Source organism: Humulus lupulus, chromosome X (assembly GCF_963169125.1).
Source record: "Humulus lupulus chromosome X, drHumLupu1.1, whole genome shotgun sequence".
In the NCBI taxonomy this organism is placed as follows: Eukaryota; Viridiplantae; Streptophyta; class Magnoliopsida; order Rosales; family Cannabaceae; genus Humulus; species Humulus lupulus.
In genome coordinates, this window is record NC_084802.1 from 165,237,958 (window position 1) to 165,382,136 (window position 144,179).

The following is a 144,179-nucleotide window of genomic DNA, read 5'->3' on the forward strand; positions in this document are numbered from 1 at the left end:
TAACCAAGAAAAATGAATGCTTCACGTTTTGAGGACCTCATAGAACCAAGCAAAGTTGAATGCTCAACATTCCGAGGACCTCTAACAACAAAGTGAAATGAATACTCAAGGTTACGAGGACCTCAAGGAAGCAAGAAAAATAAATGCTCCAAGTTCTAAAGATCTCCAGGAACCAAGCGAAATGAATGCACAAAGTTTCCGAGTACCTCAAGGAACCAAGAAAAATGAATGCCCAAGGTTTCGAGAACCTCTAGGAACCAAGCAAAATGAATGCTCCAGATTCTGATGACCTCAAGGAACCAAGCAAATCTAAATGCTCAAGGTTTCGATGACCTCAAGGAACCAGCAAGATGAATGCTCCATGTTTTGAGGACCTTAAGGAAACATGCAAAGTTGAATCCTCAAGGTGCCGATGGCCTCTAATAACCAAGGAAATTGAATGCTCCAGGTTTCAAGGACCTCAAGGAACAAAGCAAGAGGAATGCTCAAAGTTTCAAGGAACTCTATGAACTAAGCAAGATGAATGCTTCAAGTTCCTAGGACCTCTAGGAAATAAGAATGATGAATGCTCCACGTTCTGAAGAACTCAAAGAACCAAGCAATGAGAATGCTCAAAGGTTGCGAGTGACCTCTAGGAAACTTGCAAAATGAATGCTCTAGGTTTTTAGGACATCAAGGAACTAAGCAAAGCTAAATGATCAAGGATTCGAGGACCTAAAAGAACAAAGAATAAATGCTCCAAGTTCTGAGGCCCTCTAACAACCAAGCAATATGAATGTTAAAGGCACCAAATAACTCAAAAAACCAAGCAAATTAAATGCTTCAGCTTCCGAGGACCTCAAGGAACCAAGCAAAGTTCATGCTCATGGTTCAGAGGTACTCTAGGAATAAAAAAAAATGAACGTTCTAGGTTTTGAGGACCTCAAGGAACCAATCAAGTGTAATGCTCAAAGGTTTTACGAACCTCTGGGAACTAAGAGAACTAAATGCTGCGGAGTCTGAGGACCTTTTCCAACCAAGCAAGTTGAATTCTACAGGCTCTAAAGAACTCAAGGAACCAAGCAAGATTAATGCTTAAAGGTTCTGAGGACCTATAGGATCCAAGAAAATTGAATGCTTTAACTTTCAAGGACTTTGAGAAACCAAGAAAAATGAATTCTCCATGCTCTCAGGACCTCAAGGAACCAAGAAAAGTTGAATGTTCAACATTCTGAGGACCACTAGGAATTCAGCAAAATGAATGCACCACATTCTAAGGATCTCAAGGAACTGAGCAAAATGAATGCTCCAGATTCTGAGGACCTCAAGGAACCAATCAACACAAATGCGCACGGTTCCAAGAACCTTGAGGAACAAAGAAAAATGAATGCTCAAGGTTTAAAGAACCTTGAGGAGCCAATAAAAATGAATACTCCAGGTTCCGAGGCCTCAAGGAACCAAAAAAAAAAAATGTTCAAGTTTCTGAGGAAATCAAGGCACCAAGGAAGATGAATGCTCCAGGATCTGAGGACCTTAAAGGATGGAGCTAAATGAAATCTCCATACTCCAAGGACCTCATGGATCCAAGAAAAATGAATGTTGCAAGAACTGAGGACCTCCAGGAACCAAGAAAATATGAATGCTCAAGGTTTCGAGGACCTCTAATTTCCCAACACAATGAATACTCCGAGTTCGAGGACATCATGGAAGCAAGAAAAATAAATGTTGTAGGTTTTGATGACCTCAAGGAACCAAAAAAAGTTGAATGCTCAAGGTTCGAGGACCTCTAGGAACTCAACAAAATGAATGCTCCACGTTCTGAGGACCTCAAGGAACTGAGAAAAATGAATTCTCTAGGTTTTGAGGACCTCAAGCAACCAAGCAAGATGAATGCTCATGGTTCCGATGACCTCGAGCAACAAAGTAAATTTATTTCTCAAAGTTTAAAGAACCGCGAGGAACCAAGAAAAATGAATACTCTGAGTCTCGAGGACTAGAAAGAACCAAACAACATTGAATGCTCAAGGTTTCGAGGAACTCAAGGAACCAAGGAAGATGAATTCTCCAGGATGTGAGGACCATAAGGAACGAAGCAAAATGAATGCTCCACGCTCCGAGGACCACATGGAACAAAACAAAAAATATGTTACTGGATTTGAGGAACTCAAGGAACCAAGCATAGCTGAATGCTCAACGTTTTGAGGACCTCTAGGAACCAAGAAAAATGAATACTCTAGGTTCTGAGGACCTCAAGGAAGCAAGAAAAATAAATGCTCTATGTTCTGAGGACCTCAAGGAATAAAGCTAAGATGAATGCTCTAAGATTTAGAGGGACATAAGGAACCAAGCAAAATGAATGCTTCAGCTTCCGAGGACCTTTAGGAACCAAGAAAAATGAATGCTCCAAGTTCTGTGGATCTCAAGGAACCAAGCAAAGCTGATGCTCATGGTTTCTAGGTCCTCTAGGAACAAAACAAAATGAATGGTCTAGGTTTCGAGGACCTCAAGGAACCAATCAAGGGTAATGCTCAAAGGTTTTGCGGACCTCTAGGAACCAAGAGAAATAAATGTTGCACGGTCCGAGAACCTCTTGCAACCAAGCAAGTGGAATTCTCTAGGCTCTATGGAACTCAAGGAACCAAGCAAGATTAATGCTTAAAGGTTCTAAGGACCTATAGGATCCAAGAAAATTGAATGCACAACTTCCAAGGACTTCAAGGAACCATGCTAAATGAATGCTCCGTGTTCTGAGGACTTCAAGTAACCAAGAAAAGTTGAATGCTCATGGTTCTGAGGACCTCTAGGAATTCAGCAAAATGAATGCTCTGCGTTCTGAGAACCTCAAGGAACGGAGCAAAATGAATGCTCTACGTTCTGAGGAACTCAAGGAACAAATCAACACAAATGCGAAAGGTTCCAAGAACATCGAGGAACAAAGTAAAATGAATTATCAAAGTTTAAAGAACCTTGAGGAACCAAGAAAAATGAATACGCCAGGTTCTGAGGCCTCAAGGAACCAAAAAAAAAAAATTTCAAGTATTTGAGGAACTCAAGGAACCAAGGAAGATGAATGCTCTAGGAGTCGAGGACCTTAAGGGATGAAGCTAAATGAAAGCTCTAGGCTCCAAGGACCGCATGGAACCAAGAAAAATAAATGTTGCAAGATCTGAGGACCTCAAGGAACCAAGCAAATATGAATGCTCAAGGTTTCGAGGACCTCTAAGAAACCAACACAATGTATACTCCGGGTTCGAGGACATCAAGGAAACAAGAAAAATAAATGTTGCAGGTTTTGATGACCTCAAGGAACCAAGCAAAATGAATGCTCCAGGTTCTAAGGACCTCAAGGAACCAAGCAACACAAATTCTCCAGGTTCCAATGACCTCAAGCAACAAAGCAAAATGGATGCTCAAGGTTTAAATAACCTCAAGAAACCAAGCAAGATGAATGCTCATGTTTCCGATGACCTCGAGCAACAAAGTAAATTTATTGCTCAAGTTTTAAAGAACCTCGAGGAACCAAGAAAAATGAATACTCTGAGTTTTGAGGACTAGAAAGAACCAAACAACATGAATGCTCAAGGTTTCGAGGAACTCAAGGAACCAAGGAAGATGAATTCTCCAAGATTTGAGGACCTTAAGGAACGAAGCAAAATGAATGCTCCACGCTCTGAGGACCACATGGAACAAAAAAAATATATGTTACTGGATCTGAGGACCTCTAGGAACCCAGCAAAATGAATACTCTAGGTTCTGAGGACCACAAGGAAGCAAGAAAAATAAATGCTCTATGTTCTGAGGACCTCAAGGAATAAAGCAAAGATGAATGCTCTAAGTTTTAGAGGAACTCAAGGAACCTAGAAAAATTAATGCTTCAGCTTCTGAGGACCTTTAGGAACCAAGCAAAATGAATGCTCCAGGTTCTGAGGATCTCATGGAACCAAGCAAAGCTGATGCTCATGGTTCCGAGGTCCTTTAGGAACAAAACAAAATGAATGGTCTAGGTTTCGAGGACCTCAAGGAACCAATCAAGTGTAATGCTCAAAGGTTTTGCGAACCTCTAGGAACCAAGAGAAATAAATGTTGCACGGTCCGAGGATCTCTTGCAACCAAGCAAGTGGAATTCTCTAGGCTCTAAGGAACTCAAGGAACCAAGCAAGATTAATGCTTAAAGGTTCTAAGGACCTATAGGATCCAAGCAAATTAAATGCATCAACTTCCAAGGACTTTGAGGAACCAAGCTAAATGAATGCTCCGTGATCTGAGGAATTCAAGGAACCAAGAAAAGTTGAATGCTCATGATTCTGAGGACCTCTAGGAATTCAGCAAAATGAATGCTCCACGTTCTGAGGACCTCAAGGAACCGAGAAAAATGAATGCTCTAGGTTCTGAGGAACTCAAGGAACTAATCAACACAAATGCGAAAGGTTCCAAGAACATCGAGGAACAAAGTAAAATGAATGCTCAAAGTTTAAAGAACCTTGAGGAACCAAGAAAAATGAATACGCCAGGTTCTGAGGCCTCAACGAACCAAAAAAAATAAAGTTTCAAGTATTTGAGGAACTCAAGGAACCAAGGAAGATGAATGCTCTAGGAGTCGAGGACCTTAAGGGATGAAGCTAAATGAAAGCTCTAGGCTCCAAGGACCTCATGGAACCAAGAAAAATTAATGTTGCAAGATCTGAGGACCTCAAGGAACCAAGCAAATATGAATGCTCAAGGTTTCGAGGACCTCTAAGAACCCAACACAATGAATACTCTGGGTTCGAGGACATCAAGGAAGCAAGAAAAATAAATGTTGCAGGTTTTGATGACCTCAAGGAACCAAGCAAAGATGAATGCTCAAGGTTCGAGGACCTCTAGGAACTCAACAAAATGAATTCTCCACGTTCTGAGGACCTCAAGGAACTGAGAAAAATGAATTCTCCATGTTTTGAGGACCTCAAGCAACAAAGCAAGATGAATGCTCATCGTTCCGATGACATCGAGGAACAAAGTAAATTTAATGCTCAAGGTTTAAAGTACCTCGAGGAACCAAGAAAAATGAATACTCCAACTTCTGAGGATAGAAGGAATCAAGCAACATGAATGCTCAAGGTTTCGAGGAACCCAAGGAACCAAGGAAGATGAATGCACTAAGATCTGAGGACCTTAAGGAACGAAGCAAAATGAATGCTCCACGCTTTGAGGACCACATGGAACAAAACAAAAGGAATATTACTGGACCTGAGGACCTCAAGGGACCAAGCATAGCTGAATGCTCAAATTTTTGAGGACCTCTAGGAAACCAGCAAAATGAATACTCTAGGTTCTTAGGACCTTAAGGAAGCAAGAAAAATCAATGCTCTATGTTCTGAGGAACTCGAGGAATAAAGAAAAGATGAATGCTCTAAGTTTTAGAGGAACTCAAGGAACCAAGAAAAATGAATGCTTCAGCTTCCGAGGACCTTTAGGAACCAAGCAAAATGAATGCTCCAGGTTCTGAAGACCTAAACGAACCAAGCAAAGTTGATGCTTAGGGTTCCGAGGTCCTCTAGGAACAAAACAAATGAATGGTCTAGGTTTCGAGGACCTCAAGAAACAAATCAAGTGTAATGCTCAAAGGTTTTGCGGACCTCTAGGAACCAAGAGAAATAAATGATGTAGGGTCCGAGGACCTCTTGCAACCAAGCAAGTGGAATTCTCTAGGCTCTAAGGAACTCAAGGAACCAAGCAAGATTAATGCTTAAAGGTTTTGAGGACCTATAGGATCCAAGAAAATGGAATGCTTCAACTTCCAAGGACTTCGAGGAACCAAGCAAAATGAAGGACCTCAAGGAACCAAGAAAAGTTGAATGCTCAAGGTTCTGAGGACCACTAGGAATTCAACAAAATGAAAGCTCCACATTCTGAGGACCTCAAGGAACCGAGAAAAATGAATGCTCCAGGTTTTGAGGACCTCAAGGAACCAAGCAAATATGAATGCTCAAGGTTTCGAGGACCTCTAAGAGCCCAACACGATGAATACTCCAGGTTCGAGGACATCAAGGAAGAAAGAAAAATAAATGTTGCAGGTTCTGATGACCTCAAGGAACAAAGTAAATCAGAATGCTCAAGGTTCGAGGAACTCTAGGAACTCAGCAAAATGAATACTCCACATTTTGAGGACCTCAACGAACTTAGACAAATGAAGTCTCTAGGTTATGAGGACCTCAAGCAACCAAGCAAGATGAATGCTCATGGTTTGATGACCTCGAGGAACAAAGTAAATTTAATGCTCAAGGTTTAAAGAACCTCGAGGAACCAAGAAAAATGAATACTCCAAGTTTTGAGGACTATAGGAACCAAGCAACATGAATGCTCAAGGTTTCAAAGAACTCAATGAACCAAGGAAGATGAACTCTCCAGGATGTGAGGACCTTAAGGAACGAAGCAAAATGAATGTTCCACCTCCGAGGACCACATGGAACAAAACAAAAAGAATGTTACTGGATCTGAGGACCTCAAGGAACCAAGCATAGCTGAATGCTCAACGTTTTGAGGACCCCTAGGAACCCAGAAAAATGAGTACTCTAGGTCCTGAGGACCTCGAGGAAGCAAGAAAAATAATTTCTCTATGTTCTGAGGACCTCAAGGAATAAAGCAAAGATGAATGCTCTGAGTTTTAGAGTAGCTCAAGGAACCAATCTAAATGAATGCTTTAGCTTCCGAGGACCTTTAGGAACCAAGCAAAATGAATGCTCCGGGTTCTGAGGACCTCAAGGAACCAAGCAAAGCTGATGCTCATGGTTTCGAGATCCTCTAGGAACAAAACAAAATGAATGGTCTAGGTTTCGAGGACCTCAAGGAACCTATAAAGTGTAATGCTAAAAGGTTTTGCAAACCTCTAGGAACCAAGAGAAATAATTGCTGCAGGGTCCGAGGACCTCTTGCAACCAAGCAAGTGGAATTCTCTAGTCACTAAGGAACCAAACAAGATTAATTGTTAAAGGTTATGAGGACCTATAGGATCCAAGCAAATTGAATGCTTTAACTTTCGAGGACTTCGAGGAACCAAGAAAAATGAATGCTCCATGTTCTGAGGACCTCAAGGAACCAAGAAAAGTTGAATGCTCAAGGATCTGAGGACCTCTAGGAATTCAGCAAAATGAATGCTCCACGTTCTGAGGACCTCAAGGAACCGAGCAAAATGTATGCTCATGGTTCTTAGGACCTCAAGGAACTAAGAAAAATGAATGTTGCAAGATCTGAGGATCTTAAGGAACTAAGCAAATATGAATGCTCAAGGTTTCGAGGACCTCTAAGAACCCAACACAATGAATACTCTGGGTTCGAGGACATCAAGGAAGCAAGAAAAATAAATGTTGCAGGTTTTGATGACCTCAAGGAACCAAGCAAAGATGAATGCTCAAGGTTCGAGGACCTCTAGGAACTCAGTAAAATGAATGCTCCACGTTCTGAGGATCTCAAGGAACTGAGAAAAATGAATTCTCCAGGTTTTGAGGACCTCACGCAACCAAGAAAGATGAATGCTCATGGTTCCGATGACCTCGAGGAAAAATTTTAATTTAATGCTCAGGGTTTAACGAACCTCGAGGAACCAAGAAAAATGAATACTCCAAGTTCCGAGGACTAGAAGGAACCAAGAAACATGAAGACTCACATTTCAAGGAACTCATGGAACCAAGGAAGATGAAGCTCCAGGATGTGAGGACCTTAAGGAACGAAGCGAAATGAATGCTCCATGCTCCTAAGACCACATGGAACCAAACAAAAAGAATGTTACTGGATCTGAGGACCTCAAGGAACCAATCATAGTTGAATGCTCAACGTTTTGAGGACCTCTAGGAACCTACCAAAATGAATACTCTAGGTTCTGAAGACCTCAAGGAAGTAAGAAAAATAAATGCTCTATGTTCTGAGGACCTCAAGGAATAAAGCAAAGATGAATGCTCTAAGTTTTAGAGGAACTTAAGGAACCAAGAAAAATGAATGCCCAAGGTTCCGAGGACCTCCAGGAACCAAACAAAATGAATGCTCTAGGTTCCGAGGACCTCAAACAAACAATCAAAGCTTAATTCTCAAGATTCTGAAGACCTCAAGAGACCAAGTAAGAGGAATGCTTGAGATTCCGAGGAACTCTAGGCACTAAGCAGGATGAATGCTCCCGATTTCTAGGACCTCTAAGAAACAAGCAAGATGGATGCCCCAGGTTCTGAAGACTGAAGGCACCAAACAATGGGAATGCTCAAAGTTTTTTAAGACATCTAGAATCCAAGCAAAACTAATGCTCGAAGGTTTCGAGGAGCTCAAGAAACCAAGCAAGATGAATGCTCTAGGCTCCGAGTAACTCAAGGAACCAAGCAAGATAAATTCTTAAAGGTTCCGAGGACCTATAGGAACCAAGAAAAATGAATGCTTCGGCTTCCAAGGACCTCGAGGAACCAAGAAAATGAATGCTCCAGGTTCTGAGAACCTCAAGGAACCAAGAAAAGCTGAATGTTGAAGGTTTTGAGGAGCTCTAGGAACTCAGCAAAATGAATGCTCCACATTCTGAGGACCTCAAGGAACCGAGCAAAATGTATGCTCCAGGTTCCAAGGACCTCAAGGAACCAAGCAACACGAATGCTCCAAGTTCCAATGACCTTAAGCAACAAAGCAAAATGGATGCTCAAGGTTTAAATAACCTTGAGGAACCAAGAAAATTGAGTTCTCCAAGTTCTGAGGACCTCAAGGAACCAAAAAAAAATGCTCAAGGTTCCGAGGAACTCAAGGAACCAAGGAAGATGAATGCTCCAGGATCCGAAGACCATAAGGAACGAAGCAAAATGAATGCTCCAGGCTCCAAGGACCTCATGGAACAAAGAAAAATGAATGCTTCATGTTCTGAGGACCTTAAGAAACCACGCAAAGATGAATGCTCAAAGTTTTTGAGGACCTCAAGAAACCAAGCAAAATGAATGCTCCAGGTTTCGAGGACCTCAAAGAACCTAGCAAAGTTGAATGCTCAAGGTTCTTAAGACCTCAAGGAACCAGCAAGATGAATGCTCCATGTTCTGAGGACCTTAAGGAACCAAGCAAAGTTGAATGCTTCTAGTTCTAAGGACCTCAAGGAACCAAGCAAGAGGAATGCTCAAGGTTCTGAGGAACTCTAGGAACCAAGCAAGATAAATGCTTCATGTTCTAGAGACCTCAAGGAAATAAGCAATGGGAATGTTCAAAGCTTCTGAGGACCTCTAGGAACCAACAAAATGAATGCTCAAAGGTTTCGAGGACCTCAAGGAACAAAGAAAAATGAATGCTCCAGGTTTTGAGGACCCATAGGAACCGAGCAAGAGGCAAGTACAAAAGTTCTGAGGACCTCTGGGAACCTAGCAAAATGAATCTCCAGGTTCCTAGGAACTCTATGAACCATGCCCAATGAATGCTTCAGGTTTCTAGGACCTCAAGGAATCAAGCAAGAGGAATACTCAAAGATTCTGAGGATCTCTAGGAAGCCAGCAAAATGAATGCTCAAGGTTCTGAGGACCTTAAGGAAACAAGAAAAACTGAATGCTGAAGGTTCTGAGGACCTCTAGGAACCAAGCAAAAATATTGCTCTAGGTTCTGAGGACTTCAAGAAACCGAGCAAAAGGAATGCTCAAGGTTTTAAGGACCTTTTGGAACCAAGCAAGATGAATTCTCAATGGTTCCGAGGATCTCTAGGAACCAAGCAAAATGAATGCTCCTAGTTTTGAGGACTTCAAGGAACCAAGTAAGATGAATGCTCCAGGTTATGTATTGAGCTATCATCAAGCTACAACATAGCCCCATGGAGCCACTATCAAGAAACTATCGTGCCTATCGATAAATCATAATTTGTCTACATAAAGGACCATCGAGCATGCATCGAGCTACAATCAAACCTATTGAGAAATATCATCCCTAATACTATCGAGACTATCGAGCCATTGTCGAGCCTATCGAGAAAAGTATAATCTGTCTACATAAATAACTATCGAGCATGCATCAAGCTACAATCGAGCCTATCGAGCAATATTATCCCTAAAACTATCAAGTCTATCGAGTTACTATCGAGATCCTATCGAGCATATCGAGTAAATTTTTACTCATCCTATCGAGCTTCTATCGAAGTCATTATATACTTAGTTTCGAGTTTTCTATCTAGCTACTATCGAAACTATCGAGAAATTGGTCAAAACCCACAAAATCGATTAACACATTCGACATATCACATATTCAACATCAATTTAGCTTAAAAATGTATTTGGGTTTGAGATCTAACCTTTGATTGTCTTCTCATATGTCCTTTACTACGTGGGTCTCGATTTCGAAGGGTCTCGAATATCCTTGACTGCATGGATCTCGGTTGCTTGTGGTTTGGATGTCTTTTGCCAGAGTTAGGGGAGATGGGTGAGAGGCTCAATTGGGTTAGTCTTGCCGGGGTTGGGACTTGACAAGATTTGGGATCAACAGGGTTGGGGTTTCTTCTAGGTTTGGTCCAAGAGAGTAAGAGAGAGAGAGAGAGAAACAAAAAGAGATCGAGATAGAGAGAGAAATGAGAGGTTCAATTTATTGGGTGGAAAAATGAGAGAGGTATTTTTGGTAGATTGGGAATGTTTAGCATCAACTCGAAAAGGAGAATAGAGATGGTATATTTTTATATTTTGGGTACACTTGATGTATACAGAGTGAAATTTCCCTAAAGCAAAGTGTTATGTGATTTGATAACTCTAGTATATAGAGTTATTTTACTACTTTTATGCTTACAACATAATCAAGAAATGAGTGTGCTATAGTGTTTTATAGCTATTTTAATTATGTTTATGCTCATTTGTTAGTTTAAGTTCCTTAATGAGAAATATTGAAAATATCTTAATAATGTTGATTTTTCATTGAAGGTGGTTGGGAGCTAAAATAAAATTTTGGGAAGATTATTGAGAAGTTAATTGGAAGCATAAATTCTGCAATGCCACAGCAAATTCGCAGCATTGTACTCTGGCAGGAGTGATTTAGAAACCCACATTCAAAGTGCTAAACTGAAGTTATTGAACTTATTCTCTTTGTGAGTAAATAACTTATGTCGGCTGAGTGTTTATTAAGAAAATTGTGCTTTAAATATTATGGACTCTTATTTAGCTAAATGAAAAAAAAAATGAAAGAATTAAAGGGAGAAGCCCACGTGGGAGCCATGAGAAGAAAAGGGAAACAACCCTAATGAAGATATATGACTCTCATCTTTTCATGGGAGTTGTGGGGGGGATATAATGTACAGCGGCCATTAGGGAGAAAGATAGAAGAGGATGAGGAAGAAGACAAGGAAAAGGAAAGAAAAGGAAGGAGATTCAAATAGGAGGACAAGAGAAGAGAACCACTTGGGGACACCTATTGGGGCATGATTTTCTCATCCCTCCCTTAGTATTTAATTTCTTCTCTTGTATTTTTCTTCAAAATGTTTGCATTTATTATAAGTATTTTTTGATATTTTAATTATGAGGTAAACTTTTCATAGCTATAATTGTTAATGAACCCTAATGTGTGATTTTGGAACTTTGTTAATGGTGTTAATGTGAAATTATATTTTATTAATTCAAATGGTTTTAATGTCATTTACTTGCTTTTGTTTGGTCATCAATTGTGAGTAAATGAGTTAATTAATAATTCTGAAAATGTTTTAATTAATGGACATACAACTTGAATGGTGCAAGATTAAGTTCTTTGATGTTAATATGTGTTAGTATAGACATATAATAATTTCTTGCATAATCTTTGTGGAATTGGTACTTGATAAATATTCTTGAAGTTAGATTGGCATAGACATATGTTAGTTTAATTAGAGAATTGATATCATAGTAACTTTGACGGAAGCCTATGAACTACATTGGAATTCTAGATTAATTATTCCCACTTTGTCAAAGCATTACTGCAGCATTAGCATCATATTTATATTTTAGGAATAATTAATTATTCTAACTCATCATTATTGTCTTGCTCTCTCATTCATTTGTTTATTTTATTTACTTTCTTGTGTAGTTTTTAGGTTTAACCAAATCTTTATTACTTGTTTTGTTCCAGGTTTTCTAGTATTGATTTTTGCACGATTATCTGTTAATTCATTCCCTGTGGAGACGATACTTATTCTTATCACTTTATTACTTGTTTTTCGACTATGTACACTTGCACATTTATATTGCTATATTATACGCAATAATTTTTTGGAGCCGTTGTCAGTGATTGATTTAGTGAAATTGTGTTTGTTAAAATCAATTGATTTTCAATTTGGTTTCTTATTTTTCATTTGTTTATTTTTGTTTTTCCTTGTTCTATTTTATGCTTTTGTTTGTTTGGTCCTTTTGCGAGGTAATTGAGATGTCTCATCAGCAAGTCTTCATTAACTTCGTTCAACATGACTTGGAGCCTTTACATAGAGCATGGTGGGGATACAAAAATTTGTTCATGAGGTTCCCTTATCTTGGTTTGTCTAGAGAGTGTTTACTTGAAGTCTTTCTCAATGGGTTGCATGCCACCAGAAAGAACAGGTAGAAAGAGGAGATGGTACCACCAATTTCTATCAAATATCCATTGATGAAGCTTATTGTATGTTGAAAGACGTGGCAGAATACAATGAGTGGTATTTTTTGAATTCTCCAATAATCAACCATGTTTGGGAGAATAATTTGAGCCATATGGAACCTACTTTTGAAGATTGCACTCAAGAACCATGGGGGGAGATATTGGAGAACTTTCAAATTTAATGTTTGGAGTATTGGTGTGTTTTGTTTTTGGAAATGGAATTGGAGCAATTAAATCGCTGCCCCTCTTGAATTTGGCGGTGTGGTTGTTCAATCATTTTCGATGTTTTCATTAATTTGAGTCATTTAGTTTTGTGTTTTTTCTTTGTGAGTTTGTGTTGAGGTGTTGGTCATGTAGTTTGTAATTATCTTTCTTTGGTTGTTTTTGTTGTCTTTGAGAGGATTTTCCTTGCTCTGGTAGGGCTTAACTTGGGCTCGGTGATGAACCATCTAAAAAAAATACATTAATAAAATCCACCATTTTTCCTCTTATTGTGTATTAGACTAATAGTACTCAAGTGTTAATGGAGTTTGAAAAATCTTGATGATAGTGTTGATCCCTATTTTGTGTGCATAGCTTGACCAACTTTTTCTTGAACCCTTAAGGCTAGCAAGACTTTTGGGAGAGCCTAAGTTTCTAGAATTTCTTAGTGGTTCCTTTGAGGCGAAATCCTAGGCATCACTAAACCGATGACATGATTTAGGCCATCTTTGGATCGTTTGAGCCTTTCGAGCCAACCATTCTATACATTTTATCCCCAGTCACCCCTTTGAGCTTATTTGATCATTTTCTTTCTTTGCCACATATTAGCCTAGCAATATACACATCATTTCACCATGCCCTTGAGCACCTTAGTCTTTCTAGATTATCATTTGATTATTTCACAAAAAGAGAGGGTGAGATGAGCGTAATTCTTGTTGAGTGGCATCTTGGTGAGTCTTTCCATTATTTTCTTTTCTTGTTTTCTACACTGGGGACAATGTTGATTTTTAAGTTTGTGGGAGAGTTTTCCATATCTTGTGTCACTTGCAATTTTTATATTAAAAAAATTGAAAAAAAAACAAGTATATGTGCAAAAAAGAGAAGAGTGCACTCCCATAAAAAAAAATTACAAATAAAGTTTGCAATTAAGTTTGGGGGTGTAGCATCTTATCTAAAAAAACAGTAAAGTATAGTTTTGGTAATGTGTTTCTTTCTTTCTTTGTTTTTAATAATGAATAATGGCAAAAGTGATATTCAAATTGTATATGGGGTATTCTATGAGGAGTGATTGTAAGCCCTTACTTTGGTCCTAGGAAGATTAATGTCATATTAGGGTGATTTGAGCAAAAAAAAATGACTTATCTTTTAACCACCTTTACATAATCCTTGAATTACAAGCTTGATAAAGTCATATTGATCTTTGGTTTGGTGTTTGTCTAAATTAGTGGAGAGGGTATCACTAAGGCACCCTATGGAGACAATTATTAGGCTTTGGGATCAAGAGCTAGTTTGCTTTGGGGAGATTTGAATATAATTTGGGAAGAGCTATGTACACACTTTAGGGAGAAATGCTTGATTCTTGGTTTGATAACATCATTAACATTTGAGGAATTTGATTGAAAGTATTTGCAAGAGGCATCATCATCTTTCGAAGAGAATTTACTTTGTTAAGCATAATACTAAGTTAAGCATTTCCTCTCATTTGCGTCTCTTTTGTAGTGCTTTAGTCATTTTGTGTGTTTGTATTGTTTTGAGTTGGATTTCCTTATTTACTTTCTTTCATCTTTAGAGTCATCACTTAGGACGAGGAATGAAATAAGTTTGGGGGTGTGATAACTTTAGTATATAGAGTTATTCTACTACTTTTAAGCTTACAATTTAATCAAGAAATGAGTGTGTTAGAGTGTTTTATTGCTATTTTAATTACATTTATGCTCATTTAAGTTTGAGTTCCTTAATGAGAATTATTGAAAATATCTTAATAATGTTGATTTTTCTTTGAAGGTGGTTGGGAGCTAAAATAAAATTTTGGGAAGAATATTGAGAAATTAATTGGAAGCAGGAATTCTGCAATGCCACAGCAAATTCGCAACATTGAACTCTCCCAGAAGTGATTTGAAACCCACTTCCAAAGTACTACACTGAAGTTATTGGACTTATTCTCTTTTTTAGTAAATAGCTTATGTTGGTCGAGTGTTAAATAAGAAAAATTGGGCTTTAAATATTATGGACTCTTACTTAGCTAAATGAAAACAAAAATTAAAGAATTAAAGGGAGCCATGAGAAGAGAAAGGGAAACAACCCTAATGAAGATGTATGACTCTCATCTTTTCATGGGAGCCATGGGGGGATATTATGTACAGCAGCCATTAGGGAGAAAGATAGAAGAGGATGAAGAAGAAGAAAAGGAAAAAGAAAAGAAAGGGAAGGAGATTCAAAGAGGAGGACAAGAGAAGAGAACCACTTGGGGACACTTATTGAGGCTTGATTTTCTCATCCCTCCCTTAGTATTTAATTTCTTCTCTTGTATTTTTCTTCACAATGTTTCCATTTATTATAAGTATTATTGATATTTTAATTATGAGGTAAACTTTTCATAGCTATAATTGTTAATGAACCCTAATGTGTGATTTTGGAACTTTGTTAGTGGTGTTAATGTGAAATTGGATTTTATTCATTCAAGTGGTTTTAATGTTATTTACTTGCTTTTGTTTGGCCATCAATTGTGAGTAAATGAGTTAATTAATAATTATGAAAAGGTTCTAATTAATGGATATACAACTTGAATGGGGCAAGATTAAGTTCTTTGAAGTTAATTTGTGTTAGTATAGACATATAATAATGGCTGCATAATCTTTGTGGAATTAATGCTTGATAAATATTTTTGAAGTTAGATTGGCATAGACATATGATAGTTTAATTAGAGAATTAATATCATAGTAACTTCGACGGAAGCCTATGAACTAAATTGGAATTCTAGAATAATTATTCCCAGTTTGCCACAACATTATTGCAGCATTAGCATCAAATTTACATTTTAGGAAGAATTAATTAGTCTAGCTCATCATCATTGTCTTCCTCTCTCGTTCATTTGTTTGTTTTATTGACTTTCTTGTGTAGTTTTTAGGTTTAACCAAATCTTTACTACATGTTTTGTTCCACGTTGTTAGTATTGATTTTTGCACGATTATTTGCTTGTTCAATCTATGTGGAGACGATACTTATTCTTATCAGTTTATTATTTGTTTGTCGATTGTGTACACTTGCATATTTATATTTCTATATTATACGCAACATGATTCTCATCAAGTCACTTCACCAATTTATACATCACTTAATCGAAAACTCTCCTCAACTGGAAGTCTAGTACAATAGCAATATATATGATTAGAATGACCAAATTAATATTTAACCTATCAAATTCAACTCACACGATCCAATCAAATCTAATCTACAAATTGTGGATATCCGCACATGTGCGAATTGGATTGGATAGAAAATTTTAAAATTCACACTTGTGCGCATTGGATGCCCTTTCAATGTTGAAACTAACCAATCCAATCAACACTATATTTATATAAATAATTTTTTTTAAATATATATCTAAGATATTAATTTTAAAGTCTTATATATTTGATACAAGTAATAATAGTGATATAATAATTATTATTCCAAAAAATAAATAAAAGCATCTTTAGTAATACTTAAAATTTTAATTTTTGAAATTTATGTTTAGTTCGTATATCAAATTCAAATGTGAATGTTATATTTAATTTTATTATTTGAGATTTTTACATGTAAATTTTATATTTTTTGTTATATAGTTTGATGTTGATTACCAATCCAATCTGCAATTTGCGGATTGAATTGGATCCAAAATATAAAATTCGGATTCAATTGTTTATGACTAAAATAGAGCGAATTTGATTGGATTAACACCCTTATTTTTGGTAATAAATTTTATTTTATAAGTGATAGTGTCAATATGTATTGGTAATGATGAAAGAAAATTCACCAATAAATTAACTCAATTTTGTTATATAATTTCGTCATAATGATACTTGAAAATATTCTGACAACTTGGATTATATTATATTATATTTTAGTCATGTATAATTTAGTTGTGAATGTTATTTTAAGTTTTTTAAATATGGTGACTAAAAAGTAGTCCCTAAATAATATAATTATTATAATTATTGCACTAGGATTAATTCTCATTTTATTATTCTTCACATAAATTCATTTATTGTTTTTAGCCTTAGTGAGTATCAAGTTATTAATTGTCACCAATGTATATAATAACACGAACTAAAATAAAACTTAAAACAATTTTCTTGATTAACTATTATTTTTATATGGCTAGAAAATTAATTAAACCAAGTTAGCTAGCTAGGTTTTCCATAACCGTAATTATGTTTACGCTTTCATATACCATACAATATTATGCGGATATAATAATTGAACCAATATTGATCTGCCATGAAAAAGTTCCTCCGACGAGTGAAATCCGCATGCATGACATGCCTCCAAAATGCCAAAAAATGCCATGAAATTAAACAAAGATGTACATATTAATTGTATGGTCATGTACTTTTAATATATATATATATATATACACATAGACGGTAACTTTGACGTTATTATTTTCTCTGATAAGTGGTAACTTTGATACTCTAGTCACTAAAAAAAAGGGGACTATATCGATCCAATCAAATAAGTTGATAAATATATATATATATATATATTTTTAAATGGAAGAAATGAAGACCATGTATTTAGATAATATTGATTAGACGTTAGCTCCTAAATGCCTCCCCTCCTAATTGGGTGCAATTTTCTCACAAGTTGCTGTTGTTATCAATGCTAAGCTTGCAACCACGTGATTCTTATATATATATATTGATAGAGGCCGATTTGGACAAATAAAAGCAAGAGAAGAGTCCTTATGATTAAATTAATATTTATGGTCAAATAACACTATACCAAAATATCTGTTTTAGTCAAACGCGTCAATCAACGCAGTTATCTGACGCAGTTAATCGAGATTTAACATTTGTGACAGTTGGACACTGTCACAAATAAAAAAGTATTTGCGTCAGTTGTAACACTGATGCCGATATTGGGGATCGTTTGTGTCAGTGTCTTAGCGACGCTGTTAACAGAAGGGTTTGCATTAGTGGGGCACTGTCACAAACCTGTTCACAAACGAGAGGGTTTGCGTTAGTGGTGCATTTATATTAAAAAAACATGGGTGGAAGCCCTTTTCATTTCTAATCTAATCTATGTTGCCTCTTCTCATTTCTCTCTATCTCAGCCTCTCTCTTCTCTCTCATTTTTCCATCTCTCTTCTCACTTTCTCTCATAACCTGTCTCTACCTCATGGCCTCTCTCTCTCACTCATGGTGAACAACAAACGATGGCGACGACAGAGCTCGGTGATCTTGGTGACGACGGGGCTCGTGGGTATTGGTGATGAAGGGGCTTGGGGGTCTTGGTGATGACGGGGCTCGTGGGTCTTGGCGATGAAGGGGCTTGGGGGTCTTGGTGACATCGTGGCTCGTGGGTCTTGACGATGAAGAGGCTCGGGGGTCTTGGCGACGGCGTGGCTGTGGGGTATTGGCGACGGTGATGCTCGAGACTTACGACAGGGGTACGTCTCTCTTAATCTCTCTTTATTTGTGTGTTTTAAGATTTGGGGGTTATGGGGTTAGGGTCTAATCATATTAACATTTTGTTTCTAAGGTATTTATTTTATTTTGTTTCTAATCATGTTAACATTTTGTCTATTCTTTTTTTCTTGTCTTTGCTTGAGTTTCGTTTTGCAGGAGGTTCTTGGTGGTGGTGGTGGTTTTTCGAATAACTTAGGCGGTGGCAAATAGTTGTAGTGGTGGCTTGGGCAAAATGGGCCTCAGCATTATTGTAATTTTGTTATGAATTTTTGTTGCTAAGTTTATAAAAAATTGGCTTGTAAATTGCTGGTTTTGTTTTCAATGAAGTTTTGATATTGTATATTGCAGAATTTGGTTGCACTAATTTTGTTGACTTTGAATAATGTATAGATTTATTTATTTTTAATTCGAGGTATTGAGATTTGATTTAATATTTTTTAAATTAAAGTGGTTTGCATTAGTTGGTCACTGCCACAAACAGAATAATTGTGACAGTGCAAAACTATCACAAATAATTGTCCAACTGATGCAAATGCTAGAGAAGTATGTGTCACGAGATTCAATGTCACTTTTAAAATTAATGCAAAAAATTATTTGAAGTAGTTTTTCAAAGACGCAAATTGCATTTTTTATAGTAGTGTAAGAAAAATTATCACTAAAATTATTTATAGGATATAAAAAGAGTATCTTATATCTACATTTATATATATATATATAGTTTAATTGGAATTAGTGGTATACACATACACTAAAATAAAATTTAATACCTAATATGGTTTATTCTCTTCGAATCACAGGAAAGGGTTGTGGATTATTGCGCTTTAATCACCCCAACTGTCTAATCAAAATTTGAGCAAATATAAATATATACATATATATGTGTGTGTGTTAAAAACATAATTAAAACAGATATGACCCCAACGTATAAAAGGGGTTATGAACAACGAAGTGGAGGATATGACATAACCAGTGGAAGAATAATCAATTGTGATTCTCATAAAGCGATGGCATGTATTCTTTTTCTTTGCCTATAATTTGCCATATTTCACTTCGTGGAACTGTTGCCTTCAAGCTTTCAAGAGATTTTTATACTTTGCGGTTTGATTTGTTTTTACACGAATGAATTTATATGTTATATGTTTATGCGTGTGTGTGGCTAGCTAATTTTTTTTTCTTTTCTTTTTTCTCCTTCTAATACTTACACGTCTTTATCAAATAGATACATGATTTGTGCACAATGATACCTGATGGGATATAAAGTGTTATTGTGTTTGTTAAAAAAGGAAAAGGAAAAGAAAACAAACAAATAAATAAATAAATAATAAAAAGGCTTAAAAAGCTCTCATTTGATCGAACTTATATTAAATAGGGAAGTTTGCAATCATCATAGGAAGGAGGAACCCCCAAAAACTTTCCCAATACACAAAGTCCACATTCATTCAAATCTAACGTCTTAAATTATGTTTTGGTTTTGTATCTAACATATTACGATTAAACACTCGTTGAATATATTTGATTTTTATAACAAAACAAACACTAATTAATATAGAGCTAATATATAACATAAAAAAATGTTAATACATATATATATATAAACTAATGTACCTCTCTTTTTATTTTTTTGAAAAATTCAAAAATTAACTTTATATGTTATTTTTTAGACTAAACTCAACAGTGTTTTTTTATCTCTTACGAAAATCAGAATTATATATAAATATTTTTCTTTTTCTATTACAAAAAATTAATATAATTTTACATTAGATCTAAATTTTTTATTATTATAAATTAAAATGTTTAATCAAGCTTCATTATAAACTAAAAGAAAAAATAAATAACTATTCATACATGAATTATTGTTCAAAATAACATAGCAGTCTCTTAAAAAAATTCAAAAAATCTTTCAAAAAAATTAATAACAAAATATAAATATTTAAATTAAAATATCTGACTTTGTTATTGACCGTTTTCCCATAATTTTTGTAATAGCAGATGGCTGAAAATATATATATATATTATTTTTAAATTGAAAACAAATAATGACAAAAGTAATTAATAGACAATTATCATATTAACACTAATTTTTTAGAGACAGAAAAAAATATCCTAGAAAATATTTCTATACATAATTTTATTTTTGTAATATTCAAAAACGAATATGAAGGTGCCAACTGCCAACAAAAGTTAATATTATTCTACTAAAAAAAATAAATGTTAATGTTATTGTTAATTATATTTTTACATTTATATTAATTGGTGTTTATTTTGTTATAAAAGGCAAATATGCATTAAAGGAGCATTAACTTGCAATATGTTAGATACTAGATTAAGACACCATTCCCCAAAAAAAAATACACTATATACCCTTTGTGCAGCTTTTAAGTTTATTTCCGACCACCAAACACATGAGTATATATAATAATAATAATAATAATAATAATAATAATAATAATAATAATATTTGCGGTAATAATATTTAAATTTTAAAAAATATTTTAATACTAAAATTTATTTTTGTCAGTAATAATACATAAATCTACAATTTCAGCGCAACTGTAAGTATCCACCATTAAATGTCCGTTAAGTATTCAGTAGCACATTTTTATACTCATAAATTTAGGTATTAAAGTATAACTTTTGAAAGGATTTGGTTATCATCGCCGTCAATATCACTAAATTTTTTAAATTCAATAAAAATTATTTCAAATTTTTTAAAATCTACAAAATTATTAAAAACTAATTAATAAAACTAAAATTTACAAATTTGAAATAACCCATATTAAAATTAAAACTCATAGTCATTTAAAAATCCATATTATTAATTAGTTTTTTATAATATTTTATATTTTTTTAAATTTAAAATGATTTTTATAATATTTAAATAATTTAAATAATTTCGTTTAAAATCATCTCAATATGTACCATGTGGATACTTAATGGACAGCTAACGATGAGTACTTATGGTTGTACCAAAATTTTAGATTTAAGTATTACTACAAAAAAAAATAGTATTAAAGTGTAACTTTTGAAAAGATTTGGGTATTATCGCCGTCAATTAGACTAATAAAAATATGTCACGTACTTACTTAACAGGCAGTTAACGGTAAGTACTAACGGTTGCACCAAAATTTTAAATTTAAGTATTATTACCGCAAAAAAAAATTGAGTATAAAAGTGTAAATTTTGAAAAAAATTAGGTATTATCTGGTGAATATCTATAACAATGATTAGTACTATTAAGATCTTATACTGTTTTTTTTTGGTTAAATATTTCATTTTTTTTTTATAAAAAGAAGGTACTATTAAGCACTAATTAAGCACTAACTTTAATAACTCGTAAGAAAAAGGCGTGGATAAATATATGTAGGTAGCCTAATATATAATTTGTCTTACAAAAAGCAACCACTAAATAATTAAAATATATATGTATATACAATAAATAGAACAAGACATTTTGCTTCTTTTTGAATTTATATAACACAGCACTATTACTATATAATAATGTACCATTATATTAATATTATTATTATTATTATTATACTTATCCTAGATTGCTTCCTCTACCGTTTTAAAATATTGAACTTAATTAATTAATTAAGTAATTTAAATTATATATTGATTAAATTTGCTTTCATATTAATTATATAACTAAAAAAGATTTTTCGGGAAGCTGAATTAAGAAGTAACATATATAAAGTCTTTCTAGTTATACAAAATTAATTTCTTATTCTTATTCTTCTTTTTGAATTAATGATTTTTTTATTTAAATTTTCTCTTATATAAATTTATTACATTTTAAAGAATTAATAATTCTACAATGGTATCTAACTTCAGAGTGAAGTTAGTACTTTCAGCTTTTCAATTAGACTTTGTATTGCGCCTTCTGACGAAAGACATGACCATGCTTCCATTATTAATATAACTATTTTGTTGAGCATTATGCTTATTAAATGATTCATGTATGAGTGCTCTCTAAACTTTATTTAAGTACTTCCAAAGTGATTAGATGCTTTAATTTCTCCTTTCCCTCACGTTCCCACTTAATTTCATTATGATTAGATTTGGTTTTGTTATTATATCCATAGTACAAAACACTTGCCTAATATAATAACAGGAGAATTTTATTGGATTTTCCCCATATTACTATAAAATATATTGCTTTAGGTTAAAATATAATATATATATACTCTTTTTATATATATATATATATATATATCAAGTTAAAATCAAAGATTGTCAACTAAAGGTAGCATATTACTGTACTTTTACAGGATTTAATTAGTACTAATATGAGCACGCGAGTCGATTTCGTCAATGGATATAATTATGATATATATATATATATTACACATGCATTTTTGTTGCATGCACTTTTTTTTTGTCATTTTACGAAGGAAGAAATAAATACAAACAAAATAGCAAACGATGGAGATTTTTGGTCTCAGTGCATGCCACTTAATCATTAAATTGTTGTACGTTTTAATATACCAACATTCTTTTCTAGTAATTTTTTTTTTTTATCAGGACTTTTCTAGTAATTTAATAAACAAACTTTGAGTTTTAGATATTTTTTTCCTTTTAATCATTACTGCATATATAAATATATATATATATATATAAGATAGGGCAGCACGTAGACCTATACTATATTTATATATTAGCGTTTACATTTCATAAAGTCAAAGTACAAATTAATCTTGAAGAATTCTTTATATATATTTGGTGTCTTTCGTTGTATTAATTACTCATTAATCTTCCATCCGTGATTCCTCTCAACGAAAAAAGAAAAAAAATGATAAATACACTTTATGTTATATTTTTTTTATACTTTTTTTAATTAATAATTTAAAAAAATATTAAAATATAAAAAATTAAATAATATTCACTTATCATACATAAATATAAATAAGGAAGAGTGTAAAAAAACTATAATAGAGAATTTCATTACCCCTTCTCAACAAAAAAATCTTGCATACGATAGGCTGAAATATTTTAACTAGATCGAGTGATGATCGATCACTTTGCTTTTAGGAATCTGACTACAAATGCTTTTACATATATATTTATATATACAATGAAGTTTGAATAAGTTGAAGAACACAAGAAGAATTTTTAAGGCGCGCACAAAAAAAGACCTTTAATTAATATTTAACACACGATATATTATTATCACTTATTTATGTGTTTCTTTATGCTTAAAATGATGAAACCGCCGTGTTTACCACCCCATTAGTCATATTATTTTTATTTTATTACCATATTTATGTTTATTTTAATTACCATGCATAACAAGGCCTATAGTCAAATTACAGCACATCATGCATACGTGTTGACTTTTGACTAATGATATAAGTCGGAAAGATGATCTAATAGTGTATATATATATAGTGGTAAAGTGATCAATTACATAAGATAATACACAAGTGGGCAAGATTAGACATATTAATTGGAAATACCAAAGAAATGGCATTAGATTACGTTACATATGATAGAGATTGTCATGAGGCTTCAAAGAGGTATATCATTATTTTGTATATCATCATTAGATTTCATGTGGGCAACTCACATAAAGATGTGCAACTTATGATGACCAATGAAGATAGGCACCCAAATTTTTTTAAATAATGTTTCTAAATAAATTAAGTGTCATTGCACCGTGCAAGTGGGGATTTAAGTCCCCTTCTAAATGTTCTTTAACGCAATAATAATCAAACGATAACAATGCTATTTAGGTAAAAGTTGGCATAAATATTGAATGGACAAAGTAAAGGAGAGAGAGACTATCTGATTCTGATTAGACACATGCCATGAGAGATTATCTCTAATTATATATTCCATCACACTATGAAATACTTAATTCCCATAATTATGTAAACATTATGTTATAGAATTTGAGAGTGTGAAGAAAACGCTCTTTGATGAAAAGAGATTGATAACAAACATGAAATTATTGTTCATTCCACGTTAGTAAAGAGACCGGGTTACACGCGCGACTTAATAAGGTAGGATTTGGCATCTCACTTCTAATTTAAAGTAGTTGATTTTAGGCCCACATAAGTTGGTCTTGGTCTGATGGAGTCCGCGTGCCTAAGTAAGCCCAAACTATTGGTTCTTTAGGGCTTTCCAACTTGCAATCATGGGGCCCATCTCGAACTGAATAACATAAATATATATATAAGAGGACAGAGTAGAGTAGACTAAGAAGTAATAGGCTAGGTTGCAGTTCCCATATAGGAGGTTGCAAAAGAATGTTACTAATTATGGCAACAACTTTTATGATCTTAAGTTCCTATTATTTTTGTTTTGCACTAAATAGTAAATACATCTAACCCAACCTAGCCAACTTGTTCTATGGCCTCTTCCATCTATATGTTGGAGACAGACTTCCAATCTCTCTGTACCACCCTGTGTTTTGCATTGATTTATTATTATTCCACATTTGTAATCTAATGCAAACTTTATGCTTTCGGCTGCTCCTCTTCAGTATCTATAATAACTAATCATGTGCATTATAATATTTCTTCATCGGTGCTCTCTTTATTGTTCAAAAATATAGATATATTAGTATTAACGGTTGTTTTGAGTTTTCTTTTATTAATAAAAGGCAAGTAATATATTAAAGTAGGATCTTGATTCTTTGTGTTAAGTCCTAAATTAACATTTCTTCGAAATGATAATTTTTTTTATCAAAGGTGATGAATCAAATTTAGTCTTTCAAAACTAATAAATATTTTTCCTTAATTGTGTTCTTTGCGTTTTTATTACTTAAAATATTATTTTATAACTAAGAAAATGCAAGAACGTTTTTATTATCTATATTTAATTGATAAATGGATTTTATACTCATTTATTAATTAAATCTTTAGGTTTCGTTTTTATTGAAAATAATTTCGGGTAAATGCACATAAAATGAAACTTTGTTTCCTTATTTGAAGATCACGTTCAGACCATTAAAGATAATATCTATTTTATATTTGTTTTATTTATTCTTTATTTTCACTAAATAAGATATATTTAATTTATAATTGATTTTATTCATTCTTTTATTTTGTACATCAATCTAGTTTATTGAACAAATAAAATAGTGGAATGAACTTGGACACAATTGTGTACCAAGTTCTTCAATCTATCCATAAATGAGTATTTTATAATTCGTCAAGATTGATTTTCACATCTGACCCAATCCTCCTTGAATTAAGGGAATTATTTTCTTTTGATTTTTAATGTGCAAGATCTTCACCTTTAGTTGATTGACTTTGATAGCTATAATGTGAGAACTCTCAAGCACTTGAAAAACAAAACTTATGGAGAATATTGGTTGTATTTTTTTTATAATCAAAAGAGTGTTATTTGAGAGTGTTTTTTGTGTGCGAGGCTGAGTGTAGCATCTTAGTCTACTAGTTAGTTAACCTACATTGCACCTAATAAATTTTGTACTAAGTGTTCTTTGGGAGGATTCAAGCATCAACTTTGAGAAAAAGTTTGACACCACAGCATTGAAGGGAGTTTAAATGTTGTAAGTGTAGAAACAATGATTAGAAGAGTATATAGTTGCAGAAAATTATTTTACTCAATTGTTGTGGATGAAACAAATGCCTGTCGAATATGAGTTTGAATTGGAAACTTTAACAATCTTTTGTGATAATTCCAGTACCATCAATATCTCAAAGAATCCAATTTAACACTCATGCACTAAGCACATTGATATTCGTCACCACTTCATTAGAGTACTTGTGGAAGAAAAATAGTCTTAGAATAAGTTGAAACTGCCATGGACACAATTCGGTTTGACTCCTTTATGGAAGCCTTGGGAGTTTTTTCTAATTAATTTTATTTTAATTTTTGCCATATCCGAGTTGAAGTCACGTTTAGTTGATCTATCTAACTTTGCTCTTTAATAAATATTAATTATAAAGAATTAGATTATTGATTATACATACTTTGCCTAGTTTATTGATTATGCCCCTCTTTAACTTTGTGGCAAACATTATTGATTTATTTTTTTGTCAGAATAGACTGTATCATTATTCAGAAAGAAAGTACAATTAAGTGGAATGAAAACTTCCAACCTAAAAAATTTATTATCTAGCCTAAGGGCATGCTAAGTCAATCTACGAGCCGCATTGTAAAACAATATAACTGGCATGAGAAAGAGATACTCCTGGAAATATAGACAACAAAGCTTATTGAAAAAATAAACAGGAAGTCCGCAACCTTGAACCAACAGTCTCACGAGCATGTTGAAAAAATATTTGTACATCAAAACAATAAAGCATTATTGATTAAACTGATTATGTGATGTGAGATGCTTTGTTATCGTTAGGATCCATTTTAGAAAAGAACTTCCTACATTTATGTGTTAAAGTAGTAAGTTGAGACTATGTAATTAGAAGTTATGTAGAGGACACACTACCATGTAAAAAGTGGCTACCATCAAGTAGTGTGAAAACTTCCTATTTGGGTAAAAAAAAATTATTTTAATGTTTGGAAAAGGCATAAAAAAATAGAAAAATTAGCCAGCAAAGGCAATGAACCCAAATTCACATGCTCACACATATGCTTAGAATGGCATGACATCAAAATTATTCAAATATTTGATTTTTCTGATCAATCAGTTTTGTTTATCACTATGACATTTTTGAGAATTTTCAAGAAACGAACGACAATACATGTATAATAAATATTTTCATGTATAATAAATCTTTTTATTTATGGAAATATATTTTCTTTAATGATTGATATTTTTATTCTTTTTGGAAAAATCAATAATGTAATCTCAAGAATCATAGGATATTTTAGAAAATTACTATATATATTTCTTAATTTTTGTGATAATAACAATAATAAAAAGAATTAAACGTTTGGAAAAGGGAATTTTTGGAGTTAATGGAATATTTGTTTTTCGCAGTTATCACAAAATCTTTGATTTAGTTTCCTTTTTTTGTAACATATTCTCTTTTTGGTTGTTTTCTTCTATCACATGTCTTAGTGGATTGTTAACCATTTTTTAATTTAAAGAAACTCAAGTCTTTTATAAAAGATCCACGACAAAGATTGAGACATACCCCCGATCACTCTTGTTCACTCTCATTCTCTTTTTCTTTTGGTTTTCTAACTACCTAAGCTTATATTTTTTTTCATTCTCTTCAATTTCTCTATGTATTTCTTTGTTTTTCGAAAAATGGTAAAAACAAGGGGAGGAGCCATTGTCGCTATCATAATAGGGTTTCCAAAAACTCTCTCTGCCTCCAGTCTAGCAAGAAGTAGAAGACTAAGCTTGCTTCAAGGAAACAGGCTCTTCTTAAACTCGTGGCTACCCTTGGCAGTGGTAGCACCTCGACGATCGTTTCCCTCTGGCAGAATCACCAACCGAAGTGGTCATTCCATCTCTACAACAAACTGTGTCAAAGAACGAAGAAGAGAAATCAGTAGGTCCTGTGATTTCTGACAAGAGGATTTCAATGTCTAACGAATATGAAGAAAAAAAATTCTTGAGAATCCTCTTGAGGTTGAGTTGCCACCAAAAGCTTCCTCCTCAGACCCCAAATCGATTTCTGCCAAACAACAGAAAAGGGAATCAGGTAATAGTTGTTGAATTCCAATTTCCAAATTTGATGCATCGTAGACTGTTTTTGCTAGGACGAAAGTTCCTATTTTTCTAGAAAATCTGTCTGAATATGAATGGGAGAACGAAAATGCCTCTAATTCTGGAGAGAAATTTTCTTCAAAGGAAAGTTGAGGTAATCAGAAGGAGGACCCTGATGTCTTAGAAGAATAGACTGAGTTGATGAATTCGGAGTCTGCACAGACTACAATGCCAACTCTAGTTATGAAGGAAAAAGGAAAAATCCCAACTACCCTTGTGCCTAAAGAGAAAATGGTTTTCCCAACCAAAGAGGCAACTGCATCAAAGGAAAAGGTGGCCTCTCCATCTCAGATTTCTCAGAAAGTTGTTGAAGAGTAATTAAAAAAAGAAACTTGATTCTCCTAAGAAGCCATCTGTAACGTCCTCCTAATCAAGGATCATTACACTTTGTATTTTAAATAGTGCTAGACTCGCTAATTGAGTCATTTGGCCATAATCATGTAACCAAACATGAATAATGGCTTAGGGTTAAAATTTTTGTTTGAAAGGTATAACCATTTCACTAAAAAGTTTACTTCCATATATGGATCCCAAACTAACATTCAAAAAGGATAATTACAATTGAAAAGTTACAACCAGTCGACCTAAGTGTCAAAATAGGGTTTGACCCTAGTTCCTCTAAGAAACCCCGGTCATGGTGGTCGAGCAGCCGCATATGTACACATTGTCACCGAAACTCTTCAATTCATGGATGGTCCAGCTTCCTTTTCCCTTAACCTACACCACATAGCACCCGTGAGCCAAGGCTCAGCAAGAAAACTTAAACATGCTCATAAGCAGTTAAGAACATGTTACCAAATCATAATAAGCATGCCTTGTAGTAATAACCCTACTCATGCATGCATACCATTCATATAAATGACTAAAGCATCATGTGGGACAAGCTACCTAATTAAATGATTAATGTATTATACTGGAGCTCAGCGCCCTAGGATATGGGACTAATGAGTCACCTCAGGGCCCGTTGCCCTATCCTTTATATAACCAGCCTAGGAGCTAGCCCAGTGTACCCGACTCTTTAGCTTTCCACTACCAATGGATCGGACAAGCGTATGATGCACTCCTGATTAAGCTTATCATAATGGGGCCCAGTCCTAGGATATGGGACTAATAAGTCACCCCGGGTCACATTGCCATATCCTCTATATAACCAGCTTTGGAGCTGGCCCAGCGTACCTGGTGCATAATTTTTTATGACTATTGGGTCAGACAAGCGTATAATGAGCTCCTGATTGGCCTAACCATATCGACCAGCACTCAGTATGCTATTGCTGCCATTGACTTATAATTCAATGCTTTTGACCAGTGCTTAGCGCACTATTGCCGTTCTTGACTTATAAGTCAAGTCTTTTAAATTCGATAATGTAGACAAGAATATATCAAATATAAAATATCAAGATACAGAGCATTCAACATGCTTAATCAACAATTACATACATATTCATATTTACGCACATTCTCATGGCCACGAGCCCTATTGATATCCATGTTTAACAATCTGGGTGAAGCCCTAATCACATATATCACATACTGGGTGCAGTTTTCTTATCTTTGGTCCAAGCACAGGTTAAGAATGAACGACCCTCGAGCATGAAACTAGTTCCGAGCCCCTAGCGATAACCTAGTCACAACCAAGTATAGAATCCTGTCAATCATGAGCAAATAAAGGCTTCCAGACCGAGTCCTAACCTCCGGGACATAGAATTCTACTAAACCAGGTAGTAAGATGTTAGGAACGATTGTCCTAATACGCAGCGGAATTGTGTGATGGGTTGGCCCAGTGTACAAAAAAATTTTTGTAACATATTTAAACTACTTTTAAATATGTGAATCCATTAATATACATTCATTAATCATAAACAAGAAAAGAATAAAGAACATACCTCTTGATGCCTATCAAGTGTCCTTGCTATCTTTTCGTAAAATAAACGATCTTCTTATCCAAGCTGCTCCCAGGTACTCACACCAAGATCTTCCACAGCGTTCTCTACACCTCAAGAAGTGTGTGGGCACTTAGAGAATAAATGATGGTATATTTCTGATTCAACTTGATGTACTCAACACATGAGATCAAGAGAATAGACCTGAGATTGATTCTGTAACTTTTCAGGGAGAGATGGAAAATATCGTTATTTTCTTAGAGTGAATAATTGAGTATATTGTTATTTTCTGATAAGTCTAACTTATATAGAAAATATTTAAATTTAAAAAATAAATATGTAACTAATTACAATTTATCTTATAATTAATTAATTATCTTATTAATGAAAATATCAAAATTATCTTTTTGAATTTTTTTATTAATTATTTAATTAAATAAATAAAAGTTAAAAATCCACTCCCTCATTACTATAGCTGCACGCCACACACAGTCCAGGGATTGCGTGTGTCGTGTAGTACTCCATAAAATAAAAGAATTTATTTTCTCAACTATTAATTAATTATTTTAATAATGTAAACATCAAACACAACTTTTGACTTATCCATTAATTAATTAAATAAATAAATAGAAGTGAAAAATCCAATCTTGTTTCTTTGTTGTGCTACATGCCCAAGTGAGTTCCTGGGACTCCTTGCGTGTAGCTCCCTACAAAATAGGGTCCAAGATTTTTTCCACAACTATTTAATTATTTATTCAAACTACTATATTAGATAAAATCCAACAACTTGATAATTAATTCAAATTTGAATCTATTATCATTTTAATTAATTATCATATATAAATAATTATTTGAATAAGTATTAATCTTTAAAATTCAAATCCAATTTGAACTTGTCAGATTATTATCTCTCACTCAAATAAAGATATTTAATTAATTCTACTAATTAATTAAAACAAATTTTAATTAAATATTAATTTTAAAATTTTAATATTTATTTTATTATAATTTCGAAAATTATAATAAATTAATTATATATATAATTTCAAAAATTACATAATAATTAATTATTAATTAATTTTGATAATTACAACTAATTTGTAATTAATTAGTTAATCATTATTATCATGTAATTGCATATTTGGCCCGAAGAACAAATTTCTTCTTAAATATGTATTTTTACCATTTTACCCTTTATATTAACTCTCGCCTTAAATAGTGTTGATAGAGTCGCTGTGGGGACCTATGGACCTATAATTCCAAGCTCCAATAAATTTGTAATTATTAATTAAACTCTTTAATTAAATAACCTTAATTTATTAATTTCATGATTACTGCACTATAAATGTGAGTCTGCACTCTTGTAATTATAGACATTTCATTTACTGAGTACTTTATAACAATAAAGCATCCACTGATATAATCATATCATACAAATTAACCCTCTAATAATGGTTCATAATTAACCGGAAATAAAATTGCCATTTTACCATTTTAATTATATATTGTTTCTTTAAGTACCATCGACTTTACTAATGAAGGTTAATTCATAACAAAATTATGAATTTGAGCTCAAAAACCTTTTAGTCCCAAAAGTCAACCCTTAAGAGAACCATTATTCAATCTCTTGCGAGAAGGTATAGATTTCTTATCAGTATACTATGTCCCCAGTCATTTATATTAATGAGTTCCCAAAATAAAAGTTTCTAGCCTGATCATTCTGACAAACCCTAACGAGTGAAACAAAGAACTCATATAACATAAACAAGAGTTCATAGTAACTTCAGGATTAAGATATATTTGTACATGATCATCAGTTGATATATTTAATTAATACTTCAAAACGGTATTTAACTAAGTATTAATAAACATATCTGGTCTAGTTCTATATATTCTCTAATAAATAAAGCACCTCCACTAAAGTGTCCTACTACACTAGTAATCCGGATCTAGATCACATGTATTCATAATACTAGTGGACCGTACTTGCAGTAATTAATCTAAAGATTCCATAGCTTTATTTTACTGCGAACTATTCAAGTTCATTTATCTCAAACACAATCCTCCCGTACCAATACGTGGTTGAGATCACATATATGAACTTAGGAATTTTTCTGATATTTACTTAATATTATCACAAAATAATATAGTCCATAAAATATATGCATAACAAATTCAATTTATTTATTTTTTTCTTAAACCAATGTCTACTACATATACTTTCATGGCACAATTCCCAACATAGGATTGATCCCGAGCCCTTAGGTTTGAGTTCCCTCACTCAAAACCTTCCCGGGGCTCAAAAACCCTTCAAGCGCCGCGACCCAAACAAAAGTGTCGCGGTCCGCCCCAAGTCAAAGAGCCCAAGTGCCGTGACTCAAATGGAGGTGTAGCACCTCCTTCTTCTTCTCGTTCATGAGAGTCGCAACACCCCAAGAACAGGGCCGCAACTCAACATGAGAACTGAGTTTTTTCTCCATATTCCTCATGCCAAAACCCACCAAAAACTTATCCAAACATAACCATATCCCAAAATCAAAGTTTCCAATCAACTCAGCTGCTCAAAACCAATATACAAATGGATCAAAAACTCACCAAACCATAAAAAATCAATCAAACTTAAGAAACTTTAAGAAAACAAAACTCAGAAGTTTAGGAGCTCGAATTGCCTCTGTAAAATCCGTTTCCAGCTAAATTCCCCAGCTATCAAGTTTCCAATCATCCCTAGAATTGTTATGACTCTAACCTTGCTTGAATATGGGCTCTAAAACTCGAGTTTCCTTTGAAAACGCTAACGAGCTGAAATGAGAGAACGGAAGAGAGAACGAGAGAGTTTTCTGTATTATATGGTTATGAGAGGTTACTTAGGGTTCATGTAACCTTAAGCAAATCCCAAGGCTCGGGGTACCAAAAAACGTCCCCGAGGAAAAAATGGTCAAAATCCCCAGTACTCCCTCCTAATCTCACTAACTCCAAAATATCCTCGAATATTCATTCCCATTACCCAATATCCCAGTAATGTACTAAATACCCAAAATATCACTTGACTCACCCCGAGTCGAGAACTGGTCCCATTGTGACTTTCCCGCTAACTTGCTCCCTAAGATCTCAAACACAATCCTCCCATACTAATATGTGGTTGAGATCACATATATGAACTCAGGAATTTTTCTTATATTTACTTAATATTATCACAGAATAATATAGTCCATAAAAATATATGCATAACAAATTCAATTTATTTATTTATTTCTTAAAATAATGTTTACTACATATGTTTTCAGGGCACAATTCCCAACAATCTCCCATTTGCCCTAAATCAAATGAGGCATCTCTCTCATTCCCATGTTTCTTACATGCTCCTTAAAAGATTTCATAGATGAAGTCTTTGTGAAAGGATCTGTAAGAATATGCTCTAAAGCTATCTTCATAACTACAACATCTCCTCGGTGATCTGTCTCTCTGATCAAGTGATACTTCCTCTCGATGTGCTTTCCCCTCTTGTGACTCCGTGGTTCCGTTGAGTTTGCTACTTCCCCACTGTTGTCACAATATAGGACTAGTGGCTTGTCCAAATCTGGCACTACTTCCAGATTGGAATTGAACTTCTTGAGCCACACAACATCCTTAGCTGCTTCAAAAGCTGTTATATACTCGGCATCCATGGTGGACTCTGCAATGCTGGTTTGTTTAATACTTCCCCAGAGTACTGCTCCTCCTCCAAGAATAAACACTGATCCAGAAGTCGATTTCTGACTACCTCTGTCTGATTGAAAATCAGAATCAGTGTAACTAGTGGGGTTCAGGTTTCCACCTAAATATACAAGCATGTAATCTCTAGTATTTCTAAGATACTTGAGAATATTCTTCACTACAATCCAATGACTCAATCCAGGATTGGATTGATAACAACTGACTATCCCTATTGCATAACAAATGTCAGGTCTTGTACATATCATGACGTACATAAGACTGCCTACCGTTGAGGCATAGGGATAATGTCTCATATCTTCCTCTTTCTAAGGTGTTTTGGGACACTGCTCCTTGGAAAGGACTACTACAGAATGGGTTGGCATATCACCCTTTTTGGAGTTTTGCATATTAAAGCATTCTAGCACCTTATCAATATAATTTGCTTGAGACTGTGCCAAAGTCTTGTTCTATCTATCTCTAAGAATTTGAATTCTCTGAACATACCTGGCTTCTCCCAAATCTTTCATTTGGAATTGTTCAGCTAACCAGTTATTTACCTTTGATAATGATGTTACGTCATTGCCAATCAGTAATATATCATCAACGTAAAGAACGAGGAATACTACTACACCATCTTTGATTAGTTTATAGACACAAGGTTCGTCAACGTTTTGTTCAAAACCAAACATTTTAATTGTGTAATCAAATATAAGATTCCAAGATCTAGAAGATTGTTTGAGTCCATAGATGGACCTAAGAAGCTTGCAAACTTTTGCTCTTGACCTTTTATTTCGAACCCTTCTGGTTGAGACATGTTAATGGTTTCGTCAAGGTAGCCATTAAGAAATGTTGTTTTGACTTCCATTTGCCAAATCTCATAATTCATGCATGCAGCAACGGATAAGAGTATACGAATGGATTTTAGCATGGCTATAGGAGAAAAAGTTTCTTCATAATCAACCCCTTCTTTCTGTGTGTAGCCTTTGGCTACAAGCCTTGCTTTGAAAGTCTCTACTTTCCCATCCGCCCCTATTTTCTTCTTGAATATCCACTTGCAACCAATGGGCTTGATATTCTCAGGTGGATCTTCAAGAACCCAGATAGAACTGGAATACATTGACTCCATTTTTTGGTTCATGGTGTCTTGCCATTTGTCCTTGTCAGAATCATTCATTGCATCTTTAAATGTTAAGGGTTCATCTTTGTTTGTGTCAGACATAAGCATTTGAACTTCATGTTCATAGCGTATGGGTTGCTTACTAACCCTCCCACTACGAGGAGGCTCTCTACTATTCTGACTAGAACTAGTAGTTTCCTCTTGCCGTTTTTCATTGGTTGTTGCTGGTGACTTTGCAATTTCATTCGAGACCATCTCCTCCAGTACAACCTTACTGTGAGGTTTGTGGTTATTAGCATAGTCATGTTTAAGAAAAGTTGCATTTGTCGATACAAATATTTTATTTTCTTTGGGACTATAGAAAATTCCACCTCTAGTCTCTTTGGAATAGCCCACAAACATGCACACTTCAGAATGTGATTCCAACTTCCCGGTCTTTCCTTTAAGCACGTGTTCAGGACACCCCCAAATGCGAAAATGGTGTAAACTAGGTTTACAACCATTCCATAATTCCATGGGTGTCTTCTGGATAGACTTAGATGGAACAACATTCAATGTGTATAGAGCACATTGAATTGCATAGCCCCAGAATGACAGTGGTGATGATGAGAAGCTCATCATTGATCTAACCATATCTTGTAACGTTCTGTTCCGTCTTTCTGAAACACCATTTTGCTGTGGCGTTCCAGGTGTTGTGAGTTGGGATTGAATACCATGCTCACGCAGATGGTCCTCGAATTCAAAATCCAAGTACTCTCCTCCTCGATTAGATCGAAGAACTTTTAGTGATTTACCTAATTACTTTTCACCCTTTGCTCAAAATTCTTTGAACTTTCAAAAAGTTTCAGATTTTCTTTGCATTGAGTATAGGTAACCATATCTTGAATATTCGTCAACGAATGTGACAAAGTATTCATAACTTCCTCTTGCTTGTACATTAAGTGGACTGCAAACATCCATATGTACCAGCTGAAGTGGTTATGTCGCTCTTGAACCTTTTGCAGAGAAAGGTCTCTTGGTCATCTTGCCTTCTAGACAGGACTCACAAACAGGGAGAGATCCAATAGATAGTTGTCTTAAAGGACCATCCTTTACAAGCCTATTAATTCTATCTAGATCAATATGGCCCAATCTCAGGTGCCACAAATATGTTTCACTATCGGAATCAGTCTTTTGTCTTTTAATTGATATAGGATTAGTTGTTTTATAATATTCAGAATTATAAACAGTTTTCTCTTTAGCTTGCATTTTATAATGCCCATCAATAGATTTTTCAGAACATATCTTAAAACCATATCTCAAAATAACAATCGAATTATTATTAAATGAAATTTTAAAACCATGTTCATGCAACATAGAAACAAAAATTAAGTTTCTAGAAAATCCAGGAATATAATAAACGTTCTCTAAAATAAGAATTTATTTTTCTCAAATTCCAGGCGGGCTGTTCCAACTACTGCTGCAGAGACAATCTGACCACTTCCTACCGTCATAGTCACCTCTCCATCAGCAAGCTTCCTCGTCGAACTAAGAATCTGTAGAGAAAAACAAACATGGTTAGTGGCTCCTGAATCTACTATCCAAGATGAGGAATTGGTTTCCACTAAACAAGCTTCTTACACAAGTAAATCAAATTTACCTTTCTTTTTCTCTTTTAGGTTAGCGAGATACTTTGGACAATTTCTCTTCCAGTGACCATCTACTCCACAGTGAAAACAAGTCCCTTTAGGGGTCTTCTTTTCAAAGCTCTTGGTGTTCTTGTTCTCTTTGCCTTTGGATGACTTGTTAGGCTTCTTTGAATTCTTGTCTTTTCCTTTCTCTTTGTCCTTTCCATATCCATTTTTCCTCTTTTTGGTTTTAGCCTTTAAAGAGGATGGGCTAGAATCAAGAACATTTTCCTCTCCTTCTTTCTCAGAACCTTTGTTAAGAGATTCATAAGTTTTCAACTCATTCAACAACTATGTCATGTTATATTCTAATTTGTTCATGACATAGTTGGTTGTGAAACCTTTAAAAGCTGGAGAAAGTGATTCAAGTATAATGCTCACTTAAGTCCTTTCATCACTGGTTGCCCCATGGATAATGACATCGTGTATTATATTGATCATGTCTAATACATGTTCTCTGACAGAAACTCCTTTCTTCATTTTCTTGGTCATGTAGGATCTAGTGGCCTCATTCCTGCACTGATCTGACTGCTGCCCAAACATATCTTGAAGGGAATCCTAGATCTCATAAGCAGTCTCAGTGTCTTCAAACTTCTTTCTGAGCACATCGCTCATACTTGCAAGCATATAACACTTTGCTTTGTTGTTTGATAAGATCCAATTATCAAACTTTTTCCTTGCAGTTTTGGTAGCAATAGCGGGAGGGACATCAAGACACTCCTCAGTCTAGACAAATTTGTGGTTCTCACATAGTAATACGATGTTCATGTTTGATTTCTATTTCATGTAGTTTTCACCAGTCAACTTTTCATTAGCAAGTAAAGAAGCTAAAAGATTTGAGCTAGACATGATTGCTGAAAATAAATTAATAAACAAAAATGAATTTATGCACATAATAAATATCAATAATTTTCAGAATAGTTAACGTGATGCATGAATGCAACAATTAAAGAACACAAAAAAAAAATAATTACTAATTCCACAATTAATTAATTCGAACATTAATGGACCAGCCTTAGGGTAGGTCAGATGTAGTGTCTCTGAATTTTACTTAGCTAGATAGTAGTAGTAGTAGCTAGTAATAGCTTGTAGTATTTTCGTTTTCGAGGTTATTGGTTCAAGCCGAGATTCAGTTGGAAACTCATAGAAACAGTTATGGATTTTGTAAGTTTAACCTATAGTTTAGAAATATTAAATATAACATAAGGTTTGATTAATATAGCTGGTCCTAGAAATATTATTTATTATAACCTAATGTTTAGATAGAATTAATTAGAACGTGACACTTGTCACAAGCATGTATTTTAATGATTTAAGGATTTTAGATGAATTAATTAATAAAGGATAAATCTAGAAGCTCTAGAACCTTCTAGTCGCTGTTAGGATTATGTTTTACTCAGTCAAAGCTGTTTAATCATGTTCAAATATGCTGAAAGAGTGCAAAAACGTGTTTTATATATCAACATAAGCCGATATATCATAGCTATAGGGGCCGATATATCGCCTACGGAAGATACGGAAAACACGTCGACTTCGTACGAACGAAACCACAGAGGTTCAAGAATATGGGGGAGGCAATATATCGCCTATAGGGGGCGATATATCGGCTCCACACTCATATTTTGAAAGTCTTTGGAATCCGAGCTAGAAATAGCTCTCAACCACTTGGACTTGCTCTTGAACGTTTTTGACCGAGTTTTGGGCATCTGTTGAAACGAAAATTCAAATCTTTTCAATTTATATTCATATTTTAATTCATTTTAAAAGGGGTTAGTTTCACTCCTTGAACTCTATAAATAGGACCTAGTACTCAGCCATTTCACTCACCATTCAAGCATTCTTTAGAGCATCCAAGCTGCTAAGATTACTCTAGAGAGAAAACACTTGGGTTTTGGGTTGAAAGCTTTTCCAATCTAAGCTTTTCTAAACACTTGGGAAGTAAGATAGAGTGATATTTCGATATGGAGGTGTAGATCAAAGTTCTAGTTCATTCAAGGTATTCTTATCCTGAGGTTTAATCCATTATAGTTCTTTTATTTTCTTCCATTTTTCTTTCAGATCCTAACTTGATTTTATGACTTTTGGTTAGATGTTTGAGTTCCTTGAAACATTAAGGTTTTCGGTAAGTTTCTACTTTGATGGTTTAGTTCTCTTTTTCATCTCATTTTCTTTAGAAACTCATAGTTTTTACTGTTGGTTTTAGGAGTGTTCCAATCCCGTTCTTGTCTCCATATCCCAACTCTTGGTAAGGAAAATAGGTTAGATTATATGTATGAATATATTTTGTAGTCACTTGGGGCTTATAGTTGCTTAGATAGCAAACCCCAAGGTTTTTATCATTATCGTGGATTAGAGTTATGATTTACCTTACCTCGATTAGTAGACAGAGGACCTAGATGGGTTATCATATACTACTTTGTGATCTAACCTACCTCGATTAGTAGACTAACGACCTAGATGGTTTTATCACATGCTACGGTAATGAGTTAATGACCATTAATATTGTAGTCCTATATGATATATGTTTTTACGTCATATGTTTATAGTATATGTTTTTATGATATAGTTTTATGATTTATGATATATGTTGTTAGTAGATTTTCCTTGCTGGGCATTAGACTCATTCTTTTTTATTTTAGATGGTGCAGGAAAATGAACTTACAAGGTGGGGTGGATTCGTGGCAGCTTGGCATGTGTATTAGGGATGGACTGATTGGATGGATTACTGAAAGATCAAGGATGACGTTGTTTTCAAAGTTTTTCTTTATGTTTTATGTATTTCCACACTTAGTATTTAAACAATTAATTAAAGTTTATGTTTTTATGTTTTATGTACTAAACAATGGGTACCCATACCTTATTTTGTATTTCGTACAATACTTTGGATTTTAAATAAAGTTATGTTATTTCTTATGTATGTTTTCCAAAATAGTAGCTATGTTTAGTAGTTTTAATGGTCCGAGGTCTAGAATTAGTCGGGGCATTACATCAGACTAATTCCAACTCAATTTTGAGACAAGTTCTCAAATTTATAAGTGAAAACTCAAATCAACATTTCTCTTTTGACTTATAAACAACCGCTTGTTTGGTCAAGGATACACTAGTCCGCTCAAAAGCCTAATGTACCTTGTGAGTGTAACCCATTACTTTAGATCAATGACTTAACTCAAGAGTGTGCCTTGGGGTCAGTCAAACTTGAAATACATCATTAAATCATATTCTTAAAGAAGTTTGCCTTGAGAATAACACAGTCGAAAGCCTTTCTTAGGGGGACACAAGAAATGGTGTCATGAGGCCCTCTCCATGTTACCTCGGTGCTAACTAATAATGGAGACCATGAGACTTATTATCATAACTCTCCCTCCCACTCACTATTTTAAAATATGTGTTTTCTCAAAACATCCTATGTTTTTAAATTAGTTTGTATAAATAAAGTAATCTATTTTTACCAAATGATAATCTAATAATTACTAATCCAATTAAGCAAAATTAAAATTATAGAACTATGCCCTAATTAATTCAATTTAAATTTGCTATAATTACTAGGAATATCATTTATTATTTAATAAAATAATTTTATTAAATACTAGAAATTATACTACTTTTAAATCAATTTTCGCTCTTGAACTAGTTAAAATTAGATTTATTATTGTATAGTCCATCACATAAAGCATATTATCACAAAGGACAATCCTAGGGCATGTTTCTACTCATATGAGATGCATGCTAATTTTAAATACGGTGTGGTTAATATGTATGGCATGTCAAAAAATGCATGATAAAGTATTAAACAATTTAATCCATTTAAATAAATAAATACTAATTAAATAAATAAATAAAAGCGGGACGGGTGTCTTGGATATTTCTAGAAAAATTAAAACACTTGCAAAATTATACAAAAAAATGTAAGAAACTAAATAAAACCTAAAGAGATATCTATCTTCAGGTTTGGGCCTTCACAAGTAGTCTTGATCCATTAAGCCATTTATCCATTTAATTTTGAATTAAAATAACTTTTAATTATCTTAAACAAATTTTAAGAATAATTAACTTGAGCTATAATGCCCAACAAGTTATTAGGCCCACTTTTGAATTTGGGATCAAACAATTAATTCAAAATAAAACAATTTTAATCATGGGCTTTAACTAAATTAGGCCCATAATTTAAATAGATAACAAAGATGCAAGCCCTAGGGTTTAGAAACCCTAGGGTCGACGGCTATGTGGCTCGGCGGGGCAGGAGGCATGGTGGGAGGCCATGGTAGGGCTGGCAACGGCTCGACGGGGTCTTGGTGCTGCTGGAGCAGGCGTCAGGGCCTGGGATGCTACGCAAGGGACATGGGCTAGCAGTTGGGGCCATGGCAAGAAGGTGCGCAAGCTGCGGCAAGGAGCCAGCAGGGCACCCACGGATGCAGGCGCAGGGGCGCGTAGTCGGGGAGCCACAGGCCACGGGGTTGTATAGTAGCGTGCGATAGCCTTGGGCTTGGGCTTCGGGGCATGGAACCCATGGCACGGGCCATACAATTTTTTTTTTCAATAATTTAATGCAGAAAGTTAAATAACAAAAATTCCTATGCCCCAAAATGGCTTACAATTTTCATCTAGAAATTTAAGAACGATTCCTAAACCCAAAACACCGTATAATGAATGACCCTTAACAATAAACTTTTAACATACATACATCCATCCATTCACACATATTATGATAACATAAGAATGCATATTATGCCCACAAAGTAATTAATGTATGTAGAGATTAATGACCTCTCTCGTACGAATTGTTAGGAACAAGTTTCCTAATAAGCAGCGGAATTGTGTGATGGGTTGGCCCAGTGTACAACAAAATTTTTGTAACATACTTAAACTACTTTTAAATATGTGAATCCATTAATATACATACATTAATCATAAATAAGAAAAGAATAAATAACATACCTCTTGGTGCCTATCAAGTGTCACTGCTATCTTTTCGTAAAATAAAAGATCTTTCTATCCAAGCTGCTCCTATGTACTCACACCAAGATCTTCCACAATGTTCTCTACACCTCAAAAAGTGTGTGGGGACTTAGAGAATAAAGGATGGTATATTTCTGATTCAACTTGATGTACTCAACACATGAGATTAAGAGAATAGACCTGAGATTGGTTCTTTATCTTTTCAGGGAGAGATGGAAAGTGTTGTTCTTTTCTTAGAGCGAATAATTGAGTATATTGTTATTTTTTGATAAGTCACTAATATAGAAAATATTTAAAATTAAAATTAGATATGTAACCAATTACAATTTATCTTTTAATTAATTAATTATCTTATTAATGAAAATATCAAAACTATCTTTTTGAATTTTTCATTAATTAATTAAATTAACGTGAAAAATCCACTCCCTAATTACTATAGCTGCACGCCACACACAGTCCAGAGACTGTGTGTGTCATGCAGTACCCCATAAAATAGGGGAATTTATTTTCTCAATTATTATTTAATTATTTTAATAATGTAAACATCAAAACTAACTTTTGACTTATCCATTAATTAATTAATTAAATAAATATAAGTGAAAAATATAATCTTGTTTCTTTATTGTGCTACACGCCCAAGTGAGTCCCTGAGACTCCTTGGTCTGTGTGGCTCCCTACAAAATAGGGTCTAAGATTTTTTTCACAATTATTTAATTATTTATTCAAACTACCTTATCATATAAAATCTAACAACTTGATAATTAATTCAAATTTGAATATATTATCATTTTAATTAATTATCACATATAATTAATTATTTGAATAAATATTCATCTTTTAAATTCAAATCCAATTTGAACTTGTCAGATTATTATCTCTCACTCAAATAAAGATATTTATTTAATTCTACTAATTAATTTCGAAAATTTAATATTTATTTTATTATAATTTTGAAAATTATAATAAATTAATTATATATACAATTTTGAAAATTACAGAATAATTAATTATTAATTAATTTTGATAATTATAACTAATTTGTAATTAATTAATTAATCATTATTATCACATAATTGCATATTTGGCCCGAAGAACAAATTTATTCTTAAATATGTCTTTTTACCATTTTACCCTTTATATCAACTCTTGCCTTGAATAGTGTTGATCGAGTCGCTGTGGGGGACCAATGGACCTATAATTCCAAGCTCCAATAAATTTTTTATTATTAATTAAACTCTTTAATTAAATAATCTTAATTTATTAATCTCATGATTACTCCACTATAAATTTGAGACTGCACTCTTGTAATTATAGACATTTCATTTACTGAGTACTTTATAACAATAAAGTGTCCATTGATATAATCATTTCATACAAATTAATTCTCTAATAATGTTTCATAATTAACCGAGAATAAAATTACTATTTTACCCTTTTAGTTATATCTTGTTTCCTTAAGTACCGTCGACTTTACTAGTAAAGATTAATTCATAACGAAACTATGAATTTGAGCTCAATAACCTTTCAGTCCCAAAAGTCAACCTTTAAGAGAACCATTATTCAATCTCTTGTGAGAAGGTACAGATTCCTTATCTCTATACTATGTCCCCAACCATTTACATTAATGAGTTCCCAAAACAAAACTATTTAGCCTAATCATTATGAAAAACCCTAACGAGTGAATCAAAGAACTCATATAACATAAACAGGAGTTCATAGTCACTTCAGGATTAAGATATATTTGTATATGATCATCAGTTGATATATTTAATTAATACTTTGAAATGGTATTTAACTAAGTATTAATAAACATATCTGGTCCAGTTTTATATATTCTCTAATATATAAAGCACCTCCACTAAAGTGTCTTACTACACTAGTAATCTGGATCTAGATCACATGTATTCATAATACTAGTGGACCGTACTTCCAGTAATTAATCTAAAGATTCCATAACTTAATATTACTACGAACTATTCAAGTTTATTTATCTCAAACACAACCCTCCTGTACCAATACATGGTTGAGATCTCATATATGAACTTAGGAATTTTTCTGATATTTACTTCATATTATCACAGAATAATATAGTCCATGAAATATATGCATAACAAATTCAATTTATTTATTTATTTCTTAAAACAATGTCTACTACATATTCTTTAAGGGCATAATTCCCAACATAGGATTGATCCCGAGCCCTTAGGTTTGAGCTCCTCCACTCAAAACCTTCCCGGGGCTCAAAAACCCCTCAAGCGCCACGACCCAAACAAAAGTTTCGCAGTCCTCCCCAAGTTAGAGAGCCAAAGGTCTTTTCTTTGAACACGCACACAACGGCGCGCCCTTACAAGTGCCGCGACTCAAATGGACGTTTAGCACCTACTTCTTCTTCTCGTTCATGAGAGTCGAGACGCCCCAAGAACATGGCCGCGGCTCGACATGTGAACTGAGTTTTTTCTCCGTATTCCTCAAGCCAATACCCATCAAAAACTTATCCAAACATAGCCATATCCCAAAATCAAAGTTCCCAATCAAAACCATAAACATTCAAAACCCATCAAAACTCAACTTACAAATGGATTAAAAACTCACCAAACCATAAAAATTCAATCAAACTTAAGAAACTTTAAGAAAACAAAACTCAGATGTTTAGGAGCTCGAATAACCTCTGTAAAATCCATTTCTAGCAAAATTCCCCAGCTATTGAGCTTCTAATCATCCCTAGAATCGTTATTACTCTAACTGTAACGTCCTAAACTCCAGGGACCGTTACAGTGTGCCTTTTAAACAGTGCTAAACTCGCTAATCGAGTCATTTGGCCATAATCGTGTAACTAAGTATGATTAGCTGTTTAGGATTAATTTTTTTGGATAAGATGTAACGTTTCTCTAGAACATTTACTGTATACATTGGGATCCCAAAAATATAATTTAAAGGTTCATTACAAGAAAATATTTACAACCAGCCAATCTAAGCGGCAAAACAGGGTTTAACCCTAGTTCCTCTTTCAATCCTCGACTGTAATGCCCCAAATTTCCTAATAAGGTTTAAGACCTTGATTAGGAGGCCGGGAGGGCCATAAATGATTTATTATGATATTTAATGATTATATGCATGTTTACGTGAATTATATTATTATATGATGGTGAATGCATGCATATGGGCTCATATTTATAATGCAAGGGCATTTTGGTAATTTGGCCATTGTGGGCGTACTTGTTTATTTTGGGTGCATGATTGTGATTAATTAGTATAGCCACATTATAAGGTGGATTGGCTCGAGCTATCGACATGAGACGATCATGAGGTGTAAGTGTTCGGTCTAGTCATAACGGGTTTAAGTTCGGGGCTCGGGGTGAGTCTCGGGGTGAATTTAATGATTAGAGCATTACCGAGAATTAAAGGGTAATGGGATATGATTTATTGGTGTTTGAGGATTTTGAGATTAGCGGGAATTGGGAAGCGTTAATTATAATTAACGAGTTAGGCGAGAAAGGACGGTTTTACCCTCGGAAGACTTTAGAGGGGTTTATTTGGCTTAGGGGTATTTTGGTCTTTTGGCCCTAAGGATATATATGACATAAAGGGCTGTGGAAAACAGAGTAAAAACAGAGCCATCCTCATCCTCTCTTCCTTCCTCTCCCGTACAAGATTTTCCCTTCTCTTTTCCTTGAATTTTGAGAGCCCAAATCAAGAAGTTAAGCTTGGAAATCAAAGGTGGCAGCTAGGAGACTTATTTCAACCATTAAAGGGGATTCAAAACAGGTTTCAAGGTGAGTTTTAGACTTTGGTTTCAGGTGTTGCTCTGTTTTCAAGTTTTGGTTTTCAGTTTTTGATACTTGTGAGAAGTTTGGATTCAAAGGGGTTTTAAAGGATTATAGGATTGGGTTTTGATGAGGGGAGGTTATGGGTGTTGTCTAGGGGTTTAATTGTATGTTAGGAAGAGGTTTTATGAAGGTTTGAGGGGCTGGTTCTAAGGGAAAACGCAGGGGCAATTCTGAGTTCGCGTGCTGGTTTTAGGCTGAACTGGGCTCGGTGCCGCGGTACGGCTTTTGCGTGCCGCGGCCCACGCGCGTCTGGCAGATGGGGGCTTCTCTGTTTGGGGGGCGTGCCGCGGCACAGCTTTTGGGGGCCGCGGCCCATAAGGCCAAATTTTCTAAAAAGTGGTTTTTAGCTTAGGGATTCTTACCATAGGCCTCGGGGTTGGACCTAGTACCCGGTTGGGTAGTATTTGAGGTCTCGGGGGCTGGGATTCGGTTTGGGAACCCTCAGTTATCATTTTTATTAATGATACCTTATATTTGGTTATGACTAGGTGATCGCTAAAGGACTAAAAGTTGATCGTTCTCAAGGGTCGTTCTTTTAATCATTCTAGCTCGGCTTTGAGGTAAGAAAACTGCACCCTGTGTATATGTGACATGCATGGCTATTATGATGCATGTTAGTTGATTAATGAGTATGACATGTGTGGTTATCATTGATGCATGTCGGTTGATTATTATGTATGACATGCATGGCTATTCTTGATGCGTGTTGGTTGACTATTAAACGTGACATGCATGGCTGTTATAGGTGCATGATGGATTGTTGGATATATTGCATACGGTGCATGAGAAACATGTGATTAGGACATGCTTTGTATACTGGGTATGAGATTGTTCAGAGCTTGAGCCTCTGTGGTTGTGCATGGTCCTAATTGTACTGGTATCTGTTAGTGAGCATGCTAAATACCTTGTTTATGGATATTGAACATGTGATATATGATTGGTGGCATGTCTTACTCGTGAACGACACTGACTAGTCAGGGACCGACTCTAAAGTTGATGATCACGCATTGAATAGCTCTATGGCATTAATGCCAGACCGACCCTAAGGTCGAAGAACTATTAAGCGCTTGCCTGGTCTACGACCAGATGTTTATGGCCAAGGTATATGACCCCGGTGACTGTTTGTCACATGGCCGAGGGACGTTGTCCATTGCACGACTCTAGGGTCGGGAGGAAGGTTATGTTGGTGACCATTCACCATGCACCTGTCCTAATCAAACTTATGAAAGGATCACTTATCAGTTAAGCCCTGGTGACCCTATCGTCACATGGCTAGAAGGAGCGATGCTCAGTATTGTGACTTTTGGCTATTGTCACCTATTTGTTTGGACTGATAGTCTTGAATGGTTACTATGATCGTTGTTGACATTATAGCATACTTTATTGGGTTTTCTTTCTGGGCTTCGGCTCACGGGTGCTACGTGGTGCAGGTAAATGCAAGAGGAAGCTGGACCATCCTTGAGTTGGAGAGCTTAGGTGATGACGTGTACATATGCAGCTGCTCGTCCGCTACGGCCGAGGTTTAAAGTGGAACTAGGGTTGAACCCTGTTTTGCCGCCTAGGACGGCTTATTGTATATATTTTCTGTAATAAACTCTGAAACTTTATTCTCGGGATCCCAATGTATATATATATTAAACGTTCTAGTGAAACGTTACAACTTATCCAAAATGTTTAATCCCTAAACCGCTAATCATACTTAGTTCACGATTTTGGCCAAATGACTCGATTAGCGAGTTTAGCACTGTTTACAAGGCACACCGTAACGGTCCCTGGAGTTGGGGCGTTACATCGGCTGTGGCGAACGAGTAGCCGCATATGTACACATCGTCACCTAAGCTCTCCAACTCAAGGATGGTCCCGCTTTCTTTTTCCTTTACCTGCTCCACATAGCACTCGTGAGCCGAAGCCCAGCAAGAAAACTCAATATGCTCATGATCAACAATATCATGTCATCAAATCATAAAGTGCATGCTTAGCAATAATAGCCTTAATCACGCATGAAAATAAGTTCAGATAATGATGGGCTATCCAGGATAAGAAATCCTGCCCTCCTGGGTGGATGACTATCAAGTCAATCCTAATCAGATAAGTGATTTAACACTGGTGGTTCCGATAACCATGTCGGGCTTATAGCCCTAAATAGAAGAGTGACAGTTGTAAAAGTTACTAAGGTGGGTTCCGTTCCCTTTACAAATAAGTGATCACATCACTAGCTTAAACATAATAAGTGATTGATAAACAAATCACTAACATGGGATCTGCCCCCTTAGTCATGTGACTTATAAGAAATTCACTATCATGGGATATGCACCCTCAAACATGTGACTTATAAGCAAGTCACTATCATGGGATTTACACCCTCAGCCATGTGACTACACTGTCACCTGAGCCTTCTGGCCCTGGCTCTGAGTAACTAGTCATAAACTAGAGAAGCACTTTTAGTTTTCATCGAACTTAGGGTCGGTCCGACATTAATGCTCATAATGAGTCATTCAATGCAGATGTCAATTAGATCTAATCTTTTATCAGCTCTGCATTCACGACGCTTATGCCGCTCCTGACTCTTAGGTCAGTAACACACGACCATCGCTCAGTACCGTTGGTGAACTTGACTAGTAAGTCACAGCTTCACAGACGGATCTGACACCATTGTCGATTCTGACTAGTAAGTCAATGCCATGCACAAGTAAGCAATGCTACCAGGCATATATCATATGTCAAATATCTGAATACAGGGCATTCAACATGCTTACTTAACAATTGCTAGCATAACTAGGATCATGCACAAACACAGAGACTCAAGCACTAATCAATCTCATACTTAACATTCATGGCATGCCCTAACCATATGTTTCTCATGCATCACTTGCATCACATTTAAACACTCAACATGCCTCAATAATAAGCATGCATGTCATATATGGGGTGCAGTTTTCTTACCTTTGGTTCGAGCGAGAAATGACAATTGACCGACCCTTGAGAACGATCGATTCTTTAATCCCTTAGCGATCACCTAGTCACAACCAAATACAATCTCCAATTAATGAAATCAACAATAATAGGGTCTTGACCTAAACCTCACTCTCGGGACCCCGAATTGTACCTAAACGGTGAGTAGATTCCATCCCGAGCCCTAAGGATTGAAACGCCGAGCCAAAACCCCTTAAAAACACCTAAAGCGGGAATCTTATGGAATAAGGTAGCACCCCAGCACTACCCCACTAGTGCCCCAGCGCTCAAGTCAGCAAAACTCCACCTGAGTAGCGCTGTAGCGCCCCCTAGTGGGCGCTGTAGCACTACCCCTAGACAGAAAATGCCCCTGAACCTTTTTCCTTTGATTCCACCATTTTCAACCTGAAAATCAAGCTCCTAAAAATCATTTAAACCCCCAAATGAACCCAAATATCATCTACACATATCCTAGGCATCACAACCCAAGTAACCTTAGCCAAAACTTCCATCAAATTCCCAACTTTCCAACTCAAAACTAAAGTGAAACTTCAATTGAAAACAGAGCTAGAACAAGAGATTCCATGGTTAAAAACTCACCTCAATCTTAGCAACACACCCTCTTCTATGGTACAACACAACCCTAGATTAGCAAGACTTGGTTCCCTAGCTTGGTTCCTCAAAATAAGCTTCAAAAATCAAAGAGAAAATAGAAGATGAAGATGATCGGGAGAGGAAGATGAAGCTATGCTCTATTTTGGTTACTTCCACAACCATCTAATGGCTAATATATATCTTTTAGGGTGAAAAGACTAAAATACCCTTAGGTCATTTCAAATCCTCTTAAGGCCACCAAGGGCAAAACCATCCTTTCCCCCTATCTCGTTAATTACAATTAACACCCTCCAATTCCCGCTATTCTCAACATTCTCAAATGCCAATAAATCATATCCCATTACCCTTTAATTCCCGGTAATGTTCTACTCCTCAAAATTACCCCGAGATTCACTCCGAGCCTCGAAACTAATCCCGTTATGACCAGACCAAAAACTTGCATTCCATGATCTTCTCATGCCGAATGGCTCAAAAAAATCCACATATAATGTGGTATTATTTGTAATTCACCCACATACATGAAAATACACAATTACACCCTCAACATGCCAAATTACCAAAATGCCCTTATAATAAAATGTGGACCCATATGCATGCGTTTATCATCATATAATAATATAATTCACATAAACATGCATATAATCATTTAATGACATAATAAATCAATTATGGCCCTCCCAGCCTCCTAATCAAGGTCCTAAACCTTATTAGGAAATTTAGGGAATTGCCCTATAAGCATGCTAATCAAGGCCCTAAGCCTTATTAGCGAATTTGGGACGCTACAATATCTAGGCATCCCATAGATGCAACAGAGTCCCTACCCTTTCAAATCAAGATGTTACCACCATCTCTTGCAATTCATGGTTGTCCCTTATTTGATAAACTAATCTGTACTCATGATCACATCAAAATCCTTATATGGAAAAATCAATCAATTATACTATCAACCTTCTACCAATAATACTCTAACCCTTCTCTTGAGAGTTAACAATTTTCCCAGCGGTTCTATTATCTCAAGCCCCATGGCATGACGACCATAAAGCATCTGCCACCTATCTATGTCTCTTCTAAGAGATACGTAGCACCAAACTCAATCAACTCAATACATAACAAGGAACGAGAATAAACAAGTCAACCGTTCTCCTCCGGGGAACTAGCCTCGAGTTCTGGCTATACCAAGCAGACCCTCGAATTAGGGTCGAGCAGTCTATACTGCTTGGTTCTTCCAACTTTGATTTTGGCCAATTCTTCCTGACATTCCCAATCGTTTCACACAGAAAATATGTCTTCACTCTACGTCCTCCCAGATGGCATCTCCCACACCTAGCGCATAATAAATAAATCATGAGATTCAACAAACAATAGGATATAAGTAACTGATCAACAATATTCTTCAACTCAGTCATGTATGTAAACAAAACTCATCAATCAATAGAAATGATTTAGTGTGATCCACACTTCTATTTATGGTATAATATCTAGGCCCGGAGCCCTTAGGCCGAGTCCCCTGGTCTCTTAGCCGACCCCGACATCCTTACGACGGGCTGTGTTACGCACGCTTGCTATTGGCCCCTGACACCCTTAGGCCGGCCTGCAAACATATATAGTCACAAATACACAATGCATAGCAAGTAATCAATGGTAGCGTATTCAAGCATGCCCATCCAGATATTCTCGGATACAGATATATTCACATTCATAACATATTCATTAACAGGGATTTAAGCCCCATTCACAACCCGGGTGAAGTTTTCTTACCTCAAGTCCCGAGCAGCTAGCGTATGACAGCCTCGAGCACAATCCCTAATCCTGAGCCCTTGCGCTATAACCTAGTCACAATGCGATAATGGATAACCATTAATATCCTAAACCAATTAGAAGATTTGGAATAATATACGAGCCTTCAGGACCTCGAATTGTAGTAAACCAGGTAGTAGAATTCATCTCGAGCACTTAGGTTAAAGTTCCCGAGCAAACAAAATTGTTCTGGCTAAGTCTGCCTATGCAGGTCACGACCTGGCCCTAAGGGTTGTGGCGCTCCCCCTAGTCAGAGGCGCCAGCCCCAGCCCCTACAGGCATGCGGGCCATGACTTGCCCCTTAGGGTCGCGACACACCTATGAGACAGAAAGCTCTCAGGCCCCTGGGGTCACGCGGGCCGCGCGCCCATGAACAAGGTTGTGGCGCGCCCCCGCAAACCAAGAAAATCCAGCTTCTTTTTGCATTTTCTCTGAGCTAAACCCACCAAAATTCTTCCTAGAACTAACATAAAACCAGAATTAAGCCTCTCAAACATTCCCAAACACCATAAACAACATAATCACACTAAAAGCTAAACAAAAACTCCATCACAACTCAAAATTCAAGCCTTGAGTTTGAACAAGTCAACATCCCAAAAGCTAAACTTAAGATTCAAAGAACACTAAAACTCAGAACATTAAAACTTGATCTTACATCTGATTGACCCCTTTTCCTAGCTGCCACTTAATCCCACTCTCCAAGCTCTCTTTAAATTCCTTAGGTTTCCAGCCCCTTCTCCTCAAAACTTCAAAAGAATGGCTCAAGTGTCCCTTGAGAATAGATGGAACGTGACATAGAGAGAGAAAATGGTAATTGGGTTGAGGCTTATCTGAGTTTGTCCTAAGGCTTCTACACAGTTCGAATTGGCTGAATCTATCCTTATGATATAAAGACCATAATGCCCCTTAAGCATCCTCTTATCCTTTTACAACCCCAATGGAAATATCGTCATTAGCCTCAACTCCCATTGATCCTCAATTTGTCTTATAAATTCCGAATTAATCCCGACACGCCCAATTAATCACCAAATAATTGTATGTTAACCAATAAATCCTAAATACGCACTAAGTCCCCAAAATACCCCTTTGTTCACCCCGTGCCAGGTATTGGACCCCGTTGTGACTATTCTGCAAATCTGCTCAGTAGGATCGCCTTGAGCCGAATACCGCAAATATATCCACATAATAATGCGGTCTCAATCATTTACACACATATAATCACATTTATGCCCACAACGGGCCAATATTACAAATATGCCCTTATTATCAAGAATTGGCCCACATGCATATTTAATACACATAAACATGCATTTTAATCCACATTATAATATAAATCATGTATGCCATGTAGTCACACATTTATTCAATTAATTCAACATGTATATCCCATTATGCCCTCCAGGCACTGTAATCAAGGCACTTAGCCTTAATAGTAAATTCGGGTCGTTACAGTAATCATATAATGATATACATATATATCACATAAACACATAATTTTCCATAAGTTATCATCCTGGCCCCCAAATAAAGGCCCTAAGCCTTATTAGGTAATTTGGGACATTACACCATCCTCCTCGGCCAAGAAGAAAGCATTTGTCTCATATGCATAAGCCTCTGCCAAAGCAAAATGCAAGACCACTGCCCCTAAGCCATCCTTAGGTCATATCTTTAAGGAGTTTGATCATTTCTTTTGCTTTATGATAATTTTTGTGATGAGCCTAAGTATGAGAATAGGAAAATTATCCCTTTGAGAAAGTTTCTTTTAGATCCCTATGGGAAATTTGGGGTGTTAAAATTTTTGCAAGATAGGGGCACTACTAAAATTGTTGGTATTAAATGTGTAAAACATACTGTTCAACAAAAGATATATTGCAAAAAAATTCCTATTAATACTAAGGCAATATCAGTAAATGTATGTAAACATTTAATCAAACACAATAAAAGATAGATCTAGATCTAATACCTTTTGTAACCTATCAAGTGTCCACCCTATGTTTTATTATATTATTACAAACATCCAATCCACAAGATTGCACCAAGATCCACACTACAATTTTCCAAGCCAATCCTCAACACACTAGGATGTGTGTGAGTACGTAACATAATATGGAAAATATATACTCTTGATATACTCAGCACATGAAATTAAGAGAGCTTGGAGAAGGTGAGAGGCCAAGGGAATGTATCGTTGTTTTTCAAGTTTTCTCTAAAAAACTTAAAAAATGTGTCTAGCTCTTTGAAAATCCAATTAGTAATAAGATTGATTCAGTTATTGAAATAGGTTTTTAACTTTTGATTTGAATTTTAATATTAAAGAGATTAAAAAAAAAACAACAAAGCATACAAAAAAAAAATTATACAAGAAAAAAAAACTAAACATCATTCAGTAACAATACTACATCAACTCCTCAACAATAAGTTTCCAACAAATTACTAGTAAAGTGCTAACTCAACACATCCATTAAATCTAAAATATCTCAAAACAATAACCTAGAATATAATTGCCAAAGTACTAATATAGTATCAAAACAACAACAATAATATCTTCAATCAAATATGGTGTGGAAGGATGTAAAGTAAACTTAATTGGTAGCCAATAAAAACTCAAAATAAAATATATTTATATTTTATATAATATATAATATATATAAATTATATCTTTTAAGGAGCAGATTCAATATCTGTGAAGTATGTTCCCAGACACTTGTAGTTCTATAGCTCCAAGATATCATGAATTTGGTTGTAGGAATATTGAACCATACTTGATAAGTCATAAGTCATAAAAGCACAAATAGGAGTTCATTACTCACTTTAGGATTGAGGTCAAGTCTCAAATGACCATCGACTAAATTGAACTTCTATATTTTATGGAAGATTATTAGAAGTTCTTTCTTTCATCGTGTTCCAGTCTAATATAATCTATATTTTATACGGTACCTCTATCTCTTTGTGTCGCTACACTTAAAAGTCTGGATAAATTGTTTTGTCTGAAACAAAAGATAGATCGTACTCATAATCTTTATTAAATAAAGCTCCCACTTTATTTACCAATTACAGACAATTTTTTATATTATTATCTTGAATTAAATTATCTTGTACATATATTGTTATACATACACTTAATTCAAGACCACATCAATATATTGGATCTTTGTGACAAATGGCATGTATAATTAAATACAAATATGATTGCAAAATATTAACTTTATTTAATTAATATTAATAGTTCAAACAGAAATATGCTTTAAGGGATCAAAATATTACTGAAAATTTTTATATTATTATCTTGAGACATGTCGCATAATCCTAAATCTAAGAAATGTCTATCAAAACTCGTAGCTGGAAACACCTTCGTAAAGGAATCATCATGATGGTTGTTTGCTGATTTAATCATCTGAATGATTACATCCCCTCTATGTACTATCTCTCTTATAAGGTGGTACTTACGCTCTATATGCTTGGCTCTCTTATGTCTTCTCTGTTTTCATGAGTTGGAAACCGTTCCACTGTTGTCACAGTAGAGTACAATTGGTTTATCCATGTCTAGACCAATTTCCAAATCTCCCAAAAACTTCCTAAGCCATACATCCTTCTTCATTGCTTTGCTTGTAGCAACATATTCTGCTTCCATGGTGGAGTTAGCAATGCAAGCTTGCTTTATACTCCTCCATATAATTGCTCCACCCCCCAAGTGTGAAAACATATCCAGACATAGATTTCTAGGAATCTTTGTCGGATTGGAAGTCAAAATCAGTATATTCGATTGGAATCAAATTCTCTCTGGATTATACTAGAATATAGTCTCTCGTTCTCCTTAGATACTTGAGAATGTGTTGATTGCTTTCTAGTGATCGAATCCTGGATTTGAATGGTACCTACTAATTATACCCACAACATAGCAAATGTCAGGTCTAGTAAATAACATTGCATACATTAAGCTTCCTACTGTAGAGGAATAGGGTATTCGTCTCATTTCCTCTTCCTCTTGGGGTGTCTTAGGACATTGGTTCTTGGAGAGGTGAACACCATGACAGGATGAGAGGTTTCCTGTCATGCCCTAATTAGCCAAGACCGTCACACTGTGTATTTTAAATAGTGCTAAACTTGCTAAATGAGTCATTTGGCCATAAACGTCCATCTAAATGTGATTAACGGCCCAGGGTTAAAATTTTTGATCAAAAGGAATGGATATTTCATTAAAACGTTAAATTATACATGGGATCCAATAATAATGTTTACAAAGTTTTTTACAATTCCAAAAGGGTAATTACAATTCAAAAGTTACAACCCGCCAACCTAAGCGGCAAAAATAGGTCTCAACCCTAGTTCCATTGAGAAACATTGCCTGTGGTGGTCAAGCGGCCGTATATGTACACATCACCACCTAAGCTCTCCAACTCATGGCTAGTCTAGCTTTCCTTTCCCCTTACCTAGACCACATAGCACCTGTGATCCAAGGCTTGGCAAGAAAACTTAAACATGCTCATAAGCAATTAATATCATGTTATTAAGTCATAATAAGAATGCCCAGCAGTAATTGTAACGCCCTGGATAACCAAGACCATTACACTTTGTGTTTAAAATAGTGCAAGACTTGCTAATCAAGTCATTTAAACAAAATGTGAATTCAATGTCATCAACGGATTAGGAATAAAAGATTTTGGTCACAAACAGGCTATTTTCATTAAAAATGACAGTTTAATACATGGAAACTCAAAACAAGGTTTAGATGACTTAGTTACAGCAAATTCCAAGAGTTACAAATAATTCAAGCCACTCTAATGGCAAAATATACATTTTAGGTTTCCGTCCCTGTACAATTCCTCGACCGTGGCGGCCGAGCAGCTAACAATGTACACCTCGCCCCCAGAGCTCTCCATCTCATGGTTGACTCAGCCTACCCTTGCCTTTACCTGCACCATGTAGCACCCGTGAGCCGAGGCCCAGCAAGAAAGCATGATATCATAGCAAGATCAACATCATTAATCAAATATTCCACAATGCACAACCAAGAATTCAACAATTCAAAGCATTTATCCAATCAGTGATAACACTCAGCAGATAAACAGTTTATCATCCAAATGGTCAACCAATCATATCCATAACACAATATTGACGTTCATAATCAACAGTTTATCACATCCATCAAATAATATTCAGGGTCGGCACCCTTAGGTCGCACCCTCTATTTAACACACTGTCTTTGGCTCTCTTGGGCCATCCCCAGTGTAATACTCACTGACTCCGGCCAGCTTAACCGAGCTCAGTGATAAATAAGCTGCCTCAGCTACCAGTGGCCAAGCCGCGTCCTGTGCGCAAATGTTGATTCCGACACCCTTAGGCCGGTTATCGCATGTCCTATGGCATAATAATACCATCTCATGACATGATGTACAAATATAGGGAGCTCTTAGTCCCATCATGTTCACATGGTTAATCACATTCATATAACAAAGCACACAATCATAGGGAACACTTAGTCCCAACCTAACCACATAATCAGGTGCAGCTTTCTTACCTTTTGATTCGCTAGTTTTGATCACTTGACTCCTTGAGCACGATCCCTCTCGAGCCCTAGCGCTCACCTAAACACAATCATAGGTCAAAGTCATCACCAAACCTCAAATCCAAAACCTAGCCTCGGGACCAATCCCGAGCCCCCGGGAAGTCCTAGTTCTACCAAACAAGGTGGTGGAACCAAACCCCAAACCCTTGGTCAAAAATCCTTGCAAATAACCCTAAAAACCCTTTCTGGAAACAGGGTAGCGCTACAACACTCTTAGGAGGGCGCTACAGCGCTACAAGCAGAACCAAATTCCCCCAGAAGGCTTGCCCTAGCGCTACAATGCCCAAAGGCTAGCGCTGTAGCGCTAGTCACACACAGGCAATACCCCAGTTTTTCCTCATGCGATTTCCTCGAGCCAAACTCTACCAAAACCTCTCCAAACCTTCACCAAACTCAAAAAAAACCTTACTAACACACTCCACTCATCCCAAGCACCCCAAATACCCAGAACTCAAGCACATGCATCCCTAATCTCAAAATTCACCATAGCCACTTCTAGATATCAAAACTCAGCAGAAACCAGTAAAAACATCAAAGTTAAAAGCTTAGAATTTCTTACCTTTAGTGGGAATTTGGTTTCAAGAAAACTTCTACACCTCCTTAGCTTGCTCTCCCTCAACCTTTGGCTTGAATTCCCTAAAGTCCCCACCAAGTCCAGCTTATACACCATAGGTCAAAAACTAAAACCAGAAACTGAAGAAGCTACAAAGTCTTACCTCAGGTGATGGTGTGTTTTGCCTAAACCCCTGATAGTTCTTCAAACCTAGCTTAGGATCCTTGATGCTCAACCTAACCCAACTCTCCTCTGAGCTTTGCTCCAAGAAAACCCAAGAAAAGTGGTGAGAGAACTACAAATCGACCCTAGAGAATACAACTCTGTTTTTCCTTCTTTTCTTTCTTCAGACTTCTCTACTATTCTACAACTTCCACTAACATAAAGCCTCAGTAACACTTAACTCCTGTAAGCCAAATGACTATTATGCCTTCCCTTTTAATTCTAACCCATTAATCCACTTAGGGGCATTTTAGTCATTTTACCCCAAATCCCGCTAACTCCTCGAGTATCTCTAATTTTTACCGCTTACTACCCAATACCTAATTAATCACCAGTAATATTCCTCGATATCAAAATAGACTCCAGTATACTCACTAAATTCCCATTTATACCCCCAGGCTCACCCCGAGCCGGGTATAAATCCCCGCCATGACTTTTTCGCTAATCTGCTCACTAGGATCGTCTCGAGTCACAGATCACAGATATATCCACATAATAATGTGGTCTCAACATTAGCCTACCAATATACACATAAGTACACAATTACGCTCTCTGTTTACCGAGTTTTTCGGAAACGAATACAAACAAAATAATAAAAAGATAAGAACTGTAGAAGTGCAGAAATATAAATAGACAAACAGGTTTTTTATGTGGTTTAGGCGTTAACGTGCCCTAGTCCACGAGTCGATGTTATTATACTTGTAGAGGATTACAGTAAAATGGCTGGTGTACAAGAACCTCACAAACTCACAATGTTTCTCTCGGGTTCTCTTGAAGAAGATGAAGCTAGAGAGATTTTTTGGCAGAGTTCTTGCTCTGTCATTTCTTGGCCTCCTCCCTATCGTAAAATGAGGAGGTCTTTATAGCTAGGGTTTTGGATTAGGGTTTTACTCTGCCCCTATGAGTCTTAATTACACCAGCCGTAAATAGGGGATACAATTACCGTAGTAGCATGGCTACAAGGCTCTACGTAGGTATAATTACATGAAAATATGGGGAATGTCAAAAGGCAGCTGTATTTTCCAGGCTGTCAGCGGAACAGTAGGCGAAAAGGCACTTTTAGGCGTGCTGGGATGTGTGCGGCCTCGACCTGTCAGGCGGGATCCTGTGTCAGGTGAGTATCATTCCAACTATGCCTCCTCCGTGACTCGACCGCTTGGTCTTCTTCTGTGCGAGGCACGGAACTGTATCCGCGAAGGTAACCTGAAGTGCTTCTCCTGGAAGGACCTTCCCCGAAGGATATCCCTTCGGGAGTCCGGGAGAATTGACGAGCTTCCGGGTCGCGGTTGCTTGAAAGAGTGTGCTAAACACTAAACGGGAGAGGCGAAGCCTTTCTGTCCATCTGCGAGCCCTGGTCACCCTTCGTGAAAGATTTTGATAATTCTGCTTCCCCGAGGCTATCCATCTAAACGCTATCCGGAAATCTGGATAACATTTACCCCCCAAGGTCACGGAGCTTGAGAGGTCCGGGAGCTTGTACAGTCCTCCGGGTATTCTGGTTTCTATATTAGGCGAGGGGTCACCTCCTGTGTTCCTTGAAGGGTTCCTTTTTCCCGTCTGAGTGTTAGTAGGAAAAAAAAAAAAAAGGAAATTTCTTCTGTTTGAACTCAAGTACTCAAGTGTGGTAAGGGCTACGCGTCATTCAGGGAATGGTTCTGTGACCAAGACGTGTGCGTGAGGCGACTGGCTGAGTATGCGTGCGTCAGGCGTCTGAGTAGTGATTTGACGGTATTTAATGGTACACCAGGCCCGAGATGGTACAATGATGGGAAGTAAATACTTTATTCCCATCCTAGGAGTCATAAATGGGACCGGCACTTCATCCTCAGCATTCGGATCTGATGCATGCGGTATGGGAAGATCGGGATCGTCCATTTGTGGAATTCGAAATGACTTCGTTCCTGCTATAAAAACGAGGGAACGAACCCTTCTTCCTCTTTACGCTTTCAAATTCTCGAGCTTTCAGATTCTCAGATTCCCAAATCTTCGAACTCTCAAGCTTCCAAGCTTCCTTTCCTTCGAATTCGCCACTTCTTTTGGTAAGGAATCCAGAAACTTTTCTTTCGATTTTGGCAGTAGGTTTGTTCGCCGAAGTTCTAGGTTTGAATCGTTGCTTGTCTTTGCAGCCTTTACTTCACGTGTTCGTGCGGTGCAGTGACCCGGTTACTCCCTCAATCTTCAACTACCCGAACACCAGTAAGTATTTTTACTTCGCTTTTTCCTTCTAAACCTCAGATTGTTTGTAGTTGTTAGGGTTGAGTTTTCTGCCGGTGTCATCTATATGCATGCGTGAATAGGGCTTTGATAGGCATGTGACTGATGCGAGTCAATAAGTCATTTCTTTGAATGCTTTGACGATTTGCTTTTGGAAAGTTGTTTCTCGTCTGCTTGTGCTGTTCTGGTTTGTTATTTTAGGGCATAAGCGTGAACGCCTTTAGGGTGTCTTCCCCTGGGAAAACACTTCTCTCGGCGGGCTTAGGCTCGAAGTTTGAATCTGGTTCCTTGCTGTCCTCCGGGTGGCATGGTGCCAACCCCTCGGCAAGCTCGGTGGGAGCCTCTCCAAGCAGTTTCCGGGGAGGGTCTCCCCGACGCCTTTAATACCGTTAGGGTATGACAAGGGTGCTGACTGCTTGGAGTGTTTTCTTCTTTGTTTCTTTTGCTCAGTGACGAACACCTCAAAGGAACAAATCATCGCTGCGGTAGAGGCTGAATCTGCCCAGGAGCAAGGTTCCCCTGTTGCCGGCGCAAAGGAGAAAGCAAAAACTAAGGTGACCGCGGCTAGCCCATCGACTATCAACAGTTCCATCTGGGAGATGGACCAGAAGCCGAACCTGTTCAGGAACTACGGCATGCTGGAGCTGTATTCCTCAGAGGCAGGCCTGAAGAACATCCCAGGCCTGATGTGGCACCGTCTGTCGGTGCTGGGTGAGTCTGCCAGCCAGAGTCACAAGGGTTTTGGTGCCTGGAGCTGGGCACACATAGTGTGTGGGGCACACTTGCCCCTAAGAAGTTATTTTGCCAACTTCTGCGTGAAGGCGGGGATTGCCCCCTTCCAGTTGATTCCCCCCAGCTACAAGCTTCTAGCGGGGTGGTATATCTTTTGCCAGTCCCGAGACCTGGAGGCCTCTACCCCGGAGGAGGTGGTATACTTCTATGGTCTGAAGTCTCAGCCCATGAGAGGTCATGCAGACAAGGTGGGGTTTTATAGGCTGGAGAGGTATCCGGACGTGATGTGTCCCACATGTCATACCGCGAGGGTTCCAGATCTCCGGGAGTACTGGTTCCTGACGACTGGCTTCCCATTGAAGAGGGTGCCAGCTCTGTCTTTGGAATTCAAAGTCCCTGGTAAGTGCTCCTTCCTTTCTTTTCTAACTTTGTTTCTTTACGTTTGGTTTGCCTTCCGGGAGGATCTCTAACTTCGTGTTTGGATTTTGCAGAAGCCATCCCGCGGACACCTCGCTGTGCGGAGATGATAAGGAGGTCAAACTTCTACGAGGGGCTCTCGGAGGAAGAGCTGAAGGTGGAAGGACTTGTGACCACCGAATCTTTGAAGGAGTATGGGCTACTCGCCTCTTTCCAAAATATTGAGCCAGTGAGTGGCCGGGGGCAAAGTCAGGTGTCAGTCGACGTCCGGGAGCAGATTGCCCTGAAGCTGTCCAAGGTGATCTGCCAGGCGGCCCAGGACGAGAATAATTTATCCCTCAGTTGGGCGGAGAGGTTCCCCGACCCCCAGTCGGAGGAAGAAGAAATCGAGGCTCGCCACGCCGCAGCTTACCCCAATGAAGGGACTCCGGGAGCCGGTACCTCCGGGAAAGGTGAGACTAGCTTTCGATTGATCCACACCCCCAGCCTGTCTGAGGTTTCCCGAACTTCTCAGATAGGGTTCGATCCCCGTTTCCTTAGGCTAGATCCGCGTAGGATACCCTTTGACAGATATTGCGATAGGGTAGATGATCTCCTCGGGTGTTTGAGTGACGGTAGTCTGCCAGAAGGTGTCACCATGGTTGACCCTTCTTCCCTCAGCATGTGATTCCCAGACTTCGAGGAGTACGGGAGCTTCCTGGAGCAGGAAGCGGTGTCTTGTTTTTCTCAGGGAAGGCCATCCACGTTTCTCGTGCATGGTCGTCCCTTTCAAACTTTTCTCTTGCTTGTTTCTTGTTCCCTGCTGGTGGACTTGTTTGTGCTTTTATGTTGTTGCTTGTTTTGTTTTATGCTTATCTTTTTTTCACATCGCTTGCTGGTTGGTTAACCTTGCGTCGTACATTTCTTGCAGAACATCCCGAAGCAAAGATGTTGGGGAGAGCTACCTCACTTATCAAGAAGGCCGCCACTAGCCAAGACCCGTCCAAGGGGAAAGGACGAAAGGCCAGAGCTGGTAGGGGAGGTAAGGCTGCCACACCCAAGAAGACAAGTGGCAAGGCGCAAGTGTCTCCGGTGGTGGAGAGGTCTCCTGTCAAGGGGCCTTCCGAGACCATGGTGGCCTCGAGTAGTAGCAGCGAGGGGGAAGGTCTTGTGTTCCCCGCGAAGATGACCGGGGTGAGCAAGCGCCCCGGAGGAGAGGCTAAGGGCGACAAGAAGAAACGCCTTAGACATTCTTCTACTGGAGGTGATGGAGACCTTCGGGCTGCGCGCAGTCCCCGCCAGACTACCCCCACCCAGGAGCAACCACAACCCCAACAGCGAAAGCAACAACAACAACAACAACAACAAAGACAACCACCACCGCCACAGCAGCAGCAAAAACGACAGCAACATCAGCAGCAACAACAAACCGGGGCGGTAGTGTCTTCGCTACCGTCCCTAATACCCCTTCTACCTCCTCCTCCAGTCCAAAGGGAGTCCACCCTTTCTGGGTCTCCTTCTTCTCCTTCTCTTCCACTTTCTCAACAAACAAGCCTTCCTCAGCCTGGCCTGAAGTTCCACTTCCCTCAGAAACCAACCCGTTTCCCCGCTGCCCTCCTGGAGGGTGTAAGACGGGCTGATAATTTTTTGAAGAGGCGGTTGGAGGCCGAGAAGGCTGTTACTCAGGGAAGGGCAGACAACCTGTCTGCCGTGAAGAGAGCTGAGCTGGCAGAAGGGGTGAGATCCTTTCACCCGGCTGGAGCGGTTCTGGATGGCCCAGCCTTGGAGAAGAGGCTGGTGCCTAGACTCGGGCGTGCTTTGGCGCCGTTCGGGGCGGAGATGATGGAAGACATGGCCCTGAGCTTGTGCGAGCTCAATTCTGAGAAATGGGCCATCAGTAGCAGTAAGGACCCGCTGTTGCTGACACATGCCGTAAAGCAGCAACTTTCTGGGGTAAGCTGTCAGTTGCTGTGTTCTGGGGTCATTGGTCTTAGTACATTTGGTTTTGCTTAACTCATTCTGTTGTCTTTCCTTGCAGGCCTCTCTCATCGCGGAACGCTCGTTCCGGGAGGTGGGTGCAGTTCTGGTTCAGCTGGAGGAGGCCAGGCGGGTCGCCAGGCCTTGGAGGCGGAGAAGCAGAAACTGACCCAACAGGTCGAGAGCATAAAGGGGGAGGCTGTGGAGAAGATTAACCAGGCCCGGCGCAAGGCTAAAGAAGAGGCGGACAAGAAATATCCTGCCAAATATCAAGAGTACTGGGCCAGCGCGGAGAATGAGTTCAAGCAGCGGTCGGACGACTTGAAGGCCAAAAACTCCAAGCTCCAGGAAGAGCTATCCCAGGCCAGGGAGGAGAAGGATACCCTGGATGCCCGCTTGCTATCGAAAAATAATCTTCTCCTTAAGCGGAACGAGGAATATGCCACTCTTCAGAATAGGCTGCACGAGGAGGAGCAAGATCACAAGAGGAGCAAGGATCTCGCGTCTATGTTGGAGTTGGGGCTCGCTGAGAAGGATAAATAGATTGGAGCCTTGCAATTCACTGTCAGGGGCCATGTGACCGAGAAGCAATCCTTGCTAAATCAAAATAAGGTGCAGCACAAGGAGAATGATTCCCTTAAGGGAGAGCGGGATGCATCCAAGGCCGAGTTGGAAAAACTGAGGGCTCAATTGGCTGTCGCGGAGGGAAAGCTGGCGACCTCTGAGGCGGAGCGCTTGAAGGAGAAGGAAGATGCCGAGGTGGTGCTGAATAGAACGATTAATCTATCTCATGTGGTCCTCATGCACCAACTTTGGAAAATAAACCCGGAGGTAGTAGGCTACCTGGGAGAGGATGTCGCCGCCATGAGGGAAAAGATACAGGTGTGGGATCAAAGCCCAGAGGTGTACGTCCAGACTTATAACATCGACGAGCCTGCTGGAGCCCCTGAGGCAGAAGATCTCGAAGAGGCGGGGACCTCTGATCCTGCCAGTGATGAAGTTCCACCTTCCAACGAGCCGACTCCGCCAGCCCCAGTCGAAACCGCTGTCTCCGAGGCCCCGGTCGTGGAAGCCGCTGCCACCCCCAATGCTTGAAGGGGTCTTATCCTTTGTGTATATAAAATTTTTATTTATTTTTATTTTTTATATTTTCCTTTGGGGCGAAGCTCCCTGTACTCTTTTTTAATTGCGGGAACATTACAGATGCCCGGTCCGCAGGGCCTTCGTTGCAATAATTGTAGAATTCTTCTTTCCTTTTCTGCTGAGTTCCTTGTTTAATTTTGTGCTTAGGGTAGAGACTTTTATACGGTAGAAACTGCTGTAGGGGCGCATGAGGTTTTGGTTCCAACGGCCAGAACCTATGCATTTCTAACTTGGAGCTCCAACGACTTATGTCTTTTCCCATATAGTTTCTGGGTTACGGAGGGTTCTTGGTTCCAACGGCCAGACTCCTTCTTTCATCGTACTCAGCTTTCTAAGGTAAATAGCCAATCCCAGGACTTGTAGTTATACCGTTCGCTGGGATGGCTAAGGTGACCCGTTCCATCTCCCCATCGCGATCTTTACAAAGCTTGCGAGGCAAACTCTTAATACGATTCCGCGGGATGGTGCCAGAACGGGAGTTCTTTTGGTGAGCGTCGCTAGACTTAGGGCTAGATCTTTGCGAAGCAAAACTAACTGTCGTTGCGGACCTCACGGTGGCTGACTTCAGAGACTTGGCATGAAGCCTTGCGAGGCAAGGTTCGTTGCGGTCGGGGAAATCGTCACGCCTACCATGTGCGATCCTGGAGCAGGGGCTTTGCGAAGCAAGGCCTGCTGTAATTGGGGGATCGATTATATCTGCTCCCAGAGCTGAAGCTTGCGAAGCGAAGCTTGCAGTGGTCGAGGAGCTCGCCATGCATTATTTTGTTAGACCCGGAGCTGAAGCCTGCGAAGCAAAGCTTACAGCGGTCGCGGATCTTGCCATCTTTCGCCTTGCGGGACCCGGAGCTGGAGCTTGCGAAGCAAAGCTTTCAGCGGTCGTGGATCTTGCCATGCATTACTTTGTGAGACCTGGAGCCAAAGCTTGCGAAGCAAAGCTTTACAGCGGTCGCGGAGTATTCTGCGAAGGACTTGTCAGGAAGTTGGGGGTGTTTCAGCGTAGCTCTCTGAATGTGCCTCAACCCCCAGTCCTGTTCATCGCTGGGCTACACAGGAGATAATTTTCATGATGCATAATGGCAGACATTTTCATGGCAATTTTCACATAACCACATAATGCACACATGACACGTAATGCAAATATGTTCATGGCAACAAATCAACCTAAGCTCAACAATTTAAAATTTTCAAACACAATGCTAACACATAAGTGGTGTTCTCTGTATGTTTTGTTCAAGGGGTGTATGGCTATGCCTTAGCCATGTATACCCCCCCAAGTGAGCGTGGGGTCCGGACGTCTCCGGACCGCGTGGTCACTTGTTAAAACGCAGCTTGGAACAAAGGGATGCAATAAAAGCGGAGTGAATCTCTCCGTGTTTTATTAAATTAGCCTGTTAGGCATGTGTTTTTCAGCTGGGAGGATTATCTCCATATTTTACATTTTTGCTACGTCCACCAAGGACTTTCGACTAGATAGTCCGGGGCCTACTGATAGTAACGGCGGAGGTGCTCCGCGTTCCAGACGCGCGGGACTTTAGATCCGTCGAGTCTCTTTAAGTGATACGTCCCATGGCCCACTTTTTCTTGGACTTCATAGGGGCCTTCCCAGTTGGGTCCGAGGTCTCCCACTCCCGGATCCAGCGTAGCAGGAAATACTCTCCGTAGGACAAGGTCCCCAACTTCGAATGTACGGCTCTTGACTCTTGTGTTGAAGTGTCGGGCTATCTTGCCTTGGTACATTTTGAGTTGGACTTGTGACTGCTCCCGGAGCTCTTCGATCATGTCCAGGGATTCCTGGAGAAGGGCGTGGTTCCGGGCAGGGTCGTAGGTGTCCTGCCTGTGAGAGGGGATCATAGTTTCTACTGGGATGACGGCCTCGCAACCGAAGGTCATGGAATAAGGTGTGTGCCCCGTCGAAGTTCTCTCTGTTGTATAATAGGCCCAAAGTACTCGCGGAAGCTCTTCCGGCCAGTGAGCCTTGCATGCTTGGAGTTTATTCTTCAACGTGGTCTTTAAGATTTTGTTCACTGCTTCCACTTGCCCATTGGCTTGAGGTCTGGCGACTACGGAAAAGCTTTTGATGATTCCATGCGAAGCACAGAAGTCCGTGAAATGCTCACTATCAAATTGCTTCCCGTTGTCGGACACAATTTTTCGTGGAAGCCCGAAATGACACACTATATTCTTGATGACAAAGTCTAGTGCTTTCTTAGATGTGACCGTGTTCATAGGTTCAGCTTCAGCCCATTTGGTGAAGTAGTCTACCGTGACTATGGCATACTTCACTCCACCCATTCCAGTTGGAAGGGAACCTACTAGGTCAATGCCCCAAAACGGCGAACGGCCAGGGGCTGGTCATTAAGGTAATTTCTGTAGGCGGCGCTTGCGGAACCTTGGCGTACCTCTGGCGCTGCTCACATTTTCTGACATAATCCACACAATCCTTCTTCATGGTGGGCCAGAAGTATCCTTGACGAAGGATCTTTTTGGAGAGGCTCAGCCCGGAGGTATGGTCGCCACAGAAGCCTCCGTGAATCTCATGGATGATGGTGCTGATTTCGGTTCCGGCGACACACCTAAGGAAGGGTATGGACAACCCCCTGCGGTAAAGCTTTCCATCCATAACCATGTATCGGGGAGCTTGATATTGGAGCTTTCTTGCGTCAGCTTTATCAGTGGGGAGCTCTCCGGTGGTGAGAAATCTGAGGATGGGACCTATCCAGGAATGGGAATGGTCGATGATGGAATTTACCCTCTGTGTCTCAGTACTAGGTGCATCTAAGTGCCTGATGGGCACTAGGCCATATTGTTCAATCTCCGGGTCTGTTGCAAGCTTGGCCAGCGTGTCCGCGAGTGAATTCTGGTCCCGGGGGACCTGGCGGATTTGGTGGCCTTTGAAATGCTGCAGGAGGCCGCGGGAGAGAGACACGTAGGCAGCCATTTTTTCGCCTTTCGTCTGGTATTCTCCGGATATTTGGTTTACCACAAGTAGGGAGTCGCTGTATACTTCGATTTTTTGGGCTCCGACTTCTCTGGCCAGTTGTAATCCAGCTAGCATGGCTTCGTGTTCTACCTCGTTGTTGGATGCTGGGAACGTGAAACGGATGGCGCTCTGGAGCTGATGTCCTTGTGGAGAAATTAGGATAACCCCTGCTCCAGCTCCTTTTTCATTTGAGGCTCCGTCTACATAGACCTTCCATGTTCCTCCCCAGCTGGCCCTTGAACATCCTGTTTACTAGACACTGGTATGTCGCCCCAGCATTCTTCAAACCGAAAGGCATGACCGCGTAACAGTAGACACCCTTGTCCGTGAGGAAGCTGGTGTGTTCCTGGTCCGCGACATGCATCTTGATCTGGTTGTATCCGGAGTATGCATCCATGAAGGATAAGAGTTCATACCCGGAAGTAGCGTCTACCATTTGATCGATTCGCGGAAGAGGGAAACAGTCTTTTGGGCAGGCTTTGTTCAGGTCCGTGAAGTCAATACACATTCTCCAGGACCCATTGGGTTTCGGGACCAGAACCGGGTTGGCCAACCACACGGGATAGAGTGACTCCTGGAGAAAGCCTATGGACATCAGCTTGTCCACTTCAGCTTTGACTGCTTCGGCCCTCACTGGGTCTAACGGCCTCCTCTTTTGGCGAACTGGAGTTGCAGATGGGTCTATGTTGAGTGCGTGGCATGCAACATTAGGATTAATCCCCGTCATATCAGCGTGGCACCATGCCAGGATATCCTGATTATTCTTCACAGTGGCCACGATCTTTTCTCGAATGGTCGATGGAAGGTTTTTCCCTACCTGAATGAGTTTGGTGGGATCTCCCGAGTTGAGGATCACCTCTTCGACTTCCTCCATTGACTCTATCGCCCTCTCGACCCCCACTCTAGGGTCAAGTTCGTCAACGTATGCCCCTTGGGCACCTCCATTTTCTGGTAAATTCTCTGCCAAAGGAGCGGCAACAATCGCCTCCTAGACCGTGTAGATGGATCGGACGGAGACGTTATAACAGCTTCGTGCACTTCGTTGGTCTCCCCGGAGGGTGCCGATACGCTCGTTGTCGCATGGAAACTTCAAGCATAAGTGGCGTATCGAGGTTACGGCCCCAAAATCGATTAGGACCGGTCAGCCTAGGATGGCATTATACGCTGTGGGGCAGTCGACCACCACGAATGTGCAGTGCTTGAAGGCACAAGCATCGCGGTCTCCTCTGAGGGTGACTGGAAGTTGAATTTTGCCTAAGGGCATGAGTGCATCCCCATTGAACCCCTGAAGCTGGATGGGGCATGGGGTCAGATCTGTCTCGGTTAATCCGATCGCGTGGAAGGAAGCTTTGAAGAGGATGTTTACGGAGCTTCCATTATCGACTAGGATCCGTGACACCTTCTTATTGGCGATCTGGTTTTCCACGACGAGGGGATCGTTGTGGGGGAAGTGCACATGTCGGGCGTCATCTTCCGTGAAGGTGATGGGAAGATCCATCATTCGGGGACGCTGAGCAGGTGACTGAACCATGGCGCCCATCATCCCGGTTGGTTCTAACTCCCTCAAGTACCTTTTCTGGGAGTTGTGGGTGCTTGCGGCAAGGTGCGGTCCTCCGGAAATGGTGGCTACGTGTCCATCAACGGATGGCAGAGCAAGGCCAGGCGGATATGGGTTTCCGGGTCCTGGAGCCAACATGGCAATGGGTGCTGGAGAGGTTGGAGCAGGAAGCGCTGGGAACTGAGATCCAGGAGCTTGGGGGTGACCGGCTCCAGGAGCGCTAGCGGTCCCCCTCTGTCCCGGAGAGTACGCAGCTCCGTGAACTACTCCCTGTCTGGGATAGATTATGGGTATCCTCACCCATTGACCGAGGTGTCCCACTCTTGCCAGGGACTCGATCTCATCCTTCAGCTGAAGGCATTCGTTTGTGGTGTGCCCCACGTCTCCGTGGAACTCACACCTCTTATTGGAGTCTCGAGGACGCCTTCCTCCGTGAGACACTTTCGGGGGCTTCCTGTAGTTGACCATATTACAGGTCGCCCGATAGAAATTCTCTCGTGAGTCTATCAAACTGGTGTACTCCGTGAACTTGGGCTCATAGTCCTTCCGGGATTTCTTTGAATGGTCCCCCCGGTTGGAGTTTCTTCCGCCTCGTTTATTCCGCGATTGGCTCAGATTCTGTTCTAGGCCTTCCGCTTGCGGTTGCGACGGGCTGGGAGCGATACTACATCTGGTTTGTACAGCTCCGTACCCAGAGAAATGGGTTTGACTCGGCGTCTGAGCAGACGCGGAAGGCCCATACACGCTTGGAGTGAACTGGGCTCCTGGAAATGTGAGGGCTGGTGCGGGAGCTTGCGAAGCAAAGCTCGACGTAGTCACGGAGGGCGTCGGAGCTGGGGGAACTCCAAAGGCGTGTTGGTAGGCATCCTTAAGGTTGATGATTCCCTGAGCTTTTGACATGAATTCTGACAGAGTTTCTGCCCGTCTCCTTTGCATTTCCCCCCATAGCAGGGAGCCGACGGTAAGCCCCGATTGAAGGGCGATCAACTTCATGTCATCGCTGACCTTGGTCTTAGCAGCAGCTTCCATCATTCTGTGAATGAAAGCTTTGAGGCTCTCATTGGGTAGCTGCTTGATGTTGGTTAAGGAACCACCCTCCATGTCGTGGTCCCGGGCAGCAATGAACTGCCTCCTGAACGCGGACTGTAGCTCCTTCCATTTGTGGATGGATCCGGGAGCTAATCTTTTCCACCAGTCCTCCGCGGACTTGGTAAGGGTGAGTGAGAAACACATGCATTTGGCATCCTCACTGACGCGCGCCACTTGCATCATCTTGTTGTATTTAGCTAGATGGGTGCGCGGGTCTGTCCTCCCCTCATATAATTCTATATGAGGCATTTTGAAGTTCTCCGGGAGGGGCGTTTCCGCGATCCTCCGAATACATGGTTCCGGGTCTTCCTCCTCAGAGTCTGACAGGGCCCCACTTTGCTTCCGGAACAGATTGGTCAAGGCAGCGATCTGTTCCTCGAGCCTCTTTGTATCGCTCTCCGGGAGGTCACGTCCCCGGAGCTTGTCGTTGAGATGATTTCGCAGGTCATCTCCGCGAGGCCGGGCCTTTTCTCCTTTGGCCTTTTCATACTTGGCCTACAACCTTCTTCTTGGGTCCACCGTGGACCAGCTATCTTCGGAGTGCGTGTCCGCAGCCCGACCGTCCTGGTTGACGGAATCACTGGGGCGGTTGTTCCTACCCCTAGGCCTGGGTGCCTTAGCACCGGGCCCTTTAGGCACAGAGTGCCCCCTTGGGGGGGGGGGGCAGTTGGCTTGGTGATTCACGCCTTTAGGAGGTGCAGGGGCGTTAGTGCGCACAGGCTCCCCAATTTTTCTTTGCCCTTGTTAGGGGCGGCTTTGGATGGTACAGCAGTGGCTGGATCCGGCATGGTGGCATCAGCACCACCTAAAACAGAGGCGTCCTCGTCCGAGTCGCCTAGATCTCCGAACTTGCGTTGGAGGCGCTCCATCATGCGCTGCATTTTTTCGGAGACGCGCTCCTGCTCAGCAAGCTTGGCCTTAGTGGCCACCAGTTCTTCGGCTACTTGGACCAGTTCTGGATCCTTCTCGTAGTAGTAGCCGTCTTTGTAGTAACCGTCTCGGACATACTCTTCTTCGCTTTCTAAGTATGTCGTGTCTTCAGTACTGACCTGATCCTGGCGGGATGTCGGGTTTTCACCTTGGTAGTCCGAGTCGTGGGTACTTTCTCCTTCGGTCTGGGCTGCCGAGGGTTCGTTTTGTACCGCATCTTCCATCATAGTATCGAGGTTGACCCTAGCATTCTTGTCAATCGCGGATTTTCTCGTAGTCACCATCTTTTCAGTACGGAGTGAATACAAAAAACGTATACAGAAAAAGAGCTGACTAACAACTCCCTACAGCTCTCAATGAAAGCACCAAAATGTTTACCGAGTTTTTCAGAAACGAATACAAACAAAATAATAAAAAGATAAGAACTGTAGAAGTGCAGAAATATAAATAGACAAACATGTTTTTTTCGTGGTTCAGACGTTAACGAGCCCTAGTCCACGAGTCGATGTTATTATACTTGTAGAGGATTACAGTAAAATGGCTGGTGTACAAGAACCTCACAAACTCACAATGTTTCTCTCGAGTTCTCTTGAAGAAGATGAAGCTAGAGAGATTTTTTGGTAGAGTTCTTGCTCAGTCATTTCTTGGCCTCCTCCCTATCGTAAAATGAGGAGGTCTTTATAGCTAGGGTTTTGGATTAGGGTTTTACTCTGGCCCTATGAGTCTTAATTACACCAGCCGTAAATAGGGGATACAATTACCGTAGTAGCATGGCTACAAGGCTCTACGTAGGTATAATTACATGAAAATATGGGGAATGTCAAAAGGCAGCTGTATTTTCCAGGCTGTCAGCGGAACAGTAGGCGAAAAGGCACTTTTAGGCGTGCTGGGATGTGTGCGGCCTCGACCTGTCAGGCGGGATCCTGTGTCAGGTGAGTATCATTCCAACTATGCCTCCTCCATGACTCGACCGCTTGGTCTTCTTCCGTGCGAGGCACGGAACTGTATCCGCGAAGGTAACCTGAAGTGCTTCTCCTGGAAGGACCTTCCCCGAAGGATATCCCTTCGGGAGTCCGGGAGAATTGACGAGCTTCCGGGTCGCGGTTGCTTGAAAGAGTGTGCTAGACACTAAACGGGAGAGGCGAAGCCTTTCTGTCCATCCGCGAGCCCTGGTCACCCTTCGTGAAAGATTTTGATAATTCTGCTTCCCCGAGGCTATCCATCTAAACGCTATCCGGAAATCTGGATAACACTCTCAATGAGCCAAATTACCAAAATACCCTCACAGCAGAGTATATAGCCCCATGCATGCCTTTATCATCATATAATAATATGACCCACCTAATCATGCATATAATCATATAATGGCACAATAAATCAATTATGGCCCTCCCGGCCTCCTAATCAAGGTCCTAAACCTTATTAGGAAATTTGGGTCGTTACAGTAATAACCCTAGGATACGGGACTAATAAGTCAACCTGGGGTCCATTTCCCTATCCTCTGTATAACCAGCCTTGAAGATGGCCCAATGTACCTGGCGCTTAATTTTCCTTAACCATTGGGTCGGATAAGCGTATGATGCGCTCCTGATTAGATTTAACCAAAACAACCAGCACTCAATGTGCTATTGCTGCCCTTGACTCATAACTCAATGCTTTTCGACCAACACTCAGCGCTATTGCCATCCTTGACTCAGATGTCAATGCTTTTTGACCAGCACTCAGCGCTATTGCCATCCTTAACTCATAAGTCAAGCCTTTCTCAATTATATAATGCTAACATGAATTCATCATATAACAAATATCCATATACAAAGCGTTCTACATGATTAATCAATCATTCATAGGCAAAATCATAATCATGCACATTTAAAGAGGCCCACGCCCAATCAAGACTATATTCAATGTTTGGGCCAAGCCCTAATCTTATACATCATATATTGGGTGCAGGTTTCTTAACTCAAGTCTAAGTGGAATGTAAAATAAGAATAACCCTCGAGCACGATCCTAATTCTAAACACCTAGCGATAACCTAGTCACAACCAAGTATAGAATCCCGTCAATAATGAGCAAATAAAGGCTTTTGGACCGAGTCCTAGCCTACGGGACATCGAATCCTACTAAATCGGGTAGTAAGATCAATCCTAAGCACTTATGTTTGAGTTCCTGCATTTGAAACCTCTCCAAGGCCCAAAATTCCTTAAGCACCGCAACCCTAAGCTTTTGAGCTGTGTCCCACCCAGGTCAGAGGCCTTAGTGTTTCCTTTACCTGAACAGGCACCGCAGCGAGACCTCGCATAAGGAAACCACCCCCTTACCTCTGGGTTCAGGAGGGCTGCATCGCCCCATGAATAGGGCCATAACATCGCCCCACGAACCCATAATTCTCAGCTTCAAATACTTTATAAACTCATCCCATATCTGTATCAAACCCACCATTCAATCTCACAACATCCCTAGAACCTCCCAAGCAAAAAAACCCTCAGCTCCAGTGGATCAAAAACTCACCAAACCGTAAAATCCAATTCAAAACTCAAGAAACTTAAGGAAATGAAAACTCATAAATTCAAAGCCTAATTACCTCTTATTAAGTTATTTTCTAGCTAAATCCTCTGATTATCAAGCTTCTAATTTTCCCTAGAATTGTTATGACTCTAACCTTGCTTGAATCTTAGTCCTACCACTCGAGTTTCCTTCGAAAATGCTATCGAGCATCATAAAGGAGAACAGAGAGAGAGAGAGAGAGAGAGAGAGAGAGAGAGAGAGAGAGAGAGAGAGAGAGAGAGAGAGAGAGAGAGAGAGAGAAAGAGAGAGAGAGAGAGAGAATTTTTGAACTTGTTTTCTATGCTGTCAGGTTACTTAAGGCCAGGTAACCTTAAATAAAACTCAAGGCTTGGGATTCCAAAAACACCATCAAGGGTAAAATAGTCAAAATCCTCATAATTTCCCTCTGGATCTCATTACCTCCAAATATATCTTTGAATATTCATTCCCATTACCGAATATCCCGGTATTATACTAAATACCAAAAAACCCCTTGATTCCCCCGAGTCAAGTATTGGTCCCGTTGTGACTTTCCTGCTGATTTCCTTCCTAGGATTGCCTCATTCCCGAGTAACCCAAATATATATAAAATATATGCCAAATATACCCATAACATGCCAAATTACAAAAATTGCACTTCTGATAAGAAACGGACCCACATGCATATTTAATATACCAAAACATGCGTATCAAGTCATATTATAATATTACTTACATAATCATGCAATGATACACATATATATCACATAAGCACATAATTTTCCATAGTTTACCATCCTGATCCTCTAATCAAAGTCATAAGCCTTATTAGGTAATTTGGGATGTTACAAATATCCCCCTGTTACATAAATTTCATCCTCAAAATTTTACCTGAACATTTCGAGATACTGATTCTGCATATCTGACTCCAATTCCTAGGTTGCTTCCTCGAACTTGTTGTTCCTCCATAATACCTTAAGTAATGGTATAGTGTTGTTTCCTGAGGACCTTATCCTTACTGTCTAGTATCTGGACTGGTTTTTTCTCATAGGAGAGATCTTCCCAAGCTCCAGATCGTCGTAACTCAATACATGAGCCACATCTGACACATAATTCCGAAGGGCCGAAATATGAAATAAATTGTGTACGACTGACAATGCAGGAGGAATGGCCAATCTATAGGCCACCTGACCAATCCTCTCAAGATCTCAAATGTTCCTACAATCCTAGGGCTCAGCTTGCCCTTCTTTCAAAATCCCCCACACCTTTCCATGGTAACACTCTAAGGAAGACATAGTCTCCCACTTGGAACTCCACGGTTCCTACGTTTGGGATCAGCATAAATTTTCTGTCTACTTTGAGAAGCGAGCATCCAAGCTCTGATCTTCTCAATAGGCTCATTGGTCCTCTGAACTGCCTCAGGACCCAAGTATTTCCTTTCTCCTATCTCATCCCAATTAATGGGACAACTACATTTCCTACCATACATCATCTCATAAGGAGCCATCCCATTGAGTCGACTGATAGTTGTTATTGTAGGAAAACTCTATCAAAGGCAAATACTTACTCCAAGACCCTTCAAACTCCAGCACATATGCTCGTGACATGTCATCTAATATATGAATCATCCTCTTAGATTGTCCATCTGTTTGAGGAAGATAAGCAGTAGTGAATTTCAGTTGCGTACCCATATCCTTTTGCAAACTTCCAAAAAACTTGGAAGTAAATGTGGGGTCCCAATCTGACACGATTGACCTCGGAGCCCCATGAAGGCAAACTATCAATCTCACATAGAGATTTGCATACTGGTCAGCTCTATATGTTATCCTCACTATAAGAAGTGAGCTGATATGGTGTATCGATCCAAGATAGCCCACATCGAATCATGTTGTCCCACGATCCTGGGTAACCCCACCACAAAATCCATCGTCATGTCCTCCCATATCCACTTTGGGATGTCCAGAGGCTGTAATAGCCCTGCTGGTCTTTGATGCTCAACTTTGAGCTATTGACATATCAAGCACTTAGCCACATATTTTGTCACATCCCTCTTCATCCTAGGCCACCAATATTGTGATCTCACATCCTGATACATCTTCGTGGTACGTGAATGCAATGAGTCCATTTGATAACAACATCCATCGGAACACAACTCCAACCCTTGTACCTCAGCAAGCCTATCTCTGACATTGTATAGTCCCTAGACACTCCAGCTAGGATGTCCTCTCTGATCTTTGTCAGTTGTGGATCCCCAACTGACCTTCCTTTATTTTCTCCAATAGTATAGACTGTAGCGTGATATTGGCCAACTGGCCCACCAACAACTCTATACCAGCTCTGGTCATATCCTTTGCCAACTCTCTAGATATCTATCTCGCATTGTATATCTACCCCAGACCCTTTTGGCTTAAGGCATCTGCCACCACGTTGGTCTTCTCAAGGTGATACAGGATTTCACAATCATAATCTTTCATCAACTCCAGTCAACGCCTCTGTCTCATGTTCAGTTCTTTCTATGTGAAAAATTACTTTAGGCTCTTGTGGTTAGTGTATATTTCACACTTCTCCCCATAGAGGTAATGTCTCCATAAATTTAATGCAAAAACCATTGCTGCCAACTCTAAATCATGAGTGGGGTTTCTTTGTTCATAGTCTTTCAACTCACGTGACGCATAGGAAATCACCTTCCCCGACTGCATAAGAACACAACCCAAACCCTGTTGTGCAGCATCACAGTACACCACAGACTTCTCTTGATCTATTGGAAGACTCAGAACTGGAGCTGTTACCAATCATTGCTTCAGTTCTTGGAAGTTGTTCTCACACTAATCTGACCACACAAACTTCTGATTCTGGTGTGTCAGTCCTATCATTGAAGTAGCAATCGTTGAGAACCCTTCCAAAAAATTCCTGTAGTAACCAGCCAATCCAAGGAAGTCATGATCTCTGAGGCGTTCCTTGGCCTTAGCCAATCTTCGACTGCCTCAATCGTGGCTGGGTCTACCTTGATCCCATCCCTACTAACAATGTGACCAAGCAAAGTTACCTGAGGTAACCTGAACTCACATTTCTTGAACTTTGCAAACAGTCTATGCTCCCTTAGTCTCTATAGAACAACCTGAGATCCTGCTCATGTTCTAACTCTGACTGAGAATAAACCAGAATATCATCGATGAAGACAATCATAAGCTGATCTAGATAATCTTTGAACACCCTGTTCATCAGATCCATAAAAGCAGCTGGGGCATTAGTCAACCCAAAGGACAAGACTAAAAACTAATAATACCCATATCTGGTGCGAAAAGCAGTCTTTGGTAACTCCCTCCTTGATCCTCAGCTAGTGATAACCAGATCAAAGATCTATCTTTGAGAATCAATCTTACCTTGCAACTGATCAAATATGTCATCTATCCTTGGTGGAGGATACTTGTTCTTGATTGTTAACTTATTCAGTTCTCTGTAGCCAATACACATTCTTAGAGAACCATTCTTCTTCTTTACAAACAAGACTGGTGCACCCACTTTGGGAAACTAGGTCTAATAAAACCCAAGTCTAACAGCTCCTGCAGCTATACCTTTAATTCTTTTAACTTTGTTGGGGTCATTTTGTATGGCTCCCTAAACACTGGTGTTATACCCAAAAATTGGAGAATGCATCTTAGGAGGCTAAGGAGAATGCATCCTAGGAGGCTAAGGAGAATGCATTCTAGGAGAGCTAAGGGGAGTGGTCCTAGGAGACCCCAAGGAGGATGTGGTCCTAAGAGACCCCAAGGATGTGTAGGAGGCAAGCCTCCCAAGGTTTCCTTAGTGTTGGCTCGAACGTGTCCAAGGTAAGTAGCTAAGGAGGAGGAGTCTCATGCAAGAGGAAGGAGACTTAGATTTTGATAAGGAGAGCCAATACAATGTTCGATCGGACATGTTTGGGAGATGCTAAAGGAGAATGCCTTGACCTTGTCCAAGGTGAGATGTTATGGAGGAGGTTGCCTCAATCTTGTCCAAGGTGAGGCACCAAGGAGGTTGCCTCAATGTTGTCCAAGGTGAGGTGCCAAGGAGGTTGCCCCAATGTTGTCCAAGGTGAGGTGCCAAGGAGGTTGCCTCGGACCACCTTGGTCCGAGGAGAAGCCAAGGAGATTGGTTCAAGGAGGAACATGGCATGCTAGAGGAGAGTGCCATGTTAGAGGAGAGAAGTGCATGTCCTACCACCATGCACGTTCAACCCACGAAAACATGTCCTACCACCATGCATGTCCTACCACCATGCACGTCCGACCAACACTTGCATGAGTGGTCAGTGGGAGGTGGATCAACTAGCTAGAGGAGACTGAGTCAAGATTCCCAGAGATAGCTTCAACAACATACGCGGGAATCTCTCATTCTTCCCACAAATGGGGGGTTTGTTACATTTCAAATTTTGAATGTTTAAATGTAATAAATGTAATAAATATAATAAAATATCCCTATCATAAGGGGATATCAGTTGAGGATCCCAGGCCTATAAATAGAGAGCTTATGGGATGAGAGAAGGGTTCTTCTTCTGCTTCTTCTTTCTAGAGAGAGAAAATTGGGACTGTCTATTCTAGAGAGAGAAAGTGCTAAAATTAGAGAGAATTCTTGTATTTTCACAATCTGTACTGAAGAAACTCAGTTGGCTCAGTCCATCTGATCTTGAGTACAGATTTATAAATCACAACTCTAAGTGGATTAGGCTATTACCGACAATCGGGGCTGAACCACTATAAAATCTCTTGTGTTATTTATTTTTCTTGATTATATCGTTTGTGTCGTTTACATTCTCTTAAAGGCTTGTCGTTATTGACGTTCTCACGTCTTTGGCTAAAAACGCAGTCAACAACTGGTTCTGTCCCAAGAGCCAGTTCAATAACAAATTATATCTCCATATGTGGCGACAACCCTGGAAATTCCTCTAGAAACTCCCAGACTAATGTAGTCTCCTTTGGTCCCATTGGCACGACCTGAGTGGTATCTACCACACTGGTTAAGAATCCTATGAAACCACCTTGCAATAGATCTCTAGCTCTCAATACAAATATCATAGGTACACGGGGTCCAAGCACAATGCCAACAAATAGAAAAGGATCCTCAACCTTAGGGTGAAAGGTTACCATTTTCCTTCTGCAATCTATGGTTGCCCCATACTTCACTAACCTGTCCATACCAAGAATCATATCAAAGTTAGTCATAACCCACTCTATCAAATCAACAGACAACTCTCTGCCCTCCACTATCACAGGCAATGATCTGACCCGTCTCATGGATACTACTAATTCCATAGTGGGAAATAAGGTCCCGAACCTCACAGCATAATAATCACATGGTCTACACAATCTATTAATAATTCTACTAGCAACAAAAGAATGTGTAGCACCAAAATAAATCAAAACAATATAAGGGGTTCCAGCACTAAAAGGCTGACCTGTGACTACTGAGGGACATGCCTCAGCTTCTGCCTGTGTCAATACGAACACTCGAGCAGGGGTCGAACTGTCCGCCTTTCTTGGTTCTTACTTTCTTGCCTTTGGGAAATCTTTCTTTATGTGTCCCACTATCCCGCAGAAAAAGCAGGAATTTGCTTGACACTCGCTTATATGGCGCCTCTTGCGTCTGGCACACTCTAGAAATATCCTCCAGCCCTCCTTACCGCCCTGTCAACCTATCTGAATACAACATGGTCTCTTGTCAAGGCCACGAGCTGGAAAAGCCTCAAGAGCCTTCCATTTCTTATCACTGGGGCCCCTGCCCCTACCTAAACTCATAAATGGAGGTCCCGCCCTCCTAGTATCTCTCTTGACCGCATTCTCGCACCAGATCTTGTTCTCTGGGCCATCAATAGTAAGGGCCTTCTCCACCACCTATGCATATGTAATCAATCTTGGCGTAGTGGTGATACGAACATCCGTGGCTATCATAGGCTGTAGCCCCTAGAGAAACCTCTCCCTTCTGTTCCAATTAGTGGGCACCAATTCCCTGGCAAACTATGCCAATCTATCAAACTTCAAGGCATAATCCATCACTGACATGTTGCCTTGAAGTAACATGCTAAACTCTTCAGCTTTGCAACCCTAATGGCATCATTCTAGTACTTTTCATTAAATAGATTTCTAAACTCTTCCTAATCCAGGGCATTAACATTTCTGGTCTGGGGTATCACTTCCCACTGAATTCTAGCATCCTCCCGAAACATATATGTGGCATAGGCCACCCTCTCATTACCAACCACCCTAATAAAGTCTACGATGGTGGTAACCATACTCATCCACTGTTCGGCCTTAGCCGGATCTGCACTACACTAAAAACTAGAGGGTGTTTTTTCCTGAACCTTTCATAAAGAGGTCCTCATCTATTCCTAGCCTCTGGCAGCTGTTCAACTATTAGCACCATCACAGGTCGTGCCTCTGGGAAAACGTTCCCTGCAAGAACCTTTTGCTGTCACAGGAGACAAATTTCTTCTTCCTGCCTCAATACCTTGGCTTGCAAATGAGCAAGCACCTACTGCCAGTTCTCATGAGTTGTCGGAGGGGTCTGACCCTGATTTTCATTATTATGACCATGTCTGTCATTCAGGCCCTGATCTTCCTGGCCAGCTGATGATTCAATCTGCCTCTGAAGCATACTTCCAAGCTTGTACCTTGCTACAATAATCAATTAGGTCCGTTAGGTAGTAATAACTAAACCTCTTACCACCTCACAGTCTAAGACCAAGTATACAATCATTCACATTGAACAGTCATGCTAATAAGCATGTCGATTCATATTCATGTCAAAGTCTGGTGCTAATAAGCACTTCTTGATATCCATAACAAATAACAATGCTAATAAGCATTTTCTGGCATTCATAACCATATAACAATGTTTATATGCATTTTTTTACATGCATGTATCTACGATAGCGCTAATGAGTGTGTCCTGAACTACATGTCTATATAACAACACTAATGAGCATTTGCTTTGCATTCACAAGCAATGACAATGCTAATAAGCATATCCTTTTATATCATGCAGCAATCAAGGGCTAGAACCTCTCAGAATATCTCATGCTACCTAATAAGGCATGCAGATAAGGCATTTGTATCCTATTTAAGCAGTTAAAAAAATAACTACATAAATAGTTACCAAACCATGAGACGAGCTTGTCTTTAGTGGCGTGTGTACATGCCCAGTTTGTCTTAAGGAACCCTTAACCTTCGAATGCCTTTATACCAATTTGTAACACCCTGGTTAGCCAAGACCGTTACATTGTGTATTGTAAATAGTGCTATATTCGCTAAACGAGTTATTTGGCCATAAACGTGCATCTAAAAGTGATTAACGGTCCAGGGTTAAAAATGTCGATCAAACGGAATGGATATTTCATTAAAATGTTAAATTATACATGGGATCCAATAATAAATTTTTACAAAGTTGTTTAGAGTTCCAAAAGGGTAATTACAACTCAAAAGTTACAACCCGCCGACCTAAGCGGTAAAAATAGGGTTTAACCCTAGTTCCTCTAAGAAACCTTGGCCGTGGTGGTCAAGCGGCCGCATATGTACATGTCATCATCTAAGCTATCCAACTCATGGCCGGTCTAGCTTTCCTTTCCCCTTTCCTGCACCACATAGAAACCGTGAGCCAAGGCCCAACAAGAAAATTTAAACATGCTCAGAAGCAGTTAATATCATGTTACTAATTCATAATAAGAATGCCTAGCAGTTTTAACCCTACAAATGCATGCATGTCATTCATATAAATGACTACATCGTCATATAGGTTTAGTTTCCCTAATTAAACGATTAACTGAATCATACTGGGGCTCGGTGCCCTAGGATATGGGACTAATAAGTCACCCCGGGGCCCATTGCCCTGCCCTTTGTATAACTAGCCTTGGAGCTGGCCTAGTGTCCCTGTCATTTAATTTTCCTTGACCATTAGGTCAGACAAACGTATGATGCACTCTTGATTAGATTTAACAAAAACGGCCAGCGCTCAATGCAGTATTGCCGCCCTTGACTCATAAGTCAATGCTTTTCGACTAGCGCTTAGCACTATTGCCATCCTAGATTCATAAGTCAATGCTTTTCAGCCAGCGCTCATCGCTATTGGCATCCTTGACTCATAAATCAAGCAATTTCTAACATGCATTCATCATATAACAAATATCCATATACAAAGCATTCAACATGCTTAATCAATCATTCACAAGCATATATATAATCATGCACATTTATAGGGGCCCATGCCCAATCAAGACTATATTCAATGTTCGGGCAAAGCCTTAATCATATACATCACATATTGGGTGCAGTTTAATTACATCAAGTGTGAGAGTAATGTAAAATAAGAACGACCCTCGAGCACGATCCTGATTCTGAGCCCCTAGCGATAACCTAGTCACAACCAAGTATAGAATCTCATTAATAATGAGCAAATAAAGGCTTCTGGATCAACTCATTGCCTCCGAGACATCGAATCCTACTAAACCGGGTAGTAGGATCGATCCTAAGCCCTTAGTTTTAAGTTCCCACACTCAAAACCTCCCCATGGCACCAAATCCCTTAAGCGCCACGACCCTAAGACTTTGAGCCATGGCTTTCCTAGGTCAAAGTCCTTAGCCTCTCCTCTCACTGAACAGGCGCCGCAGTGTGACCTCGTACTAGGATACTACCCCTTATCTCTGGGTTCAGGAGGGCTGCGATGCCCCAAGAACAGGGTCGCGGCGCGACCCCTTGAACACAGAATTCTCAGCTTCAAATCCTCTAAAAACTAACCCAACCAAACTCACCATTCAATCTCACAACGTCCCAAGAACCTCCCAATAAACAAAACCTGCAGTTCTAGTGGATCAAAAGCTTTCCAAACCGTAAAATCCAATTCAAAACTCAAGAAACTTAAGGAAACAAAAACACAGAAATTCAATGCTTAATTACCTCTGATTATGTTATTTTCCAGCTAAATCCTCTGGCTATCAAGCTTCTAATCTTCCCTAGAATCATCATGACTCTAACCTTGCTTGAATCTGAGTCTTACAACATGAGTTCCTTCGAAAATGCTATCTAGCGTCAAAAAGGAGAATGGGAGAGAGAGAGAAAGTTTGAATGTGTTTTCTATTCTATCAGGTAACCTTAAATAAAACTCAAGGCTTGGGGTACCAAAAATTCCTCTGAGAGTAAAATAGTCAAAATCCTCAGAATTTCCCTCTAAAACTCAATAATTCCAAATATATCATTGAATATTCTTTCGAATTACCAAATATCACGGTAATGTACTAAATACCCAAAATCCCCTTGACTCCCCCAAGACACGTGTTGGTCCCGTTGTGACTTTCCCGCTAACTTGCTCCCTAGGATCGCCTCGTGCTGAGTAACCCAAATATATCAACATAATAATGTGGTCCCACTCATATATCACATATATGCCAAATATACCCATAACGAGCCAAATTACAAAAAATGCCTTGCTGATAAGGAATGGGCCCACATGCATATTTTATATACCTAAAAATGTATATCAAGTCATATTATAATATAACTCACATAATCATGCAATGATACACATATATATCACATAAGCACATAATTTTCCATAGTTTGCCATCCTAGCCCCCTAATCAAGTACCTAAGCCTTATTAGGTAATTTGGGAAATTACATTTCTATTCTTGGAGTTCTTCATCGCATACTTCACAAGTATTTTATCTATATAAGATGCTTGAGATAGTGCCAACAACTTATTCTTGTGGTGAAGAATTAATCGTATCCCAAGAACGTAGCTTGCCTCTCCCAAATCTTTCATTTGGAATTGGTTGGCTAGCCTGACATTTACGTCAGATAATTCGTTCACATCATTCTCAATGAGTAATATATCATCTATGTACAAAACTAGAAAGACCACTTTGTCCTTGTCAATTTTCTTGTATACACAAGGCTCATCAACATTTTGATCAAAACCATAAGATTTAACAGCTTGGTCAAAACAATATTTTTATGTGTGCTATTATTGAGACCATAGTATTGTGGAGATATATTTGAGATGTGTAGTCCAAGGCGGTCCTAGGGAGAGGACTAGCGAAATAGTCAAAACGGGGTCAAATACCCTGCTCGGGGTGAGCTTAGGGGTATTTTGGGAACTTGGCGTGTGTTTAGGATTTATCGGGTAACGGGTAGTTATTTAGCGGTTGTTTGGGTATGCCAGGATTAATATGGGATTTATAGGACTACTTGACGAATTAACGGGAATGTGGCAAATGATGGATTTACCGTTGGTGGTATTAAAGGGATAAGGGTTCATATAGGGGCATTTTGGTCATTGGGGTGCCAAGGGATAGACATAGATTTAGAATTCTTAGAAGGAAAAAAATAACATAAGGAACTCAGGCCCTCATTCTCTCTCCCTCTCTCTCTACTCGGCTCATTCTTTCTCCCTTGGTGTGCTTGGAAACTTTGTGGAACTCTTGGAGAATTGGCTCAGGAATTGAGGATTGGAAGCTTGAAGTGTTGGGGATCTAGCTCAGGGTCAAAATCATGATTAAGGTAAGGTGTAAGTATTGATTTCTTTGAGATTTTCTACTGTAGTTTAAGGGTTTCTTGAGGTTTAAAGCTTAGGTTAATTTTTTATTTTGCTAAGAATATGGAGAGGATTTTAGGTTAATTATACTGATTATGTAGCATTGTTATGAATTCTAGATGTAATTATGGGTTTAGGTATTGATTAGGGTAAATATCAGTGGAATTCGCTCGAGAAAGATGCAGGGAAAATGCTTAAGTTTCTGGGTTCGCGGGTTCACGATGCGGCGCTGTTCTTGGGCACCGTGGTCCGCATGAAACCATAAGGCCTAGGGGGGTCTCTGAAATCGTCCAGGTGTCACAGCGCAGGTTGGGGCGCACCGTAGCCCGTGCACCCCCAGGTGAGAGCCTTAAGCTCTCTCACTTGTAGAGGGTCGTGGTGCCCAGAGGAGGAACGTGACTCAAATAGAAAATAGTGGCCAATTAGGGGTTTTGGGCTCAGAAACTCGAACTTCGAGGCTCGGAAGGATTCTACTACCCGGTTTAGTTGAATTCGAGGTCCCAGAGGTTAGTATATTATTCTGAAGGCTTTTCACTGATTTAGATTATGATGGTAATTTATTATTACGTTGCAACTAGGTTTTATCGCTAAGGCTCGGGGTTAGAGATCATGCTTGAGATCGCCTTGCACTGTCAGTTCGGGACTCAGGTAAGAAAATTGTTGGTGCCCGTAGAGCCAGGGCATAGCCCACTTTTCTGTGTTTAGCATTGTATTGAATGTCTGTAATTGCTAGGTCATGTTTATGTGCTTGTGACTGATCGGTAAAGGTCGGGATGGGCAAGGGCCGGAAACGACAACAAGCATGCTGAATGCAGATTGCCATGGCATGGCCATCTAGGGAGATGTACTCACCCTCTCGGTTAAGACAGTAAACCATGTGCCTGGTAACACACCTTGATCGGCTTAGGTCGCTATGTGAATTGTCTATCGTATCTGTTTAAGTTTTGCATTTATTGAAATGAACTATCATATGCTATGTTGTGGAGTTTTCTTGTTGGGTCTTGGCTCACGGGTGCTCTATGATGCAGGTAATTGCAAGGGAAAGGCCGACCAAGCATGAGTTGGAGGGCATGGAGTGGCGCGTACATGTTTGGCCTACCTGGCAGCCACGACTGAGGATGTTTTAAGGAACGCTTTATAAATAACTGATTTTGTCGCCTAGGTCGACTGTAAATTAACTTTTGAGTTGTAAATACTTTTTAAACAATATTTTGGGACCCCAGTGTAACACTTATATAATCTTAATGAATGTCCAAACCTTTTCTATTAAAGTTTCATGAAATGAGTCTTTACTTTAATTTAATCAGACTTTTTGGTCGAAGACCTCGATTAGCGAGTTAATGGTACATTTTAAAATCACATGGTAATGACTCTAGAGTAGCAGGGTGTTACAACTTTGTATCAGAGCGTGCTAAGGATTATGATTCTTGGAGATTGATAGAACATGTACGCTCGCTGCTAGAGAGAAGCTTGACTCAGGGGTGGTCGGTATTAAGTGTAATATATTTTTAACTGCTTGTCTGAATTGCCCTATTTGCCTGATTCATATAAATAGAGCATGATGAGTATATATAATGCTAGCGCATGGCCCCATTGACTGTTTATGATTATGCTTTGTGTGCACTGTATTGGTTTGATATTTGTGTTCGATTGGTTGAACTTGGAGGTGGTTTTCTTTGAATATTGTTATCGTGCCTGATGTGCAGTGCATTGATTTCAATCATATTGAAGTTATGACTCAACAATCAATTAGATTTCATGGCATTATGTTCGACGATAATGACCAAGGTCAGGACCCTCCACCTACCCGACAGAACTGGCAGCAGATGTTTGCAAAAATGCAAGCTAGACTTCAGAGAATTGAAGATGAATTTCGAGAGTTGAGACAACAAGCTCCTCCTCAGAATGTTGGATTATAGGCCCCATAGCTTGTGGCACCAGTGCCAGCCTAGCATGTGATGGAGAATAGGTGGGGGCCTATGTATGAAAGGTTCGAAAAGCAGCACCCTCCTACCTTTGAGGATGGTCCAGACCCTCTACGGGCCAAGCAGTGGATGGACATGACTTCTTCTATCCTGGATTTCATGAGAGTGGAAGGGAACGAGAGGGTGGCTTGTGCCAGTTATATGATGAGAGATGATGCCCGCATCTGGTGGGAAGTTATGACTCAGAGAGAAGATGTTACTAACATGACTTGGGATGAATTCAGGGATGTCTTTAATGAGAAGTATTATAGTGTTGCAGTTCAAGCTGAAAAGGTAGATGAATTCACTAATTTGACCTAGGATAGGATGACCGTCACAAAGTATGCCTTGAAGTTTGACGGGTTGGCTAAGTTCGCACTGGATTTGGTGCCTACTGACATGGAAAGGAGTGATCGATTTGTATAAGGGTTGAATGTGATGATAGCCCGTGATGTTAAGACAACACTGGATTCGAGGACTACCACTTGTGCTCAAGTAGTGGAAAAAGCCCTTACTACTGAGGCTGCAGAAGACTAGATCTTGAAAGAAGGCACCACAAGGCGTGATGCTTGGAGGATGATGCCTCCCATCATTGGTTCTAGCCAAGGTAGTGGCCCTATTGAGCAGAAGAGAAAGGGCTATGATTCTTTTGTTCCTTCTGGGCCAGATAGGAGGTCACAAGGTGCCTTTGGTGGGCATCAAGGCGAGGGAGAGAACTGGAGAATCTTCTCAGAGTGTCCATGGTGTAGGCAACAACATCTAGGGGAGTGTAGTGTCAGAGCATGCTTCATCTATGGGAGTGTCAGTCACTTAAGGAAGGATCGCCCACATGCCAGAAAAGAAGAACCAAAGAGGAATGACAGCTCACTCCAGCCAGAGTGTTCACTTTGACCCAGACCGAGGCTGAGGCTAGTCCCTCGGTCATGAATGGTCATATTTCTAGTGTTGGTTCTTCACTTACTGCATTTCTTGATTCAGGAGCTACTCATTCGTTTGCATCTGCTAGGGTGATAAACAGTTTGTGTAGACCTTGTGATATGTATGCTAGGGTATTTAGGACTTTGTTTCCAACTGGGGAACTAGTAGTCTTTAGGAGGTGGGTTAGAGCATTACCAATATAGATAGACGGTAGGGAGTTTTCGGTGGATCTGATTGAACCAATTATGGATGATTTTGAAATGATTATGGGGATGGATTGGCTGGCGAAGTATGCGGTGACGATAGAATGTAAGCGAAAGACAGTGACTTTTGAACTTGATGGAGAAGAACCCTTCATGTTCGTGGGGACAGTTAGTGGACCATGAGTACCTATGATCTCTTCATTGAAAGCTAGAGACCTATTGCAAGAAGGTTGCATAGGATTCCTAGCGAGCATAGTGGATATCTCTAGGGTCGTTTCAGTTGGACCGGGTGAGATAGGTTGTTGTGTGAATTCCCTTATGTATTTCCAATAGACCTACCATAATTTCCACCACACAGAGAGATCAAATTTTTCATAGAGTTGGCAGCAGGAGCAGAACCAGTATCAAGGAAACCTTATAGAATGACGCCAGCTGAGTTGAAGGAACTAAAGATTGAGCTCCAGAAATTACTGGATGTAGGATTCATTTGACCCAGCTTTTTACCATGGGGTGCTCAAGTGTTGTTTTTCAAGAAGATAGATGGGTCCTTAAGAATGTGCATCGATTCCAGAGAGCTGAAGAAGTTGACTATTAAGAATAAGTATCCACTACCAAGGATGGACAATTTGTTCGACCAGTTACAAGGGAAAAGGATATTTTGCAAGATTGACCTTCAGTCTGGCTACCATCAGTTGAGGATTAAGGAGGAGGACATACCAAAGATTGCATTCCGTACGTGGTATGTGTTGGAAAACATTCAGAGCATGCAACAAAAATTGGCATGATAACAACAACAATCAAAAAAATTCGTTAATCATATAAACAGTTTATATGACCAAGAAAACAATCCAGAAATATTAACATAAAATATTATTAATCATGTAACAAATATATAAATGTGAAATATATTTATATATAACAAATAAACTCAAAAATTCAAGAACATATCAACAATTACCTCTTGAAGCCTATCAAGTGTCACTGAGTCTTTTCGTATTTTTATCGATCATCCTATCCAAAGATTTGAGCACTCAAACCACAATCTTCCAGAGTGTTCACTACACCTCAAGATGTGTGTGGGCACATAAAGAACATGGGTTTGCAATTTTAAGAATCACAAGTTTTTCTCAACACACGAGAACTTGGATTATGGTCTGAGAAAGGCTAGAATAAAGAAGAAGAAGAAAGAGTTTTGTCTGACAAAAACTCTGAGAACTATTCTGAATTGTATATGTATTGTTGTATATATCTGTGTCTTCTGTATATTGTTTGTGTTCTCTTCTTCTTCTATATCATATATATAGAGATATTCCTATTACTTTATTATTCCCAATAATAATAGTAATATAATAAAATATCATAATGATGATAGGATTTAATTTAGGTAAATATCTAACTTACCAAGTTTGAAAAACTATTTTCAAATTATTAAATAATTAAATAAATAAAATAAAAACTACACTAATACAATATCAATATATGTGGTACACACTTGGTACAGTCCTTGGATTGTGTCAGGCGTGTACTGCTATTCCCTTTCCAGGAATTTTGTATTTTTCTTTTATTTAATTACTAAATTAAAATCAATCTCCTACAAAATAAGGTGTTAATATTTTTTAAGGAAAAAGATGACAACCATATTTTAAAATTTAAATTTGAAATTCAAATTTAAAAATTCAAATTGATGATCATCATTATCAACATCTTTTAAAATGAAATAAATCAAAAACTATTTTTTACTTAACAATTTTATTTTCTCCGACTCAAATAAAATAATTAATTTAAAAAATTAATTCATTTATTATATATATATATATATGAATTTAGAAATTTTCATATTTAGATTAATAAATATATTTTACGAAAATTAATAATTAATTCTAAATTAATTCTTCAACCTCAATTATCATATAATTGAATACTTGACCCAAAGAATAAAATTATTCTAAAACTCCCAAATTACAGTAATACCCTTGTATCAACTCTTACCATGATATGGTGTTGATAGAGCCACCTTGAGGACCTATGGGCCTATAATATCAAGCTCCAATAAATAATACATTATTAATCAAAGCTTTTTGTTTAAATAATCATATTTATTAATCTTATGATTACTACACTAAAATATGAGAATGAACTCTTGATAATTACATACATATATTTACTGAGTACTATATTAAAGAATAATGTGTCCTTTGATATAATCATTACATACAGCGTTAATCCTCTATTAATGATTCATAATTAAAAGGGAATAAAATTATCGTCTTACCATTTTAGTTATATCTTGTTCCTAGAGTACCGTTGACTTTACTAGTGAAGGTTGTGCACAACAAGTTTGCGACGTGAGCGCCATAACCTTTTCAGTTTCAAAAGTCAACCCTATAGGGAACCAATATTCAATCTATAAGAAGGTATAGATTCCATATCGTCTGAACTACGTCCCCAGCCATATACATCATTGAGTCCCCAAAACAATTATTCTGAGCCTGATCATTCTGACAAACCTTAGCACATGAATCAAAGGATCAGATGACATATATAGGAGTTCATAGCAACCTCAGGATTAAGATAATAATGTATATGATCATCATTTGATGTGTTTGATTAATACTATGAAATGGTGTTTAAACAAGTATTAACAAATCACATCTGGTCCAGTTCTATATACTCTCACCATGAAAAGTACCTCCACTAAAGTATCCTATTGCACTAGTAACCCGGATCTAGGTCACATGTATTCATAATACCAGTGGTCCATACTACCAGTAATTAATCTAAAGATTCCATAACTTTATTTTACTTCGAACTATTTAAGTTTATTATCTTAATCTCGACCCTCCCATACCAATATGAGATTTAGACCACATAGATAAACTTTGGAATTTTATGATATTTACTTAATATTATCTTATAATATCGAACATAGTCTATATATATAATAATTCAATTCAATTATATATTTCATTTACAACATTTGTCAACTAAAATTGCTTTAAGTGCACTATTCCCAAAAATCTCCCACTTGCCCTAAAGAAAATTGAGGCATCTCTTTTAATATGACAATCACATTCTCCTACCCGAATTTGTCTAACAAAGTCTTTGTTTAAGATTTTTGTAAGAAACTGTTATGAAGTTATCTTCAAGATCATTGCTACAATTATGTAAAAATGTCTTGAATTAAATGATACTTTATTTCATGTGCTTTATCCTCTCATGATTTATAGTTCTTCTAGAATAGTTGTTTCTCCATTGCTTTCGCCATGAGATACTAGTTCTTTATTCTAGTCTGAAACCCTTTCCAGAATGACAAAGAACTCAAGTAAATCAAATAGCCTATTTAATTGCTCGTAATTATTATATTTCGCCTTTTGTGGTGAAACATACAAATCTGAAATGTCTAACACATTTCTAGATTAATGTGTTTCCTCCTCAGTTATGGAAGCTGATTCTGATATCAATCTTTGAAGATTTAATATCAGATCATCCATTGGGATTTTAGGTCTCTGCCTAAATGAACATACATATAATCTCTACTATATTCAAGATACTCAAAACTAAGTCCTTATAATTATTCAATGATTCAATCCATAATGGATTGATAACTACTAACTATTCCCATCATTTAATAAATGTCAATTCAAAAATACAACATTCGATACATTAAGCAGTCTATCACTAAGTTGTAGGAATAACTGCCTCATGTCCTCTTTTCTAGTAAAAGAATAAATAGACATTTATTATTTAGATAATACGTCCTCCTTCCTGGTAAAATAGACATTTATTATTTAGATAATACGTCCTCCTTCCTGGTAAGGCGAAAAGCCTTGCTTGGATTTTGTAAACTAAGGTATTTAAGATTCTAATCAATATAAGTTGCTTGAGACAGAGCTAAGGATTGTTCTTTCAATCTCTATAGAATTGAAAGTACAGAACATTCTTGTCTTTTCTAAATCCAATATTTAGAAATGTTCAGCTAACTATTTCTTTTCTATTGACGATTTCTCTACATCATTCCCAATGATTAGAGCGTTGTCAATATTAAGAATAAGAATCACAACAGAATCTTTCTAGTCGAGATCTTTAAATGATTTTGTCATGTTAGCCATTCCTGTAAGGACTATCTAGACATTCATTAAAATCAATCTCACAATCCATGCACAAAGTAGTGGATAAGAGTATGTAAATAGATTCAAGTTTGGTTATGGCAAAAGACATTTATTCAAGTAATAAATTCTTCTTTTCGTTTATAGCCTATGGAAATTAACCTAACTTTAAAAAGTTTATACTTTCCTCTGTTCACCTCTTCATCTTGAATATCCCGTTTCAAACTGAAGTTCAATGACCTTTAGTTGGATGTTTCAAGAACCCAGACGTCATAGAATTCCAAATTGCATTTTAGATTCATGGTGTTTCAACCATTGTTTGTTTTCCGTAAAACATTTTTCATTTCATATACTAGTGTGTAAATGAATTATAGTTAGATTGTGTTACCACTACTTAACTATCTCTACACTTGTAATGGAGTAATTACTGACTAACACTCCCACTACAACAATGCTTTACAAAATTTATGATATTATTTGGTTTTATCATTGTTAATTATCAGTAACTTGCTTACTTGACTTGCAGTCATTATTTCTAATACAACTCAACTAGAAAATACAGTGATTATAATAAACATGCATCATTAAAGTAGCATTTAAAGAGATAAAAATACTTTTGCAATCTTTTATGATTATTAAATTATTTCACTAATTGACTTCAAGGAATTTTTTTAATTTATTAACATAACCACATGCGAATCCGAACTTCTAAGTCTTTGATGTTGTACAATCAAACATATACAGAGTATAACAATTGTTAAAATTATAGAAATAATAAAGACGCTAATGACTACTCATTAATAATTTAATCTTATCTAATATGGTTATATTCCATTTCCAAAATACTAATTATGCTTAGCATTCTAGTTGTATGTGACTTTGGTTTGAATTCCAAGTTCACATGAAAACTACTTGTGTTGACGGTAAGAACTCGTCAACGATTGATGGTTAGAAAACTTCAATCTCTATCCTATAGGAAGCTATGAGTTAGATGGAAAGAACTCTAAACAACAGGAGAAAACTCAGGCAAGCATGAGAACCAGAAGCATATATTTCATAAGTCTCGTTTTTACATTCAGTTTTCCAACCCCTTAGCCTGAGGGGTTGGATCCTATTTATAGGGGAGGCTCTATTGGCCCAGGATACAAACGAGTCCCAGACCACTGGGACGTACATAGGTACTCTGATAAAGTAGTGGCTCAGGGCGTAGTGGTGTCTACCCTGATGGTGTCAGAGTCGTGGCCTTGGACATAGTACTGTCGGCTCTGGCGCATGGTCGAGGGTGTCCCAGTGGTCTCACCACTCTTCGTACAGGTCCGTACCGCCACTACTCCTCAGACGCAGATCATAGGGTCGTGCCTCTGTTCTCTCCATAACCGTACACCCCGTGCCAGCGCACGTGTTCCGTACTCGGTGGTCCTCATCAATTCCCGTTAAATGCTCCACGTTCGTTTGGCCTATCAACAAGATTCCCCTAAGTGATCCCATGCCTGTGCCAAGGAGGCTCTTGAGAAGTCGAGGTGCCGAGGGTCAGGGCCGGCCTATGCGGATCGCATAGACACGAGGCTAGGAGCACGGGTACCTCAACACACCCCTCACCCTCGCATGGCGAGGCTGCCTCTCCTCCTTCTGAGCATAGCGTCGCGAGGCTAGGAACACGGATACCTCAACGCAGCCCTCACCTTCGCATAGCGAGGCTGATGTTCTTCCTCCGAGGTGCGGCGTCGCGAGGCTAGGAGCACGGACACCTCCACATAGCCCTCACCCTCGCATAGCGAGGCTGACGCTCTTCCTCCGAGTGTGGACGAGGCTTGATGCCTGCTGGAATGGGGCGCACGAGGATGGCCAGCTAGGGGCCCTCGCATAGCGAGGGTGAAGTTTGGATCGGCGAGTGGCCAAAGTCCCTCGCCTAGTGAGGGTGACTCTCTTACCCCAACTCCTTTACCATCATGTGATGCCCTTTCAGGACGTCTCGTAACATAGAGCTTCACTTGTGAATAGAATTCACAAGGAAAAAATTCCATATTTACACTTCCCCCCGAGTCTATAAGTGCACTTTTAAGTGTGTTTGTAGACTCTCTCCACTTCTCTTGTTTGATATGCACGGCCAATCTTGGGGGATTTTTCCTTGGCAATTTTTCCAACGCCTCTTGAAGAAGCATGAGGTGAGGCTTGGGGTTGTGTTTCTTTTTTTTGAGCGTCCAAAGAAACACAAAAGTCACCCAACAATTGAGGGCATCCATGAGAGATCCTAAGATTGCATAAGGACCAATCATCCTCCATCGCGGATCCCAAGGTTACCATACTCTTGATCTCCACCATTTATAGGGAAATAGATCCAAGGGCTAGGGAGCATTGACTTTCCCTATAAATACTCCAAGGCTTGAAACCACTTCTCTACACAAAAACTTGCTTAGCCTAGTGGTATTCCCTCTAAGCCTCTTCCAAGAGCTCCAAGGTTCTATTCTCAATAGAAGCATTTTTGAGGTATCCCTTCTTTTATTTCCATTCTTCTTTCTTTTCTTTTTTTTGTTTTAATTTTTTTTTTCTTTTTAGCTTCGTGGCAAAGCTGGGCATTACCTCGCTCCTACGATCTTGCTCCTGCTCCTTTGTAAGTCTATCCTTGTGTCCCCTCAGTTTCGTATCCCCGCAGGTATGTCTCTTTCATCTCTTCTCCCTTTCGTTTTGCATTGATTATACGAGAGTAAGATTGATGGTTGCATGACATTCAACCTTCAGAGTTTAGCATTTTCTTCGCATAGCCTTTCCAGTACCCATACACCGGCCCTTTTCTTATACCCTCACACTCGTGTTGTAGATATTGAGTCGCCCTTATGCGCACACGCCCTCAAGTCTTAGCTTGTCCATGGCGTCTAGGCGATGTCCCGAAGGTCCGTCTAATGTCGAATTTATTGAGTTGTCCTCCTCCGAATCGGAGGTCGACGCATGTAAACCTTCTAACCGCGGGGGTGTGCGGGCGCTCTACCTCAGGAGATTATCTTACCTTAGACATAAGGCGGACTGTCTAGAGAGGGAGCTAGAATCCCATCCCGGGGACGCGGGTTCTGATCTCTTCCCCCGGCAAGCGACTTACATTTCCCAGCTACAATCCACCCTCCAGGATTGCCTTTCCGAAATTTCTTGCCTAGAAGAAAACTTGCCCCCCGAGCCCTTTTCCTTCTGTCATGACGAGTCTCCCGATTACGTGGATTCCTCCTTTGAAGGAGGAGGACATGAATTGGTTGAGCCGGAGTTCCTTTCCATGGTGCCGCCCGCGTTCCCTCTCCTGTCCCCTGTCTTGCGCCCTAGGGTTAAGCAAAAAGCTGGTAGACATAGGACATGTGGGGGATCTTCTAGGACCCTTAGAAAGTCGGTTGCTCATAAATTGCCTTACTTTGTCCAGGTACCCGAGATGCCGAAGAGAGTTTTGGACACTTCTGATGAAGTTGGAAGGTCTACCGTTACCCTGAAGAAATTGGGCAACATGCTGAAAGCCCATAAGTTACCCCTGAACCTCAAGTTTGTTATACCAGAGCGCAAGGAACGCGCATCTGCACCGCAAAAGGGATTCGTGGCGTTTAGCGATGCCATAATCTGATCTGGTGGAGCTCTGCCACTCCACTCTTTCTTCATCAAAGTGCTGGACTACTTTGAATTGGCGCCACTACAATTGTCCCCCAACTCCTGGGTGATGCTCAGCTGTTTGTATGTGTTGTACCATCAGGTGTACTCCAGGGGGCCTTCCATAAGTGAGGTTCATTACTTCTTCACCCTGAGGGAGAATACATCAGCCCCCGGGTTCTACCAGCTCCAGAAAGCCGCGGCCCTTAAAGGGAGTTCCCTCTTGGAGGGATCTATTTCCAATAGGGGGGCTTGGAAGTCAGACTACTTCTATACTTATAGTGGGCAGACCCGATACTCTAACTTCAATGCCCCACGTAAGGCTATCATCACTTTGATCCCATATACCGGAAATTTCTCTTATTAATCGACCTCTTTTTTTTATAGTTCTTGTAACTGTGGTAATTTCCTTTCGTTCGATGGCAGGTCTCTTAGGGGTTGTCGGTCACATAAACGATTATGTGATTTTTTAGCCTTTATTAGAAAAATATCTTTTGGTTAACTTTAATTAACAGACTATATAAATTGGGAGAGAAGCATTGAATAGTTGAAATAAAAGACTGTCTTTTATTTGTTTAATGTGCCTAATTAATTACAAGTCAATATAAAAAATAATTCACATATATGTTTCACTTAATTGTGGTTGGAATAAGATGTCTTATTAAATCTATGATTTGCACAATAATTCATAATTATCATTTATACTCATTGATGAAATAGGTGGAACAAGTATATATCAAAAATAATAACTGAATTTATTATTCAAAAGAAATATTAAACTTGTTCATTCATCAAAATAAAGGAATCTAAAAAACATAGTTTCTAGAAAGAATTCTAGAACTACTTTAAAGAAAAAGAACTTATCACAAAGTTAAAAATAAAAAACTAATTTCCATGTCAGTTATCTCTTGGTCTACCAATCTGCAATCATTTCTTGTTTTTCTTTCACATTCTTTTATTTTCTTGAATAATGCGTTCTTGAAATACAAGACAAAAATATGGTGGCATAAAAGAAATTTGAATCAACTATTCAAATATATTAAAATGAGATGAGCAAATCATATTTACCCTTTCTTCTTGCAAACTTCTTAAGTGATCAAAATAATCTATTTTGATCCTTTCCCATATCTCGTATGTAGATCGAAGGTTCACAAATCTTGAATTAATATCGCCAGGCACAGTCTTTAGTATGCAATGACGAGCCAAATAATCAGATCTCTTCCAACCTGCATTTTTTTATCGCTATCATAATCAGATAAGGTTGGTCGCTCATCTGGACGCATATCAATGATTGAATCATACACTTTAAGTTCACTCAGAATTATGTGTATGTTTCTGTACCAAAAATCTAGAATGTTGAAGTCTAAAGAGGTGGCCATCACAAGGATTTACTGGTTCTTTCACATTTTGAGGTTCTTGATCAGGATTAAGAGAATTAACCATTGTTTCTAGAAATAAATAAATAAATATAAAGAATTAAAGCATATAATAAATTTCAGATTTTATTTGGAAAAGTAAATATGATGCATGAATGCAACATATAAAAACACATAAAAGACATATACTAATCAAAGATAAATTAATTTGAAAAGTTAATGGACCACCTTAGGGTAGATCAGACTAACTCCAAATTAATTTTAAGATAAATCTCAATTTCATAACTGAAAACTTAAAAATGCATTTTTCTCTTTTGATTTATGAACTACCACTAGTTTGGTCAAGATGCACTAGTCGTGCTCAAAAGCCTAGATACACCTTTGGAGTGTAACCCATTATTTTCAATGAATGACTTACTTCAATAGTGTGCCTTAGGGTCAGTCAAACTTGAAATACATCACTAATTATATTCTCATAAGAGAAGTCAACCTAGAGATAAAATAAACATATTCGGAAGTCTTTCCATAGGGAGGCTGCAAACAGATGCGACACGAGGTCGTTCCTATGCCTCTCAGTGTTCAACCAATAATTGAGACCATAGGACATATTGTAACGCCCTACTTCCTTAGAGTCGTTACTAAGTGAGTTTAAAAACGTGCTTTGTACTCGCTAATCGAGGTTTTAAGTCAAATAGTGTAATTAAGCGTTAAACAAAGGAAAAACTTGCGAAATAGTAATTTCCATAGAAAATTATAAAAGTTTTACACTTGGGATCCCAAAATACAGTTTAGAAATATTTACAACACATAAACTGAACCAAGTCGGCTAAACGACAAAATATAAGTTTATTTACAAGCATCTCCCAAAATCCTCTGGCTGTGGCAGCCAGGCTGGCCAAACATGTACACACCGCCTCACGCCTACTGTACTCATGGTTGGTTGATCTTCTCTCTCTTTACCCTTACCTGCACCACAGAGCATCTGTGAGCCGAAGCCCAGCAAGAGAACCCACAAACAGATAACATATGCAACACATATATCAAGCATATAAAGAGCCCACCATTGGTTAAACACATACGGCCTAGCCGTCCCAGGCGTTTACCAAGCCCTGGGTTCGCGGACCACGCCATGAGGATATCCCAAGTATCCTTCTAGGGACTCGCCCTGGCAACTCGCACTCCACGTGCTCAACGCTGCTCCCGGCCCCTTGCCGTTCTCGGCCCTGCACTCAACGTGCCCAACGCCATTCCCAGCCCTTCGCCGTTCTCGGTCTACACCGTTCGCAACTCAAGCCGACCATTCACATCATAATATACATAGCATAACAAGCAAGTATAGAATTCTAGCGTAATCAGATAAAGGGCTACGCCCTGCAGTTCTAACATATTGGGCTCAGCCCTGCATATCAATTCTATTCAAACACGTTGGGCTCAGCCCTGCACACAAGCTCTATGGGAACAAGGGTTCTCTTACCTGAGTTCTGAGCTTTCTGAGCACCGATGCCCCGAGCACAGTCCTCCAACGTGAGCCTTGCTGAAACCTTAGTCACAACACATTAACAATGTCCATCCATCAAATTCTAATCCAATAAATAACTTAGATCCATAACCCTAACCTCCGGGTCCTTGAATTCTATCAATCCGGGTGATAAAATCCATCCCGAGCCTTACCCCTTGACTTCCCAATCCTAAAATACCCTTAAAATTCAAACTGGCACAAAGGGCCACGGCCCCACCCACAAGACCTGCGGCTAGCCTCGAAACAGAGGCTAGCACCTCACTGACCCCCACACGGGCTGCGGCGCGCCCACCAGGCGCCGCGACACGCACGAGCTTCTTGGCCTCCCATGGCCGCGGCTCTCATCACCGAACCCAGAATTCTTCATCAGTTTTCTACCTTTTCTTCAAGCCAATCCTCACCAAAACTAACCTATCTAACCCATATATTTAACACATATACTCCAGCTCAATAATAACTCAGTAACAACATCAAAACCCATTAGAATCCACCCCAATGCTCAACTAGACCACACAAGAACAATTCAAACTTGCTAACATGCATACTCTAATAACCAGCTACAACTCTAGACTTATCCACCATAATCAAAGCTTACCTCCTGCTGAATTGAGCCTTAGAACCAGCCCCCTTATGCTCCAAGCTCCCTAAATCCCACCTTAACTCCTTAGATCCTCAAGTCGTTTCCCAAAGTTTTCCCTTTGATTTTGCCTTAGAGAGTGAGAGAGTGAGGAAGATGAGATCTTTCTCAGCTAAGAGAGAATGTATAAGTCGGTTTCCCCAAGGTTCTAATTAATTCCTCTTTTTGTTTTATTTGACTTAAGTCTAAAGGGTTACCTCAAGGTTCGGGGTACCAAAACGTCCTGTAGGGCAAAATGGTAAATTTCCCCAATATTCCCGCCTAGACATTCTATCCGCAAATATATCTCCAAATATTTATTTTCATGTCCCAATAATCCCATAACACACCTAGTACCCAAATTACCCCTCGACTCGCCCCGAGTCGGAATCTCAACCCTGTTGCGACTCTCTGGCTAACTGCTCCCCAGGACTGTCTCGGATCGCTGCACAGACATTTCACATATATATATAACATATATCACATTCATGCCCCTAATATCCAGACGGGGCCCACATGCACATTTCACTCACTAAACATGCATCACTATCATATATTCACATTAATTCACCCATTAACATATTAAAGCATATTAAATCATTTATTGCCCTCCAGGCACACTAATCAAGGCCCTAAGCTCGATTAGCAAATTCGGGTCGTTACACATATTGTCAGAACTCCCTATCCCACTCACTATTTTGGAAAAATGTGTTTTTCACAAAATCAATATTTTTTAATTTAGTTGTAAAAATTTATTTATTTTTACCAAAAGATATTCTATTAATTACTAATCTAATTACGCAAAAAAAAGTGTGCCCGTAATTCTAATTCTAATGTTACTTTAACTAAGAGAATATCATTTTTATTTTAATAAAATATTTTTTATTGAAACAACAAATTAAACAACGTTAATTTTGATTTACCATCTTAACTAATTTAAGACTAAATTTATTATTATATGAATTATCATATATAAGCATATAACAAAAATATAGGACGATCCTAATAGCATGTTTCTACATGAATGTAATGCATGCTAATTGCATACTGTGTGGGTATATGAATGACATGTTATAATGCATGATGAAATATTAAACATTTTAATCACATTCAAACATTTATAATAAATAAATAAAATAAAAGCGGGTATGATAACTTTTGGGTATTTCTATAAAAATTACAACAATTGCAAAAATATACATGAAAATATAACCTAGACTAACAAAGGCTTGATTAAGAACACTTGGGTTTTGAACCTTGAGATGTAGTCTTGTTGAGCCAATTCCACCCTTTTTCCATATCCATTTGAATTATACAACTTTTTAATTATTTTAAACAATCTTTTAAAATTATTAAACTTTGGGTTTTAACACCCAAAAGTTTCTAAGGCCCAATTTGATTTTGGGTAATTTTAATTCAAAAATAAAATTAAACAATTTAATTTTAATAAAATAAAATTCAAGATAATTTTTATTTTGGATATTTTAATTAAAACAATTTTAATTATGGAAGATAACAATTAAAACTTTTTTTTTTTATGAAAAGGGAATATATTGAACCACAACAAAACAATTATAACACAAGCTTAAAGGAAGCACCAACAGACAGAACCATTACAACTGGTCAATCATCTCTACAACAGCCTGATCTTTTTTCCCAAACTTTTTCCTAGGAAGACTTAAAATTCTAGCTTTCAAACAAGATTTGATCAAATGATCTACACTAGCTACTGTCATAGTAGTAAATCTGAAAATATAAGAATTATGATTACATCAAATCGCATAGACTGAAGCCGCAAGAGCTGTTGCTGCAATTTTTTCCTTAAGACCTTTCGGTCTCCCAACCATCCAAGAGGACCAGTCATCATATTTAGTCGACCAAATGTCATCTCCCAGCCAAGAAGCAACCTTTAATCTAACTTGATGAGAAAAGATACATTCAAAAAATAGATGAGCATGAGTCTCCTGCTCCAACTCACAGATCGGACACAATAAGGAATCAAGATTGATATGGCAATGAACAAGTTTATCTAGAGTGAGTAAGTGACCAAGTATAGCTTGCCATAATATAAACCTGTGTTTGGGAAAAGCCAGATTACACCAGACTACATTAGCAAAGTGAACCCTCTCCTTATTCAACAGCTTCAAATAGAGTAATCTCATATTAAACTTCCTGTTCTTAACCACAGCCTCCAAATCACCAAAAGAGATGGTAGATTTCAGATTAACTAGCTTTCTCCAGACCAGCTCACATCATTCTTGGTATTGTACTCCCAAAAATTCTGCCCTTTGAGGTAAAGAGCATCCACCCATTTCACCCAGAGAATATCTTGTTTAGAGGAAAGAGTCCAAATAGACTTGGCTAAAAACACTTTATTCCATTTGGACCCTTCCTTAAACCCAATTCCACCCAAACTCTTTGGCAAACAGACCTGGTCCCAAGCAGTGAGATGCAATTTACTTCTATTGCTATTGCTGTCATTAGACCCCCATAAAAACTTTATGCATAATTGATCAATCTCACAAATGACACTCTTGGGAAGGAGAAATATGCTCATCCAGAAAGACCTTATACCCAATAACACTGAATGGATAAGTTGAGCTCGACTAGTAAACAAAAGATGACGGCTCGACCATGAGTAAAGACGGAGGTGAATCTTTTTGATGATTAAGGCACAGTCTCCAGCCTTCCATTTAGTAGGCCGGAGAGGTATCCCAAGATATCTTAATGGAAATGAACCTTCAGAAAATTGAAGCCTAGCCAAAATACTCTTCGAATCCTCCTTTGTCATACCCCCAAAATAGACCTGAGATTTAGTCATATTGGTTGTCAAACCAAATGCTAGACTAAAGGAAGTGAAGCACTCTTTGATAGCTTGAGCCAAACTAGGAGATCCCTTACAAAACAACACCATGTCATCAGCAAAACAGAGGCTAACAAGCTTCAGCTTTTTACAGTTAGGATGGAATATGAATTCCTTTCTATGAGAAGCTTTAATAAGAAGATAAGTAAGGTATTCTATGACAAGAAAAAACATCAAAGGAGAGATAGGGTCCCCTTGTCTTAAACGTTTTCTACCAAGAAAACTCCCTTGTAATCTACCATTCATCAAAATAGAGTAAGAGGTGCCCTTTAAACAGATCATAATCCAGCGAATAAATCTGTTGGGAAAACAGTAGGCTCTCAAAAAGTCCTCCAAAAATTGCCAATCTATGGTATCATACGCTTTGCTAAGGTCAATCTTCATCACACATCTAGGGGAGATATTTTTCCTCTTGTAACCTTTAATAATATCATGGAAGATGAGAATATTGTGAGCCAACAATGTATCTTTGAAAAAGCTCCTTGATTTTGATTAATTAACAGAGGAAGAACCTTAGCCAATCTACCACATAGCATTTTCAAAATACACTTGTAAAGTGTATTACAACACGCTATAGGTCTATACTCCACAACCATAGTAGGAGTCTCAACTTTCAGAATAACTGAGAGGGTTGTATTATTTATCGCAGCTGGAAGCACACCATGATAAAAAAACCCAAGATAGAAGCAGAAATTTCCTCTCCTAAGTCTTTCCACATAACTTTAAAAAAATCCGAACCATATCCATCAGGACCCGGGCTTTCAATCGAGTTAATACTGAACATAGCAGCTTCCACATCCTTCTTGGTGAAAGGTTTCATCAAGCTCAGTTGCTGATCCAAAGACAAAATACCTCCATGAATAAAACACTCTTTCTGAATAGGAGCAGAGGCTGAACTATGACTGCCATAATGCTTCGAAAATGATTCAAAAAATGAGACACGACATCCTCAAATCTATCATTGATCTGCCCAGCATCATCTATAAAAGAGGTGATACGATTAGTAGACTTCCTCTGTTTCAAACACGCATGAAAATAGGTTGTGTTATCATCACCAAACCGAAGCCGGTTAATTTTGCTTCTTTTTCTAAGATAGCTTTCATAGTATCTAGATTGGCCAGAAAAAACCTCAAAAGCAGACCTTTCCTCCCTTTGAAGATCAGTTGAATGAAGGTCCTTTTGAAGCTGACATTGGGCGGATTGGTAGTGATCCTTAGCTATTGCATACTTGTGAACAACATCACCAATTTCCTCAGCATTCTCTATAGACCGTGAGCTTCAATCGGCTTAGACCAGCATGTTCAGCCCACATATTGAAAAATCTGAATGGTTTAATTCCTAAAGTCACTGTTGTTATGGACTTAATAATACAAAAACAGTGGTCAGATAGTACATCCCAATTGACACAGGCTTTAGAATGAGGTTATAAATCCATCCAAGCTTCATTTTTAAAGATTCGATCCAATTTGGAATAAATTCTGGCCTCAGCAGCTTGTTTATTCGACCACGTAAAATGGGAACCACTAGTGCGAAGTTCATCAACCATACCAAGAGCCCGCCACCTCTGAGCATCAGCCATTTCCATATCAATAACAGAACGACCACCAAGACGATCATCAAAATCAAAATCAGAATTAAAATCCCCAGCCAAAGGCCATGGTTTAACTGGAAAATTCAGCCCAGTCAAATCTTGCCATAACTAAAATCTCTCCTCAACCGTATTCCTCCCATAAACAAAAAGCAGATAGAACTCTTTACCCAATCCCAAATCTTTAACTCGAGAGTGAATAAACTAGTCACTTTCCTGTAATACCTCAACAGACACTATAGTAGATTGCCAAACCAGAAGAAGTCTTCCTTCACTAGCTGGACCAGTATAAAAATTCCAGCCAACAAAATTATGTGACATCATCTCCTCTATTTTATTACCCCGAAGCTTGGTTTCAAGAAACGCTCCTAAACAACAAAAAGTACGAAGGGATCTCTGCTTCTCCCTTTTATTAAGGTCTCTGACATTCCAACTCAGTATGTTGCAATCCTCCATTGAAAATGTTTGTTGTAGATAATCCCAAATTCGTGACCTCCATTATCCTATCTTGCAAAGCACTATAAGAATTCTTCATCTGATTTTGAGAAGCAGGAGCCAAATGTTTAACACCCCCTACTCGTTTAGGAGTGAGCCAACCTGAATCATGCCCATCTTTGGTATCACACACCTCCTTAACAACAGCTTTCTGGGTATCCTTTGAGACTAACTCGCTATTAGTACCAGTTTGAACTGAGACAGAATGGGGTTCAGTGGTGCTTTGAACAAGCACTTCTCCAGCATGCTGAGTTCCAGACTTCTCTTCTTTTTTCCTCCAAACCGCTCCCTGTTTTCGATTACAAAATGCCTCAAAATGACCTAGAACTTTGCATCATTTACACTGAGTAGGCAACTATTCAAATTCCAGCATTTGTTCCATTAATTGGCCACTCTCATTCAGGAAATGAATGGATTTAGGAACATCATATGTTATTTCAACATCCACTAACACCCTTGCAAATTTCACCATTGACCTTTCTTTTGTAACTTTATCAACTAGCATAGGTTTACCAATGGTACTCACTAGGGCACTCAAACACTTAACACCCCAATATTGCAACCCAAGACCAGGCAATCTAACCCATACAGGAATAGATTTCACTACCCTCATGGTATCTAGATCAGTAGACCATGGCCTCAAGATTACTGGTTTCCTATCAAAATAGACAACTCCAGCTTCCAACACCAAATCACGTGTAGCTTCATCCCTGAATTTCACAAGAGTATAGCTGACATTCATTCTAGCAATCCTTTCAATACCCAATTTTCCCCAAATTCTGTTGATAAATCCTTCAAACACAGCAAAATGGGGATTAGCTCCAAGGACAATACAAACCACTGCTGAATACCAGAAGGATGCTTCAACTTCTATCTCCTCCAAATCAACCTGAGCAATCAATTAACCATCTCGAAATAATGATTCCTCAAAATTTAGACGAGTTCCCCCTTGGTTCGGCATCACTACCCGAAATTGGGACCATTTGTATTTGGCCAAATTTTGAAAATCATTCTTATTACCAACCTTCTCACTCCATTTCGAACTAGACTCCTAAGCGGCATGATTAACCTCACACGCAGCCAAAGAGAGGTTTTCCCCAACCTCAAGGAAATCCGCCATAGAATCCTTGAAGTCCTCCTCCACAATAACCGGTGGTTCATCTTCAATACTAGTCAAACCCTCCTCGTTAGAGACCTTGTCCGAAGGGGATTCAGTCACAGAAGATCAAACAACAGGCTTCTGATTCACTTTCTTGCATCTCGCCATGGAGAGAACCAAATTAAAACATTTTTAATTAAGGTAAATAATCACCATTATTTCAATTAAAGAAATTTCCAAATTAAAACCATTTTAATTTAATTTTTTATTTTTTAATTAAATGAATAATTAAAAAATTATTTATGGTAACAACACACAAAGTGTTATACCAAGGGGCGGTGCAAGTAGGTGGTTCGGTTGGGAGTGGGGCGGCTCGTGGCTGAGGTCCGCAGGAGGCGTGGATGGGCAACAGGGAGGTGCATGCAAGGGCGCGGCTGGGCTCGGGCTGCAGTGCGCAGGGGCGCAACTGGGCTCGTGGGCGAGACATGCAGGCGTGCACGGGCTGGCATGCATGTGTGGACTGGGCAACAGGCACAATGCCTGGCAGCAAGTAGGCTCGGGCTCGAGCTTGGACTCCAACTATATTTTTTACCCAAAATTTTTAAACAAAAATTACAAAATTCCTACGCCCAAAAATGACTTACATTTTTCCATCTAGAAATTTTAAGAATATTCCTAAACCCAAAAGCACCATAATAAACAACCCTTAAGATTCTATGATCGTGAAAATAAATTATCCATACATTCAAACATATATCACGTATAATATAAAAATGCATATAACCCCACAAATCCTTTAATAATACGAATAGATTAATGACCTGCTCTGGTACCAATTATTGGAAAACATTCAGAGCACGCAACGAAAATTGGCATGGTGGGCCCATTGTTTATTGTAACAACAACAATAAAAAAATTTCATTAATCATATAAACAATTTATATGACCAGGAAAACAATCCAGAAACATTAACATACAATATTATTAATCACGCAACAAATATATAAATATACAATATCTTTATATATAACAAATAAACACAAAAATTCAAGAACATATAAACAATTACCTCTTGAAGCCTATCAAGTCTCCTTAAGTCATTTCGTATTTTTATCGATCTTCCTATCCAAAGATATGAGCACTCAAACCATGATCTTCTGGATTGTTCTCTACACCTCAAGATGTGTGTGGGCACATAGAGAACATGGGTTTGAAATTTTAGGGATCACAAGTTTTTCTCAACACACAAGAACTTGGATTATGGTTTGAGAATGGCTAGAATAAAGAAGAAGAAAGAGTTTTGTTTGACAAAAACTCTGAGAACTATTCTGAATTGTATCTGTATTGTTGTGTATTTCTGTGTCTTTTGTATATTGTTTGTGTTCTCTTCTTCTTCTATATCATATATATAGAGATATTTCAATATTATTCCCAATAATAATAGTAATATTATAAAATATCATAATGATGATAGGATTTGATTTAGGTAAATATCTAACTTACCAAATTTAAAAAACCATTTTCAAATTATTGAATTATTAAATAAATAAAATAAAAACTACACTGATACAATATCAGTATATGTGGTACACGCATAGTACAGTCCTTGGACTGTGTCAGGCATGTTCTACTATTCCCTTTTCAAGGATTTTGTATTTTTCTTTTATTTAATTACTTATTTAAAATCAATCTCCTGCAAAGTAAGGTGTTAATCGTTTTAAGGAAAAAAATGACAACCATATTTTAAAATTTAAATTGTAAATTCAAATTTAAAAATTCAAATTGATAATCATCATTATCACATCTTTTAAAATTAAATAAATTAAAAACTATTTTTTACTTAACAATTTTATTTTCTCCCACTGAAATAAAATAATTAATTTAAAAAATTAATTCATTTATTATATATATGAATTTAGAAATTTACATATTTAAATTAATAAATATATTTTTCAAAAACTAATTATTAATTCTAAACTAATTATTCAACCTCAATTATCATATAATTGTATACTTGACCCGAAGAATAAAATTCTTCTAAAATTCCCAAATTACAGTAATACCCTTGTATCAACTCTTACCATGATAAGGTGTTGATAGTGCCAACCTGGGGACCTTTGGACCTATAATATCAAACTCCAATAAATAGTACATTATTAATCAAAGCTCTTTGTTTAAATAATCATATTTATTAATCTTATGATTACTACACTAAAATATGAGATTGAACTCTTGATAATTACATACATATATTTATTGAGTACTATATTAAAGAATAATGTGCCCTTTGATATAATCATTACATACAACGTTAATCCTCTATTAATGGTTCGTAGTTAAACGGGAATAAAATTATCGTTTTACCCTTTTAGCTATATCTTATTCCTAGAGCATCGTTGACTTTACTAGTGAAGGTTGTGTCACAACAAGTTTGCGATGTGAGCGCTCATAACCTTTTCAGTTCCAAAAGTCAACCCTATAGGGAACCATTGTTCAATCTATAAAAAGGTATAGAATCCATATCTTCTGAACTACGTCCCCAGCCATATAGATCATTGAGTCCCCAAGACAATTATTCTTAGCCTGGTCATTCTGAAAAATCTTAACGCATGAATGAAAGGATCAGATGACATATATAGGAGTTCATAGCAACCTGAGGATTAAAATAATCATGTATATCATCATCATTTGATGTGTTTGATTAATACTATGAAAAAATGTTTAAACAAGTATTAACAAATCACATCTGGTCCAGTTCTATTTACTCCCAGCATGAAAAGTACCTCCACTAAAGTGTCCTACTACACTAGTAACCCGGATATAGGTCACATGTATTCATAATACTAGTTGTCCGTACTACTAGTAATTAATCTAAAGTTTCCATAACTTTATTTTACTGCGAACTATTTAAGTTTATTATCTTAATCTCGATCCTCCCATACCAATATGAGTTGAAGACCACATAGATAAACTTTGGAATTTTATGATATTTACTTAATATTATCATATAATATCAGACATAGTCTATATATAATTATTTATTTCATTTAAAACATTTGTCAACTACAATTGCTTTAAAGACACTATTCCCAACAGTATGGACACTATGAATTCTTGGTCATGTCTTTTGGATTAACCAATGCCCCGATAGCCTTGATGGATTTGATGAATAGGGTCTTCAGGGATTACTTGATTAGGTATGTGATTGTACTCCCAATCAGAAATAGAACATGAAAAGCATCTTCGTTTGGTACTGCAGCGACTGAGGGGGCACATGCTATGTGCTAAGTTTAGTAAATGTGAATTCAGGTTACCCCAGGTAACTTTTCTCGGGCATATTGTGAGTAAGGAGGGAATTCTAGTGAACCCAACCAATATAGAGGCAGTGAGGGATTGGCCGAGACCGAGCAATGTACTAGAGGTTAGAAGCTTCTTGGGATTAGTAGGGTACTATCGACGTTTCACTAAGAGATTCTCCAGAATAGCCACATCGTTTACTGAACTGACACGCAAGAACACCAAGTATGTCTAGACAGATGGATGTGAGAACAGTTTCAAGGAGATGAAGCGACGACTGATCACCGATCCGGTATTGAGTCTTCCATCAGACAAGGAAAATTTTGTGCTCTATTGCGATGCTTTGAGGTAGGGTTTGGGTTGTGTATTGATGCAAGCTGGGAAGGTGATAGCCTACGTGTCTAGACAGCTGAAGGAGTATGAACAGATGTATCCCACTCATGATTTGGAGTTGGCAGTAGTGGTATTTGCACAAAAGGTATGGAGGCATTACCTGTATGGAGAGAAGTGTGAAATATACATTGACCATGAAATTTTGAAGTATTTCTTTACTGAAAAAGGATTTGAATATGCGCCAAAGACGTTGGCTGGAGTTGGTAAGGGACTACGATTGTGAGATTTTGTACTATCCTAGAAAGGCCAATGTGGTGGTCGACACATTGAGTTGGAAGGACCCAGGGCAATTATTCAGTTCGAGACAAATATTAGAAAAGTTAGCCGAAGAAATGACAAGAGTGGGATTTGAACTGGTAGTTGGTCAGCAAGCCAACATTACTTTTAAGTCCACTCTCCTTGAGAGGATCAGATAAGCACAGAAGGAGGATCCTCGGTTAAGGAAACACAAGAAAAATGTCTTCGCTGGACTGGCTAGAGACTTCTCTATTTTGGAGGTAGATCTACTGAGGTATAAAAATCAGATTTGCGTTCCGATGGATTCTAGTATTAGGCAAGAGATTCTGGATGAGTCTCATACAACTCCCTATTCTCTATATTCGGGTACGACGAAGATGTATCAAGATCTAAACACTCTGTATTGGTGGCTAGGAATGAAGAAGGGCGTGGTGGATTATGTGGTCAAGTGTTTAACCTATTAGCAGGTGAATGTTGAACATCAAAGGCCAGCAGGGTCGCTGTAGCCTTTAGAGATTCCAGAGTAGAAGCGGGAGGATATCACCATGAACATCATGATTGGACTGCCGAGGACAGTAGAGCAACATGATTCTGTGTGGATGATTGTGGATAGGTATAAAAAATTAGCCCACTTTTTGCCCATTATGGCGAATTTTACAGTTGAGTAGTATGTTGAGTAGTATGTAAAGAAGATTGTGCGACTCCATGGGGCTCCGAGGTCGATAGTGTTCGAGAGGGACCCCACCTTCTCCTCTAAGTCTTGGGAAAGCCTGTAGAAGTCTATGGGCACGTAGTAGAGGTTCCATACCACCTTTCATCCTCAGACGGATCGACAGACTGTGTAACGCCCTGGTTACCCTAGAACAGTTACGGTGAACGGTGAACCGGAAATTTGACCCGCTACTCGAGTCCTTTGGTTAAAAACGTGCTCTAAATGTGATTAACAGGTTAAGGTAGAAAACTAAAAAAAAGGAATGGATATCTTTTATTACAAACTGCTCTGCAGAGCTAATCAAAACATTTACAAGTTGTTCTCAGCACAAAATAGTCATTACTGTTTCAAATTTACAATCCCGCCGATCTAAGCGGCAAAAATAGGGTAAACCCCCTAGTTCCTCTGAGAAGGCCTTGGTCGTGGTTGTCAAGCGGCCGCATATGTACACATCACCACCTAAGCTCTCCACTCAAGGCTGGGTGAGCTTTTCCTTCCCTTTACCTGCACCACATAGCACCCATGAGCCAAGGCCGAGCAAGAAAACACAATAAAGCATGATATAATATCAACAATGATCATAATAATCATTCAAGACCATCAGTCCAAACATATAGGTGACAGTCGCAAAAGTCATAAAAGTGGGTACAGCCTCCTATAGCCATGTGACGATAGGGTCACTCAGGCTTAACTGATAAGTGAACCTTTCATAAGTTTGAGCAGGATAGATGTATGGTGAATAATCACCAACATAACCTTCCTCATGACCATAGAGTCATAACCCTGGAACAGCGTTCCCTAGCCATGTGACAAACAGTCACTGGGGCCATATGCCCTGGCTCTGAATAACTAGTCTCAGACTAGCCAAGCGCTTATAAGTTCATCGACCTTAGGGTCGGTCCGGTGTTAATGCCTTAGAGCCATTCAACACTGATATCGATTAGATCTAATCTTCATTTGGCTCGGCGCTCATGACGCTATGCCATTTCTGACTCTTTAGGTCAGTGTCCTTGACTAGTGAGTGCCATATACAGATAAACAACATCCACTAGCATTTAATATGCAATCTATGTCCACATTCTCAATCAACATGCCTCAATAGAAAACATGCATGTCATATATACACAGGGTGCAGTTTTCTTACCTCAGGTTCAAGCGAGAAATATAATAAGGACGACCCCTGAGAACGATCGATCTTTTAGTTCCTTAGCGGTTACCTAATCACAACCAATTATAACCTCCATTAATGAGAATTCACAATATTAGGGTCTTAACCTAAGCACCACTCTCGGGACCTCGAAACATGCCCACACGGTGAGTAGATTCGATCTCGGGCCTTAAGGCTTGAAACCCCAAGCCAAAAACCCTTAAAAACACTCAAAACGGGACTTTGAAGGAAAAGGGTAGCGCTTCAGCGCTCAACCCCTAGCGCCCCAGCACTGTACTCAGAACCACCAACATGCCAAAAAGCCTCCTAAGGAGTGCTGTAGCGCCCTAGGGTGGGCGCTATAGCGCTACCTCCAGACCAAAACTCCCCTGAACCGACCTTCTTCATCTCCTTCAATTCCGACCTGATTCCCAAGCTTCCAAATTCCATTATTAATGCCAAAGGAACCCAAAAACCATCCTAACACATCCCAAACATCACAAGCATAGGAACCCTAGCCAAAACTCCCAACAAAACCAAGTATTCACCCTAGAAATCTCAGCTGCAAAACAAAGCTAAAACAGGGCAAACCAGAGAATTCTATGGTTAGAAACTTACATGTACGCCCTGATTTTCCCACGGGCTGTTAGCGGGCTGAGATACGGCCTAATCATGTTTTCCACGTGGATACCCCATGACCGGAGCTGCCGTCGTCAGGTCCTACCTCTTTAGCTCGAGGTAACCAAAGGTTCATCAAGATTACTCAAGGGCCAAGTCAGGACTATGAAGGTCGCAGGTCGAGAAGGCATCTAGCTCGGGTAGGAACTGGAGTTGGAAGCTATGACCTTTTATAAAGTCAACCACGCAAGGTAAATGTGAATATATCAGACATCACGTGTCTGATATATCCCTGACTTCTCGGACACGCAGCATGAATGTGCTTATTCAGACACCCACGACTGGGTTGGGCCGTGCGGCCCATCATCCCTCTTACCTATTGATTAGACCACACTTCATGTGTCAGGTTTTAGGAATTAATCATGAATGTCACAGAGTTGACATGATAGGTAAGAAGGTCACGGGATGACCTTCTTACAAACTTCCAGGTGCCCTCTCCTATAAATATGGAGACCTTGGGAGTTGCAAAGGGTTGGATTCTATTGTGTAAGGAAATACCCTGTAAAAGAATACCAAGCATATAACAATAATATTGACTGGTGGAGTAGAAGGATTTTAACCTTTGAACCACCTAAAAAACGTGATTGTGTCACCAGTCCATTTACAAAGATCATTCATCTATTTCGGTTCAACATAAGCACTAATCCCTTCCTCTTATTTTATTAATTACCCGTTGGCGAAGAACCGCGTCAACAGTTTGGTGCTTTCGTTGAGAGCTTAGTTAGATTGGTGCTATCGCAAATATCCAGCCATGGTGACCACTCGATCAAGACACGGTAACGAGAAGGAACAACATGATGGGCAGGAGGCTCATCATATCACCATCCCCGGTGAGCAAATTCCTGAAGTCCAGTAGCGGCTGGGCAAGCAGCCGGTTGGCCAGGATGACACTGGAAGTTTGGTGCCTCGGCCACCTAATCCAAACCCAGATTATTACACTGTGGTATAAATGGAGAATGCTCAGCTGAGGAGCCAGCTAGCAAAATCTAATCAGTAGATCAAGGAGGTGTTGGCCCGACAACTCCCTCTTACAACCGACGCTAACGTCGGAAAGAGGCAAGGCGAGACTCATAAGTCCCGCCGGGGTAATCGGTCCAGACCTAGCCGCTCGGACAGACCGCCGGCATCCAACTCTATTCCCTCATCGCACCGTCGAAAGGCAAACTTCGAAGGAATGCCTAGAACCGAGTAACAGTATAGCCGCTCGGTCCGAACTTCAACTCCCAGTTCACAGCTAGCCTCGAGCGCGCCCAGGAGAGCTCTGGGGAATTCCAGAAGGAGGTCCGGGGAGGGCTCACAACATCAGCCCATCCCCACCAGCCGTCCTGCGCCTCGTTCAGATTGCCAGGCGCGGGACCCGCAGGTTGGCAGGGCTGAAAGGCCCCTACCTAACTTGATCCGCCCTGTCGGAACCAGGATTGCATCTCCGGTCAGGCATCCTCCGTCTCCAATAAGATATCCATCTCCTCCTTGGCCCATCCGAGACATCCCAGCCTACGGAAGCAGCAGGAGAAACCCGCCGTCCGCAGGACCTTCCCGACGTAGCAGGGCGCCGAGAGAGAGCTCGGATCCTCACCCCCAAAGGCGGACTCCGAGCCTCTCTAACAGGAGTTACTGGACCGGCAGTCGTCGGAGTGACCTTTCTGGCGGAGACCTGCGCCAATGTTTAAGCTCGGCACAAAGTCCTCAAACCACCCAGGGGGGCGACCTGCAAGATCGCCTTAACTCTCATAGAGGGGAACCAGTAGGAGGTGGCAGCCATGCTCGCTCAGGGGGAGACCTGTCCGAGGTGCGTAATGGTGGGAATGCCCCAAATAACCTATCACAAGATAGGAGGGGCAATAACCCACCAAACGTACATAGTGGATCCGGAGCTGTTGAGCAGCCTCGGAATAACCAAGGAAATCAGGACAAAACCCTCGAACGACTGGCTCAGATGGAGGAGCTAATGAGGAAGCTACTATCGGAGAAAGAGAAAGACGACTATGATTCAGGGGATGAGCTGGAACTCTTCGCCCCCAGCATAGCAGCAACGGCTTACCCACCCAGTTTCCGTATGCCACACCTGTCCAAATTCAACGGAGATGGAGACCCGTCGGATCATCTGGGGATGTTCAACACCCTGATGATGGCCCACAACATTGTCCCTGAGCTGAGATGTCTGATATTTCCCTCCACACTGACTGGAACAGCCAGGCAGTGGTTCAAACAAAGCAAAAGACAATCAATCAGCTCCTGGAAAACTTTCTCTGCTGACTTCAAAAGGGCATTCCAAGCCTCCCGGGCTGCCCGCATCAAAGCCGACTCTCTGGCCAACGTGAGGCAGCAGCCCGACGAGCCTCTGAAGGCTTACCTGCACAGGTTCATGAATGTCGCCTCTTGGGCCAGAGACGCAGATGACAGCTCCAAGCTCATGGCCTTGAGGACTGGAATCCTCGTCGGAGGGGGACTCAGGAAAAAAATACAAAATGAAGGGAGTTAGCTCAGTGAACGAGTTCCTAAATAGGGCCCAGGAATGGATCAACTTGGAGGAGGCCAAAGCCTCAGCTGCGGGAACCAGCCAGGTCCCTGAACAGCCCTCTGGAGTGGGAACGGAGGTCGTGACAGCGACCCAGAATGTTACACAGAATAACCAATTCGGTGGAGGCAAAAGAAAGGGGAACGACGAGGGCAACCAGCACGGCCCAAAGAAGAATAAGTCCGTAGACAAATTTAAGCTCGTCTACGCGACTTATACAGAGCTCACCTACTCTAGGGAGAACATCTTCCTGGCGAATTCTGCTCGCCTCCCCTGGAAGAAGCTGGAGCCATTGAAGCACCAAAAGGGGAAGAGAGACACCTCCAAGTTTTGCCGTTTTCACAACGACGTTGGCCACAATACTGATGATTGTAGGCATTTGAAAGATGGGATCGAGACTCTCATCAGAGCCGGCCCCTTGGCTCAATACGCGCAGAACAGGGTTCCAGCAAGTCGACCTGCTCCAGTAGTCCTGGTCAGTCAGCCCGGGTCTCGGATAGATCAAGACATCCCTCCTCCCGTGATAGGAGGAGAGATATCCACAATCTCTGGAGGTCCGCATTTAGCTGGCACGAGCAGGGGCGCCCAGAAGAGATATGTAAATGAACTCAAGGCGCATAACGGAGTAGAGTTCATACCGAAGCAGCGTCTCCCAAAGTAGCAGCGATTGGAGAAGCAGCCAATCATTTTTACAGAAGAAGAAGCTGGCCATGTTCAGTTCCCTCATAACGACCCTCTGGTCGTAGCAGTGTAGCTCTCTAATCAGAGGGTTAGGAGGGTGCTAATCGATAATGGGAGCTCGGTAAACCTTCTATTCTGGTCCACACTGGAGAAGATGGGTTTGTCTGTCGCCAAGCTAAAGGCGACCTCCATGATGCTATATGGTTTTTCGGGAGAAAGATCAGCGGCTATAGGAACTATCGAGATGGTTATCACCTTAGGAGAAGGGCCTTGGACAGTCTCTAAACTCCTCGAGTTCGTGGTCATCAACTGCCCCGCCGCGTATAATGCTATTTTGGGTCGACCCACACTTATAGCTTTTGAGGCCATCACTTCTGTTTGCCACCTCGCGCTGAAATTCCCTTCTTCCATGGGGATATGCACGGTCCGTGGCGATCAGCTCGCTGCCAGGGAATGCTACAGCATTTCCATGAAGGGAAAATCGAAACTCGGGCAGTTAGTAATGGCCATCCAAGGTTGAGGAGAGGAATCTCAGGAACCTTTAGCTGATCCTGAGATTGAAAAACCTCAGAGCGCCGAGGGGGAAAATATCATCTTAAGTGAGGATATTGACCCCTGAATAGGGGAGGATAAGTCCGAGCTCCAGGCTATTGAAGAGCTCGAGGAAGTAAACGTCGATCCACAGAACCCTTCACAGATGGTCAGGCTCGGGAAAAACCTCTGTAACAAGAGGAAAGCGGAGCTGATCAAGTTTCTGCAGGACAACCTGGATGTGTTTGCATGGTCACACGAGGACATGGTGGGAATCATTCCAAATGTCATCATGCACACCCTTCATCTGGACAAGAGCATTCCTGCAAAGTCCCAGAAGCAAAGGCGCCTGGGAAAAACTTGGGCTGAAGCCTTAGAGAAAGAAGTAGCCCGGCTCAAGAAATGCGGCTTTATCCGTAAAGCCAAGTTTCCGATTTGGGTCGCCAACCCCGTGCTGGTCCCGAAGCCCAACGGGAAGTGGAGGACCTGCATCGACTTCTCCGACCTGAATAAAGCCTGCCCCAAGGATTTTCCATTGCCAAGGATTGACCAACTGGTAGATGCCACGGCAGGGCATGAGTTCATGTCCTTTATGGACGCATACTAAGATGCCGATTCGGGCTGCCCAAGAAGATCGTTTTCGACAATGGGACTCAGTTCGACAGCGACCTATTCACCGAATTTTGCGAAAGGTACGGGATTGTGAAAAGCTTCTCCTCCGTGGCCTATCCTCAGGCAAATGGCCAGGTCGAGGCCGTCAATAAAACTCTAAAGGCAAGCCTTAAAAAGAGACTGGACGAAGCCAAGGGAGTCTGGCCAGAACAGCTCCCCCAGGTTCTGTGGGCATACCAGACCTCGTATCGGACTCCTATGGGTCATACTCCTTTCTCCCTGACCTTTGGGAGTGAGGCAGTCCTCCCTGTGGAGATTGAGTTACTTTCGCATAGGGTCCAGGCATATGACCAGGACCGCAACCACGAGCTACTTTGCGCTTCCCTTGATTTGGTTGATGAAAGACGAGAAGATTCGCAACTCCAGCTCGCACATTACTAGCAAAAAATCACTCGTTATTTCAACTCAAAAGTCAAAAAGCGCGCATTTAGCATTGGCGACCTGGTCCTTAGGAGGGTTTTCTTAGTCGGTACGGATCCCAAAGATGGAGTATTGGGACCAAACTAGGAAGGGCCATATCAAATCATCGAGGTCATTAAAGAAGGAACTTACAAATTAGCTCGACTCGATGGAGGGGCAGTCCCACGAACTTGGAACGCCATCCATTTGAAGAGATATTATCAATGACCCCCCTTGTAAGGCCTAAAAGGCCATTTTTTATGTATTAAGCAATGAGAATTAACTTTTCGTTTATAATTGTACATATTTACAAATGTAATCTAAAGTAACCACGAAAGACCCTTTCCCAGTTACTTGGGGGGCATATGGTACCTGGATATAACTCGGTCGCCTTAAAGACTTAGAAGTTAATTCAAATCGATTGATCGTTGTTTTTCTTAAAAGACACGAGATAATTGGTAAAAATTAACGCAGACTAAGTCCTATCCTGGATTTAACCAGGTCGCCTTAAAACTTAGAAGTTAATTTAAATCGATTGATCGTTGCTTTTCTTAAAGAGCACGAGATGTTGATAAAAATTAACGCGAACTAAGTTTTCAAACTAAGTTCCTGGACATAACCAGGTCATAAAACGTAGAAGTTAATTTAAATCGATTGATCGTTGCTTTTCTTAAAGAGCACGAGATGTTGATAAAAATTAACACGAACTAATTTTTCAAACTAAGTTCCTAGACATAACCAGGTCATAAAACTTAGAAGTTAATTTAAATCAATTGATCGTTGCTTTTCTTAAAGAGCACGAGATATTGATAAAAATTATCACGAACTAAGTTTTCAAACTAAGTTCCTGGACATAACCAGGTCATCAAACTTAGAAGTTAATTTAAATTGATTGATCGTTGTTTTTCCTAAAGAGCACGAGATATTGATAAAAATTAACGCGAACTAAGTTTTTTTTTTTTAAAGCAGTAACATAAATGCGTAAAGGCAACAGGAAATAAACCAATCAAAGGAAAAAATTGATAAAAACCGATTGTCTCGAGGTAAAAAAAAAAACCTCATGCAAAGTTACACAAAAAAGGAGAATATTAAAGGAGTGGATGTGAAAAAGGAAGGCCCTAAGTTCCATCAGGCTGCCCCGTGGAAGTCGCCGTCTCGCCCTCCTTCTAAGTCAGTACGGAGGCTTCCCTGATCTCAGAAGGTGCCTCTTTCTGGAGGAGAGCTTTAAACACCTCCAGCAAGGGCTCCCAGACGTCCGCTCCCAAGAAGGAGAAATCACAGTCCGAGTTATAGGCCCAGCAGTGGTAGAGCATGTCCTCCATGGCAGAGCTAAGGCTGCCTTCTTGGCTTTTAGGGCGGCCTTGGTCTCCTCGGCCCCAGCCTTCACGGTGTCTAGCTCTGCTCGCGCAGCTGCAAGGGCGTCTTTGGTGGCATCGGCCTCTTGAAGCTTAGGACGGGCTTCAGCCAGCTCGGCCTGCGCGGCCGCCAGGGCATCCTTGGTTTCCTTTTCCTTCTGTTGGGCCATCTACAAGGAAGTCTAATGGGTGGCCAAGGCCATCTGATGCTCGCCCCTCATATCCTCGAGCTGGGCCTTGGCCTTGGCTATGCTCTGGTGAAGGGCCAAGACGCTCTGCAAAAACAAAGAGGCAACTGCCTTAGAAAAAAGAGAGAGGAAAAACAAGGCAAGGCATAATAATCAAAAATCATAGAAGGGTAAAGTCAGCTTACCGTTAAGGCCATGCCCAATGACGATTCCATTACGCCCACCGGGCTCCTGGTTTCAATGGCCCGCAACTCCATCTCATTGAAGTGGTAGAAGTGGCTGATGGCGTAGCTTGCCGTCTCATACACCATCCCCCGAAAGACATCTGGAATCTTCTCCAAGTCCTGGGGGTCCACCGGGATACGCACCTCGGGAGGCGCAGTTGCCAAACCCCGAGCTCTGCCCCTATGTCCCGGAGAAAGGCCGAAGCTCGCAGAGGGGGTGAGGGCATGTTCTCCACTACAGCAGGAGGTGCAGTTTCTCGGCCTGGGCAGCTGGGGGCTGCTCCTTCCCCTTTGCAGGGGATTTGGTTGGGGTCCCAACGACTTTCTTCGCCACCCGAAGCTTCTTCATTTTGGGCCCGAAAGCCCTAGCTGAGGAGTTCCCTCCGGTGAACATAGCTCGCAGATTTCCTCAGGGATGAGACATTTCCTCTGGCAAAACAAAGACAGCATCAATATGTCATGAAGCAGTCATGCGAAAAAAAAATAAGGAAAAAAAAAGAGGCAAAACTCAAGTATATATATATACTAAGGGGAATCCTACCCCCCGAGCTAGAAGAGGAATCTATGGTCACGACCATCGGCCCTGGAGCTTCTGCGGGGGAATCTAAGACAATTACTTCCCGAGCTGGCACAGGTTCTGGATCCGAGGCTGTCTCAGGACTAGACTCTTCTACGTATTGCCTAAGACCTGGAGCTACGACACCCTCCCAGAGTGATGGCCATGACCGAAGGTTGGTCCCATACTCCTCGAACAGGACCGACCTAAAGGCTATGGTGTTGTCTACAGCTATGGTACCCCTAGGGCGGCTACTTTCGTAGTCCAGCACGAGCTGGTCGACGCAATGGAGCAGGGTTTCCTCAAAGTCCGGGTCACTTCGATGGCGTCGGACGAGCTATCTAGGATTGAACCTGGCTAGCCGGGGGTCTGCAGTTTCCCTATCTAAGTTCCTAAACATATATAGGTGACCTTGGCCGGAGGGACCTGCAACTACTCCGGACCGGATCCTCTCCTCGTCCGTTCTTTGGGCGACCTCCAACGCCTGCTTCCTCGTCCTCACGAGGGGCACCTCGTCCTCGTCGTCCTCCTCATCCTCATCCCCCGCGGCCTCCTCCACAGGGATAGGCCTCATCTCGCGAGCTGGGGGAGGTACCCGGGGCCTCCTCGGGTTCGGAGTTTGACCTGGGGAGATTAGCTTGCAGGCCAGCATCGTCTCGTCTGTCACGAGCTGGCGATAGTCCTTTTCACTGGGGGGCAAGCCCGCCAGTGTCTCGTACTGGCTCCCGAGTATCACAGACTTCTCTATCCTCGCGAAGATAGCTACAGAATTAGTCTAAGTCAGAAATGGATCCAGGGGAGGCTAACCGATACTTAACTTACGAGCTAAGGTTGAAAGGCACTTATGAGGACAGTTGAAGTAGTTCAGCTCGCAGTTTCGGAACCCCGTCAACATAAAGAATTGGTCTTTGAAGTCGTTGGGGTGGCTATATAGCTCAATGACCGCAGCCGTGTTGGGGAACCGGGTCAAATAGTAGAACCCGTCACCTCACCCCCGCTGCTCTGTGCTAGCTTTAAGGCAGAAGAAATACAGAATGTCTGCAGGAGTGGGGACCTCCCACTCCTGTTTCAACAACAGGTATCTTAACCCCACCAACAAACGGTAAGAGTTGGGGGGGAGCTGGAATGGGGCCAACCTCACGTAATTGAGGAAATCGGCAAAGTACTGGTCCAGCGGGAGGAAAGCCCCCGCCTTGAAATGTTCGTCGCTCCAGGCCGAGAACACCTCATCAAGCGGCGCGCAGCTCCGCTCGCCTTCTGCGGGAGGTCGGGCAATCATGGATCCTCTCCCCAGCTCGATGTTATGGGAGAGGAATATTCTGTTTACCCTCGCCTGGTCAGTGATCTTCGAGACGATCTTCTCTGCCTCGAAGAACGCGTCGGGGGCCACCTCGAGCTCCCGTTCCACTACTGGCCCGAAGTTGGGAATCGGGGATTCAGCCATCACCTCCTTTCCCTTATTTTGTTGGGAGGACGAGCTGCCTACAGACTTCTTGGGAGCATTCTTCTTGGGTCCCATCTAGTCGCCTAGCGAACAAAAAGAAGAAATTTTAGAAAAAGGCGACCTAAAAATGGAGAAGAATCTGAATGTGTTTCCTTGACACGAGCTGAGGTAAGCCCAGCCCGTGGAGAGTGAGACCACGCGGTTCTATGAACACACGCCTGTGCTCCCAATAGATCCCCAATTACTCGAAATTCGTGTGTCAAGAGGGTCAGGATAGAAATTTTCCTTGGAAGGAAAGTTTCAGTAGGCAAGAGAGGCAAAACCGCCTGTGAAGCGTGTCCCCTAAGCTACCCGGTTTTGCACCCCAAAATACTGGATATTTTAAACAAGCATACCAAAAATCCTACCCAGAGAATTTCCCCAGAAAGCGCACCATATAAACCGTGTCCCTAAATGGTTTTATGCTAGAGGCGATACCCTAACCTAAAAGGCTTTCACCCTTCATGCCCACAAAAAACTAACAAAACCTTGCATGCGGCTACAGTAAATATTTACCCAGGCTACAGTGAATTTTTTTTTCAAAACATGCAGTAAGGAGACTTACAGAGTATTCTGGTTGGAGAGGGGATGAAGGGGTCATCTGGGTTGAGGGCCTTGTCGGTGTAGATGATCCCAAAGCCTCAAGGGAGCCCTTGCACCTGAATTTCTGGAACGCCGAAGATGGTAACCGGAAGGAGAAAAGGGGGATTTTGAGAGCAAGAAAAAGAGAAAATTCTGAAAAATTTCAAATGAACGGGTGGCCCATGCGTAAGGTGGCCACCCCTTTTATATACGTGAAAGGCCACATGAGGAAGGTCGTTGGATTGCCCTGATGTGGGATCCAAGGCTCTCCACTCGAAAGACGAAACGACGATTGAATGTAGGCTAGGCCATTTAATGCGGTTCTCGGAAGACGTATCGTCACCAACCATGATGTTCCACATATTCGGCGCCTGCGTAAAATGTGGAATATGAAGATTTCATAGGGAAGCCTAAAAGCCCCTACTGTGGCCCTATGCGACATCGTGTACCACGAGCAGGGGCTTGGGGGGCAAATGTACGCCCTGATTTTCCCACGGGCTGTTAGCGGACTAAGATACAGCCTAATCATGTCTACCACGTCGATACCCCATGACCGGAGCTACCGTCGTCAGGTCCTACCTCTTTAGCTTGAGGTAACCAAAGGTTCATCAAGATTACTCAAGGGCTGCTAAGTCAAGACTATGAAGGCCGCAGGTCGAGAAGGCATCCAGCTCGGGTACGAACTGGAGTTGGAAGCTATGACCTTTTATAAAGTCAACCACGCAAGGTAAACGTGCATATATCAGACATCACGTGTCTGATATATCCCTGACTTCTCGGACACGCAGCATGAACGTGCGTATTCAGACACCCACGACTGGGTTGGGCCGTGCGGCCCATTATTCCCCTTACCTATTGATTAGACCACACTTCATGTGTTAGGTTTTAGGAATTAATCATGAATGTCACAGAGTTGACATGATAGGTAAGAAGGTCACGGGATGACCTTCTTACCAACTCCCAGGTGCCCTCTCCTATAAATATGGAGACCCTGGGAGTTGCAAAGGGTTGGATTCTATTGTGTAAGGAAATACCCTGTAAAAGAATACCAAGCATATAGCAATAATATTGACTGGTGGAGTAGTATGATTTTAACCTTTGAACCACCTAAAAAACGTGATTGTGTCACCAGTCCATTTATAAAGATCATTCATCTATTTCGGTTCAACATAAGCACTAATCCCTTCCTCTTATTTTATTAATTACCTATTGGCGAAGAACCGCGTCAACATTACCCAAAGCTCAGATTATGATGCTCTTCACTGGTGGAACACACTCCCAAACTCCCAAGGCTTGCTTCCCAAGCTTGAATCCTCAAGAATGATTCAAAAATCACAGAGAAAGGTGAAGAAAAGAAGGTACGGGAGAAACTCTTAAACATGCTCTGTTTTTGCTCTCTTCTTCAGCCACCAATGGTTATATCTATCCTAGGGGTAAAATGGACATTTTACCCCTAGGTCAATTTAAGATTTCTAAAGGCTCCCAAGGGTGAAATTGGTACTTTCCTCCTATCTCGTTAATCATAATTAACGCTCTCTAATTCCCGCTATTCTCAATAATCTCAAACACCAATAATTCACATCCCGTTACCCTTTAATTCCCGGTAACGCTCTAATCTTTAAAATCACCCCGAGACTCAACCAGAGTCCCGCACTTAAACCTATTGTGACTAAACTGCTAATCAATATTCCAAGATCGTCTCATGCCGAATAGCTCGAACAAACCCACATTATAATGTGGTCTCAACATATATCACCGACATGCATACAAATATACAATTATACCCTCAACGGGCCAAATTACCGTCACACCCCTGTGATTAAAATGTGGACGCACATGCATGCATTTAACATCACATTATATTATAATTCACATATACATGCATAATATCATTAAATGGCTTAATTAAACAAATATGGCCCTCCCAGCCTACTAATCCCGCCATTAAACCACATCGGAGAATTCAGGGTATTACAGTCTGAGAGGACTATTCAAATACTAGAGGATATGTTACGGGCCTTTGTCCTGGATTTTGGGGGATCTTGGAGTAAGTATATCCCTTTGATTGAGTTTTCTTATAATAAAAATTATCAGGCGACTATCGGAGTGGCTCCGTATGAAATATTGTATGGGAGGAAGTGCAGATCGCCCATCCATTGGGATGAGACGGGTGAGAGAATGTACTTAGGTTCTGAGGTTGTTTAGAGGAGAAATGAGGAAGTTGAGAAGATTAGAGCTCGGATGCTTGCCTCCCCTTATAGACAGAAGAGTTATTTACACTTCCAACGTAGGACTGTAGAGTTTCAAGTCGGTGATCGTGTGTTTTTCAGAATTTCTCCTTTCAAAGGAGTGAAATGATTTGGTGTGAAATGCACGTTATGTCCTAGGTTTGTTGGCCCCTTTGTGATCCTGGAACGAGTCTGAGAGGTGGCATACATATTAGCTATGCCTCCAACTATATCAGGGGTTCACAACATACTTCATGTATTTATGCTCTGGAAGTATGTATCAGATCTCGCACATGTGCTTAGTTATGAAAACCTTGAGTTGGATCAAGATTTGTTCTATGAGTAGAATTCGGTTCAGATCCTAGACCGGAAGGAAAAAGTCTTACGGAACAAGACCTTTGCCTTAGTGAAAATGTTGTGGAGAAACAACAAAGTAGAAAAGGCAACTTGGAAGCTTGAGTCTGATATGCGCGATCGGAATCCCGAACTATTCAGGTAAATTTTGAGGACGGAATTTCTGTAAGGAGGGGATAGTTGTTATGCCCCATATTTGCTAATAAGGATTAGTGCTTTGATTAGATTGCCGAAAGGGCAATAATTTGTGTAATTGTATTGTTACGTGATTAACTGCGATATTTGTGCATTAGCACTTAATTGCTTGAGTTATATTATAATTTGAATATATATGCATGTTTAGGTGAATTAAATATGCACGTGGGCCCGTTCTTGTTAATAAAGGCATATTTGTAATTTTGGAACTATTGGGGGTATATATATTTTTATGTGTGTGCAGTTATTGAGACCACAATATTCTGGAGATATATTTGAGATGTGTGGTCCAAGGCAGTCCTAGGGAGTGGATTAGCGAAATAGTCACAACAGGGTCAAATACGCGGCTCTGGGTGAGCCTAGGGGTATTTTGGGAACTTGGCGTGTGTTTAAGATTTATCGAGTAACAGATAGTTATTTAGCAGTTATTTGGGTATGCCAGGATTAATTGGGGATTTATAGGACTACTCGAGAAATTAGCAAGAATGTGGCAAATGATGGATTTAACGTTGGTGGTATTAAAAGGCTAAGGGTTCATATAAGGGCATTTTGGTCATTATGGTGCCAAGGGATAGACACAGATTTAGAATTCTATAAAAGGAACAAAAGAAAAAAATCTCGGCTCACTCTCTCTTTCCCTTGGTGTGCTTGGAAACTTTGTGGAACTCTTGGAGAATTGGCTCAGGAATTGAGGATTTGAAGCTTGAAGTGTTGGGGATCTAGCTCAGGATTGAAATCACCATTAAGATAAGCTGTAAGTCTTGATTTCTTTGTGATTTTCTGTTGTGGATTCAGGTTTCTTGAGGTTCAAACCTTAGGTTGGTTTTGGATTTTGGTAAGAATATGGAGAGGCTTTTAGGGTAATTATACTAATTATATTGCATTGATATGAATTCTAGACGTAATTCTGGGCCTAGGAATTTATTAGGGTGAATTTCAGTGGAATTAGCTTGAGAAAAATGCAGGGAAAATGCTAAAGATTTTGAGTTCGCGGGGTCGCACCACAACCCGCATGAACCCAAAAGGCCTAGGGGGGTCTCTGAAATTTCCCAGGCACCACGACGCATGTTGAGGCGCGCCGCGGCCCGTGTCCTCAAGGTGAGAGCCTTCAGCTCTCTTACTTGTAGAGGGTCGCGTTGCCCAAAGGATGGTCTCAACTCAAATGGAAAATAGTGGCCAATTAGGGGTTTTGGGCTCGAGAACTCAAACTTAGAGGCTAGGGAAAGATCCTACTACCCGGTTTAGTAGAATTCGAGGTCCCAAAGGCTAGGATATTATTCTGAAGTTTTTAATTGATTTAGATTGTGATGGTTATGTATTATTACATTGTGACTTGGATTTACCGCTAAGGCTCGGGGTTATGGATTGTGCTCGGGATCGCCTTGCATTGTCAGCTCAGGACTCAGGTGATAAAACTGTTTGTGCCCATAGAGCCAGGCATGACCCGATTATGTGTGTTTAGCGTTGTATTGAATGAATGTAATTGCTAGGTCATGTTTATTTGTTTGAGACTGATCGGCAATGGTCAGGAATGACATAGGTCGGGATCAACATACGTTGGGATAAACAAGGGATGGAAATGGCAACAAGCATGTTGAATGCAGGCCACCATGGCATGGCCATCTATGGTGTTGTACTCACATGCTCGGTTATGACCGAGAACCTAGTGCCTGGTAATGCACCTTGATCGGCTTAGGCCACTATGTGAATTGTGTTATTGAATCTGTTTAAGTGATGCATTTATTGAAATGAACTGTCATATGCTATGACGTGGAGTTTTCTTGTTGGGCCATGGCTCACAGATGCTCTGTGGTGTAGGTAAGGGCAAGGGAAAGGTCGACCAAGCATGAGTTGGAGGGTGTGGAGCGGAACATACATGTTTGACATACCTGGTTGCCACAGCTGGAGTTGTTTTGAGGAGCACGTTATAAATATCTGATTTTTTCGCCTAGGTCGACTGTATATTAAATTTTGAGTTGTAAATACTTTTTAAACAATATTTTGGGATCCCAATGTAACACTTTTATAATCTTAATGAATGTCCAAACTTTTTCTATTAAATTTTCACTAAATGAGTATTTACTTTAATTGAATCACACTTTTTGGTTGAAAAGCTCAATTAGCGAGTTAATGGCACATTTTAAAATCACATGGTAATGAATCTACAGTAGTTGGGCGTTACAGCTATTTTGACGTCCATTTGCCAAATCTCACAGTCAAAATTATTGGCAATGGATAAGACGATCCGGATGGATTTTAGCATGGCCATAAGAGAAAATGTTTCTTCATAGTCCACAACTATTTTCTGTGTGTATCCTTTAGCTACTAGCCTCGCTTTGAAAGTCTCTACTTTCCCATACTCTCCTCTCTTTCTCTTGTATATCCATTTGTACTTAATGGGTTTTATATCTTGAGGTGGAACTACAAGTTCCCAGACTGAGTTGGATTACATCGATTCCATCTCATGTTTCACAGCTTCAAGACATTTTTCCCTATCAGGATCATTCATCGCTTGAGAAAAAGTCAATGGGTCATCAAAATTTTCATCAGATATTGCTACTTGTGCATCTCTGAGTCCACTATAACGAACAGGTTCTCTTAAAACTCTCCCACTACGACAGACTACTATAGTATCCTGGTTTTGGAATTGTGGTCTGTTCTATTCCAACTTCAAAAGTCTGTTGTGGTTTGATTTTATCACCAAGGTGTTGGGAATAGTTCCCTTAAAGAAATTGTAGTTAACAAATATTATAAATGAAGTAAAAAATTGAATTAAATTACTATATATATATAGAATATGTTCGATATTATGTTGATAATATTAAGTAAATATCATAAAATTAAAAAGTTTATCTATGTGGTCTTAATCTCTTATTTGTATGAGAGGATCGAGATTCGGGTTTGCTACTAGTACAGTTTGCTAATACTATGAATACAAGTGACCTAGATCTGGGTCACTAGTGTAGTAAGACATTTTAGTGAAGGTACATTATATGTAGTGATATATAGAACTGGACCAAATGTGATTTGTTAATACTTGTTTAATCACAGTTTCATAGTATTAATGAAACATATCAAACGATGGTTATATACACAATAATCTTAATCCTGAGGTTACTATGAACTCCTATATATGTAATCCGATCCTTTGATTTATGCGTTAATGTTTGTCAGAATGAACAGACTAATAAACATTGTTTTGGGGACTCAATGATACATATGGTTGGAGACATAGTTTAATAGATATGGAATTTATACCTTCTTATAGATTGAATAATGGTTCCCTATTGTGTTGACTTTTGGAACTGAAAAGGTTATGAGCGCTCGCGTTGCAAACTTGTTGTGACACAACCTTCACTAGTAAAGACAATGGTACACTAGGAACAAGATATAGTAGAAAGGGTGAAACAATAATTTTATTCCCTTTTAATTAGGAACCATTAATAGAGGATTAACGATGTAGGTAATCAATGGACATTTATTCTTTAATAAAATACTATGTAAATATATGTCTATAATTATCAAGAGTTCAATCTCATATATATAGTGAAGTAATGATGAGATTAATAAATATGATTATTTAATCAAAGAGCTTTGATTAATAATTTAATATTTATTAGAGCTTGATATTATATATCCATAGGTTATTAGGATGGCTCTATCAACACCATATCAAGGTAAGAATTAATACATGGGTAAATCTGTAATTTCGAAATTTGAGAAGAATTTTATTCTTCGAGTCAAATATACAATTATATAATGATTGAGGTTGAATAATTAATTTGGAATTATTCATTAAATTTTCAAAAATATGTTTATCAATTTAAATATATAATTTCAAAATATATAAATAAAAAAAATTTAATTAATTATTTTATTTGAGTTGGTGATAATAAAATTGGTAAGTCAAAATAGTTTCTCATTTATTGAATTTTAAAAAGATGATGATAATGATGATCATCAATTTGAATTTTGAAATTTGAATTTAAAATTTAAATTTTGAAATATGGTTGCGATATTTTATTTAAAAAGATAATATCATCTTCTGTGGGAATGATTGATTTTAATTAAATAAATAAATAAAAGAAAAATGCCATATCCTTTAAAAGGGAATACTGCTACACGCATGACACAGTTTATGGATTGTGCCATGTGTGTAAGACAGTGAAGATAAAGTATCTGTGTTATTTATTTAATTAATTAATAATTTGACAATAGATTTTTTTTCAAATTTGGTAAGTTAGATATTACCTAAATCAATTCCTATCATCATTATGATATTATTATTGTATTACTATTATTATTAGGAATAATAAAGTAATACATAATCTCTCTATATATAGATTAACAAGAAGAAAATAAGAGAGTGAAGATTCAGAAATAGTTTCAGAATTTGTCAGACAAGAAATTGTCATCTTCTTCTTTTATTGTAACCATCTAAAGCTATAATCCAAGTTCTCATGTGTTGAGATATACCTATGATTTCTAAATTATAAACCCATGTTCTCTATGTATCTACAGACATCTTTAGGTATAGAGAACACTCCGAAAGATCGTGGTTTGAGTACTCAAAGCATTGGATAGGAAGATCGATATATATATATATACGAAAAGTCTCAAGGAATCTTGATAGGCTTCAAGAGGTAAATATTTATGTTATTTAATATTTGTATAAATGTGCATATGATATATATATATAAGTACGTGTATTTTTATATTTATATATATGTTGCAAGATTAATAATATTGCATATTAATGTTTCTGTCTCAGTGTTTTCTTGAACATATAAATTGTTTATATGAGAGATGGCAAAAAAATTTGTGTTTTACACTAGGCCCACCACGCCAATTTTGTTGTGCACTCTGATTGTATTTCCAACAATTGGTACCAAAGTAGGTCATTAATCTTTGCATATTATTAAATGTTGTATGGGACTATGTGCATTTTTATATTATATATGATATATGTTTGAATGGATGAATGTTTGTATTCATGATGATAGATTCTTAAGGGTTGTTTATAATGGTGCTTTGGGTTTAGGAATAGTTTTTAAAGTTTCTAGTTGAAAAATGTAATCCAATTTTGGGGGATAGGAATTTAAAAAAATTTCTTTTAAAATCATGGATGAAATTCTGAAATGGCTCGAGCCCTAAGTCATGCCCCTGCACCTGCGCACGCCTGCGCCCAGCCTTGCTCAGGCTCGCACCCTCTGTCGCGCCTGCACCCAGCCGCACCCCCTCGCTTCCTCCGCCCAACTGCACCTTGAGCCGCGCATGCGACCAGCCGCACCCGGTGCCTGCCTGCGCCCCCTGCGCACACGCTGTTCCTACCACACACCTAGGTCGTGCATCACCGTTGTACCCTTGCTGCCGCCCCACATTGGTACACACTTAGGATTTGTATCTTGCAAACCCTAATGTGTTGTTACCATAATTGTTTTATTATTCATTTAATTAAAAATCTAAAATTGAATGAAAATATTTTTAATTTGGAAATTTTTGTAATTGATATTGATTATTTTCCTTAATTAAAGAGGTTTTAATTGTTCTCTTTCATAACTCAAATTATTTTAATTAAAATATCAAAAATTAAAATTATGCCTTAGAAACTATTTGGGTGTTAAAATCAAAAGTTTAGTTATTTTAAAAGTTTATTTAAAATAATTAAAAAGTTGTATAATTTAAAATGGATATGGAAAAGGGTGGCATTAGCTCAACAAGGCTACATCTCAAGGTTTGACATCAAGGTGATCTTCATCATGCCTTAAATAGTCTAGGTTACATTTTCATATATTTTTTGCAAGTGTTGTAATTTTTTCTAAAAATACACAAAAGTTACCAACCTGCTTTTATTTACTTATTATAAATTTTTGAATGTGATTAAAATGTTTAATATTTTGTCATGCATTATAACATGCTATTCATATACCCACACAATATACAGTTAGCATGCATTATTTTCGTATAGAAACATGCTATTAGGAACGTCCTATATTTTATTGCATGTTTATATATGATAATTCATATAATAATAAATTTTGTCTTAATTAGTTAAGATGGTAAATCAAAATTAAAATTGTTTAATTTTTTATTTTAATGAAAAATGTTTTATTAAAATAAAAATGATATTCTCTTAGTGAAAGCAAAATTAAAATTAGAATTAAGGGCACATTTTTTTTATTTTGCTTAATTGGATTAATAATTATTAGAATATAATTTAGTAAAAATAATTAAATTTATTTTTACAACTACATTAAAAATATTGACTTTGTGAAAAACACACTTTTCAAAATAGTGAGTGGGAGAGAGAGTTATGACAATAAGTCCAATGGTCTCCATTATTAGTTGAACACCGAAATGTATAGGAAGGGCCTCATGTCGCCTTCGTTTGCGGCCTCCCTAAGAAAAGACTTCTGAATATGTTTATTTTATCTCAACGTTGACTTCTCTTATGAGAATATAATTAGTGATGTATTTCACGTTTGACTGACCCTAAGGCACACTCTTGAGTTAAGTCATTGATTGAAAATAATGAGTTACACTCTGAAGGTGTATCTCGGCTTTCGAGCACAACTAGTGCATCTTGACCAAACTAGCAAAAATTCATAAGTCAAAAGAGAAAAAGACATTTTTAAGTTATCACTTATGAAATTGAGATTTGTCTCAAAATTTATTTGGAGTTAGTCTGACCTACCCCAAGGCTGCTCCATTAATTTATCATGGATTAGTATATAGTTTTTACATTTTTTATATGTTGCATTCATGCACCATGTTTACTTTTCCAAATAAAATATGGTATTTATTATATGTTTTTATTCATTATATTTTATTTATTTATTTCTAGCAACAATGGTTAATTCTCTTATTCCTGATCAAGTACTTGAAAACTTGAGAATTCACTCACACCTCATTGATAAACTCCTAGAAAGGATTCCATTTAGTCTTAACCTCATATTAAGATGGTATGAAGGGATTCACATTGTATTTGGAAAACCGAACCATTACAGAGCAATCTATGATCTACCTCCATAAGTTCCAAGCTTTTCATCCATCTTTCATGAACATGAAAAATATGGCGAATGCTTTAGATTGAATCACCTGGCACGTCAATGCATGTTATCGACCATGCATGGCGACATTAAAGAAAGATATATGCTTATTTAAATTGCATATGAGATGTGGGCCTTGGAAAAGAGTGATGCTCTTGCACATGCTCAACTTTTGAAATACTGGGTAAATTCGATTTACTCAAAAACTCTTCTTTAATATTTTGAATGGTTGATTCAAATTATGTCACTAATATTATTTTTCATTTGTTCTTGTCTTCAGGGATGCAGAAATATTTTGAGAAAAAGAGTAATTGCGTTGAAACCAAAGAGAAGAAGAAATGATAAAGACGATTGAATAAAGAGAACACTAGTATAGAAATTTATTTTGTTTAGTTTAAAAATAATTTAATTTTTTTTCATTTTGATATAGTTGATTTTCATTATGAAAGAAACTAATAAGTTTTCTTTAAATTAGTTCTATAATTATTTCTAGAAAATACATTTTAGACTTGTTGACCCTGAATTTGGCCAACTGACACGGAGTCAAATACGCTTGATGTGGACAAACACGTTGGAATGAATGTGATGACGAAATAATAAAGAACACAAAGGTTTATAGTGGTTCGGCCCCAGAATCTGGTAATAACCTATGTCCGCTTGAATTATTATTGATGTAAGACTCAGAGGAGTGATCAAAGAACTAGGGTTCAATGAGTTTCAGTCCCCTCTCAGGAATAGTACAATAACTCTAATTTCTCATGATCTGCAAGTTAGAAAAAAGAAGAAGAAGCCAAAGATCCTTTTCCCTTGAGCCCTCATCCATTATTTATAGGCTCAAGGAGGATTTACATTAATTTGTTACAGATATGATTTCCTAAATAGTCAGATACTCAGGAAATCATAGGAGATAATCTTGGATACTATCATAACTGCATAAGATCTTTTCCGCGTATAATGTGCATATGACCAGGCTGGTCGTATGAAGAAACCGATCGCATGACACTGGATGTCTTCCTGGTCGATGGTCGAGCACAGATTCTGCCAGGTGTTAGCCACGTGTATTTAATGCTTGCCATGTCATTCACTTCTGATTTTTGGAATAACATTTGCCCCTAAAGTTTTTTTAGTGCGACCGGCAATAAAGAAACTTAAGGGAACTACCGTTCACATCCCCATGATGTCTATCAGAATCCCCGTGCATTTTTGAAAACCGTGACATAATTATGTTTAATCAAGTCATTTCGGTTTCCAAAAAGGCAATTTGACGGCTTATACACTTCCCCACGTTTCGAAAGTGGGAAGTGATGATTACTGCCTTTTGGCCGTCCCTTCGATCCCTATAAGTAGGCTTTTCTTTCCCTTTAAGAAATTTTTATTCACCATTTTTGCCAATATCTTCAAGAACTTGCACCAGAGTATAGAGCTTCAAAACCAGTCTGACGTCTAGCTGAAGGTCTTCCGACTCGAATTTTTTGCCTTCTTCCGAACCTCCATCTTCGCCGAGGTAAGAACTTCGTTCTTTAAGCTTTCCATTACGCCATGCATGCCATTTTCAAGCTCTGCGACTTCTGTGTTCTTGAATAGGGTTTTAAGGGTTTTTTGGTATAAACTGCCCATTTATCAACAAGAGAGTATCTTTATGCTTTGTATAGGTCAGGACTTTAGTTTGATAGTTAGGATCATTTGTTTGGGGCATTAGGTTGAAGAAAGATTCAACCTTTAAGCCAGGTGAAAAAACCGAAATTTTTTCCCGCCACTTAGGAGTCGAAAAAGTTCTCTTTCAGAAAATAGTTTACTTCCTTTTTTCAAACTACCCACGTTGAACTTAGCGTAGGATTAGGATGCTGCTGGTTATTTGGACACGAGCAACGTTATCCCAATCTCCCACACTACTTTGCAGATTGTGTCTTATCTCCTCCATTGTCTGTTTGCAGTTCATATGCAAGACCCTTGGGGAGGAGAAAGACCTATTGAAGACAATCTCTTGGCCCAACTGCTCGAAGGCGAAGAGAATCCATCTACATTGATCCCAGAAATCCCCTTTTCTCGTCTTAGCCCAAATTGTCCACCAGTTCCCAATCAGAAAATGGCCAGAACAAAAACCAAAGCCCGAAAAAGATAAACCCCTAACTCTCCAAGTCAGCCTTCTACTGATGCTCCCTCGACCAGTGGTCGAGGTGAATTCGCCCCTGAGACCGAAGTCCAAAGGCGTGCCCGTCCTCGCCACGCTGATCAGCCGGCTATCGAATGGCACGTCATCCCCCCTAGTTCGGTGATGCTTCGTATGATCGCCAACTACCTAAACAAATACAATCTGATAGGGGTGACCCTGGTCAGACCTTCCACCGACCAGCGAGCCAACCTGCCAGGAGGGGCTTACGGTGCCTGGTCGAGATACCACATCGAGGCAGGTGCCACCCTGCCTCTTCATTCTTTCTTTCAAGGGGTGGCAAACTACTTTGGGGTGGCCCCTTTTCAAATCACCCCGAATGGGTATAGGATGCTGGCCGCCCTCTACATCCTCTACAAGCTCAGAAAATGGCCAGCTCCTTCTCCACATGAGGTCAATTTTCTATTTGACCTCAAATCCAACCCCAACCATGATGGTACGGGGTTCTTCCACTTCTGCCACCAGGAGATCGGGCGCACGTTTCTATCCGACACCACTCACATCTCCAATGTGGGGAAGTACCATCAGGAGTACTTCCATACGCCCGACATCACTGCAGACAACCTGGCCTTCACTCGAGGAGGTAAAAAAATCCTTCACTAGTGGTTTTCATATTTTAATCCTTTCTCGTCGTAATATTTCGTTGTTCCATTGTGTTCCAGGCCCATGGTTACGCCCGAACCCCACTCCAGGAATGGAGTCGAGGGTAGCACTTTTAGCCAGCATGCCAAATGCTGCTAAGAGTGTAAAGAACTTAATTAATGAGGCTAACCTTAGGCTGGTTGACCTTTGGGGCTCCCAACCTGCGACTAACAAACCCGCGGCGGGCGGTGTCCACGCTGATGCGTAACCTGAGCAGGAACCCGAGTAGCAACCTCATGCACCCCCTCTGTGGAGGAGGCCGACTGGGGTTACGATCAGGGAACAGAGTAGTAGAATCTTCGGTCCCCAAGGGCAAGGGGAAACAAAAGGCTGCCGAGCCTACCGAACTGGCTGACGACTCGTCGGATGTAAACGGTACATCATTCTCGTTTTTGAATAATTTTCCAATTCCTTCTCATCTATTTCATGGGGATGGAAACTTTAGGAACGCCCCTTCTTTAAACTCAGATTTCTTCCAGGGACTAGGTAGTTCAGTAGATAATGTTACAACCAGTAGGTGTAGCTCGGGTACTTTACTTGTAATCCTTTTACTTTGATCTCTATTTCTCGTGACCCTTTAATCTCATTGTTTGAATTGTTTTCCTTTGTGCAGGTATGGACTCTGAGGACTTCTTCGAGCATTACCAAGCTGCTGCTGCTGTTTCTGTCCCGAAGAAGGACAACAAAAGGGCTCGAGGGGAAAGCAGCAAGACCCCTTCAAAGAAGGCCCGGACAGAAGATGCTCCCATCGACGCCCCTTCCAAGGAGGACTTACCACATCCACCTGCCCCCGAACAGACGACCCCCACGCCTGCCGATCCCCAGCCTTCCTCTAAGGCTGCAGACAAGGAGACTTTGGACCACTTGTCTGAAGGCTCCCTGTCCAGCCACATAGTTGGCCTGGCCAGGGAGAGAATATATCGGCTCTCAAAGCATAGACGCAGCCAGACCGCCATCAATGACACTGCCACCATGGACGTCGACCAAATCATCAACAAAGGGTTGAATGAGATAGCCAGCATAAGTCATCTTTTGCTACTTCCTGGTTTACATTATACTTATTTTCCTAACTTTATCTCGTTTTTTCTTCAGGGGCTGCTGTCTTTAACTGCTAGCTGGCGTCGTGCTGGGACAATGGTCTCTCGAGATAAGAATTTCGACTCCAGGCTTGCCCATGCTAAGCAAGCGTTCTAGGCTGATAACAACAGGCTGCTCGTGTTGAACCAGGAGTTGTCTAAGCTGAACGAACAACTTTGCGAGGACCAAGCCACTCTCACCCAGGAGCTTTAGGAGAGTCAAGGGGCTTTATAGAAAGCCACTGAGGAGCGGCACAAATGGAAGGAAAGTGCTTTACTTAACACCCAAGAGTGTAAACAACTCAAACTCGATCTGACTGCCAGCAGGGATGAGGCGAAGAAGCTTGAAGAGCGGGTACGAGAGCTCGAGGGGCGAGTGAAGGAGCTAGAGGAGGACAGGGCCAAAACTTTGAAGAAGTACAAAGAAGCCACCTTCCTTTGTTTCTACGACTTCTGGAAGCAAAACCAGGGGACCAACATTAACTATCTCTCCGAGCGGTTGCAAAGGACACTGATGGCGCAGTGCGCTGCTCGGTTGGAGGCAGAGGAGAGAGCCAAGGCCAAAACCCCTGCTGCTGATGCTGCGGCTGGTCCTCCGGCTAATCAGAGCACTCCTAATCCAGAAGACCCTCCTTCTCCCCAGTAATAATTTTTTTTTATTATATATATATATATTTTTAGCTTTAATGGCCCACTGGTCTATATGTAAAGAAAATTTATTCTTATTGCTGCGAGGGCAGCTTTTCCTTTTAACTTCATATTTACATCCGAGCACTAATGCTCGCGGTGTAAACGATTGCCTTATTGATATTATAATGTTTCTTTTATTATAATACATGTTTGCATGACCGAACTTAGCATAGTACTTGTTTGATTTAACAAAACATAAATTTTGAAAAATGCTCTAAGTACCGTAGCATGCTTTCACTTATTTTGTTCATGTGTTTACATACCCCTTGGTATGCTTTGCTATCGATGTACCTTATATGCCCCCCAAGTGATCAAGGAGCTTTAGGTCCTTGGTCACTTGCCTTGACCACAGCCTGTGCGAACATAACTGCTCGATAGTAAACATAATATATAATACAGCAAAATAACACACGTAATGAACAAATACTTGTAAAAATAAATTTACAAAGTTTGGCAAGAATGATTGGCTGCGCACAATCCCTTATAATCTCGTATTAAAAATGGACTAAACATGTCTTTACGAGTGATCTTAAGAAGATCTTACACTTATAAGCGATTAGCCATACAACGTGGCTAACCCTTTTTCAAAACTTGTAAAAAGTAAAAATTAATACAAGCCAGTTCTTTAAAAAGGACTATTTAGTGGTAGTACTTGCGCAGGTGTTTACCGTTCCAATAACGTGGAACGAGATCTCCATTTAAGCGTGCAAGTTTGTAGGTGCCCGGATGAAGGACTTCTTCAATCTGGTAAGGTCCTTCCCAGTTTGGTCCGAGTACTCCAGCAGTGGGGTCGCGGGTGTTCAAGAAAACTCGTCGTAGCACTAGATCTCCGACGTTGAATTTTCTTTCTTTAACTTTAGAGTTAAAATACAGGGCGACCTTTTGTTGGAACGCAGCAACTCGGAGTTGGGCTCTTTCTCGTATCTCTTCAATCGACTCTAGGGACTCCATCATTAGTTGGCTATTCTGGCTCTGGTCGTATGTAATGCGTCGATGTGAGGGGGGATCTAATTCGACGGGCAGCATAGCTTCATACCCGTATGCTAAGAAAAACGGAGTGTGACCTGTAGCTGTTCGATGAGAAGTTCTATACGACCAGAGTACTTCAGGCAGCTGCTCTGGCCATGCTCCTTTTGTGTCTTCAAGTCTTTTCTTCAGGGTTTCCTTAAGCATTTTATTCACTGCTTCGACCTACCCGTTCGCTTGTGGATGCGCAACTGAAGAAAAGCTTTTGATGATCTCGTGTCTTTCGCAGAAGTCGATGAATAGATCACTGTCAAATTGGGTGCCGCTGTCTAAGATGATTTTTCGAGGCAAACCATATCGGCAAACAATGTTCTTGATGACAAAGTCAAGAACTTTCTTGGTCGTTATGGTTGCGAGTGGTTTAGCTTCGACCCATTTGGTGAAGTAGTCAACTGCTACGACTACGTACTTCACTCCGCCTTTTCCCGTTGGCAGGGATCCAATCAAGTCTATTCCCCATACTGCAAAAAGCCAAGGACTCTGCATCTGTTTCAATTCGTTTGGAGCTGCTCGTGGGATTTTTGAAAATCTTTGACACTTATTGCACTTTCGCACAAACTCCATTGAATCTTCATTCATAGTCGGCCAGAAATAGCCTTGCCTTAGAATCTTTTTCGCCAAACTTTGCCCCCCAGCGTGATCCCCGCAGAAGCCCTCATGTACTTCTTTCATTAGTTCCTTAGCTTTCTCTGGTGTAATACATCTGAGCAGTGGCATGGAATATCCCCTTCGGTATAGAACATTATCGACCAATATATACCTAGCAGCCTGCCTTTGAAGAGTTCTGGCCTTGTTTCTATCTGTTGGTAGTACACCATTTGTCAGATACTCCAAGTAAGGCGCCATCCATGTATCCTCCATCTGGATTTCCATACTGGCTTCAATTGCTCGTATGCTTGGTTCACTCAATCTTTCTACTTGCACAATGTTCAGAATATCAGCATCTTTCGCACTCGCGAGTTTGGCTAAGGCATCTGCGTTCGAATTTTGATCCCGGGGGATTTGCTGGAGGGTAAACTTCTTGAACTGGGCCAATAGATCTTTAGTTTTGTTCAAGTAGGCCACCATTTTTAGGCCTCGTGCTTGATACTCCCCTAGAACTTTATTCACCACCAGTTGTGAATCACTGTAAATATCCAGCACCTTTATACTCATGTCTTTCACCATTCTTAATCCGGCGAGGAGTGCTTCGTATTCGATTTCATTATTTGACGCTGTGAAGTCGAACCTAATGCCGCAGTGAAATCGATGCCCTTCTGGCGTTATCAAGATCACTCTTGCTCCTGCGTCGGATTCTTTTGACGACCCATCTGTGAATAACTTCCACGAAGGAGCCTCATCTTGAAGCTCAGGCGCACTAGATTTTTCGCACTGCTCGTTGTCTGGGAGTTCGGTGAACTCTGCAATAAGATCAGCCAAGACTTTTCCTTTTACTACTGCTCGCGGTGAGTATGTAATATCGAACTGCCCCAGTTCGACTGCCCATTTTAATAAACGTCCAGCCGCCTCTGGTTTTTGAAGGACTTTCCGAAGGGGCTGGTCAGTTAAGACTGTGATAGGATGGGCTTGGAAGTAAGAACGTAGCTTCCTTGAGGCCAGGATTAAACAGTATGCTAACCTCTCGATGGGAGGATACCTCAGTTCTGCTCCGATTAGCCTCTTGCTTACATAGTAAAATGCCTTTTGTACGCCTTCTTCCTCTCGTACTAGTACCGCACTAGCAGCAACTTCAGTGATTGCCAGGTAGATGAACAAAGTTTCTCCTTCGATAGGTTTTGATAAAATAGGAGGCTGTGCCATATGGGTTTTCAAGGCCTGAAAAGCTTGCTCACAGTCTCCTGTCCATTCAAATTTCTTATTGCCCCTAAGTAGATTGAAGAAAGGGACACACTTATCCGTTGATTTTGAAATAAATCTACTTAGGGCTGCAATCCTCCTAATTAAAATTTGTACGTCTTTAATCTTCTCTAGCGATTTCATGTCGATCAGGGCTTTTATCTTGTCGGGGTTGGCCTCGATTCCTCTTGAATTAACAATGAACCCCAAAAACTTCCCTAATCCAACTCCAAAGGAACATTTGTGAGGATTTAGTTTCATCTGGTACTTGTTCAATACATCGGAACACTCTTGCAAATCCTTCACATGTCCTTCCACCTTTTTCGACTTTACCAGCATGTCGTCCACATATACCTCCATGTTTACGCCGATCAACTCTTTAAACATATTGTTAACCAGTCGCTGGTAAGTTGCACCTGCATTTTTCAGTCCGAAGGGCATTACTTTATAACAGTATAATCCCGTATCGATCCGAAAGCTGGTGTGATCCTCGTCAGGGGATGCATGCTAATCTGATGTAGCCCGAATATGCATCCATGAAAGAGAGGATCTCGTGTCCTGTAGTAGCATCGACCAACTGGTCGATCCTTGGGAGTGGGAAACAATCCTTCAGGCAGGCTTTATTGAGGTCTGGAAAATCCACACAGGTTCGCCACTTGCCGTTAGGCTTGGGAACCAGTACTGGATTGGAGACCCACGATGGATAAAACGCCACCCTGATGAACCCATTCTCCTTTAATCTCTCAACTTCTTCTTTTAAGGCTCTCGACCGATCCTTATCGAGCAGCCTTCTTTTCTGTTGCACGGGCAGAAAACTCTTGTCTATGTTCAAGACATGGCTTATGACTGCAGGATCTATCCCAGCCATGTCTTTGTGTGACCAGGCAAAGACTTCCTGGTTCTTCCGCAAAAATTCCACCAGTGTATGTTTCGTAGTGGGTTTTAAGTTTTTCCCGACCTTCACGACTCTGTTCGGGTCCTTCTCGTCAAGTTGGACCTCTTCCAGGTCCTCGACGGGTCCAACATTTTCCTCAAAATCCCCAAAGCGAGGATCTAAATCTCTATCCTCACTTTGGGCAACACCCTATTTGGTGACTTCATCACCGGATTGGGCTTGTGTATCAATTGCCATCTGCAACCTATTAGAGGGAGTGCTTTTTGACGTTCCCTTCTTTGCCTTCGTGATTGAGGCGTTGTAGCACTCCCTGGCCTCCCTCTGGTTTCCCAACACGCATCCTACCCTTGCGTCTGTCGGGAATTTCATGGCTAAGTGCCACATAGAGGTGACGGCCCGTAGATCAACCAGTATAGGCCTTCCAATGACTGCATTATACGCCGAGGGACAATCGACTACTATGAAAGTAGCGAGCAATGTCCTGGTAGCAGGCGTTGTTCCTGCTATCACTGGTAGTTTGATTGACCCTGCTAGGGCGAGTCCCTCACCAGAGAAGCCGTATATTGTTTGGTTGCAGGGCTCTAGGTCCTTAATGGACAACTTCATGTGTTCCAGTGAAGACTTATACAGGATGTTCACCGAACTTCCTGTATCAACTAGCACTCTCTTCACCATCATGTTGGCCATCTGAATATCCACGACCAGTGGAACGGAATGTGGGAACCGGAGATGTTGGGCATCACTATTAGAGAAAGTTATTTCGCCTTCTTCTGATCGAGCCTTTTTCGGCGCGCAATCATCCACAGTCATCATCTCGATGTCCTGGTCGTGGCGTAGAGTCCGAGCATATCATTCTCTGGCCTTTCCGGTGTTTCCCATGAGGTGCGGGCCTCCATAGATGGTTAATAATGTGCAAGCCACGGGGTCAAGCTGCAAAGGTGGCGAGCATTGGCATGTGGGCGCTTGCTCGTTGCCACCCGGAGCTTCTCGTTGGGAATTTCCCGAGGCCCGTATATATCTTCTCAAGTGTCCTTGTCTAATAAGGAACTCGATCTCATCCTTCAGCTGGTTGCATTCGTTAGTATCATGTCCGTCGTCGTTATGATAATGACAGAACTTGGTGGTGTCTCTTCTCAAAATATATTTTCGAATGGGGGCAGGCTTCTTATAAGGCATGCTGGAACTCGTGGCCTAATAAACTTCTCCCCGAGATTCAACTAGGGCAGTATAGTTAGTGAACCGGGGTTCATAACGGTTGCCCTTGGCTCGTTTATTGTCGGAGGTGGAAGGCTCATTGTGTGGCCGTTTCCCCCCATTCTTGCCATTACCATTGCCATTCCCGTTGCCTTTGCTGTTGCCGTTGGGCTTGGACCCATTGGCGGCTTTGGCGGGCTCGGCAGTCCCCTTGTCCTTGCCTGGGGGCTTTCCTTCGTTGGCGATGGCGTCTTCGAGCTTAATGTAGCAATTAACTCGATGTAAGAATTCCTGGGTAGTTCTAACCCCATGTTTTCTGAGGCTCTCCCAGAGAGGCGTGCGGCGCGTAACCCCTACGGTTATGGCCATCATTTTGCCTTCGTCTCCCACTGTTTTCACCCCAGCCGCTGCTCACATAAAGCAATGGACGTAATCCTTTAGTGGCTCTCCGTTCTGCTGGCGTATTTTGACCAGCTGATTTGCCTCAGTCGGGTGCACATGACCCGCATAGAACTGTCTGTAAAATTATTTCACGAACATTTCCCAGGAACTATACTTGCAGGAGGGAATTTGAAAAACCACTCCTGTGCGGCATCAGAAAGTGTTGCAGGGAAGATCCTGCACCAAGCGTCTTTAGACACTTTCTGAATGTCCATTTGTATCTCAAATTTGTTAACATGAGATATCGGGTCACCAAACCCGTCAAAGTTCGGAAGCGTAGGCATCTTAAACTTGCTAGGAGTTTTTGCCATAGCTATCCTTTGGACGAAAGGAGTGCCTTTCCTCCTATCGTGGTCGATGTAAGATGTTCTTCCCCCGACCAGCTGCTGCACTGCCTGGTTGAGGGCATCTATCTGGGCCTGCACAGCGCCAGGAATCGCTATGGCCTCTGGTGCTATGGGGACGTACTCGCCGTGCCGCTCGCAGCGATCGTTGAGTACATCTCTCAAGTCCTCATCTCTCCTCCGCTGCTCGCTAGCTCCGAGCCGGTTGAAGACGTTATTTTGTCTGGGCTGCCCCCCAGCGTCCCGTCTGTCGGGCTGGTGATCCTGAGGTAGCTGGCTCCTGCCTCCACCTCTTTCTTCATTTCTCCGACCGACATTCCCTCTGCCTGAGTCGGCCTCATTATAACCATGACCATCTCTGAATCTTGATTGGCTATGGTGGGATCGACTGTTCCCTCGATTGCCTTCTCGGGCTGAAACCTCCCGAGCGTTAGAGGGTGGTCTGCGTTGATCGTTAGGTCCTCGTGCATTATCATGCCGTGGGGGGCCTCGGACCGCAGAGCCTAACTTTGAGTTCCTCCTGTTACCAGGAGGATGTTGTCCTCTGTTCGAAAGGTTTGGCTCATCGCCGATGTGGCGTCTAGGAGTACGAGGCTGCTGCCCAGTCCTATTTTGCCTCTGCTGCGGGGGATTGCCGCGACCAGTTTGGGATGGAGGCTGTGCCTCAGGGTCCCCTAGCGAGACATCATCCTGAGGCGCCGGTGGCTGCTCGGGCCTTTGTGGGCTCGAGGGTTGGATAGGCAGGCTAGGATTGGGACCCCTCTGGGGTGGCCCATCCACTGGTTGATCAGGCTGCGAAGCAGGTGCCGCTTGATTCCTAGCCAATTGTAAGGCTGCCTCGAGGGCTGCCATAGCCTCCCTCTAGAGACAGTCCATCTCCGCCTGCCTTTCACTCTGCTCCAGGCGCTGCCGCTCAATTTCCTGCTGCTGCCGCGCCATGATTTCGGCAGCACTTTCCTGGTTGGCCCTCAGATTGGCCAGCTCCTTATGCAATGCCCCTAGGGTATTCTTCAGTGTCGCGTCGTCCATTTCTTCCTCATCAAATTCCAAATGCGGCTCATCTTCAGCCACGTTTGGAGGAGGAGGAGGAGGCAGGTTAGATGGTGCAGAGCTGGCCGCCTGTCCAGTTTTCCTAGTAGTTTACTCCATTGATCTCCTCAATGATACTGTATCAAGCTCTCAATGAAAGCACCAGAATGTTGACCCTGAATTTGGCCAACTGACACGGAGTCAAATACACTTGATGCGGACAACCACGTTGGAAAGAATGTGATGACGAAATAATAAAGAACACAAAGGTTTATAGTGGTTCGGCCCCAGAATCTGGTAATAACCTACGTCCACTTGAATTATTATCGATGTAAGACTCAGAGGAGTGATCAAAGAACTAGGGTTCAATGAGTTTCAGTCCCCTCTCAGGAATAGTACAATAACTCTAATTTCTCGTGATCTGCAAGTAAGAAAAAATAAGAAGCAGCCGAAGATCCTTTTCCCTTGAGCCCTCATCCTTTATTTATAGGCTCAAGGAGGATTTACATTAATTTGTTACAGATATGATTTCCGAAATAGTCGGATACTCAGGAAATCATGGGAGATAATCTCGGATACTATCATAACTGCAAAAGATCTTTTCCGCGTATAATGTGCATACGACCAGGCTGGTCGTATGAAGAAACCGATCGCATGACACTAGATGTCTTCCTGGTCGATGGTCGAGCACAGATTCTGCCAGGTGTCAGCCACGTGTATTTAATGCTTGCCATGTCATTCACTTCTGATTTTTGGGATAACAAGACTCCTTTATTTGATGAGTGAACAAGTTTAACATTTCGTTTGAATAGTAAATTCAGTTGTTATTTTTTAAATATATTTGTTCCACCTATTTCATCAATGAGTATAAATGATAATTATGAATTATTCATTATTGTGCAAATCATAAATTTAATAAATAAGACATATTATTCCAACAACAATTAAGTGAAACATATATGTGAATTATGTGAATTAATTAGACACATAAAACACAAAATAGACAGTCTTTTATTGGAAACATTCATTGGTTCCCTCCCTGTTTATATATTCTATTAGTTAAAGTTAACCAAAATATCTTTCTCTAATAAAGGCTCAAAAATCACATAATAGTTTAGCTAATACATAAATATGTATGTTAATCGTTTTAATGTTCAAAGCTAAAAGAGATAATAAATAATAAGTCAATATTGGTTGACATTTATTTACGATATGTTTATTTTTTTTAATGCCAAAGAAAATTTCAAGAAATTTTCATGTATCATTCAAAGTACAGTCACTTAACGAATTTTTTGATCTGATCAAAAGGAAGCCTAATTTCGAATTTGGAATTTAATTTGCATGTGAACTTGGAATTCAAACCCAACTCACATACAATTAGAATGCTAAGCAAAACTAGTATTTTAGAAATGGAATATAATCATATTAGATAAGATTAAATAGATAATGAGTTATCATTATCGTCTTTATTATTTTTATAATTTTAACACTTCTTATACTATGCACATGTTTGATTGTGCAACATCAAAGACTTAAAAGTTGAGATTCACAAGTTGTTATTTGAATAAATTGAAAAAATTTCATGAACACATTTAGTGAAACAATTTAATAATCATACAATATTACAAAAGTGTTTGTATCTCTTAAATTCTACTTTAAATGAAGCATGATTATTATAATCACTATATTTTTCTAGTTAACTTGTACTATAAATACTTACTGCAAGTCAAGTAAGCAAGTTACTAATAATTAACAATGATAAAACCAAAGAGTGGTAGCATTAGTTAGTAACTACTCTGTTACAAATATAAAGTTTAGTTGGTTATGTGTAACACAATCTAACTATATTTCATTCACATACTAGCATGTAATGAAAGGGTTTTTTTTTATTGAAAACAATGGTTGAAAAACCATGAATCTAGAAATTGAATTCGGAATTCCTATTACACCTGGATTCTTGAATATCCAACTAAAGTTCATTGAAATTCAATTTGATACATCATATTCAAGATGAAGAGGAGAACAGAGGAAAGTACAGACTTTTCAAAGTAAGTTTAATAGCCTAAGGTTATAAATAGAAAGAAGAATATATTACTCAAATAAATACCTTCTGTAGACCCTGATTTTGGCCAACTGACACGGAGTCAAATTTGCTTGACGTGGACAAACACGTTGGAAAGAATGTGATGACGAAATAATAAAGAACACAAGAGTTTATAGTGGTTCGGCCCCAGAATCTGGTAACCTACGTCCACTTGAATTGTTATTGATATAGGATTCAAATGAGTGATCAAAGAACTAGGGTTCAATGAGTTTCACCAACCTCTGAAGAACAATACAATATATCAAATAAGATAACTCTAATCTCTAGTGATCAGAAAGGAAAAAAGAAGAAGAAGATCCCTTTCCCTTAAGCCCTCCTTCTCTATTTATAGGCTCAAGGAGGATTTACATTAATTTGTTACATATATTATTTCCTAAATAATCGGATACTCAGGAAATCATAGGAGATAATTTCGGATACTATCATAACTGCATAGGATCTTTTCCGCGCATAGCATGCATACGACCAGGCTGGTCATATGAAGAGATTGAACGTTGTGACACTAGATGTCTTCCTGGTCAATAGTCGAGCACGAATTCTGCCAGATGTTAGCCACGTGTACTAAATATTTGCCATGTCATCCATGCTTGTTTTTTGGATAACACCATCTACTTTAACAAAGGTTAAACCTATTTACATACTCTTGTCCATTAATTTATGCATAGATTATGAGATTAATTTAAATGGATGTCTAAGTAGTCTTTACTGAATGGCTAACATGATAAAACTGTTCGAAAATCTTTACCAGAAAGATTCTGTTGTTATTCGTATTCTTAATATTGATAACGTGCTAATCATTGGGAATGATATAGAGAAATTATCAATAGAAAATAAAGGGTTAGCTGAATATTTCTAAATATTAGATTTAGAAAAGCCAAGAATGTTCTATATATTCAAGTCTTTATAACAATCTTTTGGCAATGTCTCAAGTGACTTATATAGATAAGAAGCTTAAATACTTAGTTTACAAAAATGCAAGAAAGGTGTTTTGCCTTCCCGATCAGGAGGATGTATTATCTAAATAATAATGTTCATCTATTCTTTTACTAGAAAAGAAGAACATGAAACAATATTCATACAACTCAGTGATGGACTATTTAATGTATCGAATGTTATGTCTTCGAATTATCATTTGTTAAACAGTGGGCATAGTCAGCAGTTGTCAATCTAATGATGGACTGAGTCACTGAATAATTATAAGGACTTAATTTTTTTAGTATCTTAAATATAATGGATATTTTAGGTTTGTGTATTTAGGAAGTGACCTAAACTCCCAAAGGATGAACTGATTTCAAACCAGAAAGAAATCTTTAAAGATTGATATCAGAATCAACTTCCATAACTTTGGAGAAACACATTAATTTGGAAATATATTGGACAATTCAGATCTATTTGTTTCACCATAGAAGCCGAAATGTACAACTACGAGCATTTAAATAGGCTATTTGATTTAGTTGAGTTCCTTGCCATTCTGGAAAGGGTTTCAGACTAGAATAATCTATTAGTATCTTATTGCCAAAGCAATGGAGATACAACTGTTATTGAAGAACTAGAAATCATGAGAGGGTAGAGCACATGAAATGAAGTATCATCTAATTCAAGATAATTTTACATAATTGATGTAATGATCCATAAGATAGCTTCAAAACAGTTTCTAAGACTCTGTTAGACAAATTCGTTCAAGATAATGTGATTGACACATTGAGAGAGATGCCTCAATTTTCTTTCGGGCAAGTTGAAGATTGTTGGGAATAGTGCCCTTAAAGCAATTGTAGCTGACAAAATTTTTAAATGAAATAAATAATTTAATTGAATTATTATATATATAGAATATGTCTGATATTATGTTGATAATATTAAGTAAATATCATAAAATACCAAAGTTTATCTTTGTGGTCTTAATCTCATATTTGTATGAGAGGATCGAGATTAATATAATAAACTTGAAACAGTTCGCAGTAAAATACAGTTATGGAATCTTTAGATTAATTACCACTAGTACGGTTCGCTGGTATTATGAATACAAGTGACCTAAAACCGGGTCACTAGTGTAGTAAGACACTATAGTGAAGGTACTTTATATGTAGTGATACATAGAACTGGACGAGATGTGAT